This window comes from Hypanus sabinus, chromosome 18 (genome assembly GCF_030144855.1).
Source record: "Hypanus sabinus isolate sHypSab1 chromosome 18, sHypSab1.hap1, whole genome shotgun sequence".
Lineage (NCBI taxonomy): Eukaryota > Metazoa > Chordata > Chondrichthyes > Myliobatiformes > Dasyatidae > Hypanus > Hypanus sabinus.
Genome location: NC_082723.1, coordinates 39,647,466 through 39,789,128, shown reverse-complemented (window position 1 = coordinate 39,789,128; position 141,663 = coordinate 39,647,466). Strand labels below are relative to the sequence as shown.

The 141,663-nt window shown below is 46.1% G+C and overlaps 6 protein-coding genes, 1 long non-coding RNA gene and 4 other non-coding genes across 21 annotated transcripts; 4 read left to right on the top strand and 7 right to left on the bottom strand.

Moving 5' to 3' along the window:
• The first annotated feature begins 40,623 nt into the window (after positions 1-40,623).
• ppp1r26 (protein phosphatase 1, regulatory subunit 26) lies at positions 40,624-52,564 on the top strand. 5 transcript variants are annotated; one of them, XM_059994242.1, is made up of 2 exons: positions 40,624-40,718; positions 43,406-52,564. In XM_059994242.1, the coding sequence occupies exon 2, from the start codon at positions 43,454-43,456 to the stop codon at positions 47,486-47,488; it is 4,035 nt and encodes a 1,344-aa protein (XP_059850225.1). In that variant the 5' UTR covers positions 40,624-40,718; positions 43,406-43,453; the 3' UTR covers positions 47,489-52,564. The 5 variants fall into 5 exon arrangements, with proteins under 5 accessions (XP_059850225.1, XP_059850228.1, XP_059850227.1 ...); XM_059994245.1 differs by lacking the exon at positions 40,624-40,718 and adding an exon at positions 40,871-40,890; XM_059994244.1 differs by lacking the exon at positions 40,624-40,718 and adding an exon at positions 40,898-41,145.
• A 15,349-nt stretch (positions 52,565-67,913) lies between these two features.
• Positions 67,914-70,154, bottom strand: LOC132377506 (uncharacterized). The gene is made up of 3 exons (XR_009506661.1): positions 70,112-70,154; positions 69,045-69,183; positions 67,914-68,258 (listed from the first exon to the last, which is right to left on the bottom strand). It is a non-coding gene; the product is annotated as an uncharacterized LOC132377506 (long non-coding RNA).
• An 848-nt stretch (positions 70,155-71,002) lies between these two features.
• Positions 71,003-84,349, top strand: LOC132407545 (surfeit locus protein 1). The gene is made up of 9 exons (XM_059994239.1): positions 71,003-71,090; positions 74,361-74,424; positions 75,361-75,488; positions 77,684-77,766; positions 78,448-78,639; positions 79,246-79,318; positions 80,086-80,248; positions 82,512-82,593; positions 84,177-84,349. Exons 1-9 carry the CDS (start codon positions 71,049-71,051, stop codon positions 84,241-84,243), a joined length of 894 nt encoding a protein of 297 aa, XP_059850222.1. The 5' UTR covers positions 71,003-71,048; the 3' UTR covers positions 84,244-84,349.
• A 1,083-nt stretch (positions 84,350-85,432) lies between these two features.
• Positions 85,433-92,007, bottom strand: rpl7a (ribosomal protein L7a). Of its 3 annotated transcripts, none has more exons than XM_059994235.1 (8): positions 91,988-92,007; positions 90,552-90,672; positions 89,103-89,252; positions 88,603-88,743; positions 87,581-87,660; positions 86,581-86,711; positions 85,995-86,064; positions 85,433-85,591 (listed from the first exon to the last, which is right to left on the bottom strand). In XM_059994235.1, the coding sequence occupies exons 1-8, from the start codon at positions 91,988-91,990 to the stop codon at positions 85,487-85,489; spliced, it is 801 nt and encodes a 266-aa protein (XP_059850218.1). In that variant the 5' UTR covers positions 91,991-92,007; the 3' UTR covers positions 85,433-85,486. The 3 variants fall into 3 exon arrangements, with proteins under 3 accessions (XP_059850218.1, XP_059850217.1, XP_059850219.1); XM_059994234.1 differs by lacking the exon at positions 91,988-92,007 and adding an exon at positions 91,827-91,981; XM_059994236.1 differs by lacking the exon at positions 91,988-92,007 and adding an exon at positions 91,850-91,868.
• LOC132377550 (small nucleolar RNA SNORD36) lies at positions 86,143-86,215 on the bottom strand. Its single transcript, XR_009506688.1, has one exon. It is a non-coding gene; the product is annotated as a small nucleolar RNA SNORD36 (small nucleolar RNA).
• On the bottom strand, positions 87,144-87,222 carry LOC132377551 (small nucleolar RNA SNORD36). Its single transcript, XR_009506689.1, has one exon. It is a non-coding gene; the product is annotated as a small nucleolar RNA SNORD36 (small nucleolar RNA).
• On the bottom strand, positions 87,837-87,913 carry LOC132377549 (small nucleolar RNA SNORD36). The gene has a single exon (XR_009506687.1). It is a non-coding gene; the product is annotated as a small nucleolar RNA SNORD36 (small nucleolar RNA).
• On the bottom strand, positions 88,856-88,929 carry LOC132377552 (small nucleolar RNA SNORD24). Its single transcript, XR_009506690.1, has one exon. It is a non-coding gene; the product is annotated as a small nucleolar RNA SNORD24 (small nucleolar RNA).
• A 5,818-nt stretch (positions 92,008-97,825) lies between the features above and the next one.
• dnlz (DNL-type zinc finger) lies at positions 97,826-102,786 on the top strand. Its single transcript, XM_059994238.1, has 3 exons — positions 97,826-98,251; positions 99,766-99,905; positions 101,869-102,786. The coding sequence occupies exons 1-3, from the start codon at positions 98,042-98,044 to the stop codon at positions 102,032-102,034; spliced, it is 516 nt and encodes a 171-aa protein (XP_059850221.1). The 5' UTR covers positions 97,826-98,041; the 3' UTR covers positions 102,035-102,786.
• A 4,332-nt stretch (positions 102,787-107,118) lies between these two features.
• med22 (mediator complex subunit 22) lies at positions 107,119-138,553 on the top strand. 5 transcript variants are annotated; one of them, XM_059994231.1, is made up of 6 exons: positions 107,119-107,222; positions 108,446-108,515; positions 110,135-110,277; positions 118,076-118,156; positions 119,993-120,201; positions 134,059-138,553. In XM_059994231.1, exons 3-6 carry the CDS (start codon positions 110,155-110,157, stop codon positions 134,150-134,152), a joined length of 507 nt encoding a protein of 168 aa, XP_059850214.1. In that variant the 5' UTR covers positions 107,119-107,222; positions 108,446-108,515; positions 110,135-110,154; the 3' UTR covers positions 134,153-138,553. The 5 variants fall into 5 exon arrangements, with proteins under 5 accessions (XP_059850214.1, XP_059850213.1, XP_059850211.1 ...); XM_059994230.1 differs by lacking the exon at positions 134,059-138,553 and adding an exon at positions 125,380-126,470; XM_059994228.1 differs by lacking the exon at positions 134,059-138,553 and adding an exon at positions 125,374-126,469.
• Positions 128,115-139,726, bottom strand: LOC132407542 (piercer of microtubule wall 1 protein-like). Its single transcript, XM_059994233.1, has 3 exons — positions 139,539-139,726; positions 128,914-128,992; positions 128,115-128,444 (listed from the first exon to the last, which is right to left on the bottom strand). Exons 1-3 carry the CDS (start codon positions 139,691-139,693, stop codon positions 128,256-128,258), a joined length of 423 nt encoding a protein of 140 aa, XP_059850216.1. The 5' UTR covers positions 139,694-139,726; the 3' UTR covers positions 128,115-128,255.
• Between the last annotated feature and the right edge of the window lie 1,937 nt (positions 139,727-141,663).

Sequence of the window (141,663 nt, the reverse complement as noted above, 5' to 3'; positions counted from 1 at the left end):
TGAGCACCAGTCTAGATGGATTTTTCTCAACCATTCACATCTGAAAAGTGCTGGCCTCCACTTTTCAATACATAAAGATCTAACTGGCGTGCTTGGTCACCACGTGTTATGTTTACTTTCAGTTTGCCTTTGAGAGACACTTTTTCACCTGTGTACATCTTTAGCATCACTGTGATCTTTCCTAATGGTATCTTAGAAAACAGTCTGTAGCCAGCCTCTGGAAATATGGACAAAGCTGACCCTGTATCCAGCTCCATTTTCAGTTTTACACCAGACACTCCTATTGGATTCCAGATGATTTTGTGAACTGCTTCAGTTATATTATCCAGTTCTAGGCAGGACAGTTCATCTTTGTCAGACTCTATGTTGTCTGATTCTGTTTTACATTCAGCAACTTTATGCATTTTCTTAGTTTTGTGTTTGAGACTTTTCACTGGGTTGTACTTTCTGTCTGCCTTGCACACTCTCTCTGTGACCTTGTCTGTGACACTCTCTGCAGGCTTTTTTCTTTGAACCAACACTCATTTGCATCATTACATCAATAACATTTTTGGCTTTTTGCACCATTCAGGGACATCTTGTGCATCTCACATTCTAACCTGTTTTTCTCTAGTTCTGCTGTAGTCTCCTTCGTAGCAGTCTCCAATGATGTTGCAATGGTCAATGTCCATTTCAAGGTTAGGTCTCTTCCAGCCAGTAGCCTCACTTGTGTGCTTTGACTACACATGATACATATAACCCTGATCGAGAAAGTACCTCTCTCAAGTCACTGTACCGGGAAAGTTTGTACTCAGAAATGCTTTCATCTTTTGACTGGTTCCTTTAATAAAATCTAAACCTCTCAGCTATTATCAACAGTTTAGGGCTCAAGTGATTTTGTAAAGTTGCAACAATTTCATTGAGCGTCTTGCTTGTTGGTTTTGCAGGGGTTACTAAGTCACATAAGAGACTGCACGTCCTTGCACCCATTAAGCTAAGGAGTGCAGGGGTTTGGCTCATCCACATTGTTCGCGACACAATACACTTCAACCCTCTCAATGCACAACTCCCAGCCTTCATTAGTGCTATCAAATCTATCAACTTTCCCGACTGAAGCCATCACCAAGTTATTTTCACTGTAAGTTCAGCATGTCTTTCACTGTTACTCACGGGTCCTTTCTCTTGCTGTTCAACTCTCCCTGTTGTTGGTGCAGCTTGTGACATCTCCTGATATTCAGGTTCATACTTGTCGCACAACTAAATATATATTAAATAAAAGCATGGGCGTGGGAGATGGCTTTAAATGGTGTGATCACATTGCAGCAAGAGAACGAGGGAGCAATGTGCATGTGTGGACAACAGATTAATGCGTGGTGCTAAGGGTGGGGGTAAATAGATCCATTCATCATAAGCCAGTAATCTGATTACTTCACAGTGATCCTGTGATCACTGTTGGAGATATCAGTCAGTAATCTTCCCCGTGATCATTGTATGGAGACCATATGGCTAGAGGGATGATCAGCAGTAATCCAATCACTGCCCAGCGATCATGCGATTAGTGGGAGAAATCGGTCTCCTGATCACTACCCTGTGACTGTGGTTAGAAGTAGTGATCAGCCAGTGATCCTCCCCCAGTCACTGTTCACTGGGTCAGTGGTTAGTGGAGAGAGATCAGCCAATAATGTGCAAGGTGAAGTCAGAACCAGCTCCTTGCGCGATGGAATATCTTCCCTGTGAGATGCTGCTGACATCCGATGGAAAATAACGCTGATTTTACTGGGCATGAGTGGCTGAGGAATAAACCCGGACTCAATTGGTCCCTTGAAGTGGGGATGTTAAATCTCTTGATGTATGTTAGTACAGGCTTATGGAGCTGCCTGCGGGGAGAATGAATCTGAGGGTAAACCAGAGGCATTGGCAGGAGATGTAACAATTTTAAACAAGGAATTTCAGAGTCCCTGACTCAGAGGTTTACAGCATTGTAACAGATCCTTTGGCCTGTATTTGGCCTCCAAACCTCTCCCATTCATGTACTTATCTAAATTGTAATTGCACCCACCTCTGCCACCTCTTCAGGCAGCCTGTTCCACTTGCACGCCACCCACTGTGAGAAATGTGCAAGATTCAAGTACATTTGTTATCAATGAATGTATAAATTATACGATCTTGAGATTTGCTTGTTCATAGGTAGCCACAAAGCAAGAAACCCAAAAGAATCCAATTAAAGAAAAAATAAGAATAAAAATAAAAGACCAACACCCGATGTGCAAGAGAAAGAAAAAAAAACAAATTATGCAAACAATTGAAGCGAATAACACAGCATTCCGAGCCAAAATGAGTCCTCAGTTCCAAACCCCGGAGCAGCCTGGAGTAGGCCCAAAGCCTCTGTATCAGTTCATTATATTAGCAGGCACGGAGCACAGCAGCCAGGGCAGTCTTCATAGCTTCAGCACCTTGGAGAGAGGAGAAACCATCTGGAGAGCAAGCAAAATCAGCTCATGTTCCTTTTGAATCCTTCCCCTCTCACCTTAACTCTATCCTTCTTGCTTTGTCTTTGTCCTTTCCTCTACCTTGCTCTCCCACTTACTGTTCTCCTGGGTTCAAGTTTTCAGTTCATTTCAGTCTGTTTTCGCTTATTCAGTTACCACATCTCTGCCTCTCCATTTTTATCTATCTCTGTCAGACCGTCGGTCTCTTCCAGCTCTCTCTTTCCACACTCCCATCCCCCAACTCTGCTGCGAACCTCACTCTTTCCCCTCCATTGTTTAATAAAATCTTAATGAACGCATTTATTTTAAAGTACGAACTGGTTTATTCGGCTTCATAAAAAGCGTTCTGTTCTCTCCAAGTGTCACACAGAGACAAGTGAAACATCACAATGCAGAGTGTCTGCAGAATTTTAAAAAAAACTTCCAAGTTAATCCATCTCTCTGACATAAAAGAGACTAATTTGGATTTTAATTATGCAAATTAGCACAATCCTTCTTCTCCTGAGATTTTTTTAACACTGCTAACTGATTTGCATATAAAAATACCTTGTTTATTTTTAGTTGGGCCTCGATGTTCGGCAGTGAGTGTTGTAGCAGATGGCAAGGAGTTACTGCCAGGGTAGTACCTGGGGAATTGCCACTGTCTCCATCTGACTCAGGGCACAGACCACAGCTCAGAGAGTTGACACCGGCTCTGCAGATCCAGTGATACCAGCTCAGTAAGGGTTACAGCAGAGCAACGACTTGCCAGGAACAGGAACTCACAAGATGACCCCTTGACCGAATCGCTGGAGGAGCTCAGCAGGTCAGGTAGCATCTAAGGAGGGAAGTGAACAGTGGACATGTTGGGCTGAGACCCGTCCGGTTTCTCTGGGTGTGGTAATGTAGGTGCCACCCCAGCTGTGGCCAGGAGGTGGCAGCACCATTTACCTGCAGGCCTGACCGCTCACCAACAACACCCAACACTCCGCAAAGGCTGGAAACCTTGAGCAACGTTCTGGAAGGCCCCCGCCCCGAAACATCGGCAGTTTCCTTCCCTACGTAGATGCTGCCTGAACTGCTGAGTTCCTGCCGCTCCAGCAGCTCCTCTTGGTCCAGCTGTACTAGCAAGTCCACGCCAAATTAAGCCTCTCAGCACAAACTGTCCATGGCCACCAGGATGTCTGTCTGTGATTGTCACATATTACTGTAGACCGGGGGTTCCCAACCTGGGGTCCACAGACACCACCCTCTGTGTGAAAATAATTCTCCTCACCTTAAATCTATGCCTTCTAGTTTTAGACTTCGCTACCATGAGATAAAGACTGGTCTCCCGTCTTACCTGTGACACCTGTAGTTTTATGAACCTCAGCCTCACGCTCCGGGACAACTCGTCCCAACCTATCCAGAGTCACACACACAAAATGCCGAAAAGACTCAGCAGGCCAGGCGGCATCTATGGAGGGAAACAAGCAGTCAACATGTCAGGCTGAGATCCTTCATCCACAGAGTCCTGATGAAGAGTCTCGGCCTTAAACGTCAACCATTTATTCCTTTCCGCAGATGCCGGCTGACCCTGCGGGGTTCCTCCAGGATTTTGTGTGCGTTGCTTTGGATTTCCAGCACCCGCAGAATCTCTTGGGCTCCAACCCATCCAACCCCTCCTTATAACTCTAGCTCTCTAGTCCGGGTAACATCCTCGTGGATCTCTTGTGCCAACTAAATGCCATCCTTCCAAGAGTTGGGGAACCAGATCGGCACACAATTCTCCAAATATCATCTCATCAATGACTTGCACAGATGTACAATGATGTCCAACTCTTGTACACAGTGCTCTGTCCAAGTGCCTCCCTACCTGCTCAACTTTCAGAACATGATGTGCTTATACCCCGAGTCTGACCGTTCTGAAACACCTCTCAGCAACTCGTGACTGTGCTTTCCAAAACTTTCTTAATATAAATGACCTGGATGAGGAAGTAGAGGGGGGGGGGGGTTAGTAAGTTTGCTGATGACACAAAAGTTGGGGATGTTGTGGATAGTCTGGAGGGTTTGTCTGAGGTTACAATGGGACATTGATAGGATGCAGAACTGGGCTGAGAAGTGGCAGATGGAGTTCAACCCGGATAAACGTGAAGTGGTTCATTTTGGTAGGTCAAATTTGAAGGCAGAATATAGTACTAATAGTAAGACAATAATGGTAGTGTGGAGGATCAGAGAGATCTTGGGGTCCGTGTCCATAGGACACTCGAAGCTGCTGTACAGGTTGACAGTGTGGTTAAGAAGGTGTACGGGGTATTGGCCTTCATCAACCATGGGATTGAGTTCAAGAGCCATGAGGTAATGTTACAGTTATACAAGACCTCACTACAGGAAGGATGTGGATACTATAGAGAGAGTGCAGGGGAGATTTACAAGGATGTTGCCTGGATTGGAGAGCATGTCTTATGAGAATAGGTTGAGTGAACTTGGCCTTTTCTCCTTGGAGCAACAGAGGATGAGGGGTGACCTGATCGAGGTCTATCATATGTTCTCTGTTCTATGTTCTAGGTTCAAACCCAAGTGAGCCACAGAAGGCAAGGGTCTTGATGTTTTGAAACATTTACATGATATCTGAAAGGAGGGAAAAAGCCAAAGGTTTAGGATAGGAATTTTAAATCCTCAGCCAAATATAAGGCAGCCTAAAATATAGGGCTTAGATATTGGTTTAGATATAGGCTTAGATATAGGGTTTAGCCAGATTCAGGAACAGTTACTACTCTTCAAGCATCAGGCTCCTGAACCAGCGTGGATAACTTCACTCACCTCAGCTCTGAACTGATTCCACAGTCGATGGTCTCACTTTCAAGGGCTCTACCACTCACGTTATCGGAATTATTATTATTACTAATTTATTTTTTTTCTCAGCTCAAGCTGGTAAAACCAGAGGTACAGGCATAGACAAGCACACTCATTTCTCGATTGCTAAGAACTTTCAAACTAGTCTAGTGGTGTTCAGTATTGCAACATTGTGGAGATTTACACAAATAATGTTGTGTAGGTCTAATTGTATAATGCTATTGTGCAGAGACTATGGGATGATACCAGTTGTAGATATTACTATTGGAACAATGTGTATACTGTTCATGTTCCATAGTCTTTCAATTTCTTCATTTAATTCAGCATATTCCTGGTGTTTTTCACTAAGTGTTTTCTTATTTGGAACTTATTAAGTAAGTTATTAAGTAACTTATTAAGTAAGTTGTTGTTGCTTGCTTATCCTGTAATACTGAATCCGGATGGTTGTTATGGATTTTCCTGTCTGTTAAAGTGGATCGGTCATAATATAATTTGTTGAACTCTGATTCTAAAAGTGGATCAGGCTTGTATTTATAGTAAGGTATGGTGCCTTTTAAAGCAGGATGTTTGCCATTGTGTAATCTGTGTGATTGAGATAACGTGCTGTGTTCGCCCAGCCTCTCTCTCCCTCTCACTCGATGCTGCTGGAGTCTTGGTCAGCCTGGCTTGTGGAATGGGCGTTCACACGGAGAGGGTGTTTCCTGTGGTGGGAAACTCTCGGACCAGGGGACACAGCCTCAAAACAGAGGGTCGTCCTTTTGGAACGGGGACGGGGAGGAATTTCTTCGGCCAGGGAGTGGTGAACCTGTGGAGTTCTTTGCCACAGGCAGCTGTGGGGGCCAAGTCTTTATGTATATTTGAGGCAGAGGTTGACAGGTTCTGGACTGGTCAGAGCATGAAGGGATATGGGGAGAAGGCAGGAGACTGGGGCTGAGAGGAAAATTGGATCAGCCGTGATGAAATGGCGGAGCTGACTCGATGAGCCGAACGGCCTAACTCTGCTCCTCTATCTTCAGGTCTATGATTTTATGATATGCTTCTGCTTTCTGGTCACTCCTTTTCTGTGGAGAAGCCGAATCTCAGGGCTGTACACTGCACGCATGCTTTGATAATAAATGTACTTTGAATCTTTGAAGACTTTGAAGCTTTAATGTGTTGGATTGTTTCTGGTTTCTTGTGACATTTTCTGCATATATTGTCTTGAGTTTGTTGGTCTTTTATTATGTATTTTTGGCAATTTTTTTTGTGTTAACCTCCTGATCCCATATTGCTACAAGGATCCCATCTCTTTCTGGGGAGGGGTCTCCAACCCTGATCCAGGCGTTCAACACTTCCTTGGCGACATCTCGTCTGCTCAGCCTGTGGGATGTCTTCCATGGAGGGCCATGCTCTTCCATTGGTTGACTTCTTACCTTAATTTTCTCTGGGTTGTGTTTCCATTTAAGTTTAGTGGTGTGTGCTTCTTATCAGAATTGCATAAGCTCGCGTGGGGTCCTGAATCCTGTTTTCCTTGATGAAAACATTTCCTTACACGTTTTATCTGACTGTTGTGTAAATTTTTTATGTTTGTTATTCATCTTCCTCCTTCTGCCCTAGAAACGTTAATCTAAATCTGTTCAAGTGTACATCCTGCTTTCTAAAATTTGTTATTTCAGTTGTTAATTTTCTTTCTAAATTTTCCAAATCAGTTTCAGACCAGGATATTATGCCAGAAGAACACCTTAATAAGGATATAGAAGTGTTTACTGCCTTTGTTATATTTTTACTACTGAGCTCTGTTTGGCAGAGTTTCTTGAGCCTTGCAGTAAATTCTGTCAGAGGTTTTCCCTTATTTATTTATTTACTGGGACACAGTGTGGAAATGGCCTTTCCAACCCTTCGAGACATATTGCCTAGCAACCGCCCAATTTAATCCTAGCCTAATCACGGGACAATTTACAATGACCAATTAGCCTACTAACCGGTACGTCTTTGGACTGTGGGAGGAAACCGGAGAACCCGGAAGAAACCCACGCGGTCACGGAGAGAACATACAAACTCCTTACAGGCGGTGGTGGGAATTGAACCCAGGTCACCGGTACTGTAAAGGGTTATGCTTACCACTTCGGCACCGTGTCACCCTCTGTAATCTACTTATTGCACTATAATCTATTTTCGTTGCTTGTTGATATCTCAGATACTTGTATGTTTCATATTCATCCATCATTTGTATTGTTTCCTGCTGCTCCGTTTTGGAATGTATTAGCCCTATTGCAACTTCCTTTATGCTTAATGTTCAGCACTTACAGGATCTAGTCCAAAGTTCATGTTTATATCTTTAGAAAACTGTACCACTAATGAATTAATTACTTCAGCTGTACAGATGAAGGATTGTAAAATTTCAAATCGCCACTGTGCAGAAGGTGCGATGAGGCATAATTCATTTGGTTGTTATTTTCATACAATTCAGTAAATTAGAGAGCGGGTTTAAAGATGGACAAAATCATAGTCACTGATAGTCAGTATAACAACATGAAAGATTCTGCTTTTCCACAGCGATTGATTTAGAATTACCGAATCTAATATCAGTTGTTCTTTACATTCGTTCACATCTTTATGGCATCCTTTCTGCTGGTTCACAGTGAGGGTCAGTGTGTGTGCGGGATTCGTTCCCAGCAATGGTCAGTGAGTGTGGGGGGAAACTGTTCCCAGTAAAGGTCAGTGTGTCTGTGGGACTCGTTCACAGTGAGGGTCACTGGGTGTGGGGTATCTGTCCCCCAGAGAGGGTCAGTGTGTGTGTGGGGTATCTGTACCCCAGAGAGGGTCAGTGTGTGTGTGGGGGACACATTCACAGTGACGGTCAGTGCATGTGTGGGTATCGTTCACAGCGAGGGTCAGTCTGTGTGTGACAAGTCACCCTGTGAGGGTATGTATGTGTGGGAGTCGTTCACAGTGACGGTCAGTGTGTGTGGGACCCGTCCCCCAGTGAGGGTCAGTGTGTGTGGGACACGTCCCCCAGTGAGGGTCAGTGCGTGGGAACCATCCCCCAGTGAGGATCAGTGTGTGTCTGGGACCCGACCCCCCGTGAGGGTCAGTGTGTGTGGGACGCATTCCCCCAGTGAGGATCAGTGTGTGGGAACCATCCCCAGTGAGGGTCAGTGTGTGTGGGACCCGTCCCCAGTGAGGGTCAGTGTGTGTGGGACCCATCCCTCAGTGAGGGTCAGTGTGTGTGGGACCCGTCCCCCAGTGAGGGTCAGTGTGTGGGGGGACCCGTCCCCCAGTGAGGGTCAGTGTGTGTGGGACCATTCCCCAGTGAGGGTCAGTGTGTGGGGGGACCCATCCCCCAGTGAGGGTCAGTGTGTGTGTGGGACCCGTCCCCCAGCGAGGGTCAGTGTGTGTGGGACCCACCCCCAGTGAGGGTCAGTGTGTGTGGGACCCATCTCCCAGTGAGGGTCGCTGTGTGTGAGAGGGACCCGTCCCCCAGTGAGGGTCAGTGTGTGTGGGGGATTTGTTCCCAGTGAGGGTCAGTGTGTGTGGGAACCGTCCCCCAGTGAGGGTCAGTGTGTGTGGGACACGTCCCCCAGTGAGGGTCAGTGCGTGGGAACCATCCCCCAGTGAGGATCAGTGTGTGTCTGGGACCCGACCCCCCGTGAGGGTCAGTGTGTGTGGGACGCATTCCCCCAGTGAGGATCAGTGTGTGGGAACCATCCCCAGTGAGGGTCAGTGTGTGTGGGACCCGTCCCCAGTGAGGGTCAGTGTGTGTGGGACCCATCCCTCAGTGAGGGTCAGTGTGTGTGGGACCCGTCCCCCAGTGAGGGTCAGTGTGTGGGGGGACCCGTCCCCCAGTGAGGGTCAGTGTGTGTGGGACCATTCCCCAGTGAGGGTCAGTGTGTGGGGGGACCCATCCCCCAGTGAGGGTCAGTGTGTGTGTGGGACCCGTCCCCCAGCGAGGGTCAGTGTGTGTGGGACCCACCCCCAGTGAGGGTCAGTGTGTGTGGGACCCATCTCCCAGTGAGGGTCGCTGTGTGTGAGAGGGACCCGTCCCCCAGTGAGGGTCAGTGTGTGTGGGGGATTTGTTCCCAGTGAGGGTCAGTGTGTGTGGGAACCGTCCCCCAGTGAGGGTCAGTGTGTGTTTGTCAGACTCGTTTTCAGTGAGGGTCAGTGTGCGTGTGGGACCTGTCCCCCAGTGAGGGTCAGTGTGTGTGGGACCTGTCCCCCAGTGAGGGTCAGTGTGTGTGTGGGACCTGTCCCCCAGTGAGGGTCAGTGTGTGTGGGACCCATCCCCCAGTGAGGGTCAGTGTGTGTGTGGGACCTGTCCCCCAGTGAGGGTCAGTGTGTCTGGGACCTGTCCCCCAGTGAGGGCCAGAGTGTGTGTGGTACCCATCCCCCGGTTAGGGTCAGTCTGTGTGTGGGACCTGTCCCCAGTGAGGGTCAGTGTGTGTGGGACCCATCCACCAGTGAGGGTCAGTGTGTGTGGGACACGTCCCCCAGTGAGGGTCAGTGCGTGGGAACCATCCCCCAGTGAGGATCAGTGTGTGTCTGGGACCCGACCCCCCGTGAGGGTCAGTGTGTGTGGGACGCATTCCCCCAGTGAGGATCAGTGTGTGGGAACCATCCCCAGTGAGGGTCAGTGTGTGTGGGACCCGTCCCCAGTGAGGGTCAGTGTGTGTGGGACCCATCCCTCAGTGAGGGTCAGTGTGTGTGGGACCCGTCCCCCAGTGAGGGTCAGTGTGTGGGGGGACCCGTCCCCCAGTGAGGGTCAGTGTGTGTGGGACCATTCCCCAGTGAGGGTCAGTGTGTGGGGGGACCCATCCCCCAGTGAGGGTCAGTGTGTGTGTGGGACCCGTCCCCCAGCGAGGGTCAGTGTGTGTGGGACCCACCCCCAGTGAGGGTCAGTGTGTGTGGGACCCATCTCCCAGTGAGGGTCGCTGTGTGTGAGAGGGACCCGTCCCCCAGTGAGGGTCAGTGTGTGTGGGGGATTTGTTCCCAGTGAGGGTCAGTGTGTGTGGGAACCGTCCCCCAGAGAGGGTCAGTGTGTGTTTGTCAGACTCGTTTTCAGTGAGGGTCAGTGTGCGTGTGGGACCTGTCCCCCAGTGAGGGTCAGTGTGTGTGGGACCTGTCCCCCAGTGAGGGTCAGTGTGTGTGTGGGACCTGTCCCCCAGTGAGGGTCAGTGTGTGTGGGACCCATCCCCCAGTGAGGGTCAGTGTGTGTGTGGGACCTGTCCCCCAGTGAGGGTCAGTGTGTCTGGGACCTGTCCCCCAGTGAGGGCCAGAGTGTGTGTGGTACCCATCCCCCGGTTAGGGTCAGTGTGTGTGGGGGACTCGTTCACAGTGAGGGTCAGTGTGCGTGTGGGACCTGTCCCCCAGTGAGGGTCAGTGTCTGTGGGACCCGAGCCCAGTGAGGGTCAGTGTGTGTGGGGGACCCGTCCACCAGTGAGGGTCAGTCTGTGTGGGGGACTCGTTCACAGTGGGGGTCAGTGTGTGGGGGGTATCTGTCCCCATTAAGGGTCAGTGAGTGTGGGGCCCGTGTCCCAGTGAGGGTCAGTGTGTGTGGGATCTATCCCCCTGTGAGGGTCAGTGTGTCGGGGACCCATCCACCAGTGAGGGTCAGTCTGTGTGGGGGACTCGTTCACAGTGGGGGTCAGTGTGTGTGGGGTATCTGCCCCCATTAAGGGTCAGTGAGTGTGGGGCCCATGTCCCAGTGAGGGTCAGTGTCTGTGGGAGACCCATTCACAGCGAGGGTCATTGTGTGTGGGACCCGTCCCGCAGTGAGGGTCTGTGTGTGAGGGACCCGTCCCCCAGTGAGGGTCAGTGTGTATGTGGGAATGGTCCCCCAGTGAGGGTCAGTGTGTGTGTGGGACCGGTCCCCCAGTGAGGGTCTGTGTGTGAGGGACCCGTCCCCCAGTGAGGGTCAGTGTGTATGTGGGAATGGTCCCCCAGTGAGGGTCAGTGTGTATGGGGGACCCATTCACAGTGAGGGCCAGTGTGTGGGGGGGATTCGTTCCAACTGAGGGTCAGTGTGTGTGGGGAACCTGTCCCACAGTGAGGGTCAGTGTTCGTTGGACCCATCCCCCAGTGAGGGTCAGTGTGCGTGTGGGACCCATCCCCCAGTGAGGGTCAGTGTGTGTGTGGGACCCATCTCCTAGTGAGGGTCAGTGTGTGTGGGACCCATCCCACAGTGAGGGTCAGTGTGCGTGTGGGACCCATCCCCCAGTGAGGGTCAGTGTGTGTGTGGGACCCATCCCACAGTGAGGGTCAGTGTGCGTGTGGGACCCATCCCCCAGTGAGGGTCAGTGTGTGTGTGGGACCCATCTCCTAGTGAGGGTCAGTGTGTGTGTGGGACCCGTCCTCCAGTGAGGGTCAGTGTGTGTGGGGGACCCGTCCTCCAGTGAGGATCGGTGTGTGTGGGACACATCTCCCAGTGAGGGTCAGTCTGTGAGGGACCCGTCCCCCAGTGATGATCAGTGTGTGTGGGACACGTCCCCCGGTGAGGGTCAGTGTGTGTGAGACACGTCTCCCAGTGAGGATCAGTGTGTGTGTGGGACCCGTCCCCCGGTGAGGGTTAGTGTGTGTGGGACCCGTCTCCCAGTGAGGGTCAGTGTGTGTGGGAACCGTCCCCCAGTGAGGGTCAGTGTGTGTGGGACCCGTCTCCCAGTGAGGGTCAGTGTGTGAGGGACCCAACCCCAGTGAGGGTCAGTGTGTGTGTGGGACCCGTCCCCAGTGAGGGTCAGTGTGTGTGGGACCTGTCCCCCAGTGAGGGTCAGTGTGTGTGGGACACATCCCCCAGTGAGGGTCAGTGTGTGTGTGGGACCCATCCTCCAGTGAGGGTCAGTGTGTGTGTGACCCGTCCCCCAGTGAGGGTCAGTGTGTGTGTGGGACCCATCCTCCAGTGAGTGTCAGTGTGTGAGGGACCCGTCCCCCAGTGATGATCAGTGTGTGTGGGACACGTCCCCCGGTGAGGGTCAGTGTGTGTGAGACACGTCTCCCAGTGAGGGTCAGTGTGTGTGTGGGACCCGTCCCCCGGTGAGGGTTAGTGTGTGTGGGACCCGTCTCCCAGTGAGGGTCAGTGTGTGTGGGACCCATCCACCAGTGAGGGTCAGTGTGTGAGGGACCCAACCCCAGTGAGGGTCAGTGTGTGTGGGACCCATCCACCAGTGAGGGACAGTGTGTGAGGGACCCAACCCCAGTGAGGGTCAGTGTGTGTTTGGGACCCGTCCCCAGTGAGGGTCAGTGTGTGTGGGACCCATCCACCAGTGAGGGTCAGTGTGTGAGGGACCCAACCCCAGTGAGGGTCAGTGTGTGTGTGGGACCCGTCCCCAGTGAGGGTCAGTGTGTGTGGGACCCATCCCTCAGTGAGGGTCAGTGTGTGAGGGACCCAACCCCAGTGAGGGTCAGTGTGTGTGTGGGACCCATCCTCCAGTGAGGGTCAGTGTGTGTGGGACTCGTTCCCCAGTGAGGGTCAGTGTGTGTGGGACCCATCCACCATTGAGGGTCAGTGTGTGTGGGAACCGTCCCCCAGTGAGGGTCAGTGTGTGTGTGGGACTCGTACCCCAGTGAGGGTCAGTTTGTGAGGGACCCATCCCCCAGTGAGGGTCAGTGTGTGTGTGGGACCCGTTCCTCCAGTGAGAGTCAGTGTGTGTGTGGGACCCGTCCCCCAGTGAGGGTCAGTGTGTGTGGGACCCATCCACCAGTGAGGGACAGTGTGTGAGGGACCCAACCCCAGTGAGGGTCAGTGTGTGTGTGGGACCCGTCCCCAGTGAGGGTCAGTGTGTGTGGGACCCGTTCCTCCAGTGAGAGTCAGTGTCTGTGGGACCCGTCCCCCAGTGAGGGTCAGTGTGTGTGGGACTCGTTCCCCAGTGAGGGTCAGTGTGTGTGGGACCCATCCACCATTGAGGGTCAGTGTGTGTGGGAACCGTCCCCCAGTGAGGGTCAGTGTGTGTGTGGGACTCATACCCCAGTGAGGGTCAGTGTCTGTGGGACCCGAACCCAGTGAGGGTCAGTGTGTGAGGGACCCAACCCCAGTGAGGGTCAGTGTGTGTGTGGGACCCGTCCCCAGTGAGGGTCAGTGTGTGTGGGACCCATCCCTCAGTGAGGGTCAGTGTGTGAGGGACCCAACCCCAGTGAGGGTCAGTGTGTGTGTGGGACCCATCCTCCAGTGAGGGTCAGTGTGTGTGGGACTCGTTCCCCAGTGAGGGTCAGTGTGTGTGGGACCCATCCACCATTGAGGGTCAGTGTGTGTGGGAACCGTCCCCCAGTGAGGGTCAGTGTGTGTGTGGGACTCGTACCCCAGTGAGGGTCAGTGTGTGAGGGACCCATCCCCCAGTGAGGGTCAGTGTGTGTGTGGGACCCGTTCCTCCAGTGAGAGTCAGTGTGTGTGTGGGACCCGTCCCCCAGTGAGGGTCAGTGTGTGTGGGACCCATCCACCAGTGAGGGACAGTGTGTGAGGGACCCAACCCCAGTGAGGGTCAGTGTGTGTGTGGGACCCGTCCCCAGTGAGGGTCAGTGTGTGTGGGACCCGTTCCTCCAGTGAGAGTCAGTGTCTGTGGGACCCGTCCCCCAGTGAGGGTCAGTGTGTGTGGGACTGGTTCCCCAGTGAGGGTCAGTGTGTGTGGGACCCATCCACCATTGAGGGTCAGTGTGTGTGGGAACCGTCCCCCAGTGAGGGTCAGTGTGTGTGTGGGACTCGTACCCCAGTGAGGGTCAGTGTCTGTGGGACCCGAACCCAGTGAGGGTCAGTGTGTGGGGGACCCATCCCCCAGTGAGGGTCAGTGTGTGTGGGGGACTCGTTCACAGTGGGGGTCAGTGTGTGGGGGGTATCTGTCCCCATTAAGGGTCAGTGAGTGTGGGGCCCGTGTCCCAGTAAGGGTCAGTGTGTGTGGGATCTACCCCCTGTGAGGGTCAGTGTGTCGGGGACCCATCCACCAGTGAGGGTCAGTCTGTGTGGGGGACTCGTTCACAGTGGGGGCCAGTGTGTGGGGGGTATCTGCCCCCATTAAGGATCACTGAGTGTGGGGCCCGTGTCCCAGTGAGGTTCAGTGTGTGTGGGATCCATCTCCCAGTGAGGGTCAGTGTGTGAGGGACCCGTCCCCTAGTGATGATCAGTGTGTGTGGGACCCGTCCCCCAGTGAGGGTCAGTGTGTAAGGGGGACTCATTCACAGTGAGGGCCAGTGTATGGGGGGGGTTCGTTCACAGTGTGGGCCAGTGTGGGTGGGACCTGACCCCAGTGAGGGTCTGTGTGTGTGCGACCCATCCCCCAGTGAGGGTCAGTGTGTGTGGCAGACCCGTTCCGCAGTGAGGGTCAGTGTGTGTGGGACCGTCCCCCAGTGAGGGTCAGTGTGTGTGTGGGACTCATTCACAGTGAGAGTCAGTGTGTGTGGGACCCGACCCCAGTGAGGGTCAGTCTGTGTGGGGGACTCGTTCACAGTGGGGGTCAGTATGTGTGTGGGACTCGTTCACAGTGGGGGTCAGTGTGTGTGGGGTATCTGCCCCCATTAAGGGTCAGAGTGTGTGGGACCCGTCCCCCAGTGAGGGTAAGTGTGTGTGTGGGACCCGTCCTCCAGTGAGGGTCAGTGTCTGTGTGACCCGTCCCCCAGTGAGGGTCAGTGTGTGTGTGGGACCCGTCCTCCAGTGAGGGTCAGTGTGTGTGGGACCCATCTCCCAGTGAGGGTCGCTGTGTGTGTGAGGGACCCGTCCCCCAGTGAGGGTCAGTGTGTGTGGGGGATTTGTTCCCAGTGAGGGTCAGTGTGTGTGGGAACCGTCCCCCAGTGAGGGTCAGTGTGTGTGTGTCAGACTCGTTTTCAGTGAGGGTCAGTGTGCGTGTGGGACCTGTCCCCCAGTGAGGGTCAGTGTGTGTGGGACCTGTCCCCCAGTGAGGGTCAGTGTGTGTGTGGGACCTGTCCCCCAGTGAGGGTCAGTGTGTGTGGGACCCATCCCCCAGTGAGGGTCAGTGTGTGTGTGGGACCTGTCCCCCAGTGAGGGTCAGTGTGTGTGGGACCTGTCCCCCAGTGAGGGCCAGAGTGTGTGTGGTACCCATCCCCCGGTTAGGGTCGGTGTGTGTGGGGGACTCGTTCACAGTGAGGGTCAGTGTGCGTGTGGGACCTGTCCCCCAGTGAGGGTCAGTGTCTGTGGGACCCGAGCACAGTGAGGGTCAGTGTGTGTGGGGGACCCGTCCACCAGTGAGGGTCAGTCTGTGTGGGGGACTCGTTCACAGTGGGGGTCAGTGTGTGGGGGGTATCTGTCCCCATTAAGGGTCAGTGAGTGTGGGGCCCGTGTCCCAGTGAGGGTCAGTGTGTGTGGGATCTATCCCCCTGTGAGGGTCAGTGTGTCGGGGACCCATCCACCAGTGAGGGTCAGTCTGTGTGGGGGACTCGTTCACAGTGGGGGTCAGTGTGTGTGGGGTATCTGCCCCCATTAAGGGTCAGTGAGTGTGGGGACCAACACCCAGTGAGGGTCAGTGTGTGGGGGGACCCGTCCACCAGTGAGGGTCAGTCTGTGTGGGGGACTTGTTCACAGTGGGGGTCAGTGTGTGGGGGGTATCTGCCCCCATTAAGGGTCAGTGAGTGTGGGGCCCATGTCCCAGTGAGGGTCAGTGTCTGTGGGAGACCCATTCACAGCGAGGGTCATTGTGTGTGGGACCAGTCCCGCAGTAAGGGTCAGTGTGTGTGTGGGACCTGTCCCACAGTGAGGGTCAGTGTTCGTTGGACCCATCCCCCAGTGAGGGTCAGTGTGAGTGGGGGATTCGTTCACAGTGAGGGTCAGTGTGCGTGTGGGACCTGTCCCCCAGTGAGGGTCAGTGTGTGTGTGGGACCAATCTCCTAGTGAGGGTCAGTGTGTGTGTGAGGGACCCATCCCCCAGTGAGGGTCAGTGTGTGTGGGACCCATCCCACAGTGAGGGTCAGTGTGTGTGTGGGACCCATTTCCTAGTGAGGGTCAGTGTGTGTGGGACCCGTCCCCCAGTGAGGGTCAGTGTGTGTGTGGGACCTGTCTCCTAGTGAGGGTCAGTGTGTGTGGGACCCATCCCCCAGTGAGGGTCAGTGTGTGTGGGACCCGTCCTCCAGTGAGGGTCAGTGTGTGTGGGGGACCCGTCCTCCAGTGAGGATCGGTGTGTGTGGGACACATCTCACAGTGAGGGTCAGTCTGTGAGGGACCCGTCCCCCAGTGATGATCAGTGTGTGTGGGACACGTCCCCCGGTGAGGGTCAGTGTGTGTGAGACACGTCTCCCAGTGAGGGTCAGCGTGTGTGTGGGACCCGTCTCCCAGTGAGGGTCAGTGTGTGAGGGACCCAACCCCAGTGAGGGTCAGGGTGTGTGTGGGACCCGTCCCCAGTGAGGGTCAGTGTGTGTGGGACCCATCCCTCAGTGAGGGTCAGTGTGTGAGGGACCCAACCCCAGTGAGGGTCAGTGTGTGTGTGGGACCCATCCTCCAGTGAGGGTCAGTGTGTGTGGGACCTGTCCCCCAGTGAGGGTCGGTGTGTGTGGGGTATCTGTCCCCCCCATTAAGGGTCAGTGAGTGAGGGGCCCATGTCCCAATGAGGGTCAGTGTGAGGGACCCGTCTCCCAGTGAGGGTCATTGTGTGTGGGACCCGTCTCCCAGTGAGGGTCAGTGTGTGTGGGACTCGTTCCCCAGTGAGGGTCAGTATGTGTGGGACCCATCCACCATTGAGGGTCAGTGTGTGTGGGAACCGTCCCCCAGTGAGGGTCAGTGTGTGTGTGGGACTCGTACCCCAGTGAGGGTCAGTGTGTGTGGGATCTGTCCCCCAGTGAGGGTCAGTGTGTGTGGGACACATCCCCCAGTGAGGGTCAGTGTGTGTGTGGGACCCATCCTCCAGTGAGGGTCAGTGTGTGTGTGACCCGTCCCCCAGTGAGGGTCAGTGTGTGGGGGACCCGTCCTCCAGTGAGGATCGGTGTGTGTGGGACACATCTCCCAGTGAGGGTCAGTGTGTGTGGGACACGTCCCCCGGTGAGGGTCAGTGTGTGTGAGACACGTCTCCCAGTGAGGGTCAGTGTGTGTGTGGGACCCGTCCCTCAGTGAGGGTCAGTGTGTGAGGGACCCAACCCCAGTGAGGGTCAGTGTGTGTGTGGGACCCATCCTCCAGTGAGGGTCAGTGTGTGTGGGACTCGTTCCCCAGTGAGGGTCAGTGTGTGTGGGACCCATCCACCATTGAGGGTCAGTGTGTGTGGCAGACCCGTCCCGCAGTGAGGGTCAGTGTGTGTGGGACCGTCCCCCAGTGAGGGTCAGTGTGTGTGTGGGACTCATTCACAGTGAGAGTCAGTGTGTGTGGGACCCGACCCCAGTGAGGGTCAGTCTGTGTGGGGGACTCGTTCACAGTGGGGGTCAGTATGTGTGTGGAACTCGTTCACAGTGGGGGTCAGTGTGTGTGGGGTATCTGCCCCCATTAAGGGTCAGTGTGTGTGGGACCCATCCCCCAGTGAGGGTAAGTGTGTGTGTGGGACCCGTCCTCCAGTGAGGGTCAGTGTCTGTGTGACCCGTCCCCCAGTGAGGGTCAGTGTGTGTGTGGGACCCGTCCCCCAGTGAGGGTCTGTGTGTGAGGGACCCGTCCCCCAGTGAGGGTCAGTGTGTATCTGGGAATGGTCCCCCAGTGAGGGTCAGTGTGTATGGGGGACCCATTCACAGTGAGGGCCAGTGTGTGGGGGGGATTCGTTCCAACTGAGGGTCAGTGTGTGTGGGGGACTCGTTCACAGTGAGGGTCAGTGTGAGTGTGGGACCTGTCCCACAGTGAGGGTCAGTGTTCGTTTGACCCATCCCCCAGTGAGGGTCAGTGTGAGTGGGGGATTCGTTCACAGTGAGGGTCAGTGTTCGTTGGACCCATCCCCCAGTGAGGGTCAGTGTGAGTGTGGGACCTGTCCCACAGTGAGGGTCAGTGTTCATTGGACCCATCCCCCAGTGAGGGTCAGTGTGAGTGGGGGATTCGTTCACAGTGAGGGTCAGTGTGCGTGTGGGACCTGTCCCCCAGTGAGGGTCAGTGTGTGTGGGACCCATCCCACAGTGAGGGTCAGTGTGTGTGTGGGACCCATCTCCTAGTGAGGGTCAGTGTGTGTGGGACCCGTCCCCCAGTGAGGGTCAGTGTGTGTGTGACCCGTCCCCCTGTGAGGGTCAGTGTGCATGGGACCCGTCCCCCAGTGAGGGTCAGTGTGTGTGGGACCTGTCCCCCAGTGAGGGTCAGTGTGTGTGGGACCCATCCCCCAGTGAGGGTCAGTGTGTGTGTGGGACCCATCCTCCAGTGAGGGTCAGTGTGTGTGTGACCCGTCCCCCAGTGAGGGTCAGTGTGTGTGTGGGACCCGTCCTCCAGTGAGGGTCAGTGTGTGTGGGGGACCCGTCCTCCAGTGAGGATCGGTGTGTGTGGGACACATCTCCCAGTGAGGGTCAGTCTGTGAGGGACCCGTCCCCCAGTGATGATCAGTGTGTGTGGGACACGTCCCCCGGTGAGGGTCAGTGTGTGTGAGACACGTCTCCCAGTTAGGGTCAGTGTGTGTGTGGGACCCGTCCCTCGGTGAGGGTCAGTGTGTGTGGGACCCATCCACCAGTGAGGGTCAGTGTGTGAGGGACCCAACCCCAGTGAGGGTCAGTGTGTGTGTGGGACCCATCCTCCAGTGAGGGTCAGTGTGTGTGGGAACCGTCCCCCAGTGAGGGTCAGTGTGTGTGGGACCCATCCCCCAGTGAGGGTCAGTGTGTGTGGGACCCGAACCCAGTGAGGGTCAGTGTGTGTGGGACCCGTCCCCCAGTGAGGGTCAGTGTGTGTGGGAACCGTCCCCCAGTGAGGGTCAGTGTGTGTGTGGGACTCGTACCCCAGTGAGGGTCAGTGTCTGTGGGACCCGAACCCAGTGAGGGTCAGTGTGTGGGGGACCCATCCCCCAGTGAGGGTCAGTCTTTGTGGGGGACGTTCACAGTGGGGGCCAGTGTGTGGGGGGTATCTGCCCCCATTAAGGATCACTGAGTGTGGGGCCCGTGTCCCAGTGAGGGTCAGTGTCTGTGGGATCCATCCCCCTGTGAGGGTCAGTGTGTGGGGGGGACTCATTCACAGCGAGGTTCATTGTGTGCGGGACCCGTCCCCCAGTGAGGGTCAGTGTGTAAGGGGGACTCATTCACAGTGAGGGCCAGTGTATGGGGGGGGTTCGTTCACAGTGTGGGCCAGTGTGGGTGGGACCCGACCCCAGTGAGGGTCTGTGTGTGTGTGGGACTCATTCACAGTGAGAGTCAGTGTGTGTGGGACCCGACCCCAGTGAGGGTCAGTCTGTGTGGGGGACTCGTTCACAGTGGGGGTCAGTATGTGTGTGGGACTCGTTCACAGTGGGGGTCAGTGTGTGTGGGGTATCTGCCCCCATTAAGGGTCAGTGTGTGTGGGACCCGTCCCCCAGTGAGGGTAAGTGTGTGTGTGGGACCCGTCCTCCAGTGAGGGTCAGTGTCTGTGTGACCCGTCCCCCAGTGAGGATCAGTGTGTGTGTGGGACCCATCCTCCAGTGAGGGTCAGTGTGTGTGGGACCTGTCCTCCAGTGAGGGTCGGTGTGTGGGGGGTATCTGTCCCCCCCATTAAGGGTCAGTGAGTGAGGGGCCCGTGTCCCAGTGAGGGTCATTGTGTGTGGGACCCGTCTCCCAGTGATGGTCAGTGTGTGTGTGGGACCCGTCTCCCAGTGAGGGTCAGTGTGTGTGGGGGACCCGTCCTCCAGTGAGGATCAGTGTGTGTGGGACACATCTCCCAGTGAGGGTCAGTGTGTGTGGGACCCGTCCCCCAGTGAGGGTCAGTGTGTGAGGGACCCAACCCCAGTGAGGGTCAGTGTGTGTGGGACCCGTTCCTCCAGTGAGAGTCAGTGTGTGTGTGGGACCCATCCCCCAGTGAGGGTCAGTGTGTGTGGGACCTGTCTCCCAGTGAGGGTCATTGTGTGTGGGACCCGTCTCCCAGTGAGGGTCAGTGTGTGTGGGACTCGTTCCCCAGTGAGGGTCAGTGTGTGTGGGACCCGTTCCACCATTGAAGGTCAGTGTGTGTGGGAACCGTCCCCCAGTGAGGGTCAGTGTGTGTGTGGGACTCGTACCCCAGTGAGGGTCAGTGTCTGTGGGACCCGAACCCAGTGAGGGTCAGTGTGTGGGGGACCCATCCCCCAGTGAGGGTCAGTCTGTGTGGGGGACTTGTTCACAGTGGGGGCCAGTGTGTGTAGGGTATCTGCCCCCATTAAGGATCACTGAGTGTGGGGCCCGTGTCCCAGTGAGGGTCAGTGTGTGTGGGATCCATCCCCCTGTGAGGGTCAGTGTGTGGGGGGGACTCATTCACAGCGAGGTTCATTGTGTGCGGGACCCGTCCCCAGTGAGGGTCAGTGTGTAAGGGGGACTCATTCACAGTGAGGGCCAGTGTGTGGGGGGGATTCGTTCACAGTGTGGGCCAGTGTGTGTGGGACCCGACCCCAGTGAGGGTCTGTGTGTGTGCGACCCATCCCCCAGTGATGGTCAGTGTGTGTGGCAGACCCGTCCCCCAGTGAGGGTCAGTGTGTGTGGGACCGTCTCCCAGTGAGGGTCAGTGTGTGTGGCAGACCCGTCCCGCAGTGAGGGTCAGTGTGTGTGTGGGACTCATTCACAGTGAGAGTCAGTGTGTGTGGGACCCGACCCCAGTGAGGGTCAGTCTGTGTGGGGGACTCGTTCACAGTGGGGGTCAGTATGTGTGTGGGACTCGTTCACAGTGGGGGTCAGTGTGTGTGGTGTATCTGTCCCCATTAAGGGTCAGTGTGTGTGGGACCCGTCCCCCAGTGAGGGTCAGTGTGTGTGTGGGACCCGTCCTCCAGTGAGGGTCAGTGTCTGTGTGACCCGTCCCCCAGTGAGGGTCAGTGTGTGTGTGGGACCCGTCCTCCAGTGAGGGTCAGTGTGTGTGGGATCCATCCCCAGTGAGGGTCAGTGTGTGTGGGACACGTCTCCCGGTGAGGGTCAGTGTGTGTGGGACCCATCCACCAGTGAGGGTCAGTGTGTGAGGGACCCAAACCCAGTGAGGGTCAGTGTGTGTGGGACTCGTACCCCAGTGAGGGTCAGTCTGTGTGGGGGAACTCGTTCACAGTGGGGGTCAGTGTGTGTGGGGTATCTGCCCCCATTAAGGGTCAGTGAGTGTGGGGCCTGTGTCCCAGTGAGGGTCAGTGTGTGTGGGATCCATCCCCAGTGAGGGTCAGTGTGTGTGGGACCCGTCCCCCAGTGAGGGTCAGTGTGTGTGTGGAAATGGTCCCCCAGTGAGGGTCAGTGTGTGTGGGACCCGTCCCCCGGTGAGGGTCAGTGTGTGTGTGGGAATGGTCCCCCAGTGAGGTTCTGTGTGTGAGGGACCCGTCCCCCAGTGAGGGTCAGTGTGTGTGTGGGAATGGTCCCCCAGTGAGGGTCAGTGTGTATGGGGGACCCATTCACAGTGAGGGCCAGTGTGTGGGGGGGATTCGTTCCAACTAAGGGTCAGTGTGTGTGGGTTACTCGTTCACAGTGAGGGTCAGTGTGTGTGTGGGACCTGTCCCACAGTGAGGGTCAGTGTTCGTTGGAGCCATCCCCCAGTGAGGGTCATTGTGAGTGGGGGATTTGTTCACAGTGAGGGTCGGTGTGTGTGGGACCCATCCCCCAGTGAGGGTCAGTGTGTGTGTGGGACCCATCTCCTAGTGAGGGTCAGTGTGTGGGGGACCCATCCCCCGGTGAGGGTCAGTGTGTGTGGGGCCCATCCCTCAGTGAGGGTCAGTGTGTGAGGGACCCAACCCCAGTGAGGGTCAGTGTGTGTGTGGGACCCATCCTCCAGTGAGGGTCAGTGTGTGTGGGACCTGTCACCCAGTGAGCGTCGGTGTGTGGGGGTTATCTGTCCCCCCCATTAAGGGTCAGTGAGTGAGGGGCCCGTGTCCCAGTGAGGGTCATTGTGTGTGGGACCCGTCTCCCAGTGAGGGTCAGTGTGTGTGTGGGACCCGTCTCCCAGTGAGGGTCAGTGTGTGTGGGGGACCCGTCCTCCAGTGAGGATCAGTGTGTGTGGGACACATCTCCCAGTGAGGGTCAGTGTGTGTGGGACCCGTCCCCCCGTGAGGGTCAGTGTGTGAGGGACCCAACCCCAGTGAGGGTCAGTGTGTGTGGGACCCGTTCCTCCAGTGAGAGTCAGTGTGTGTGTGGGACCCATCCCCCGGTGAGGGTCAGTGTGTGTGGGACCCATCTCCCAGTGAGGGTCAGTGTGTGTGGGACCCATCCACCAGTGAGGGTCAGTGTGTGAGTGACCCAACCCCAGTGAGGGTCAGTGTGTGTGGGACCCGTTCCTCCAGTGAGAGTCAGTGTGTGTGTGGGACCCGTCCCCCGGTGAGGGTCAGTGTGTGTGGGACCCATCTCCCAGTGAGGGTCAGTGTGTGTGGGACCCGTTCCTCCAGTGAGAGTCAGTGTGTGTGTGAGACCCGTCCCCCGGTGAGGGTCAGTGTGTGTGGGGCCCATCCCTCAGTGAGGGTCAGTGTGTGAGGGACCCAACCCCAGTGAGGGTCAGTGTGTGTGTGGGACCCATCCTCCAGTGAGGGTCAGTGTGTGTGGGACCTGTCCCCCAGTGAGGGTCGGTGTGTGGGGGGTATCTATCCCCCCCATTAAGGGTCAGTGAGTGAGGGGCCCGTGTCCCAGTGAGGGTCATTGTGTGTGGGGCCCGTCCCCCAGTGAGGGTCAGTGTGTGTGGGACCCATCCCCAAGTGAGGGTCAGTGTGTGTGGCAGACCCGCCCCCCACTGAGGGTCACTGTGTGTGGGACCCGTCCCCCAGTGTGGGTCAGTGTGTGTGGGACCCATCCCCAAGTGAGGGTCAGTGTGTGTGGCAGACCCGTCCCCCACTGAGGGGCACTGTGTGTGGGAATCGTCCCCCAGTGAGGATCAGTGAGTGGTGGACCCATCCCCCAGTGAGGGTCAGTGTGTGTGGGAACCGTCCCCCAGTGAGGGTCAGTGTGTGTGGGAACCGTCCCCCAGTGAGGGTCAGTGTGTGGTGGACCCATCCCCCAGTGAGGTTCTGTGTGTGTGGGACCCATCTCCCAGTGAGGGTCAGTGTGTGTGGGAACCATCCCCCAGTGAGGGTCAGTGTATGTGGGACCCGACCACATTGAGGGTCAGTGTGTGTGGGAACCGTCCCCCAGTGCGGGTCAGTGTGTGTGTGGGACCCATCCACCAGTGAGGGTCAGTCTGTGTGGGGGACTCATTCACAGTGAGGGTCTGTTTGTGTGTGGGACTCTTTCACAGTGAGGGTCAGTGTGTGTGGGGTATCTGTCCCCCAGTAAGGGCAGTGAGTGTGGGGCCCTTGTCCCAGTGAGGGTCAGTGTGTGTGGGACCCGTTCCCAGTGAGGGTCAGTGTGTGTGGGGAACTCGTTCACAGTGAGTGTCAGTGTGTTTGGGACCTGTCTCCAGTGAGGGTCAGTGTGTGTGTGGGACTCATTCACAGTGAGAGTCAGTGTCTGTGGGACTCGTACCCCAGTGAGGGTCAGTGTCTGTGGGACCCGACCCCAGTGAGGGTCAGTCTGTATGGGGGACTCGTTCACAGTGGGGGTCAGTATGTGTGTGGGACTCTTTCACAGTGAGGGTCAGTGTGTGGGGTATCTGTCCCCATTAAGGGTCAGTGAGTGTGGGACCCATCCCCCAGTGAGGGTCAGAGTCTGTGGGACCCGACCCCAGTGAGGGTCAGTCTGTATGGGGGACTCGTTCACAGTGGGGGTCAGTATGTGTGTGGGACTCGTTCACAGTGGGGGTCAGTGTGTGTGGGGTATCTGCCCCCAGTGAGGGTCAGTGTGTGAGGGACCCGTCCCCCAGTGAGGGTCAGTGTGTATGTGGGACCGGTCCCCCAGTGAGGGTCAGTGTGTGTGTGGGACCCGTCCCCAGTGAGCCCAGTGAGGGTCAGTGTGTGTGGGACCCATCCCCCAGTGAGGGTCAGTGTGTGTGTTTGTGGGACCCATCCACCAGTGATGGTCAGTGTGTGTGGGACCCGTCCCCCAGTGAGGGTCAGTGTGTGTGGGACCCATCCACCAGTGAGGGTCAGTGTGTGTGGGACCCGTCCCCCAGTGAGGGTCAGTGTGTGTGGGACCCATCCACCAGTGAGGGTCAGTGTGTGTGGGACCCGTCCCCCAGTGAGGGTCAGTGTGTGGGGGACCCATCCACCAGTGAGGGTTAGTGTGTGTGGGGGACTCATTCACAGTGAGGGTCAGTGTGTATGGGACCCGTCCCCCACTGAGGGTCAGTGTGTGTGGGAAACATCCCCCAGTGAGGGTCAGTGTGTGTGGGACCTGTCCCCCAGTGAGGGTCAGTGTGTGTGGGAACTGTCCCCCAGTGATGGTCAGTCTGTGTGTGGGACCTGTCCCCAGTGAGGGTCAGTGTGTGTGGGACCCATCCACCAGTGAGGGTCAGTGTGTGTGGGACCCGTCCCCCAGTGAGGGTCAGTGTGTGGGGGACCCATCCACCAGTGAGGGTTAGTGTGTGTGGGGGACTCATTCACAGTGAGGGTCAGTGTGTATGGGACCCGTCCCCCACTGAGGGTCAGTGTGTGTGGGAAACATCCCCCAGTGAGGGTCAGTGTGTGTGGGACCTGTCCCCCAGTGAGGGTCTGTGTGTGTGGGAACTGTCCCCCAGTGATGGTCAGTCTGTGTGTGGGACCTGTCCCCAGTGAGGGTCAGTGTGTGTGTGGGACCCATCCCACAGGGAGGGTCAGTGTGTGTGGGACCTGTCCCCAGTGAGGGTCGGTGTGTGTGGGGCCCATCCCCCAGTGAGGGTCAGTGTGTGTGTGGGACTCGTTCACAGTGAGGATCAACATCTTCAACAACTGAGGTGAACTGTTGTACAAGGACGGATCTTTAAAGCAACTCTCCGCTGCCACCTTGTGTTTAGAAGGAAAATCTTCTCTCTGGAACTGGAAGTCTGGAAAGTTTTAATGATTTAAATTGCTTTGTTCGATTAGGTCGTTGGACAGATGTTCTGACTTTAGTAACAGTAGTTCAGAATTATAAGGAGACCCATTAAAGTACGTAACTCAGAAAGATTTTCAGCAGTTCACGCCTGGTTAATGACACTGTCCTGATCATTCCTTAATGCCCTGCCATTTCTCCCCATCTAATTGCTTCACTGATTTCCTTTGTAAAGTGACCTGTCAATCTGCTTTCTGCACTCCGTAAGGCACCATATTCCTGATCAGAATAGTACATTCGGCTCTATAACTTTACTCACAATTACCTTAAATTTGCACCTCTTGTTGAACCCCTCCAGACTTTCTCTTTAATACCGTTAACTGCCTCAGATGTGTTGGTCCTGCAACTTCCTGGAGGGAGGCACGGGAGAAGGCCATGGCCCAACACGTATGTGCTCATCCTCGACCCGAAATTCAACAATACATCTCAAACCTTAGAGGACATTGTACTCGATGGATATACCCGGAGGGAAATCTGTTCTCGCGAGCCACAGAGAACAGGTGGCAGCTGTGAAAGGAAAGACTGAACAACTAAAAGTCTCAAACACTAACCACAGCCACCTCTTACCCTTGCCCTCACTGCTCTGGGATATGGGGGTGCAGATCAGCCTCCGGAAGACCCAGCAATAGGTTAACCCTTTAGGTGTACGTCGTTACCACTACTGCCCAGAGCAACCCACCACCTCCATCAACTGGCCCTGTCAACTTCCCCCCACCACATGGTTATTTGGTCCCCTTCTGAAGAGCACAGAGGGGCCTGCCTTCACCTTTCACTCAGGATGGATGTCAGTGACGAGGAAGCTGAGTTCCTGACCTAAGAAAGCAGAGGAACAGTCAGGGGTATCACTGCTGGGACTTGACCGTTCAGATCCCAGACTGAAATCCGAGGAGTGGAGGCTTCAAATCAGCTGCTACTTGCACTGATGGAGCACAAAGGCTTTACTGTACAAAGGATACCCTCTGTGTAAAAAACTTACCCCTGATGTCTCCCCTAAACTTCCTTCCCTTAATTTTCTACATAGGCTTTCTGGTGTTGGCTATTCATGCCCTGGGAAACAGGTACTGACTATCCACCCTATCTATGCCTCTCATAATCTTGTAGACCTCTATCAAGTCCCCTCTCATCCTTCTACACTCCAAAGAGAAAAGTCCCAGCTCTGCTAACCTTGCCTCATAAGATTTGTTTTCCAATCCAGGCAACATCCTGGTAAATCTCCTCTGCACCCTCTCCATAGCTTCCACATCCTTCCTATAATGAGGTGACCAGAATTGAACACAATACTCTAAGTGAGGTCTCACCAGAGATTTGTAGAGTTGCAACATGACCTCTCTACTCTTGAACTCAATCCCCCTGTTAATGAAGCCTAGCATCCCATAGGCCTTCTTAACTATCCTATCCACCTGTGCAGCGACCTTGAGGGATGTATGGACTTGAACCCCAAGGTCCCTTTGTTCATCCACACTCTTGTAACAGACCATTAATCCTGTACTCAGTCTTCTGGTTTGTCCTTCCAAAATGCATCACCTCACACTTGTCCGGATTGAACTCCATCTGCCATTTTTCTGCCCAACTCTGCAGCCTGTCTATAATCCTCTTGTAACCTTTGACAACCTACAGCTCCATTCACAACTTCTCCAATCTTCATGTCATCCGCAAACTTACTCACCCATCCTTCTGCCTCTTCATCCAGGTCATTTATAAAAATCACAATGAGCAGGAGTCCCAGGACAGATCCCTGCTGCACTCCACTAGTCACCAACCTCCAGGCAGAATACTTTCCTTCCACTACTACCCCCTGCTTTCTTCCTGCAAGCCAATTTTTTATCCAAACAGCCAAGGTTCCACTGATCCCATGCTTCATGACTTTCTTAATGATTCTCTTGTGGGGGATCTTGTCAAATGCTTTGCTGAAATCCATGTAGACCACATCTACCACCCTACCCTCATCAATTTCTTTTGTTACCTCTTCAAAAAGCTCACTTGGGCTTGTGAGGCACGACCTTCCCTTCACAAAGCCATGCTGTCTATCCTTGAGTAGACTGTACTTCTCCAAATGATCGTAGATCCTATTCTTAAGAATCCTTTCCAAGAGTTTGCAGACCACCGACATAAGACTCACCGGTTTATAGTTCCCAGGATTCTCCCTATTACCTTTTTTAAACAAGGAAACTACATTTGCCATTCTCCAATCCTCCGGCACTTCCCCTGCAGCCAAAGGGGATTCAAAGATCATAGGTACTGCTCCAGCGATCTCTTCTCTCACTTCCCACGGCAACCTGGGGTATATCATGTCCAGCCCTGGGGACTTAATCAATCTTGATGTTTTAAGAAGATCCTTTTAAGAAGATCCAACACTTCTTCCTTAATCTCCACATTGTTCAGCACACAGGCCTGTCCTATTTCAACCTCACCCTGATCACCCTGATTCACTTGTAAATACTGAAGCAAAGTATTCACTTAGGACAGAGGTCGGCAACCTGCGGCTCCGGAGCCACATGCGGCTCTTTGATCTCTGTGATGCGGCTCCCCGTGGTTTGTTAGCTTTTGAAATGTAATTCGAAATTTGAAGATTATGGTGATCTTGTACAATCTGAAAACTTTGCGGAGACACCGTTTCCTGGCACATCCGAACCGGCTCACAATTAGCTACCGTTCCGGCTAAGGGAGATAGCCTACGGGGGTTTGTGAGTACGTGTCTTTTGGAGCATCCGCGCCCACGGGGACGGGTTGAGGGAGGCTTTAAAGCAAGGCTGTTTAGTTCGAATAAAGTTACCTTTGACTGCAGTCTTTATTTTAGCGCTGCGTGTAGCACACCGCTACAACGTGTTTTTTATCGCTATTAATATACATCACAACTGCCAATGCCTGACACCCGCCAGTGCGTGCATTCTTTTAATTCTTCGATCCAAGGTAGGCTACCTACGGAGTAACCTTCAACCCAACGTCTTTTTTTCGGAGTTCAAAATGTTTTTGTTGCATGCAGAAATGTAATTTCGTTTTCTCTGCAGGAGTTCATCAATTTCATAAATGCAACACATTATAGTTTGTTTATACATAGCATAAAGGCAAAAAAAACCCGTTGTATGCAGTGTTATTTCATTTTGTGGCTCCCAGTGTTTTCTTTTCTGTGGGAAATGGGTCCATATTGGCTCTTTCAGTGGTAAACGTTGCCGACCCCTGACTTAGGACCTTCACTAGCGTGGATAGAAAGTTGGCTGACTGGCAGGAGGCAAAGAGTGGGAATAAAAGGGGCCTGTTTTGGGGTCGACTGCTGGTGATCTGTGGTGTGCCACAGAGGGTGGTGTTGGGTCGGCTTGTTTTCACGTAATATGTCGATTATTCGGATGATGGAATAGATAGCTTTGTAGCCACGTTTGTGGACAATATGAAGACAGGTGGAGGGGCAGGTAGTGTGAGGAAGCAGGGAGCCTGCAGAAGGACTGAGACAGATTTGGAGAATGGGCAAGGAAGTGGCAGACGGAATACAGTGTAAGGAAGTGTAATACATTACGGGGACCATTTTTGAGTTATTTTCAAAACCTTAGATTTGTTGTAAAAAGTACAGATGGTGGCTAATAATATATTTTATTATATGATAAGGGTTTTTTCCCTTTTTTTCTTGCTTTTCTTAACAATTCAGACTTTGGTAGTGGCTTTAGATTTTTTTTCTGTATAACAAAATTTCAATATCTGTATAACAAATAATTCAATATTGTAGCGGTATGCTACACGCAGTGCTAAAATAATGACACGGAGTCGGTAAACTGCAGTTAAAGAAAGATTTTATTCAAACTTCACAGCCTTGCTTTAAAGACTCCGTGATCCCGCGAGCTTTTCCCTTGGTTGGTGAAGCAGACCTGGCGCCCTTTTGGACCTGGCCTTTGTGCCGGTGCACTGGCCATTTGTGAGCCGGTTCTAGTGCGCTAGGAAGCGGGTCGCCACAATATTATGATTTAATTCAGTTTTTATGATTACAGGATTTTGTGATTGTAACTGTATTTTTAATACAATCTATTTGGTAGTATTTTAATTTTTTCTTTTGACTTATAATATATATCTTCTTGCACTCTGTATTCCTTTATGCAGAAGCTAATAAAAATATTGAAAGAGGAAGTGTACGGTCAAGCACTTTGGCGGAAGGAATAAAGGCATAGACTGTTTTCTAAACAGGGAGCAAATTCAGAAATCAGAGGTGCCAGCAGTCCTTGTGTAGGACTCTCTGAAGGTTCACTTGCAGGGTGAGTCAGTAGTAAAGAAGGCAAATGCAATGTTAGCATTCATTTCAAGAAGAATGGAATAGAAGAGCAAGGATGTACGCTGAGGGTTCATAAAGGCATCGGTTAGTCCACATGGCCCCTTATCTAAGAGAGGATGTACTGACATTGGAGAGAGTCCAGAGGAGGTTCACGAGAATGATCCCCGGGAATGAAAGGGTTAATATACGAGGAGCGTTCGATGATTCTGGGGTGGACCGGCTGGAGGCTAGAAGAATAGTGAGAGTGAGGGGGGGGTGGATTCTCATTGAAACTATCAAATATTGAAAAGCCTAGGTTGAGTGTATGTGGGGTAGATACTTCCTACAGTGGGCAAGCCCGGGGCAAGAGGACACGGCCTCAGAACAGAGAAACGCCCCTTTACAACAGAGATAAGAAGTAATTTCTTCAGCCAGATGGTGGTCGATCTGTGAAATTCATTGATACAGATGACTGAGCAGACCATGTCATTGAGTATATTTAAAGCAGAAGTTGACAGGTTCTTGATAAGTCAGGATGTCAAAGGTTATGGGAAGAAGGCAGGAGATGGGGTTGAGAGGGAAAATAAATCAGCCATGATGGAATGGCGGAGCAGACTTGAAGGGCCAAATGGCCTAATTCTGCTCCTATGTCATGTGGTCTTAAGGTACTTTTACCCCTCCTCCCCTCACCCAGATACCCATTTACTCCGCCTCCCCTCCCCTCATCCAGATGCACATTTACTCTGCCTCCCCCTCCCCTCATCCAGATGCCCATGTACTCCACCTCCGCTCACCCAGATACCCATGTACTCCCCTCCCCTCACCCAGATACCCATGTACTCCCCCTCCCCCTCCCAGTGGCTCTGCTGCCCAGGCTGTGTGTCTCAGCTCTGAGATGGGATGCAAACGCATAACCTCCCAAAGCTTCTTCCACAGTCACTGGGACAGAATGACTTATGACCTCCACGTTGTAAACAACCACTCCACTCTAACGCACTTGAGCAGTCTTAAACCTCTTCAATTTCACCATGTTTATTAAACTGACTACACTGAGGATTTCTTCAAACAGCAGTGCCTCAAGCCCATCACTGAGGACCCTCACCATCCAATACACGCCCTCCTCTCATTACTACCATCAGGGAGGAGACACAGGAGCCTGAAAACACACACTCAATGTTTTAAAAACAACTCCTTCCCCTCAGCCATCAGATTTCTGAATGGTCCATGAACCCATCACAGTACCTCACTATTTTGCTCTCTGTTTACACTATTTATTTATTAATCTATTTATCAATTTATTTATATTTCTTTTTGTAACCTATAGTAGTTTTTATGTATTGCTTTGTACTGCTGCCACAAAACAACACATTTCATGAGGTATCATTGATGATAAACCTGATTCTGATTCTGTTCCAGCCACCGTGCTGAAACGGTTTTATTGGAGTCCTCGAGTACCTCCACACGGTTATGACAACAGCCTCCTGGAGACACAAGAGGCTGTCGGCGCAGGAATCTGGAGCAACAATTAAGATTCCAGGGGCCCTCGGAAGGCCAGCCAGCATCTAAGGACGGAAGTGTACAGTTGACATTGCAGTTTGAGATCTGGATGAATGCTCTTGACTTGAAACTTTGACAGATGCTCCACAGATGCTGCATGGTGCATGGGATGCTGTCCTGGAGCCATGTTTCTGTGAGAATAAGCACACCGCAGTTCCTTATCTCGTACTGGGTCAGCAGCAGACAAAGGCAAGTCAGTTTGTTTTCCAGAGATGGGAGAGCTGGTCTGCTGGGGTTAGCCTTTTAACCGAGCATGGGTTCCAGCACACTTACTCACACTGCTTCCAGCATCTCCTGCCCTGGGTGGTGTAACAGGTGAGACATATAAATGGCCTCCATCCACCTGCCCAGTTGAAACTGGAAGTGTTGGAAACCCCCAGCTTACTAGCAGCAGCAAAGGAGAGATGCAGAGGGCCATGATCTTCCAGCTGCTGATATTTGGTTTTTCAATCACCTTCGAAGGTTCCTCTTCCCACTCTCTCACAGATGCTTCTGGAATCCCTCGGATTTTCCCACTGGTCCATTCCTCTCTTGATTATACCCTGCCATTTGGTGACCACCACAAGAGACGAGAGATTCTATGGGCACCCTGTCTCAGCCAATATCTCTTTAGACTCAGCACTACCTTTGCATTGTATTACTAAACTTGCTGAGCCGAAGGGAAATTTCTTCTGAATAAATTTTGAGAAGGCAGAAGCCAATGATTTCAGGTCCTGTTCCAAACTACAGACATTAACCATCAACTCCAACCTTCGAATTGAATTGAATTGACTTTATTACTGAAATCCTTCATTTACATAAGGAGTAAAAATCTTTATGTTACTTCTCTGTCTAAATGTGCAATTTATAGTGATTTATAATAGATATAACATAGAAATACAATTGTATCAGCATGAATTAATCAGTCTGATTGCCTGGTGGAAGAAGCTGTCCTGGAGCCTGTTGGTCCTGGCTTTTATGCTCCGGTACTGTTTCCCAGAGGGTAGCAGCTGGAACAGATTGTGGTTGGGGACACTCAGGTCCCCAATGATCATTCAGGCCATTTTTACACACCTGTCTTTGTAAATGTCCTGAATAGTGGGAAGTTCACATCTACAGATGTGCTGGGCTGTCTGCACCACTCTCTGCAGAATCCTGCGATTGAGGGAAGTACAGTTCCCATACCAGGCAGTGATGCAGCCAGTCAGGATGCTCTCAATTGTGCCCCTCTAGAAAGTTCTTAGGATTTGGAGGCCCGTACCAAACTTCTTCAACTGTCTGAGGTGAAAGAGGCACTGTTGTGCCTTTTTCACCACACAGCTGGTGTGTACAGACCACGTGAGATCCTCAGTGATGTGGAAGCCAAGGAACTTGAAGCTGTTCACCCTCCCAAACCCAGATCCATTGACTGTCTCCATTCCTCCTGTAATCCACAACCAGCTCCTTTGTTTTTGTGACGTTGAGGGAGAGGTTGTTTTCTTGACACCACTGTGTCAGAGTGATGACTTTTTGTGGGCTGCCTCATTATTATTCGAGATTAGGCCAATCAATGTAGTGTTGTCAGCAGATTTAACTAGCAGATTGGAGCTGTGGGTGCCTTGACCATTGTCTGAGGCTGAGCCTATTTCCACACTCCCTGCCCTGCCATGGTTACTTACAGAGGAAACTTTCCTACACTCCCTTGTTCCCTCCACATTCAACATCTCACCACTGCTCTAGTCAGTCTGTCCCTCCACACCACAGCTCACTCAATTCCCACTGCCCATGTCCTAGCTCACGAGTCTCTCCTTTGCTCACAAACCCAAATTAGTCTCGGAATCTTAATGCTCAGCTTTAAACTGTGGGGCCCATCTGCCTCGGAACATAACAGTACAGCACAGGAAGAGCCTCTTTGGACCATGATGTCTGTGTCAACCAGGATGCCAAATTAAACTTAACCCACTTGCCTGCACACAATCCATATCCTTCCTTTCCCCTGATAGTCATACGTCTCGTAAAGGTTTTATTGAGTCTGCCTCCACCACCACCTCTGACAGGACATTCCAGGCACCTAACACCCTCCATCTAAAATTCTTGTCCCACACATCACCTTTCAATATTCCTCCTCTCATTTTAAAGTTATGCCCCTAGAATTTGACATTTCTAACTTGGGATAAAGATTCTGACTCTCTATCCTATCCTATCTATGCATCTAATAATTTTATGTATTTATCTTAAGTTCAAAGTAAATTTATTATCAGAGTTCGTATATGTTACCATATACTTCACTGAGAGTTTTTTCATGCAAGGATTTATAGGATAAAAACAACAAATTTTACAAAAAAACTGTACATAAACAAAGACTGACGAACGACCAATGTGCAAAAGAAAAGAAATTGCAAATAAAAAACAATACTGAGAACACGAGTGTTAAAGAGCCTGCGGGTCATAGAACCAGTTCAGAGCAGTGGTGATCGAAGCTGGTTCGGGAGTCTGATGGTTGAAGGGTAGTAATTGTTCCTGAACCTGGAGTTGAGGGACCTGAGGCTCCTGCCCGATGGCGTGAGTGAGAAGAGAGCGTGGTCTGGGTGGTGGGGATGTTTGATGATGGATGCTGCTTTCTTGTGGCAGCGCTCCCTGTAGACGCATTCGGTGATGGGGAGGGATTTGCCTGTGACAGACTGGGCTGTGTCCACCACTTCAGCTGCTGATGCGGCAGAGCAAACAATCCACATCTGTCCATCCTCTCCTTATAGCCAACACTCTGTAATCCAGGCAGCAACCCAGTTAGTACATTCTGCACCCTCTCCAAAACCTGCACACCCTTCCTGACCAAAACTGAACACAATACTCCAAACGCAGCCTAACCGAAGTTTTATACAACTGCAGCAAGACTTCCTGTATCATATAATGCCCTGACCAATGAAGGTCACCTTTTTTTTTACCACCCTCTTTACTTTTTACCACTTTCAGACAGCTATGGACCTGGACACCAAGATTGCTCTGTGTATCAGTTCTCCTACAGATCCTACCAGCTCCTCCCTGCATCTGGTCTGACAAAGTGTAGCACCTCATTCTTGTGTGAATTAAGTTCCAGCTGACAATCTCTGTGCCCGTATCAGCTCCCGGATTCTTTGATGGCCATTTTCTCTATCCAAAACTCCACCAATTTTTGTGGTGTCTGTAAACAGCCCATCTACATTTTTGTCCAAGTTATTCACATACATCATAAACAACAGAGGTCCCAGCACAGATCACTGCAGAACACCACTGGCCTCGGACCTCTAGTCAGAATAACACTTCCAGCCTCCTTCTTCTATGGCCAAGCCAAATTTGAATTCACTGTACCAAGTAATCATGCACCTTCTGGATCAGCCTACCCTGGGCTTCCTTGTTGAATGCCTGAATAAAAATCCATGTAGACAACATCCAGTGCCCTAACAGATAACACTAATGAAACATGTCTATACTGGATGCCATCTCCCTGGCCCTAGACTCATCTCTGGAGCATCTGGATAAATATACCTATGTCAAACTGTTGTTTATTGACCACAGTTCCATCTTCAATACTATAATTCCATGCAAACTTATCATCGAACTCCAAGACCTGGGAGTCAACTGGATCTTCAACTTCCTGTCCAACAGACAACAATCAGTAAGAATAAGAAGCTATATCTTTGCCATGGTTACTCTCAACACTGGTGCTCCACAAGATTGCATCCTCGACCTCCTGCTCTGCTCCCTGAACACTCATGAATGTGTGACTAGGATCTGTTCTAACCCGTACCCTGACTGGTTACATCGCAGCTTGGCATGGAAACACCAATGCCCATGGACAGGAAAGCCTGCACAAAGTGGCGGTACAGCCCAGTCCATCACAGGCAAAGTCCTCCCCACCACTGAGCACGTCTACAAGGAGCACTGTCACAAGAAAGTAACATCCGTCTTCAATGACCCTCACCATCCAGGACAAGCTCTCTTCTCACTGCTCCATCAGGAAGGAGGTACAGGAGCTTTAGGTCCCATGCCACCCGGTTCAGGAACAGTTATTACCCTTCAACCATCAGGCTCCTGAACCAGTGTAGATAACTCACCTCAACACTGAACTGTTCCACACTTATGGACTCTTTCAAAGACTCTACAACTCATATTTTTGATATTATTCATTTTTATTTATTATTATTATTGTTGTAATTGCACAATTTGTCTTGCTATGCACATTGATTGTGCATCTTTGTGTACAGTTTCCATTCTTTCTGTTATGTATTTTGTATCTACTGTGAATGCCTGCAAGTAAGTGAATCTCTGGGTCTTGTATAGTAACATGCATGTATTAATTTACTTTTGAACTTTTTCAACTTTTTTGAACTTCATCTACAAGTTTGCAGAATATACCATTGTAGTTGGCTTAGTAACAGGGTGTCATGAAACAACGTTCACTTCATTGTTAGCAAAAGAAAAGAGCTGATTGTTAACTTCTGGAGCTGGAATGGCCCACATGCTCATACTTTCATCAATGGTGCTGGGAATGAGAGAGTTGAGAGAAGTGAACATCACCAACAGCCTGTCTTGCTCCAAACATGTAGATGCCACAGCCACTACTTCCTCAAGAGGCTAAAGAAATTTGGCACGTTCCCATCAATCCTTAGCAATGTTTATTGATGGACCATAGAAAGAGCATCCCATCCAGTGCTCTGCCCATGATCATGATAAACTGCAGAGAGTTGTGGATCCAGCTCAGCACATCACCTAAGAAAGCCTCCCTCCCACGGACTCAGTCTGTATTTCTCGCTATCTTGGTAAAGCAGCCAGCATTATCAAAAACCCCACCCGTCCCAGACATTCTCTCTTCTCCCCACTCCCATTAGGCAAAAGATGAAAAGGGCTGAAAGCATGTTCCACCAGGCTCAAGGACAACATCTATTGAACAGTTCCCCAGTATGATAATAGACTCTTGATCTCACATTCCAACTTGTTCTGCTCTTGCACCTTATTGTCTACCTGCACTGCTCTTTCTCCATGGCTGCTGCAATTTATTCTGCATTCCATTATTGTTTCACGTTGTACTACCTGAGTGCACTGTGCAATGCCACAGTATACAAGACAAGCTCTTCACTCTACCTCGATATGTGTAAAAATAATAAACGAACTCCAGGTCAAATTCCTATCCTCATCCATCATCTTCATTTCTTCCTCAAATAACTCAATCGTGGAACATAGACTCACACAGAACCAGACTCACAATTTTGTGCCAAACTAATTAAGTTCCTAATCAATTGCCTAACTACACTAATTTCTTCTGCCTACACCATGTCCATATCACTCCATTTTGCTGCCCATTCATATGCCTAGCCCAGAGCCTCTTGAATGTTTTTGTCACATTTGCCTCCACCATCACCCCAGGTGCTCTGTGTAAAGAATTTCCCTTGCACATCTCCTTTCACTTTTATCCCCTCTCACCTTTGTGACCATATTCACTCCTGGCCAGTAGGCTTCTTGGTTTTTTTTTGCTAATCCTGCTTTCTAAACATGGCAGCTGCCACTTGTAAGATCACAAACAATTGTCAGTAAAGTTCCAACTAACAGCTGTTTGACTTCTGGTCCTAAATGGAAGTCAGTGTCTTCAGTTCTTAAAGTGTAAATGGCAAACAGTATCAGCTTGAAGTTAAAGCAAATACTGTCTACAGAACAGCTCTGCAAACATACTCCGTAGGTAATAGACTGTCTGTGAGAAGTAAGGTTTGACTCACTACACCTGGTTCATTACTGCTTGAGATGTAGTATAAAACAATGAGTTGTTTAATTTAACTTGTTTCAAACAGACAAGCTGACTCAGAGTTGCTTAGTTCAAGGAAGCTTGCAGAACTGGATGGATAATATCATTTAGTATATCAAATAAATGATGCGTTTATAGTTGAAATTTTCATGTACTCAAGGAAGTTACCTTTACAGTGTTAGTTATAAGCTATGAACATTAAGCTAAAATCAACTGTATGTTTCCAAAATGCTTTCAGACTATTTGTGCTCAAAGGATTTCTGAGGAAATATCATATAGGTGTGAAGTCTTCCAGTTTAAGTTGGTGCTGGTGAAGCCCAGCATCTACTTACTGGCGACAAACTAAACGAAGAACGCAACTCAATACTCTTTTAATAACACCTTTTCTTGTAAAATTTTTGGTAAAATGATCACCGCAAACAATGGGGAGGCAAGTTAAGGCGAGGCTGAGTCAAGGGTTGAAGTATACAGGTGTGAGGTATGTTTGAGACAACGTCGGGGTGAGGTTGAGGGATGTTCGAGGCAAAGTTGGGGCGAGGTCTAGGCATACTGGCAGCAAAGTTGGAGCAGAGGAGGGGCAGATTCGAGGCCCATCCACCGAAACCGAGAGCGAGGCTTGATCAATTGAAGCACCAGGCTGATTTGGGAAGGTCAGGTATGGGCTGAAATGTGACGGTGGGGTCTGAGGCCAGAGCATATTGATGTAACGGGGCCCAGGTCCTAGTGCAAGGAATGACCCCATGTTTTAATTACTGGGCCAGATGTATTGGCAGGGTGTCAAGACAAGAGGTGAGGGTCAGGCTGATTCTGCGATGTTTACTCGGCTCTGCGCTGAAATGAGGATGAGCCTTGTGGTCTGTTCCCGTTACTCCAGGTTTCGTGTCCATGGACTCACTTTTATTCTGAATGTTATTTGCTTACCTTTACCGTTTGTACGATTTGTTGTTTTTTTCTCTCTGCACATTAGGAATTTGACGGTCTTCTTTTGTTCTGGGTTCTTTTGGGTTTTTTTGTTTTGTAGCTGCCTGTAAGGAGATGAAACCCAAGGTTGTATAATGTATACATACCTAAATAATGAATTTACTTTGAACTTTGAAGTCACCCAAGTGGCAGAAAAACAGTATAAATGAAGAGAGCATGTTCAGACTTATTGAGAATGGTTAAATAACATCAAAAAGAAATGATAAAAGACAAGGTGACTAGAATCCATTCTTCTGGCTTCAGTTTCTGCAATGCATGAATTTTTCACCTGTATTATTATTATGTCTTTTTAGTTTATAAGAATTGCATCTGTGTTTTGAAAATCCTTTGTGTTTTAGAAATGGATGCAATTTGGAAATGTTTTATAAGCTAGAAATCCTCTGTGGGTTTTAAATGTGTTTTAAGTACATTATTTGCACTTAAACATGTATCACTGAAAATAAATGAACTGTGTTTAAACTACTTTGTTAGCTGGAACTATCTCCTCCTTGGTAAAGAGTTGGTGGGGGGGGGGGGGGGACTGCTCAAATAGTGGGTATTGGCAGCTAAAACTCACCGTGGAGAATAAACAGGGAATTAGCTAGTCTTTGAAGACTGGGTAGTTTTGAATCAAACTCTGAATCAGATTTAATATCACTGCCATGTGACTTGAAGTTTGTTGTTCTGCAGCAGCAGTACATTGCAATACATAATAGTAAAAACTGTAAATTATGGTAAGAAGAAACATATTTTTTTAAAGTTAAATATTTATAAGGTCGGGTATGGGGCAGCGGGGTCCATGTATAAATATTAAATATACTTGTGAAAAGAGAAAAAACAAGTCATGAGGTAGTATTCATGGGTTCAATGTCCATTCAGAAATCTGATGGTAGAGGGGAAGAAGTTGTTCCTGAATCATTGAGTGTGTGCCTTCAGGTTCCTGTACCTCCTCCCTGATGGTAGCAAAGAGAAGAGGGCATGCAGTGTAATGGGGGTCCTTAATGATGCATGCCACCTTTATGAGGCATCACCTCTTGAAAATGTCCAGAATGCTGGGGAGGCTGGTGCCCATGATGGAGACGACAGTGCTTACAAATTTCTGCAGCTTATTACGGTCCTTTGCAGTAGCAACCCCCAGCACCATACCAGGCAGAGATGCAGGATGCAGCCAGTTAGAATGCTCTCCACAGGACACCTATAGAAATTTGTAAGTGTCCTTGGTGACATGCCAAATGTTCTCAAACTCCTAATGAAGTATAGCTGCTGCCGTGCCTTCTTTGTAACTGCATCAATATGTTGGGCCCAGGGTCAATCCTCGGAGATGTTGACACCCCCCCCCCACCCCCAGAACTTCTGATCCCTCTAAGGGAACTGGTGTGTGTTCCCCCGTCTTACCTTTCCTGGAGTCCACAATAAATTCTTTGGTCTAACTGACATTGAGTGCAAGGTTGTTGCTGCGACACCACTCAACCAGCTGACATATCTCCCTCTTGTCACCAACTGAAATTCTGCCAATAGTTGCTTCATCAGCAGATTTATAGGTGGCATTTGAGCTGTGCCCAGCCACTTAGTCATGGGTGTAGAGAGAGTAGAGCAGTGGGCTGAGCACACATCCCCGAGGTGCGTCAGTGTTGATTATTAGCGAGGTGGAGACGTTATTTCTAATTCACGTGGACTGTGCTCTCCTGGTGGGGAAGTTGAAGATCCAGTTGCAGAGAGAGGTACAGAGGCCCAGGTTTTGGAGCTTTTGGATCAGAACTGTGGGAATGATTGTGTTAGACACTGATCTGTGATCAATAAACAGCATCCTGATACAGGTATTGGTATTGTCCAGTGATCCAAGGCCACGTGAGATCACATCGACTGTCAACCTATTGTGGCGATAGGCAGCAGGTTCAGGCCCTTGCTTAGGCTCTAGTGCACTTAATGACCGTAGATGTGAGTGCAATTGGGTGATAGCCACTGAGGCAGCTAACACTGCTCTCTTACCCCTTTTGCATTTTATCTCCTAAAGTGCAACTCTTCATAACAAAATGATGAAGGGTATAGAGAGGGGAAATGTAAGCAGGCTTTTTCCACCAAGGTTGTGTGGGACTGCAACCAGAGGTCATGGGTTAAAGGTAAAAGGTGAAAAGTTTAAGAACATGAGGGGAAACTTCTCTCAGAGGGTCATGAGAGCATGGAACAAGCTGCCAGAGCAAGTGGTGCATGCCAGCTTGATTTCAAAGTTTAAGAGAAGTTTGGATAGGTAGATGGATGGTAGTGGTATAGCGGGCTATAGTCCTGGTGCAGCTTAAATGGTTCAGCACAGACTAGATGGGCTGAAGGGCCTGTTTTTGTGCTGTACTTTTCTATGACTCTGTGACCCTTCACATCTGGCCAAATTAAACTCGCTCAATTTGTACAACACGACCTGCCCCGCTGACTATGCCAAATAAGGCCACGCTCTTCCAAATGTGAACTATCGCTTACAATAGGGCAGCGTGGTGGATAGGGTGGCACTGCTCCAGCTCAGAGCGTCCCGAAGTTTGGGGTTCGATCTCAGCACCAGCTGTCAGGGGTTTGTACTCTCACCCCAGAGGGTTTACTCTGGGTTCTCCGATATCCTCCCACAGTCCAAAGACCTACTGGTTCGTAGGTCAAGTGGGCATTGTAAATGGTCCTGAGATAGGGCTAGTGTAAAATAAACCGGTGGCTGGGCTGTAAGAATCCCTGAATAAGCAGATAGATTTGCAAACATACAAGCAGGAACCCTCTCTGTATCACCCACGCCAGACTCTCTAGCCTCCCAATCCCTTGTTTTCAAGAAGAGGGGTATTATTTTTAACTCATTTCAGACAAAAGTTGCTAACGCGGTAACCGCTACTCGTTATTCGTGTATTTTTGTTTTGCCGATTCTAGTTCACACAGATACAGCCGGGCCGCTCTCCGGACGGGCATATTTATTTATTTGCGTTTCCTCCGCCTCCTCGCTGCTCTGAACTTTGCCTGCAGCCGGTGGGAGTGCCGAGTGCGCCGAGCCGCCGCAGCGAGCGAGGGAGCCGCGTGTAGCAGGTAGCGACGGAGCGGGCGGGCGAGGGGCTCCGCTCCCGGGACCCGGGGTCTGCCGGCTGTCAATCAACCTGGGCAGCGGGGGAGGGGAGGGGAGGGGAGGGGCTGTCAATCAAACCTGGGAGCCGGAGCAGGTGCCAATAAAACGGGGAAGTGGGGGCAGCGGCTGCTCAAGGTCGGGAGGACCGTCAGTCAGGCCGTTGTCCGGCGGCGACGGGAGAACTCCCGACTCGAGGCTTCGGGCCTAGCTGTGCGCAGAGATCCGGCCGGGCTGGGGTCGCCCTTCTGCCCCGATGCTTATCCCCCGTGTCGGCGTGAAATGTGATCATTTGCCCTGACTGATGAGAGTTGCTCCCACCCTTACAACCCCCGGCCCGCTCTCCTTCCTCTCACTTGTGGGCCGGGCTCGGGCCCTGCTACGGTGCCGCAGGTCGGAGGCTGCAGCCTGGGCCTCGGGGTCGGGTTCGCCGCTAGCTGAGAGCAGGACGGTAGCGGGAGGCCTGTAGATGGCCGGGGCACTCCGGCTGTGCCGGATCGGGCGGCCAGGGTTGGGGCGGGAGTCACCGGGGGTGAGCGAGGTACTGCCCCTCGTCACAGATTCAGTGCACGGTCAGCCTGGGTCCAAAGAGCTCCGAGGCGTGACCTGGGGCATCGCTGACTGCCATCAGCATCGCCCGCACGCTCAGAACAACTGGGCACCTAAGTGGGGGGATGGCATAGCAAATACCCCTCAACGTGGGCAGACGGAATCTTCTTGTAGCTTCAAATCATAGGTAAAGGCAATTCCCTCTTATTAACCAGCCATCAAAGACCATGTATACGGAAAGGTGCTAGAAAAGAACCAATAATGTCATGGAGGATCCCACCCACCCTTCTCATGGACTGTTTGCCCCATTTCCATCGCGTACACCAGACTCAAAAACTTTCCACAGTAAGGTTGATTGACACCTCCACCCACTAACTCCACCACTACTTTATTTCCTGTCAGTCACCTTATGTACAGCCTAGTGTCTCTAAGGAAAGACAATCAATCTATGTGTATAAGCTATCTTATGTATTTATATTTATTGTGTGCACTTTATCTTTTGTGTTTTTGTTTGTACTGCATCATATCTGGAGTAACAATTAGTTTCTCCTTGTATATAGGTAATGAGATTAAACAGTCTTGAATCAACTGTCAGAGCATCCAATGCTTCACAATTAGCTGTAGAGGTTCAACCTCGTTTCCCTGCTCTGCAAACCTCTGAATGTGTGTTCCTGAATTCAGGCATTTCTGCACGGTTGGGGAATAAAGGACTAGAGGGCATGGATTAAGATTTTATAGGATTGTGAGGGACAACAAAGGGTAGTATCTGTGTGGGATGAGATGCTTGAGGAGGTGGCTGTAGCAAGTACAATAAGAACTTTTAAAACACAGTTGGACAGGTACATGGATTGGAAAGATTTAAGTTGCCTAGTTTGGATGTGACATTTTGGTCAGTAAAGGATCTGTGGGGCTGAATGGCCTGTTCATTCTGTATAACTGAGTGAACTTGGCTCTGAGCGTATTTGCAATGTATTTTAAACCGGCATCAACTTCAGAAATGGGTCAACCCATTTACAAACTGCGATCTTGGAAGAGGTAGAGAAAAATCAAGAGTTACTATTTTTAAAATAAGCTTGTATCTGTTGCTTTTCTCCCCCCTCTATATAAAATGGCATTTTTAGCAATTGGGTCAGAAGCACAATCCTGGTTAACTACACTTGAAAATGATTCTGTGAGATGAGTGATGCAAACTTAATAGTTTTCAGTACAATAGCAACTAGAGTCTACGGTCATAAGATATCCCAGCTCAGCAGTTATATGAAATAAAGAATTTAGCACTGAGCCGCAGGACTTATGGACAGATGACAAACAGGTAAGAGTTTTTAAGGAATGGTTAAAGGAGGAGGTAAAGCAGGAATTGGAGAGTGTGGGGTAGGTAGACAATGCCACGGCAACAGTAAGGTGGGGGCATTGAAGGGATTTGAATGCAAAAGTGATTAAAAGTGAAAGCAGTGTAGGTGAGCAGCCACAGCAGAGCTGGCTGAAGGGTTAGGAGAGTATTAGGTGACTGGGTTTGGACAGGTTGCAAGTGTGGAAGTTGTGAGTCAAGTGGCACTATTACTAAGTTGGTGAGTTATTTAAAGGGAATTAGTTAGTGTTACCTGCCATTGTAAATTGGTGATGTCCTTTCTACTTCTCCACGACTTACAATACGGAATTTTTTTCTAGTCTCCAGATTTCGTGAGTTAGTATAGCATGATTGAGTGTTTGTTTTTTTACAAAGCGATTGAAGGTACTGAGGGAGAAGTGTACCTTTGAAGGTGTAATACTGAAAGTCTGCCGCACTATTGAAGGGCCAAAACTGAGGGAGTGTTGCACTGTCAGAGATAATAAAACATCGGCCTAAAGTTATCTGTGGGAGATCCATAAGACTTTATCTTGAAGAAGAGCCAAAGAGTTCTCTCTGTTGTCCTGAACAACGTCTATTCCTCAAGCAACATCGATAAAATTGAACCAGGCTTTATTTGTTTGCCTAATGGCAAAAACAGATAAAAAGAAAGTTGCTCTGAATTGATTGACTTTTGTAAAGCATCAGTGTAAGTATTTGTTAAGCTGTTTATTTTGCAGCCGTTTTGATTGTTTTTGTTCTACATTGTTTTTGCAGGATGTGAGGGAAGCAACAATATGTCCAGAGTGTCATTCTCCTGCTATAATGTTCTTAATGAATTTGACACCTGCCTCTGCAATACAGACAGATTGGCAGTCCTTTGGAGCTTCCCAGAGCTACAGCCTTCCGGTGGGTTTCTCCTCCGTAAAGGAGAAGTTCTCTGCTGTTGGAAGTACTGTTAACGTAAGTGTACAAATGATTGTGGAAAACCTGCAGCCCCATAACTCATCTCATGCTATGAACAATGACCCCAGTAGTAATGCTCAAACAAACCTAGTCACAAAATGGCGGAGTGAGGGTGCGTTAGACAACAGCGCCATCAAGCTTCTAAAAGGGGCCGCTGTAGAGGATCTGAAGACCGTGTATCCAACCTGTGCACTCGGCACAGAGGAGTCGAATTTGGGCCATTGTGAACTGGATACAGACAGCGATGAGTCTGTTGACCGAGATATAGAAAAGGCTATTCAGGAATACTTGAAGAAGAAGACAGAAGAAAGTTGCTCAATGTCGAACGTCATACATGATGCTGAAGTTCCTCCTGTGATACATACACCTATCAAAGACGCTGCTCCAAATGTCAGTAATAGATTCTCACTTGAAGAAAAGGTGGTCCCCACTGAACTTGTCAATGTTGACCCTCTTCCTACCCATCCAAAGGCTGCTACCGATTCCAGATGTTCTTCACCTTCCAGCATCAGCAGCAATGACTCTTTTGAACTGAGTATACAAGCTGAGATTGAAAGGTTCTTGCAAGACAAGCGGGATAAAGAAACCAGCGATCCCAGTGACAAACTAGCATCCAAGGGAGGACCAGCACAGAAGGAAAATCTGGTGAAGGTAGGACTGAAGAGCAAGAAGAGGTACATCAAGGCCAGCGCAGGGAACCAAGCACGTGTTGTCAAACCATTGGTGACAAATCCCAATACTCAAGTTACTGGCACCAAATCCACCAAAGTAGGTGAAGTTGGCAAATCTGGGAAGACCAATGAAAGGAATCCCAAGAGCCATAAAAAGCTGGCCATTGAGAGGAAGCCATCAGCAATGCCTAGCTTTAAGGATCTCTGCAAAAATAGTAACATCCAGTTGAACGTGAAGACTGAATTCTCTGTCCCAAAGCCTAATTCCATAACCACAGGAGCAGAGCTATCTGACTCTAGTAGTGATGATGGGATTGAGGAAGCCATCCAACGTTACCAGTTAGAACAGAAGAAAATCAAGGATCTTCCCTTTGCCCTTGGATTGTTACCTCACAAGCCTCTCTGTTCCATGAACTCTGAATCCTCTTTGGATGCTCGTCATGCACCCAAGGACGAGGGGAAGGAAACAACTCAAGCAACTCTGAGCAAGAAGCGGAAGCAATGTATACCCAAGTCTGTGGAGTCAAAGGCACAGTATCCACACAGCCTTTTGCATACAGTCTCCAGTGATCAGTTGAGCAATGATTTTGTAAAGCAAAAGGAAAGGAAACACATAGTCTCTGAGTTAAATTTGAAAAGAACAGAGACCCCATCAGAATTTTTCCGAAAACAGGAAGGCCCTTTGGTGCTCAGTGTAGATGAAGATGGCATGTTGAACAGGGAAGTGCATGTGGCCTGTAGGAAGATGACCAGCAAGTATGCCACTGTTAACTCCCAGCAAATCTCATCTTCCGACAGTGAAGACAGTTCTGTGGATAGTAGTGACAGCATTGAAAAGGAAATTCAAAATTACTTGGCTCTGAAGGTGAGCCAAAGGAATGAGAAGTCAAATAAAGTGGAGGCTATGAGTGAGTCAGTCAAAGTCTTCCCCTCAGATCTGAAGGAAGAAGATAGTCTGAACTTGTTCTCTCCTCTGTCTTCATCTCAGATGCCCTTATTGCAGAAAGAAAGTCTGAAGTCTAATGACAGTGTTGGTCATAAGACTGGAAAAGAAAAGTTGAGAGAAAGCCAGCCAGTTGCCAGTGGGGCACCTGTTTCCAGGACTGACCCTGACACTGCTCCCTCCAAGATTAAACTTAAAAAAGATCTGTTGGAGCAAGATACTTTAGACATAAGCAATGTCTGGGACAGCAAGGCAATCAATAGAAATCAGGGCAAATTATCGCCAAACTGGGCTACCAGCATACAGTCCTGTCATAAGCCAGTCCATGATGCTTGGCAGACAGACGACAAAAGTAGTTCATTGGACAGTGATGAAGATCTGGATACTGCTACAATGGATCTTCTGAAGACCAGAAAAAGAGTGGGGAGAAGATCAAGGGACTCTAAGAACTGGTGCAGGAAGCGTGTACGGTTTACAGGGGCAGAGGTGCTCACCTTCTCTGAGCAAAACACTGGTATTGGGAATGAAACTCCCAAGGCCACTGGTGAAGGGCTTGCATTGAGCCATGCTCCCCTGAAGAGCTGTTTGTCAAAATCTAGTAGGACAGTCTGTAGAAGTTATTTAGACTTTAAAAGTAAAAATAACAAAAGAGCTGGGGAGACATCAGAAGGTGAAGGAAATGGCAGTATGGTTAGAATGGGAAGGCCCATATCGGTCTTGTTATCTACAACGCCATCCACCGTGGTTGAACCAGTAACTCAAAAAACCATGACCGGAGACAGCAGTTCCGGAGATAGTGACGATGGTATTGAGCAAGAAATCCTGAGATTCCTAGCAGAAAAAGCCAGAGGGAATAGTGTAGCTGAGGAAAGCTTGAAAGACCAGGGTGAAGTGCAAGATTTTATAGAGCGAGGCGAAAGAAACAGATCGTTAAAAGTGCCAGGCCATGGTGCAGAAATGTCTTCCATTTCTCAGCAGACTGAGGGATCTTGCAGCGTTGGTATGAAGGAACCGCATCATGAGGAAGAGGCGGTCACAGCTGGGTGCTCATTTGGAGGTATGGAAAGTGCTGCTGCTGAAAGCAAGGCTCGCATTCATGATCCAGGTTTGCTTCAGGACGCTTGTGTTATTCACAGCGCAGAGCACCAGACTGAACACAGACCAATTGTCAGAGAATTGTCAACTGTGTTTCAAACTAAAACTGCACTTGAGCAGGGGATTTTGCAAGTTGGTACCACAGACTGTCAAGGGAAAGAGAGCAGTATCAGCAAGTGTGATTTGCACAGTAACGTCCTGCAGGTGGATAATCCCTTAGGAAACTGCATCACCCAGAACGTACAGGACAAACAGGCAGCTGCGGGTTTCAAAGCAATTCCACCCTTGGTTCGGGAGCTAAGTGGACAATGTATTGATCTCAGAGAGCAGGGTGTGAGACAGCCTCAACCAGAAGCAGTTCAAGCAATGTCTTTAGAGGGAACTGTAAGCAAATTGAAATCATGCAATGTCGTCTTCACTGAACCTCTCTGTGACACTGTGCCGAAAGGTGGGGAGAAAGATTCTAGCAGTAGAGCTAAATATTCCATGGAAAGCCAGTCACATGTAGGGTGCAGTACAGAACAGAGCCCTCGTACTGCAGGTGAAACATATTCACACCTGGGTTGGACAGGCAGAGATATAACTAAACCTGAGGAGGGTGGATATCCAAGCAGGCCTTCAGCATCTCTGATGCCATCAGTAAGTCCTGATGTTCATTCCAGTGAGATGAGGGGTCTGCCTTGTGGTACCTGGCAGGAGCAGAGTGACCACAATTATCAGTGTGGAATGAGGCATGAGATGAGGTCAAATCAAGATGCTGGACCTGAATGTTTCAACTTTGTGAGATCACATTCATGTGAAAGTAGAGGAGCAAGCACCAGTGTACCATTTGCTGCACATTCCATACCTTCAACCCACAAGGAAACCAGCAGGATAGATCAGAGCATGCAGAGTACAGAGCCAGAGACCGCCAAAGGAATAGTGAGTGGTGAGGGAACTTCTGAAGAGAAGGCCAGCAGTCAGTGCTCAGGTAAAGAAAATGGTGGAACTGCTCAATGGCAGTCGCTGAACCTGTCTTTGTTGGAAACTAAGAATGAGGAGCAAAGCGACAGGAGACGAACAGGAGTGGGTTTTGAGGAGAAAAGTCCTCAACCCTTTTATGAGAAAGCAAATGATCAATCAGATAATGGTGATAGAATGGAGACTGGTAGTTCAGGACAGCAGGGACAGTATATTGATATGTAAGTATAATGTTGTACAATAGGTTTTCTCTTAATTATTTAAGATAACCATTAAGTTCTATTGTAGACAGTGGGATGTTGGCAAATGATTTAAGACAATTTTTGGTTGATGTGATGAAAGGCTATCCTAGATAAGCATTTGATTTAGGACAAAGAAAATACATTTTTAAAATGTCCATTCCTGTCTTTTCCAAATAAATAGGATGATTAAAAGTTGGGCTGTATAGTTTCAAAGCATTTCTTACCATGGCTGAGGCCCACTCCATGAAATGTAGTTGCCATTTGTTTCTGTGGTAGTGGAGGGCTCACCATTTCTCATCTTAAATTGATTTGTGTTTGCATTTCTCAGGGTCAGTACAGCACAGTCTTTCTTCCTGTCCGCAGATAATACCCATAGCACATCATCCCAAAATCTGGAAAAATAGCCCCAGTTCTAATTATTGTTTTCAGGGTCAAAGCTGGTGATGGTGATCACTCTTTGCACTTCTGAACGAATCAGATCCAGGCTCTGTTCCTGATAAATACATTCAGAGAACAACACGGGATTGTCTCTGATAGCTCCTAAGTTTGAATAGTACAAATTGAGTTGACGCGTAAATAACCGTCAGTTGTTTGAGCTATTCTGAAGATTGAAAGTCAATAAGAGTAAAGATTGATCTGGGATGAAGAGCCACAATAGAAATTGTTTTTGAACTGACAGAGGGAAAGTTACTCAAATAGAAAATGTGTACAGTAAGTTTAGCTTGCACACAAACCTGCAGGAGGTACCGGATCCTTTTTTTTTATTGCATTCAAATTTTATTTCTATTTCTGTTAAGAAGCAGCACAAAAACTGTTTAATTGTTAATAGTGGTAGTAGGTGACCTGGGATGCCAGGAAGTGAGGTGAAATTGCTGAGGAACAGATCTTGCCAAGGGACTATAATTTTGCATTCATTCATTGAGGTTCGGGATGCTGACACTGGAAAATCAAATTGCTATCTATTTGGGAACAGTACCACCAGACGCAGAAAAAAGATGGCTTCCTTGTCCTGGCCATAGGCCTTATCATCAGCCTTGTAACTAGAAGCTTCTAAACCCCACTGCATTAGATTATCTTAATATTCCTCGTGAAGCAAGCATCTTTTGGAGATTGTGGACCAGAACTGCCAATTCTCAACACCTACTTGATCTCTGGAGTTTAATTGGCCATCAGCAGGTTGGCTTTCACCCTCGGCCAATAGTTGAAAGTGTAGATAATAATTACTTTTTGTTATTATCCCTGCAAGTTGGAATAGGATTTGCCCAAATTATCATTGAATTGATCATAAATTGAGAGATAATTAGCAAAAGACTGACTTCAGGAACTTACTTTCCCAAACTCCTGGTCTTCATGAAGGAATTTGACTTCTAGAAATTTTCGGGCTAGTATGGCAATAGGCTAGCCTGGGGCACCTGCTATTCCCAGGCAGTTTCTCATCTAAGTATCAGTCAGGTGTGAGCATGCTTAGCTTTCAATACCAGATGAGATTAGGCACAATAGTGGTTAGCGTAATGCTAAAACAAAGTCAGTGACGTGGATTCAATTCCCACTCCTGCCTGTAAGCAGTTTGTACATTCTCCCCGTTACCAGGTGGGTTTCCTCTGGGTGCTCTGGTTTCCTCCCACATTCCAAGATGTAATTGGTCACATGGGTGTAATTTTGCCTCGCAGGCTCATTGGCTGAAAAGCCTGTTGCCATGCTGTATCTCTAAGAATATTTCTAAGAAGTCAGTTTTCTAGTATGCAGCAGGAAGAATTGTTTAAAAGAAAGCTAGTCACAGCTGATCTCAGGCAAAGAGGGGGAACTGTAGTTTGTGTCAGGGGAACAGTGTCATTGAGTATACATTTTCCCCATTATTGTCAAGCAGCACTCATCCCAGGATGATCTGAGGGTAAAAATGTGAGCTCGGTCATGAATGGGTTGAGAGGGATAACAAATCAGCCATGACTGAATGGTGGGACAGATTCGATGGGCCAAATGGCCTAATTCTGCTATGGGCAAATAGTCTGTCAACACTCATCAACTGGGATTAGATTCTGTAAGGAGAAGCTGTGGAAAAGTACCTTGGGAAAGGGCACCCTACTTAAAGGGGAGGAGAAGAGAGATATGTATGGATTTATATATAAATGCAAAGAATGTCAAATTCCAGCTCAGAACTCACATAGATAATCTTGCAAAGGAATCTATTGAAATATGACATTTGTACAGACTTTATACTCCAAGAATACAGAATGACTTATTTTAATTAGGGCCTGTTTTAAATTTCTTGGCTCTTTATTTATGTAAAGTCTAGTGTATTTAATTCAGCAAAATCCCAATGAGAAATGGGATCTATAAATGAGTTACCTGGCTCTTCTTCTGGATAACACATTGCAGCAGCTTTGTCGGGATGATTTCAGCAAAACACAATAATGGTGTTGCACTAAAAAGCACCTTATCATGTCAGAGCATTTTCTGAAGCGTCTAAACTGCTGTGGACAATGATTGTGGAACTATCTTTATAAATGCTGACCTGCTGAGTTCTTCCAGCATTTTGCTTGTGTGCTTATAAATGCTAATCCTTCTTTCCAAAATAAAATAGTACTATCATTTTCTGTTAGCATTTAACAATGAGTGCAGAATAGAAAATTACAGGAATGTAGCAAATGTAGCAGCTCCTGGGGAAACCTTCACTAATCTAAATTCATTTTGATGGCCTTTTTACTGGAATGAAGTGTTGTGGCTTACAGGACAGTTAATGGCGATGGGACCAATTTTGAAGAGATTAGGAAAAGGTTTACCAGCAACAGTCTTATGTGGAATATTCTATCCACAGATTTCATCTGAGATTAAATATCAGGTTTAATGACAAGTAATTACACGTAAGTAATGAATGTTGCTGCAAAGACCAGTGTTTATTATCTATTCCAAATTACCCTTGAGAATGTAATGATGTGATATCATCTTTAAGAATGCTTAGTGATCCATGCATGCTCTTCCGCAATCTTCATTGAATTGTGTCCCGTACTTCAACAGTAGCGAGGAAGTACTGGGTCATGATTTTGAATATAGTGAAATACAGTTCTACTATTAATTGTGTCTCAGAGCACCTCAGACATACCCAGTTTTGAAATATCAGTTTTATTTAGAATTTCTCTAACAAAATACAGTGATTGTATCCTACGACATAGCAATGTGAGGTCAAAATCATGTCAATTTTTCTTCATCTTCTGCTGAACTACTCACAGTCATGTCCTGGATTTGGCCAGCTAGGTGAAAAATGGTACACTCAAACTACTCTTGAAAGTGGAAAATAAAGACCCCTTTCCCCTCCTTTCCATCCACCCATTTGGCTGCATTTTATGCCTTATTCTTTGTAGTAATTTTTATTATGGTGGACCTCTAATTCATCAGACAAGGCAGGATAGGAGGTGATGTTCTGCATAGATTGCCTTGCCCACCATTGACAATTGAAGTATCTGAGCAACACGCTCATTTTTTTGTATTAGTCATGATGGGTATGTTGAGCCAATAAGAAAGGGATGGGTATGTCTGGGATATTAAAGGGTATGATTCTTTTGAGTGATGGTGTCAAGCTTGATAGTTCTATTGAACAGCATTCCCAATTTTGGCATGTTTTCAAAGTTCCCAGAACTGTGATGTCTTTCCCGTGCACAAATTCACCTGATCTTTCTGCTATGGATATCTGATCGCCCTGTCCCTCTGATGCCCAGCACAGAGCCACTGGACATGTTCTAAATCTATTCTTTTGAGGGTACTGGTCATGCCACATAACACAATGGAGCATGAGCTCATGTTGAAGAGACTTCATGTTAATTGAATTTAAATTCTTCGGCTGTCTCGGTGAGATTTAAGCTCTTCACTTAGAGAATCAGCAACAACTTGGAACCTGACATCTGAGTGCATAAGCATTGTAAGCATGCAGCAGCTGATACTGGATTTGGTCCTAACTTGGGTCTGAAGTGAGGTGAAGTAGATTGAACAGTTTTCCCAATGGTTCTGCAGATGAACTTCACTCTAATGGGCAGCTTGTTGGAGGCAGAGCAAAGTATTACGGCAAGAAAATGTAGAAGTGCCAAAGTGATTGTGCAACCTTGTTTGATACTGGTCTGTAGTGAGATGGGCCTCTTGTGAATGTATTAATGCATTGGTTAGGCAAACCATCATGAAGCAAATATAACTCAGAGAAATTTGTATGGGCATCCAAATGTAAGGAAGATGCTCCACAGTCCCACACAATCAATGTATTCAAAGGTTCGAATGAGGTAGAAAGCCGCATATTTTGTGGTTGGTGCTGTTCCCTTCTCTTAGACTTGAGGAGTTAGTGTGTCAGTGGAAAGAGTATCTTGGAAATCCCTAAATAGTTAGAAAATTGGATTTGTGTCCTTTCTTGTGGAACTCAGTCATTCTGAGATTCACTGACCCTTTCTTCTCTTCTTAGATGTCAGAGATAAAGTTGTAGATTTGTGGGAGAAGTTCCTCACCATTAAGTATTAGAACATCAGCGTTTATACTGTATGTTTGCAGGGCCTTTTCAACTTGTCAATCAAAGTTAGTAGCAAGGCTGCATGAGATAGTTTGCAATTTTGAATTTATCCTCTTTTGGATGGTGGTAATGCCAGGTAGCTCAATGGAAAATGTTGTTTGGATGGGTATGGAATTTCACCTGACATAACTAACTGAAGTTAGGTTCTTTAGCTGGCTTGGTGGGATTCTAGCTCATGTCACCGGATCACCCAGGAATGGCTTCTAAAATATTTGTCCAGTAATGAAACCTTTCTAAATGAAACCACATACTCTGTAGCATTATTCATTAGTGATCCAAAGAAGTAATAAAATCATTTCATTTTTGTGTTTTAATCCATTTTTTCCATTTTTGGTGTATATGTTGCCAAATATTTTTTCTGTTTTGTGAAATTTTCTTGTGATGTTGAAATTTCTCCTCCGTTTTTGCCTGAGGGGTATATTGTGCACATAGTTTTTAACAAATTATGTGAAATATTTAAATTATACATTTTCACATCTTCTTGGCAATTATCTAATAAATAGCACAGTCTGATACTTGTGATGTCGGTTATTATTCCTCAACTCTTCTACTGGGTGCACAAGGTTGGAGATAATTGGATCACTTTTGTTCTATCTCTTTCTTCTCTTCTCCACCAACAAAATCCCATAACCCCATACTTTACAATCTATTACCCCTACACTCTACTCCAATCTCTCCTGCTGTCTTCCTCATTCTTCCTCCTTTTTCTAGTCCCTTCCCCTTCTTCTGTCTGTCCCCACTCTCTAGTCTTTCTCTCTGTTGACATACATGAGAATATCTCCTGTTTGGTGTTTCAAGTGAGTTCTTCAAAAGAATCAGTGAAGAAGTGTTCATGGGTTTGTGATGCATTCAGAAATCTGATAGAAGGGAAGAAGCAGTTTCTAAAACATTGAGTGAGGGTCTTGAGGCTCCTGTACCTTCTCCCTGATGATAGTGAAAAGAAGACATGTCCCAGATGGCACACACAAAATGCTGGTGGAATGCAGCAGGACAGGCAGCATCTATAGGAAGAAGTACAGTTGATGTTTCGGGCCGAGACCTTTCGTCAGGACTAACTGAAAGAAGAGATAGTAAGAGATTTGAAAGTGGGAGGGGGCGGGGAGATCCGAAATGATAGAAGACTAGAGGGGGAGGGATGACGCTGAGAGCTGGAAAGGTGATTGGCGAAAGTGATACAGAGCTGGAGGAGGGAGAGGATCATGGGACAGGAGGCCTCGGGAGAAAGAAAGGGGGAGAGGAGCACCAGAGGGAGATGGAGAACAGGCAAGGAGTGATTGTGAGAGGGACAGAGAAAAAAGGAAAAAGAGGGGGGAAATAAATAAATAAGGGGTGGGGTAAGAAGGGGAGGGGGTCATTAACAGAAGTTAGAGAAATCAATGTTCATGCCATCAGGTTGGAGGCTACCCAATCGGTATATAAGATGTTGTCGCTCCAACCTGAGTGTGGCTTCATCTTGACAGTAGAGGAGGCCATGGACAGACATACCAGAATGAGAATGGGACATGGAATTAAAATGTGTGGCCACTGGGAGATCCTGCTTTCCCATTCCCATTCTGATATGTCTATCCATGGCCTCCTCTACTGTCAAGATGAAGCCACACTCAGGTTGGAGCGACAACATCTTATATACCGATTGGGTAGCCTCCAACCTGATGGCATGAACATTGATTTCTCTCATTTCTGTTAATGCCCCCCTCCCCTTCTTAACCTATCACTTATTTATTTATTCTCCCTTTTCCTTTTCTGTCTTTTTTCTCTCTCTGTCCCTCTCACAATCACTCCTTGCCTGCTCTCCATCTCCCTCTGGTGCTCCCCTCCCCATTTCTTTCTCCCTAGGCCTCCTGTCCCATGATCCTCTCCCTTCTCCAGCTCTGTATCCCTTTTACCAATCAACTTTCCAGCTCTCAGCGTCATCCCTCCCCCTCCTGTCTTTTCCTATCATTTCGAATCTCCCCCGCCCCCTCCCACTTTCAAATCTCTTACTATCTCTTTTTTCAGTTAGTCCTGACAAAGGGTCTTGGCCCGAAATGTCGACTGTACTTCTTCCTATAGATGCTGCCTGGCCTGCTGCGTTCCTCCAGCATTTTGTGTGTGTTGCTTGAATTTCCAGCATCTGCAGATTTCCTCATGTTTGTGCTTTTAAATGTCCCAGGTGGTGCGGGTTTTTAATGACAGATGCCATCTTCTTTAGGCACCACCTTTGGAAGATGGCTTCAATGGTGGGGAAGCTTGTGCCCATGATGGAGCTGGCTGAGTCTCCAGCCTTTTACAATCCTGTGTATTAACACCTCCATACCAAATGGTGATTCAACCAGACAGAGAGCTCTCCACAGTACATCTGAAGAAATTTGCTGGAGTCTTTGGTGAAATATAACCACTGGTTTGAATATTTTGGGTGTAGTATAGATTCTCCAAGACTGATGGCCATGAACTTGAAATTGTTCTCTCTTTCTACCGCTGACCTTTCAATGAAGATCGGTGTGATCTCTCAACTTCTCTGCCCTGAAGTCGACAATCAATTCCTTGGTCTTGCTGACATTGAGTGCAAGCTTGTTGTTGCAACACCACTCAATCAGCCAATCTATCACACTCCTGTATGCCACCTCATTGTCATCTGAAGATTCTGCCAACAACAGTAGGCGGCAAAATATTTTTTTTCCTTCTCTTTGTGTTGTTACATTGTAAGAGCCACTTAACTAGAATGGGATCATAAGCAGAGTACCAGCAATGGAAAAATGAACCAAATAATAGCCTTGTTGTTGGATTCTAACCATTAGCCATGTATATCCGGAAGTATCTATTACTTAGAACCCTGTACAGCACATTTTAATAGATACTGGATGATCTCCAGTGCCTCATTCAAATGGCTGTATGTGGCCACATGAATTCAATTGCAGGAAGGAAATTTCTCCCAATAAACCAATAATTTGGTAGAGGTAATCTGGACAACAATCGGAATCAGGAATTGTGGCCTAATATTTTTCTCTGCCCTGATGTTCAGGGTTATATAATTATGGCGTATATTGCATAGCAGTAAGAACAGTGCAGTGTTTGCTCTGAAAGAAAAGAAGCAAGTAAAAAAAACTTTAAATCTTCACAGACTTGATATTAAACAGGTCCCATCAATGCAGAGCAGTGTACCAGACAGCTGATAGATTTAGTCCCTTGTCCTAAATTACAGAATATGAAAGTCACTACTACATTCAACAGGTTCCTGCTCAGAATGGTGCATGTACTTTGGGTCAGACATCACTTTGAGTAAACTTTGGGTACCATATCCAATACACTTAATAGCAGTTGAGATGCAGGGATCCCATCTGATCAACAAGCATGGTATAAACAGTAGAAAGGATGTATCTGGACTTGGGGGCCTGAATTACCAGGTTGTGTAGTTTAGGTCTTTATTTCCTGGATTATAGATTAAGGGGGTGACCTGACAGAAGTAATGAAGGGGCATACACTAGGTAAAATTACATAATCTTTTTTCCCCCAGGGAGGGTTTGTTTAAAAACAAGAAAGCATAGATTTAAGATCAGAGACGAGGGACTTAAAAGTGATATCAGGAGCAGCTTCTTCACATAAAGGCTGATAAATATTTGGAATGAGCTTTCAGAATTAGTGGCTGAAGCAGGCATATTAGCAACATTTTACAGCAACAATGGTTAGCACAATGCTTTATAGTACCAGTTTTGTTGTTTCGTATGGCATGGCCCATTCAGGAGCCGGGGTTCAATCGATCTTCATGAGGCATCTCGTCAACATGGATGGTCCTGAGTTGGCATCACCTGATGGAGTCCTTGAAGCACACAAGCCTCCACACACGTTAGTGTGTCAATCCAGGTCATGGAGGATAGTACCAGTGACTCGGGTTCAATTCCCACTGCTGCCTGTACGTTCTCCCTGTGACTGCGGGCACTCTGGTTTCCACCCACAATCCAAAGGCGCACCTGTTGGTCTTTGTAAATTGTCCCATGATGACACTAGGATAAAACCAGGGGATGGCTGGGTGGCGTGGCTCAGAATGCCTATTCCGTGCTGTATCCCCATAAATAAATATGTGGATAGGAGAGGCTTAGAGGGCTATGGGCCAAATGTGGGAAGGTGGGATTACCTCACTGGGCTTCACGGTCAGCATGGAGGAGTAGGACTGTATGGCTCTATAAGCATTATATTTGTGTTCACAGTACAGCGGTGTTATGTCAATTCCTGTTCCTAGGCATGCTGGGGAGATTCCAATTTATCTGTCACCTACCTTGTGCATTCTAACTATCCCATCTGGCTTGGAATCCAGTAGGGAATAAATCACAAGCATAGCTGGGAAGATGTCCACTTTACTGTAATTGGAGGTGTGAATATGAGATAATTATCACACTTTAACTCATGTGAACATACAAATATAGTGCAGGAGCAGCCATGGTTCCAACAGCTGTGGTCAGTTAGTTGTAACTTGCTATTACGTACAAATTATCATGCTCATTTGAGAGCAGGATATTCATGATCTAATGTTTTACTAAATAAAGAGACCATCTGGCAAGGTACTGAGTCAGATAGACTGGGGCAATCACACGTATCCGCCACAAAAGCTGCTCACAGTTCAGATACCGGAGTTGGCTTCAGTGCCCTCCCACAGATTCAGGATGAAATCTAATTCAGCCTGACCCAGTTTAATACTTCAGTACAGATCCCATTAAATCCACCCAGTTAACAGAATTTCACTTGAGGGGCTAACCTTTCATGTTTACAACTTAGAGATTCTAACAGCAGATAAATATTGTATGCTTAAATCATCCTTTCATGCTTCATAATTTGTCAGGCAATTGAATTTGATCGTTGTTTCCTTTCATTTACAAATACCTCAGTTTAATCCTGCAATATCATTTGGATGCCTTCTATCCCACTTCAACATTGCAGATGGCCACTTCAAGCAAGGGTAATGAGGATGCATCCCAACAGGAGATCGTACAACCTGCAGTTTCTCATACGTAAAAAGATAGGGCAGCCAAATTAGAGCTGGAAATAGCAGCAGCTGATTCATGCTATTTGCTGATCTTATGTTGAGCTGCGTTGCTGGTGGTAGCCCTGATTGACAATGAAACCTATTTAAACAATGTCCTGGGGTGTCGCCTGGGGGGTGGTGATTTTTCTTCACATCATTGGAGGTAAATGCTTGTGATCTATTTGTGCTGCAATTTTCCACACATATTCTAAATCTGTACTAAAACATAATATTTGCATTGCTGTTCAGCGCCAGCCTTCTGTATGCTTCCTGCAGTTGCCCCAAAATACCAACTAATACCACATCAGCAAATGAAAAGGTCAGAAGATTAGAGTTGCAATGGAAGTTTATTACAGCACCAGATCATCCAGGTACTTTGTAAATACCCCCTTTTAATTATTTATTTATTGTGGGGATACTGGCATTCATTTCTCATCATATGCTGACTCTTGAGAAGTCCCAAGTGCAATATCTTCCTCTTAATGTTTTTGTTTGTGTGGTGAAGATACTTCTAAAGTGCATTTGTGAAGGAGATTCCGGGATTTTGAATCATTGTTGGTGAAGAGGTGGAGTATATTTCCATGTCAAGGGGATTTATATAATCCACGGGTGGCATTGACCCCATATATCATGGAAGCCAGGATGGTGCTGCTGAAGAAAACACTGCACTACATATTATAGACAGCACATTCTTCAATGTGCCTGTCTGTGGTCAATTCAGGAATAATTATTTGAAGGTCAAGTCTTCAGACTTGGCACAAAACTCATCCCTGCCCTTCTAAATATTTCTGAGACTTGGGCCACCTAGGGAAGGCATTTCAGGTACTGGAAAAAATAGCATCAGCAATTCCTTCACAAAATCCTCCAAATTTACTGCAAGGACAAGCAAATCAATATCTGTCAGCTCTCCCTGTTCAGCATCTACAAAGCGGAAGCCATAAAGTTTATATACATGATATCAGACTTCTCCTTCCAAGCTTTTTCAGTTCTGTGCTACGGAAGCACACTGTACCCTTACACAGACAACAGAAGGAGCGGATCACCTCGGAAATTACCTACTCACTCATCTCATGGGCCACCAACAGGCCCACCTGTGTAAGAATCAGTAGATCCTACAATGGGCTCACCAACTGCCTCAAAGCCAAAGTGGTAATAAGTCATCCCTGACCCGGAAGATCTACTCAAGAGGAAGGTACCCCCTGCAGCTAGTGGAGAGGTTAGCTGCCCTAGTCAACAGTCTGGGGATTAGATGTGTGATTCCCCTAGAGACCAACACTAATTTGAAACATTTTCAAAATCAAGTTTCTTTATTGACTTCCAGGATCTGCAGACAGAGTCAAGGCTGATGTACGTCCATATAACTAAGGGATTGCTGCAATATCAGAGCTGACACCTTTCAGTTGGACTGTCTGCCCTTTTCATTTGATTGGGAACTTTTTTAAAAAATCCTTTTGGCTGTACTTGTACTGGAAGAAGCAGTGCAGCAGAATTCTGTTTTCTTAACAATATGTATCCTCAGATCAACATCACTTAAGCTGATAATATGGTCGTTTAAATCAGAACTGTCTGAAGGGGTTTGCTGAGTACAAATTGCCTGTTGCCTGAACCGTGCCTCAGCATTTTCAACACTTCAAAAATACTTTATTTGCCATGACTTTTAATAAAATGAAATATGCAATAAAATACACATTTTCTTTCCTTTTGCGACGCCCGTGTGTATATAATGTCAAAATACTTGCTGATACTTGAATATCTGTTAGGCTGACACCCAATAGCCTTCAGTCCTTCAAGTGGTCTCCAAGGCCCCAGATTGTCTCCTGTCATTTGTCAGGATCTCCATTTGAATGACACAAATTACCACCAAAAGGAGAACTTCCTGGTGCCCAAACATTTTAATTCCAGTTCTCCTTCCCGTTCTAACATGTTGGTCGATGGCCTTCCCTTGTGCCAAGAAGAGGAGCAACACCTTCTATTCTGTCTGGGCAGCCTCCAGCCTAATGGCATGAACATTGATTTCTCTTTCTGGATAAAGAAAACCCTTCCCCCTCCCCTCTTCTATTCCCCCCTCTGGCCTCTTACCTACCTATCACCTCTTTTCCTTTCTCCTATGGTCCACTCTCTTTTCCTAACAGATTCCTTCCTCTCCAGCCCGTTATCTTTCCAACCCACCTGGCTTCACCTATCACCTTCTAGCTATCCTCTTTCCCCTCCCCCACCTTGTTTATTCCCTTGTCCTTTTCAGTTCTGAAGAGGGGTCTTGGCCTGAAATATCAGCTGTTTATTCATTTTGATAGATGCTGCCTGACCTGCTGAGCTCCTCCAGTATTTTGTGTGTGTTGCTTTGGATTTACGGTATAGTATCTGCAAAATTTCTTGTGTTTGTGATTTACCACCAACCCAGACTGAGAAAAATAACACAGGTCAGATTACTTTTTGCATTACGAATCAGCTGCTGAAATCTCATCATGCCTGTGTTACTTATGGACTTTACTGTTCAGTCTCCATTGTTCTACTCTCTGTAAAGTTTGGCAGAATTCCACCATCCAAGTCCTATGAAGTGCCCTGAGATATCTTGCCATGTACAATACAAATATAAGTTATTTGTAGTTTTGCTTGCATTACACTGTACTTATGAATTAATTTCTTAAATGTTCTTTATTATCAGCATTGAATTGCAGAGATTGTCAGATTGGGGGTCGACTTTGTTGTAAACTCAATGCAACAGGTTCCCCTCGGTTTTCAGTTAATTCCTAGGAGACGCCATTTCATTATCAGGTACATAGCAACAGGACTTTCAGGTCCTCTGGGCTACTATTCTGCCATTCAGAGAGATCATGATGCTTAATATATACTTTAAAATCATTTCTAGGCATTGCACAAGCACAACACTAAGTTGAGACTAAATCAGGTAGAATCTGAAATATTTGCACCAGGAGATAACACAAACAAACAGCTCTAACCCAGCTGCAGCTCAGGAACACTAAAATAGGCATTTAGTTAGCTATTTGTAGAACGTAACATTAAAGTTCTCATTAGCTAACAACTCGCTCCCTCAGATCCATTTGCATTAAAATGCTCTCCTCATTAATAACCATTCACTCTGGTGAGGTCCCCATCAGGTATCACAGATTTAAAATCGGAAGGGCAAATGAGCTCATTTCTTTCACTTAGATATTCTTCGTGATTGTAACAGTACATACGAAAGGTGGCAGACTCTGATTGCATAAATAGTTTGAAAAACAACTTGGCCAGCTGCTTGAGAGTGAGGCATCCAGAGTTTATGGACAGGAGTGCAGATGTATCAGCCAAACCTCTTTCCTTGACTTTCTGGTATATTCTCTTTAATTGTAACCAACCACTCCCACCCAGTTTTAAAATTGTACTATAAAACCTTAACTTTCTGGTCTTGTGTTAACTTACATTGAGGGCATTTCATGGAAAATGGAAAACATCCTTGACTTCTCTAAGCTGAACTAATGCATGTCCACCTCCACTGTTGAACATGTTACTTAACATAAATGAATCCTGGTTTCCTATAAGATCTCCTTTGAGCTATCTACACCTGCCACAGCATTAAAATGCCCTTAACAAATTGAGAAATTACATCCTAAGCACATTTATCTATTTCCCTTATCAATTTTCTTGACCTGCCTACAGACTTTGTCATAGCTGACCTCACCGCTTTCCTATTGCATTATCCAGCCAAGTGAGAATGTCTACAATACTGCGATGATCTAAAAAAGTTTAAGATACTTATGTATTCTCACCCAAGGCATCTATTTATAAAGCCCTAGATCACAGTTGTCTTTAACACTGCTCAACTTGTCAATAACCTGTATATTTCTTCAATTTTGTTTCAGGATGCATCTGTCTTCTTACCTTGATCCTGGTTTAAATATCGAGTCATACATTGTTCTAAGCCCGGAAAAGCTGTTCTGCAAACATTCTGCCAGATATTCACCTAAGAGAGTGAGATACAGCCAGGGTAAACATACAGTGCCACAATTACTGATCCAAGATTACATTAGACTCTCCTCATTCTTCATGAGGCTATTAATCACTGAAATAGGTATAGGCTTTGATCCATTCTTCAGTATTAAAATAGGAATGATAAAAAATGCTAGAATATGACACATGCCCAGTCTTCTCATGCTCTGTAACCCATAGCTGTTAGACAGACCTTTTCAACAGCCGTCATGCTCTTTGTGGGTGTTAATGAGGGCCTCAGCTGGGCTCTTTTCCTTAGAGTAGGGAAAGTTAAGTGAAGATTATTAACAAAATTAAGATTTAAAAGTGGGTAGATAAGGAGAAAGAATTTCCCCTGACAGAAGGTTTAATAAGTATAGATTGAGAACATGTAAAACAAGAGGATGAAGAGGAGGCATTGGATCTCCCAGTCCTGCTCCATCTTTGTGTAAAATCAAGGCTGATCTCCAACATAACTCAAGATGTATGCCGTTAATCTAAATCTCCTTTCAGGCAACCAATTAGCTTCCTAGGACATTTTGGAGGGGAATTAGGAGTCAGCCTATTACTAATGTCAGGATTATGCAGGCCAAAACAGGGAAAGGTTACAGATGCAAACACGAGGAAATCTGCAGATGCTGGAAATTCAAGCAACACACACAAAATGCTGGTGGAACGCAGCAGGCCAGGCAGCATCTATAGGAAGAAACACAGTCGACATTTCGATGAGACCCTTTGTCAGTCCTGACATTTCGACGAGACCCTTTGTCGGCCAGAAACAGCGACTGTGCTTCTTCCTAAAGGTTACAGATTCCTTTTCCAAAGGTGCATCAGCAAACCAGTTGGATTTTACAAGATTATAATAGTCTTTCCAGCCTGAGGGGGGAGGGGGCACAGAATGGGAGTTGTTAAATAATTTAACAACCCATCCTCAGAAAAGTAGGAAGCCACAACCTCCAGGGATAGAGGGAAAGGGTAAGCAAAGAAAACTAATTGAACAGTGCTTTTAATGGACCCCTTGCTTGGCACAGGTGCCTAAGACCTTTCCACAGTACAGTATTTGTCAATGTGGAGTGGAGAGCGAGTTCATAAATCTGGCAGGAGCAAAACATGTTGGGAAGCACAAGGGTGGAGTGCCATGGGAGGGTTGAGGGGTGAATGACAGAATGAGTGCCAGGGGTGTAGGGTGGTGTGGGTACAGATACACTCAGCCCTGAGACACCAGGCAAGACCATTTGATTTCAAACAATTGGTTTATTAATCATTACAGAATGTCTCTCTAGTGCTTTCAGCTCCCTCCCCTCTCCCTTCCCCGTTTCCCCAACTGTGATTCCCCTCTCCCTGCCCTCTTCCCACTCTCAGTCCATAATAGAGACCCCAATCAGAATCAGGTTTATCATCATTCACATGTCATTGAAATTTGTTTTTTTTTTGCAGTAGTACAATACATAAAATTATTATGGTACTATGCAAAAATCTTAGACACCCTAGCTCTAAGTATATATATCTCTCTAAGACTTTTGCACAGCACTGTATGATTTTACAATATTTCTATGTGATGTCAGAACAATTAGCTAATTACTAGATTATAGAAAAAAGAAAAGTGATTTTTGTCTGTAATTACACAATTTTTACACAGAATGAAAAAATAAACCTTCTATAGTTGTACTGTGGAGAGCATTCTGACAGGCTGCATCACTGTCTGGTATGGAGGGGCTACTGCACAGGACCAAAAAAAGCTGCAGAAGGTTGTAAATCTAGTCAGCTCCATCTTTGACCTAGCCTACAAAGTACACAGGACATCTTTGGGAAGCGGTGTCTCAGAAAGACAGCGTCCATTATTAAAGATCTCCAGCACCCAAGGTATGCCCTTTTCTCACTGTTACCATCAGGTAGGAGATACAGAAGCCTGAAGGCACACACTCAGCGATTCAGGAACAGCTTCTTCCCCTCTGCCATCCGATTCCTGAATGGACTTTGAAGCTTTGGACACTACCTCACTTTTTTAATATACAGTATTTCTGTTTTTACACATTTTAAATAATCTGTTCAATATATGTAATTTATTTATGCGTTTATTATTATTTTATTTATTATCATTTCTCTCTCTGCTAGATTATGTGTTGCATTGAACTGCTGCTGAAAGTTAACAAATTTCACATCATATACCAGTGATAAACCTGATTCTGATTCTGAGATAAGATCATCTTAACCATCACTCCCAACAGATATAATTGCATTGCTCTCAGGTGCTTAGTACCTACAGTGAGATTTTTTAAAAAGCTTGTTACATAATGGTGATTCACAAGCGGTTAGCATTGAGGGAAACTAGCAGAATGTGTGTTGCTTGAGGAACTGAATGCAAATACAACAAGGTTTTGCCTCAGCTAGACTATTTTTGGAGTATTAATACTCTTTAAAGAAGGAGTATAGGTCTCAATATTTAAGGAAGAAAGCAATTCAGAGATTCTCTACACCAGTACCTTGAATGAAAGCGATGAACTGAGGCTGAAGCTGTTGGCCTGTTCGATCTGCTCCAGGCTTTGTGTCCATGGACTCACTTACAATCCAAATGCTGTTGCTTACCTTTATTGTTTGCACAATTTGTTTTTTTTCCCTCTCTCGGCACTTCGGGTGTTTGTTAGCCTTTTTTTAATGGGTTCTTTCAGGTTTCTTGTTTTGAGACAAATCTCACGGTTGTATAATTTATACATACTTTGATAATAAATGTACTCTACTTTGAATGAGCAGATTGTCTTTTGACAAAAGGTTGGACCAGTTAGGCTTATATCCACTGGAGTAAGACAGGACATGATTGAAACATATTAAATCCTGAGGGGTGACTGAGAAAAGGAAATTTCCTCGTACTGGAGAATCTAGAACTAGAAATCACTGTTTAAAATAAGGGGTTGCTCAATTAAGACAAAAAAGGCATTTCTTTTTCTCTCAAAGGATAATAAAGCAAAGCCTTTGTAGACGAAGATCAATAGATGGAATAGATACTTATAAGCAAATAGGTGAAAGGTTACCCACGAAGGGGGAACGCAGAATTGAATTTAGAGCAGCAGTAAGGGGGCAAGTAAACTCCAAACCCAGGCTTGAGGGGGCAAGTAAGTGTAGGCGTAAGCATAAGTATAAGCAAGAGTAGGTGCTACACCTGTCCCTACACCTCCTCTCTTGCCACCATTCAGGGCCCCAAACAGTCCTTCTAGGTGAGGCAAAACTTCACTTGTTGGGGTAATCTATTGCATCCCGTGCTCCCGGTGCAGCCTCCTCTACATCGGCAAGACCCGACACAGATTGGAGGACTGCTTTGTCGAGCACCTCTATTCCATCCGCCACCACAGACAGGATCTCCTGGTTGCTACCTACTTCAACTCTGCTTCACATTCCCATTTGGATATGTCCATACACGGCTTCCTCTACTGCCATGATGAGGCCAAACTCCAGTTGGAGGAGCAACACCTCATCTACTGTCTGGGTAGTCTCCAGCCCCTTGGCATGAACATCGAATTCTCCAACTTCCGGTAATTCCCTCCCTCTCCCTTCCCCCATCCCACTGTCTCCTCTTCTAGCTGCCTATCACCTCTCTCATGATTCTGCCTTCTACTACTACCCATAGTGCTTTCCCCTTAGATTCCTTCTTCACCTTTCCTGCCTATCCCCTCCCTGCTTCCCCTCCCCCACCCCTTGATCTTTCCTCTGATTGGTTTTCCACCCTCCACCCACCTTCTTTATGGGGCCCCTGCCCCCTCCTTCTTGAGTCCTGATGAAGGGTCTCGGCCCAAAACGTTGACTGTTCCTTTCAACGGATGCTGCCCGACCAGCTGAGTTCCTCCAGCTTGTTTGTACGTGTTGAAGTAAACTCCCAAACTGAGGCTTGAGGGGGCAAGTAAAATCCCAAACCCAGGCTTGAGGGGGCAAGTAACCTACTCCTGTTGCTAATTCATATATTTGTACATTAATAAATGAAGAATATCAATCACTTATACCTGTTGATGTATCTGAAGATGTTTGGAGCCGACTACAATTATTTGATTAAAGCCTTAAAGTTTGGGATTTCATCCCAAAATTGTTAGAGCATGAAGGTGAAAAGTTTATTCCCTAACCTACTTAAGAACAGTGGCTTTCTATTTATTATCATCTGATAGGGCAGAAACAAGGTTTAATTTTTGTCAGCTGTAGCTCAGTAGCTGATCGTCATCTGTGAGATTGGACAGATACTGGGGACTGGAAGTCCTATAATTTTCTGCAGCAAATTGACCCATTGCTTTTTGTTATCTGATAGCTAATTGCTGATTGGAAACTTTGTGCACACAGAGCTCACTTGGGTAAATTGCAATGCACTCCACCATGTGTTTGATGGACTAACACAGAGAATGCAAGGCACGTGAAAGCCAAGACTGGCAAGATGCTGAAGTGTTTTGATATGAATATATATTTGAGACAACTCAGGATCAGCCCTATTCCTTAACGACACACACACAAAATGCTGGAAGAACTCAGCAGGCCAGGCAGCACCTATGTAAAAGAGATTTTGGGCCGAAACCCTTCATCAGGACTGGAAAGGAAGGGGAGGAAAGAGTACAAGGTGCAGGTGATAGGTGAAACTGGAAGATGGGGAGGGGTGAAGTAAAGAGCTGGGAAGTTGATTGGTGAAAGAAATAAAGGGCTGGAGGAGGGGGAAGCTGATAGGAGAGAACAGAAGATCATGGAAGAAAGGGAAGGGAGAGGAGCACCAGAGGGAGGTGAGAGAAGAAAACAGGAAAGGTGGAACGATGGGTGGGGGGGTGCAATTGCTGGAAGTTCACAAAATTGGTGTTCATGCCATCAGGTTGGAGGCTACCTCAATGGAATATAAGGAGTTGCTCCTTCAACCTGAGTGTAGCCTCATTGCGGCAGTAGAGGAGACTGACATGTCGGAATGGGAATGGGAAGTAGAATTGAAATGGGTTGCCACCAGGAGATCCCACTTTTTGTACAGACAATGAAGGCACCTTCAAGCACTTGGTGAAGCAGTCTCCCGATCTACATTGGGTCTCACCGATGTACAGGAGGCCACACTGGGAGCACTGGATACAGTTGATGACCCACAACAGACTTGCAGGTGAAGTGTTGCCTCAACTGGAAGAACTGTTTGGGGCCCTAAATGGTAGTGAGAGGAGATGTAGGGGCAGCTGAGGCACTTGGTCCGCTTGTGAAGAAAAGTACCAGGAGGGAAATCAGTGGGGAGGATCTCATGTTTGCAGCCCTATTTCTGTTTAAATTACACCATTCAGCTGTGGGGTCTGGTTAGTTTGCAAGAAGGCAATGCCATGAATCATCTCAGACCCAATACTTGGCATCTCATCTCAATGATAAATGCTTCATTCCTTACAGGGTGCACCATGATCCCTGCTCAACCTACCCACCTCATGCTACTTGATGACCCAAAGATGTGTGTCTCAATCAATCAACTCCATTACCCCATGACTTGAAGGCCAAATTAGACCCAAATTAGGATATAGGAACATTCTGATAATCCTTAGCACTTTGATTGTACTACAGCAGCAGATTTTCCAAACTATCAAATATTAGTCATAAACACGAGAAAATCTGCAGATGCTTGAAATCCAAAGCAATACACACAAAATGCTGGAGGAACTCAGCAGGGCAGGCAGCATCAACAGAAATGAATAAGGAGTTGATGTTTCACACCAAAAACTTTCTTCAGGACTGAGAAAGAAGGAGGAAGATGCCAGAATAAAAAAAAAGGTGAGGGGAGGAGAAGGAGGTTTGCTGGAAGGTGATAGGTGGAGCCAGATGGGTTGGAAAGGTCAAGGGCTGCAGAAGAAGGAACCTGATAGGAGAGGAGAGTGGACCATAGGAGAAAGAGAAGGAGTAAATGATAGGCAGGCGAGAAGGTCAGAACAGGGTACAGAAGAAAGGAGGGGAAGTTACTCATATTATTTCAACACATTTATTTCATACATAGTATAACAAGTCACACAGTAGATTTTTTTCAGTAAAATCAGTGAATTTAAGCAGAGTCAAAGCATGCATGAGCCTCAATTTTAAATCCAGCTACAGAATTACCCATGCAATGTTCACAATGCTGTTCTCAGATCCATTTATAGTGAAAGAACTGAAAGAGTGAGCCACATGCAGAACCAATTAAATTCCTGACCCAAAAGTGCCATGGAATATCCCAGTTTTACTGTATTATGGTTTGTGCTTCTCCATGGCATAACAATGGGTGCATGGTTTCAGAATCCAGAAATCATGATTCTAATGTACACTGCACATGATTGCACTCCCTTGGCATTACACGGCAGAGGAAATGCCCCCGAAAATTGTGAAATTTAACTTCCTTTGTTAATATAGGACATAGGAGCAGAATTAGGCCATCATGGCTGATCCTGGAACCCACTCAACCCCAAACCCCTTTTGCCGTATCCCTTGATGCCCTGACTGATCAGGAAACAATCAACTTCCACCTTAAGTATACCCACAGACTCGGCCTCCACCGCAGTCTGCAGCAGAGCATCCCATAGATTCACTACTACTTACCTCTGTTCTAAATGGTCTCCCCTCAAATTTGAGGCTCAGTTCTGGATACGCCCACCAGAGGAAACATCCTCTCTGCATACATCCTATCTAATCCTTTCAACATTCGGTAGGTTTCAATGAGAAGTGAATATACCAAAGAGTTTAAAGACCTGATGTTGCGTTTGAGGCTCTCACGCATCTCATGATACCCATCAGTAATATTGCACACATTTTTTTTTGTTTCCCTTGAAATCAATTAACAAAATTACAAATGGACCAAAAGAAGTCAAAAGCAGAAAATAAAACAAAGCTGAAGTGGAATGCAAGTAGATTCCGTTCCCACAGACATTTATTGTTTGACAACGGCAAGAAAGGAACAGAAATATTGTAAATGTTGTGAATCAAAACACTGTGAGCTCCCAGAGCTGTAATTCTAAAATTTTGTGGATCACAAGAGCTATAGATTCCCAACTGAAGATGCCTAAAGCCATGAACTCAATCATTCTAAATGCAGTCTCTGGGAAGATGAGATAACATTTCAACTCTTCCAGCATTCCCGCAGTCAAACAGACGGTAGGCGTTGGTGTAGAAATCTGCAGCCTCTGCAATGCGGACCGATAACTTCACCGATGATGGTTGTTGGACACTTTCTCCTTAGTCACCCTTTGATGAACAAAGGAAGAGCAGGAGCGAGTACACGTCTTGATAAAAAACATACTGAAAATGTAAAAAATGTTTTAAGAATACCGTTGAGGTTATGCTTGTTATCTCATGGTTTCATCCCAGCCATAACATAACAGAAAGCTTATTTTGCGTTATCAGGATATGAGAAGAATGGGACAGTCAAATACACATGTTGGTTGGAGTAGTTGGAAGTTATTATGAATAAGGTATATATAATGATTATCTCATGACAGGCAATGAATAGACCCTATCATTAGAAAGAAGTGTTTTTTTCCCCATTTATACGTATGTTAAGTTGACCGAGCGAAGTGGAAACAGCGTGGTGCATCTTGTGAGACGGGTGAATGGAGCAAGCAGCAGCAAATATCCTGACCAAACAGACTGAAAGAATGTGAAATGAGTTTGGATGCACGTGTAAACTGGGTTGCACGAATTCAGTATTTAACATGGAAAATTTGAACTAATGAAGAAAAGATGGAAACAGATTATCTCCTCCCAATGAACCATGAAGAGATGTGATTTTACACATTATGGTTATTTTGCGAAAGTGGCAGAGAAGTGTGTAGCCAAACTTTCCTTTGCTCTTTTTCCCTTTCCCTAGGTCCATTTTATACACATAAGTTGACAATGATTCACCTACACTATTTCATATTTTCTTCTGACTTTTCATTTCAATTTTTTGCTCATTTCACCAATCTTTGGTGAATTTAGTACATAAATACAGAAACATTTTGTCATTTTAATATATTATGCCATCATTGGGAAGAAAATGAAAAACTAACTGGGCCCAGGGTGGGTCACATTGCCCTTCATACTTACATGAAAATTTGGTTAGCTTTCAGTATTGTACATCTTCCCACAAGCCTTGTTTCCCCCGATGCGCAAAGCATTTCTCAGCAGGCTTGAACATACTTAAAAACTGAGCATCTACAGTCTTTTGTGTGCAAAATCCCAGTGACTGGCAGATAAAAACAGAATACCATGTGTGTAGTTAGGTTTAGCAACAGTTGCAAATGGATTAACCCTTGAATTAATTGTAAGTTATTATTGATAATGTAAATATAGCAAAAATCCCAACACCCTCTGTAAGGAGTTTGTACGTCCTCCCCGCAGCATGCGCGGGTTTCCTACAGGTGCCCCGATTTCCTCCCACAGTCCAAAGATGTACCAGATAGTAGGTTAATTAATTAGGTTAATCCTGTGATTAGGATAGGGTTAAATCAGAGGTTGCTGGTGGCACAGTTCAAAGGTGCAGAAGGGCCTGTTCTGCATTGTATCTCAGTAGCTACAATACAGTGCAAAGAGATGTTTCAGGTGAGTTACTTTTCACCTGCTGAAAATGATTCTCATGTTATATGTGTGGCCTGATTTGCTGAGAGTCCCCAATATTGTGTAGTTTCAATTAACCCTTCTAGCATTATATTAGTCAAAAATTTACACCTCCTGAAGTAAAGAAATATTCCCTGTTATGTGTCGTAAATGACTAATCCCCAACCTGACTCTTAGTTGAAAACTTCATTTATTTACTTAGAAATACAGCATGGCAACAGGCCAAATGAGCCTGTGTTACCCAATTACACCTGGGTGATCGATTAACCTACTAACCTATACGTCTTTGGGATGGTGTGGAAACTGGAGTACCCTGAGGAAAGCCACACAGTCATGGGAGAATGTACAAAATCCTTTCTATCCAAGAAGTTTATTGTCAAGCCATTTAACGTTTATATTTTTTAAATGATCAGGTCTCATTTAACTAGATTTCAGAAAATACTGCCCATTCCTCATCCCAAGGATCAATACAATGAATCTTCACTATAAGTCTCTAAGACATTGGATAAACGAAATCAAAACTAAAAAAGGGAAAAGACCAATTCGTCAATGATTACCTTTGACCACAAAAAATAAAGGATGTATAACCGTCCAGCAAAATTTATGAAAGCGGGAAAGAATTCTCGTATGTATTATTTCCCTCCTTGCAGTGATCTGAACTTTCAGACATCAAATGCCTCTAGAACTGCACCCAAAGTTGAGAATTTGATGTGTGGCCAATAACACTAAGCTTTTGAAGCTAAGGCCTTGCAGACATTACCGCTTCCAGCAGAGGTGACTGAACAGTGATTAGAATTTTAACTTAAGGTGAGTTACTTTTCACCTGCTGAAACTGATTCTCATGTTATAGGTGTGGCCTGATTTGCTGAGAGTCTCCAATATTGTGTAGTTTCAATTAACCCTTCTAGAATTATATTAGTCAAAAATTTACACCTCCTGAAGTAAAGAAATATTCCCTGTTATGTGTCGTAAATGATTAATCCCCAACTCTGACAACTCTGAGTCACTCTTCCTTTGTCTGCAATTGTCAAAAAGTGTCCTCTATTTATTCACCTCGGGATGTGAAAAAGCAATTGAACTTGATCATTGAACACTGGGTCGCTAGGGGAATTTAACAATGATCAATACAAAGCATTGTGTCTGATTCACTCATTCTGTCTCAGACGATCTGATCTGAAATTTGGGCGACCTCGGGTTGACGGTGGTTAGGTACCCTTTGTTAAAAAACAATGTACCCCAGGCTGCATCTCCTGCCCAGATGGCCTACTGTCAGGACTACTCCGCCTGTCATATTTACAAACTAGACAAAGCGTGGTTAACTGAGCCCTGGGATTGAGAATTAAACTGGGCAGAGGGGTAGGCGTTGTTCAGCGCTGCCCTGGATGGAGACAGACAGCCGGGCTGCTCCAGCCTCAGCCTCCCTCCCTCCCTCCCTCCCTCCCTCCCGCTGGGTGCAACCCGGAACCGTGGCTGTGTTTCCGGTTCCTCGGGAAGATGTTTCTGCTGGTCCGGAGGTCGCGGCTCTTCGGGTCGCTGGTGAGTGTGGTCCTGTGTCGGGGGTCGGGGGACCTCGGGCTGTGAGCTGCCGACTATCATCGAGGTCTTCCTCGTTGTGTACTGTGACTGTGCCGGCGCTAGATATTTCACTCACTGTCCCCAGAGGCACTCATTACCTGTTGCCCCAGTTACACCCAGTGCTCGTGATGCACTCTCAGTAACACTCTTTGGCCAGGCCCGTCTTGGCCATGGCGAGAAGTACCTCAGATGGTGGGCCATTCGACACTCTACTCATTTGAACCGAAAACTCGTATGTGCGTTCTGTATCTCTGCGGTGATAGCATGAACAAGGTAGATAGGCATGCTGTATACTCACTGAAACTTCATTCACTTACACAGTGACCACTGTATCAGGCGTCCCCGCCTACACAGAGCTGGACTGTTCACTGCCTGGTGTAAAGGAGCTTTCACAGTGAGCAGTTCACTTTATTAAATTCCCCAGGTGAAATCCATTCTTCCCAGCTTCCTCCGTTTTATTAATACTTATATGAAAATTCAGCGTAAATTTATTATCAAAGTACATATGTCACCATATACAAGCCCGAAGTTCATTTGCATGCTCAATAAATCCAATAATCATAGTAGAAGGCCACACCCAACAGGCCAGGCAACCAGTGTGCAAAATACAACAAACTGCAAACACACAAAAAAGCAATAAATATCACAAATATGAGATGAAGAGCCCTTGAAAGTGAATCCATAGGTTGTGGGAACATTTCAGTGATGGGGTGAGTGAAGTTTTCTCCATTGCTTCAGGAGCCTGACGGTTGAGAGGTAATAGCTAATAGGTAATAGGTGTGGGTCCTGTACCTTCGTCCTGATGGCAGCAGAAAGAAGAGAGCGTGACCAGGGTGGTGGGGGTTCCCGATGACGGATGCTGCTTTCCTACAACAACGTTCCACGTAGATGTATGTGCTCAATGGAGCGGAGGGCTTTACCTATGATGGCATTGGTGTTCCCATACCAGTCAATATGAGTGGTCACAGGGAGAAGTACACATCTGATTCTGTATGTCACAGGGGTACAGCTTTAATGACGCTTTCACCATGGGTGCAGTTCTGGTAGATACTTGCCTGTCACTGCATGCCACGAGACTAGACTTGGTATGGACAGATCTGTCACTGTGTACCATCAGGGCTCGGGTGTGTCATTGGGTTGTCACTTTATTGCTCCAGGTTTGGTGATGGGTTCTCATTGGGAGAATGTGATTAGCTCTCCAAGCTTCCCAGTGTGACAGTTTTGGTGCCGTAAGTAGCTATGGAGAAACAGGGTGCAGAATTAGAAACCCAGGGGCCTCAGAGTTGCACTGATCAACGACCACTCATTTATTCTCCCCACGTTCCCAACAACCCCCCCCCCCAGACTCAAACTCTCACCCGCCCACTAAGGACAGTTTAGGTCAACCAGGGACATGGGAGGAGACCTGAACAGGTGGGGGAGTGGGTCCCGTCCAATCACAGTGACAAAATGCAAACTCCCCACTGCACAGGAGGTCAGGGTTGAAACCCAGGGTGACTGGAGCTGCAACACAACAACTCTACCACTTCATGTCCCACAGGTATTTAAAGAGACAAACCATGACAATGGGCTGAATGGCCTCTTTCCAAACTTGAACACTTGGAATCAGTGTGAGAGTTAATATCACCAGGGCCAACAAATGTTGTGAAATTTGTTAACTTGTGGGAGCAGTACAATGCAATACATAATAGAGGGGGGAAAAACTGAGTTACAGTATGAATGAATGTATATTAAGTAGTGCAGAAATAACAAAAAATGCAGTGAGGTAATGTTCATGAGTTCAATGTCCATTCAGAGATTAGTTGGGCAGAGAAGTGGCAGATGGAGTTCAATCCGGACAAGTGTGAGGTGATGCATTTTGGAAGGACAAACCGGAAGACTGAGTACAGGATTAATGGTCAGTTATTGAAGAGTGTGGATGAACAGAGGGACCTTGGGGTTCAAATCCATACATCCCTCAAGGTTGCTGCACAGGTGGATAGGATAGTTAAGAAGGCCTGTGGGATACTAGGCTTCATTAACAGGGGGATTGAATTCAAGAGTAGAGAGGTCATGTTGCAACTTTACAAATCTCTGGTGAGACCACACTTAGAGTATTGTGTTCAATTCTGGTCACCTCATTATAGGAAGGATGTGGAAGCTATGGAGAGGGTGCAGAGGAGACTTACCAGGATGTTGCCTGGATTGGAAAACAAGTCTTATGAGGCAAGGTTAACAGAGCTGGGACTTTTCTCTTTGGAGCATAGAAGGATGAGAGGGGACTTGATAGAGGTCTACAAGATTATGAGAGGCATAGATGGGGTGGATAGTCAGTACCTGTTTCCCAGGGCATGAATAGCCAACACCAGAAAGCCTATGTAGAAAATTAAGGGAGGGAAGTTTAGGGGAGACATCAGAGGTAAGTTTTTTACACAGAGGGTTGTGGGTGCCTGGAATGACTTGCCAGGGATGGTGGTGGAGGCTAAAACATTAGGGGTATTTAAGAGCCTCTTGGACAGGCATGTGGATGAAAGAAAAATAGAGGGTTACAAGATAGTGTGGGTTTAGTACTTCTTTTAAGGCATATATTGGTCGGCACCACATTGAGGGCTGAAGGGCCTGTATTGTGCTGTAGTATTCTAGTGTTCTAGATGGCAAAGGGGAAGAAGCGGTTCCTGAATCATTGAGAGGGTGCCTTCAGGCTCCTGTACCTCCTTCCTGATAGTAGCAATGAGAAGAGGCATGTCCTGGGTAATGGAGGTCCTTTATGATGGATGCCGCCTTTTTGAGGCATCGCTCCTTGAAGATGTCCTGGATACTAGGGAGGCGAGTGCCCATGATGGAGCTGACTAAGGTTACAGCTCTCTGCAGCTTAATTTGCAGTAGCAACCAAACCCTGCCCAATACCAGATGGTGATGGAAGCAGTTAGAAATGTGTGAGAGTTTTAGGTGACATACCAAATCTCTTCAAACTCCTAATAAAATATAGCCGCTGTCTTAGCTTCTTTATAGTTTCATCGATATGTTGGGTTCAGGTTAGATTCTCAGAGATGTTGGCATCCAGGAACTTGAAATTGCTCACTCAGTCCACTTCTGATCCCTCTATGAGGACAGGTGTGCGTCCCCTCGTCTTACCCTTCCTGAAGTCCACAATCATTTCTTTGGTCTTACCGACTATGAGTGTGAGGATGGAGAGTTGAGCAAAGGTACTGATCTCAGGCTTTCTTCAGTTCTTTTTCTTTTATTGCACAGATACTGAATAATTGCTCATCAGAAGCCATCAGTAACGGCCGCTTAGCCAGGGAGAAGGCAAAAGGTAAGCAAGCAGCATGTATCCAAGCAAGGAGAAGCCTTGTAACGTGATGTGTCTGACATAGTGCAGGGGAGTTAGGAAAGATCACCAAATGTTAGCGCAGAGACTGTGTTTAAGAGGTATCTTAAAGTGAAGGGATTTAGAGAGGTAACTCCAGGGCTTTGAGCATAGGTAAATAACAGCAGAATGCAGTGATTAAAACTTTGCAGAATCTCCATGGGCTGTGAGGCTGGAGGTCAGAGATCGGAAGGGGGTGTGGGGGGGTGGACTGGATGAGGAGGATACATCAACAAGTAGAGGCAGGAGTCAGCTCCGTGGTATCTTGAGCCAGCTTAACCGTTCGCCAAGCTCCCCTTGTCACTGGCTTCTCCTCCACTTTCCCCCTGAGCCCAGCATTCCAGCACTTTTCCCCCTGTGTTGCAAAAGCCCACCATTGCTGCAAAGAGATTCAATGAGTTCCCGTCAGTCACCAGCCTCCCGGAGAGACGTGGCTTTGATGGGATGGCACAGTGGGTAGTGCTGCTGCCCCACTGCTCCAGGAGCCTCGCCTTTGACCCCGACCCCACGTGCGACAATATGCCTTTTCCCTGGCTGCTCTGGGTTCTCGTCTTCCAAACATGTTCATATTGGGAGGGAAAGAGGTTAGGGAGAACTCACAGCCAAAGTAAATGATAAGAGTGTTGGGGTGTTGATGGTCATGTGAGAGAAAATCTACTGCAAGGGGGAAAAAAGTGGATGAATGAGACTGGTGGGGGGCTGACATAGACTCGATAGGCCGAATGGCCTCCTGCACTGTAGTAAGTGTGCTCCAATAGATCGATCATTATCCCAAGCATATGACTCCTTTCTGTGGAGCCCTTCATCCTTGGAAGACCCGTTCGGTTGTTGAAGCTCAGATCCCAGACCCTGCTTTTACCCTCGACTGTGTTTATCCCTCAGGGACTGTTGTGAGGCATCATGTGGCACGCAGCTCCACAGGAACCATTTCCGAGGCCACCGAGGATTCCTTCCTGAAGTGGGCCCTGCTTTTGATCCCCGTTGCCACCTTTGGTCTTGGAACCTGGCAGGTATCACAGCAGCTTGGTGCATGTTCACCTACTGTGGCGAGGGATTGTGGATGGGTCTGGGCCAAGTGTACAAGGGGCGGACGGGGACGTCGGGGGGGGGGGGGGGTGGGGGTTAAGGGAAACATTTTGTGGTTTAGGCTGAGTTTCAGCAGCCATGGTGGTCAGGAATCAGGTGGAGTTTCTCAAGAGAGATTCTGCCAATGCTGGAAATCCAAAGCAGCAGACACAAGATGCTGGAGGAACTCAGCATCTGTAAAAATGAATAAACAGTCGACATATCAGGCTGAGGCCCTTCATCAGGACAGGAAAGGAAGGAAAAGATACCAGAATGAAAAGGAGGGGGGAGGGGAAGGAGGATAGCTGGAAGGTGATAAGTGAAGCCAGGTGGGTAGGAAAGGTCAAGGTCTGGAGAGGAAGGAATCTGGTAGGAGAGGAGAGTGGACCATAGGAGGGGATCCAGGGGAATGTGATAGGCAGGTGAGAAAGGATAGAAAGGCCAGAGTGGGAAATAGAAGAAGGGAGGGGTAGGGAATTTTTTTACCAAAAGAAATCGATACTCGTGCCATCAGGTTGGAGGTTACCCAGACGGAATATAAGGTTTTGCTGCCCCACCCTGAGCGTGGCCTCATCATATAATGAGAGGAGGCCGTGGACTGACACGTCGGAATGGGAATGGGACGTTCTGCTTTTGGCAGATGGAGCGGAGGTGCTTGATGAAGTGGCCCCCCGGTTTACAATGGGTCTCACCGATGGGGGGAGCCTCACTGGGAGCATGAAACGCCATAGACAACACCAACAGATTTGCAGGTGAAGCGTTGCCTCACCTGGAAGGACTGTTTGGGGCCCTGAATGGAGCTGAGGGAGATTTCTGCTGTTACTATGGGATGGTTCCAGGGGAAGTGGGTTTGGGCTGGTGGTGGTGGCAGGTCAGAAAGCATGAGAAATAGAAGCAGGAGCCGTGCTCCACTGTGTAATCAGATCATGGCTGACGAAAGTCAAACAACTGCAGATGCTGGAAATCTGAAATAACCTGGAAACTCTTCAGCAGCTCAGGCAGCCTCTGTGGAAAGAGGAAGTTAGTGTATCAGATCTTGGGCCCTTCATCAGGAGGAGCTCCTGAACGTTTCTCCCCACCAGTTAATACCCACATCGCTTCCCCTGACCCGACCCTTCTGCCCTCTGGTAACCCAGGCCCTAGAATGGCTCCCATTCTCTGCTCTGGCCCTTCACACTCATCCTGTGGAGCATAGCATTTTACCACTGCTCGGCACTCTTAATCCTTGTTTCTCTTAAAATTTAAAATTCGGTCAACCTCTACCTTGATCACTCTCAGTGAGTGCACCCCCCAGCACTCTCGCTTGGTTAGAGAACTCCACTAATTCACCATCTTCTCCCAGTTGAGAGCTTTAGGCCCAGTACTTGGGAACTTGGTACCTGGGGAGCATCCTCCCCGTCAGGCCCCACAATAATTTTGCATGCTTCAACAGCATCATCTCTCAAACTCTCCTAAACTCAAGAGAATGCAGCCCTAGACCATCTCAGGAATCAGTCTCGTGAATTTTAACTGCATTCCCTCTTTCAGGGGTTCCCAACTGTTTTTATGCCATGGGCCAATACCGTTCAGCAAGGGGTCCATAGACCCTAGGATGGGATCCCCTGCTCTATCACAAATGTACCCCTTCTGGGGGAGGGCATAAAAAAGTATACAGCCTCATCAGGAAGTATCTCTCCTCTTGCGCTCAAATCCTCTTACGAGGACACACAGGCATCAGTGAGTCCCATAATGTAAAAAAAAATTTGCCAGTGAGCTGTTACTGTGAGGTGGGGGTCAGGATTGGAGTGGGTGTTGGAAGTGATTTGCAGGAGTCGGTGCTCATTGTGGGAATCTGGGACCAAACGGGAGTAGGAAGTCATTGTGAAGTTTCTGGGATTGGGATGGGTTTTGGTGTTCTGTGGGGCCAGCTGTGATTAAGGGTGACTGTGGAGGTGGAAGAGCTGCGCCTAACAGTATGACTAATTCCTGCTGACATTCCCATGCTGGAGAAGGGCATTGAGATGTTTCATTGTCCCTGTCAGTGTCACTGCCCCACTCCACTCAGTTCCCTGTGCAGGACCAAGCTTCTGTCTTGTTGCATGGCTGAGCTTTGCCCCATTGGGCTGTATGTCCCTCTCTGACACCCTCACCCTTCCCATAGGTTCAACGTCGGAAATGGAAACTGCAGCTCATCGACGAACTGAAAGAAAGAAGCCACTTGGACCCCGTGCCTCTTCCCTTGGAGTAAGTAAAATTGACAGCATCCTCCTTCTGTGAAGTGACACGAAACTCTCCCCCGTCACCACCGTGTTCTTACCCCCGGAGTTCCACTGACCCATGCTGCCCCTTCCCTAGCATAACACTTACCCCACACTTCTCCATCCCAACGTTTCCCCGGGTGAAAGGAAAACTTTGACATTAGGAACAGGAAATGCTGGAAATACTCAGCAAGTCAGGCAGCAGCCATGGGGAGAGGAGCAGTGAAGATTTCAGGTTGATGACCTTTCATCAGAAGAAACGGGAAATGGCAACTCTGCTCTCCCCAGAAGCTGCTGGGCCCACTGACTATTTCAGGCACCGCCTCTTATTATTTCAGGTTTTCCACTTAGCTAACCTTCGACCCCAAAATATGAATGATGCTTTGCCCATTAAGTAATTCTGACATGTGACAGGGAGTAACTCAATCTCCTGCCTTTGAGTAGGGGTGAACTCTGACCCCTTGCCCTTGAAGTAACTTTGACTTTCAACAGTTCACACGTTAATTATTCTTTCAATATCTCTAAATCCAGAGGACCAAAGAGAGTGCACTGACCCATCATGCTGATGAGCAATTGTTTAGGTCCTGGGTTTAGAATTGCAGTGTATTATATTAGTGCTGTTTCCGTGGTTACAAGGGCTCTCACCGTTGTGTGTTGTGCCCCGCAGCGGACTGGAAGTGAAGAAGCTGGAGTACCGGCGGGTGCGGGTACGCGGGAGGTTTGACCACTCCACAGAGCTCTATGTCATGCCCCGGTCACTGGTGGACCCGGACAGGGAGGCACGAGAGGCAGGGCGCCTGACTTCCAGCGGAGACAGCGGCGCCAATGTGGTCACACCATTTGACTGCACGGATCTGGGGTAGGTCAGACGGACAGCTGCTCCCCGTGCTCCCGAGTCTCCGAACGGGGCAAGGAGAAGCCATTGAGCCCCTTGATTCTAATAAACTGCAGGAAGACCCTTTGTCCCTGCACCTGTTACACAGAAACACAAGAAGACCCTCACATGGAGTCCAAGAGTTCAGAAACCACAAACACCCTCCATTTTTCTCCAAGTTTCCACAACTCAAATTGAGATTATTTATATTTTATATGAAAGTTTAAGAGAAAATTGAACATCTAATATTTTAAGGGCAATTTCTACTATGGAAAAGCTGGTATCCAGTTCATGTTTGCTGAATGCCAGGGTTGTGCCCATGTACTGGGATTTTTCTTTATTTGAATTCTGCGTTTCAGTGATCACCATGTGGTATATTTAACACCCCCTCTATTGAACCCTCCAAAGAGGGTTAGTGCAGCTTGACTGGAATGCTCAGACTGTGAAGAGTACAAGTTTTCCCATCCCCCAGTTCTCCGCCCTGGGACAGCAGGAGGGGAACACTTGCCCTCAGACTGCCTGCACAGCTCACGGCCAATCGATCAGCCTGCGACCTCCAACTGAACCAGGCTTGTGTTTTTTCCCTTTCAGAGTGCGAATTCTTGTGAACAGGGGCTTTGTACCCAAGAGGAAGATCAATCCAGAAACGAGGACAAAAGGACAGGTGAGGAGCAGGTGGAGCATTAAAGGAGAATCAGGAGCTGGGTAGAAAGCTCGATGGGAGGGGCTTCAGTGGGTCGATGGACCCCACTGAGGACCTTTAACCAGTGGAGACGTAGAGGGTCCCCATTGGCTAGCAGAAAGACTTCAGATTTGGGAATTATTTCTCTATTATTATGAATAAAGCTTGATTTTGAAATAAGAAAAAAAAAATTCTCTATTTTGTTATCATATTTTTACTTCAAAATATTATAAATGTCAATACTTAAAGTGATGTTAACATTGTTTACATCGAGGTGGCGGGGTAGCATAATGCTAATTCCAGCTGCTGCCTGTAAGGAGTTTGTACGTTTTCCCCATGACTGCATGGGTTTCCTCCGGGTGCTCTGGTTTCCTCCCACAGATGGTGGGTTAATTGGTCATTGTAAATTGTCCTGAGATCAGGCTAGGGTTAAATCGGGGGAATTGCTGGGCGTTGCCAGTGCCACTCGTGAGGCCCCCTGGGGCGATACACACGATTGCCGGAGGGCTTCCCCAATAGACATAACCCTTCAAAGTCCTGTAGCAGGACTCTAGACTATTGTCCTTCCCCACAGGATTTTACATGGTTTAAGATCAAAGAAGCCAGGCCCGAATTGTAGACTGCCGGTGGACAGGGTGGATATTAATGGGACCCTCTCTACAGCGGCAGTGAGAAATCATTAGCTTGGCTCTGTAACTATGAAGAGCTGTGAAGGTGATCTTCAGGAATTCATGTGTCGACTCTGCTAGATTACAGATGAGGTGGAGCTGGTTGGGGTCATTCGACTGACTGAAACACGCAAGCCATTCACCCCTCAGAACGACGTTGAGAGGAACTGCTGGCATTACCGGGACGTAGAGGCAATGGCACAGATTGCAAACACAGAGCCCATACTCATTGATGCAGACTTTGGTAAGACATGTTGGTCATGAGCTATTACACAAATCTCTCCGTGTTGTTTGTCACCGGGGCAGAAGTGAGGGAGCTCTTCTCGACTTTCCGTTGGGGAAGGTGCATTTGGGAGTGGAGTTTTGTTGGAATGCTGCCCTGTTGGAGGCACAGTCTTAAGGGAGCACCAGATTGTCAAAGAGGTAAAAGGAGGCAGTCTTGTACTGTCAAAGAGAGGTGTACTGAGGGAGTGCTTCATCCAAAGCAGTAGTAGTAACGTTGGGTATTCACTGTTGTTACCGAACTCCACATTCAAGAGACAAATATTTCTTGGAGACCACAGCTAATATTTATCCCTACAAACTGTGGTGGATGACCTTGTCATTCTGACATTGATGTTTATCAGAGCTTGCAGTGCGTCAATTACTTTACAAAAATGACATTCCTAAGAGCTTCAGGTAGCCTTAAGTTTTGATGACACATGATTTTCTCCCTTTAATGTTTTTCCTTTGGGATGTGGCTGTCTTTGATATTGCTGAGAGCAGTACAGAACATCCCCTCCTCCGGCTGATCACACAAGTACGCTAGCTGCGAATGGCCCAGGTGAGTAAGTACCTGTCCTGGTCAGCTCCAGTTTACTTTTGCTGTTGTCTCTCGATGAGGTAGAAGCCCTGCCGCCACTCACCTCACCTATCAAAAGCCTGCCAGTCATTTCACTTGAACAGATAGAGCCACCTATTCTTCAACTGTGAGTGAGATTATGATGGGTAACAAGGTGTGAATGTGTGTCGGCTACATTCCCTTGTTTTGCTGTTAAATCTGCTGTGCGCTATGGCCCCAACATGTGCTTCATCCTGCATCTAATGGAATTGTCAAGTGGGACCATAGAATTCATAGCCATTTAGCTCAACTGGTTCTTGCCAGAGTTTCTGCTCCACATCACATCAAAAAGTCCTTTTCCTTTCCCCTTTGAGTGTTTATAAAGCACTCAAATACATCTCACCCACTCTGGGAAGTAGAGATTTGCACATTCCTTTCATTTAATGATGAAGACATGTCCTTCTGCACCATCAATGGGATTGGTGGATATTTTTGGTTCGTCAAAATCACTTAAAGACAACTTTTGCTTCCAACATCTCCAGTCAAATTACTTAATGATTTTAAGATCTCCATCATAATACTGTCAGTTGTGGAGAGTGCCCTCTTCTTTGTGGTGGCGTGCTGGGGAGGCAGCATTAAGAGGAGGGACGCCTCACGTCTTAATAAGCTGGTAAGGAAGGTGGGCTCTGTCGTGGGCACAGAACTGGAGAGTATGACATCGGTGGCAGAGCGGAGGGCGCTGAGTAGGCTATGGTCAATCATGGAAAACCCTGAACATCCTCTGCACAGCACCATCCAGAGACAGAGAAGCAGCTTCAGCGGCAGGTTGCTGTCAATGCAATGCTCCTCAGACAGGATGAAGAGATCGTTACTCCCCAGCGCCATTCGGCTCTACAATTCAACCACCGGGGCAAGACATGTTAAAGTGCCGGGGTTAGGACTGAGCTTAAGTTACCACTCAATGCACTTTAGTAAACTATTTAAGAACTTTTTAAAAGCTATGTATTAATGCTTTTTGGGAGGGTGATTTTAGATGCATATCATATTTATACTGAGTTAAATACTGTATGTAATTAGTTTTTGCTACAATAAGTGTATGGGACACTGGAAAAATGTTGAATTTCCCCTTGGGAATGAATAAAGTATCTACCTATCTAGTCTTTGAGAGAAGAGTCCAAGTCATCCCAGTGCATCCTACACACTACTCAGTCTCACAGTACTAACAAATCTTTCGCACTTTTTCCAATTTCTCGTTTTAAACTTTGTGATGGCCAGCTTTTCAAAATACTCCTGCAACCTCACCCAAGTTTCTGTAGACAGAACATAACTTTTCCCCTATCTAATTACATCTCCCTTAAAAAAGGAACCCATGCCCCTTTAAGTCTTTGCTTTGCTCATTTAATGGTTTGTCTATCTGGGACCTCTGCTTCCCATCACTATGAAAAGAAAATGGGGTCTCCTGGTTCCTCCTCACGAAATGGACCAAGGTGAACTTATCGCTGACTGGTGGGGTGGAAAACCAGCCCAGCAGGATGGTGTGGGTGACAGTAATGGTGGTAGCCCAGGGGCAGCAGGATTCTTAGTCTGAATTTAAAGCTTTGATGAAATTCAAGTCCAGATGGCTGGTGATGCACCTTAAGGTAATCTGAGCACATAATGCAGAAATTTGTATCACTGTTTCTTACAGACAGCACGGTCCCTGGAGGCCCTGTTGGCGGGCAGACCCGGGTCACCTTGAGGAATGAACACCTGCAGTACATACTAACCTGGTAAGACCACAACTGTTATCCTAGGTTAAGTTTCCGTCCAAGGCTAATCTCAATCAAAGGGGAGATATTGCAAGTGCTGATCTTTGCAGATACTGAATGGCCTATAAGTGCAGAGGTTACCAGAATAGTTACTGGGAGGTCTGACATTAGGGTATAGGATCAGGTCATGCCACCCCAAAGCCTTTCCACTACCAGCAAGGATACCCCATGATGGACAATATTGCAGGCCTTGCCAGCAAAAACCTATGTCTTCATAAATGGATAATTTAAAAAAATATTACAGCAGGAATCAATATTGGTCAAGGGGTCAGTTGGAGCTACTGGGTTGAAAGATTCCATTGGTTTTAAGAGAACTGCATGGAAAAGATTTCAGTCTTGATTGTCAGCCATGTATAACTTGCATCTCTTTTATACCCATTTCTCTTGCTTAAGATGCCAATTTTTGCTCTCAGGAAGTTCTAAATTCTTTGCTGTCCTCACTTCATAGCCCAGATCGTCTTTATAGACATCTAGTTCCCCAATGCCCTTCCATTCCACGAAGGAAGGCATTAAAGCTCTGCTTCTTTCTGGATGGTAGACCCTTACTGGTTCCCTTCCACCATCACCTCCTCTGGCTGGCAGAACTGGTTCTCACTCTGTGAACTCTCAACATTGGCAATGCTCCCCAACTTTTTCTGTGCTACATTGACTGCAGTGGCTCTGCTTCCTGCACTTTCCATAGGCATCGCTTTGTATGTGGCACCCCTTGTCCGCTTGATACTCACTCCTGGCACTTATCCCTGCAAGTGTGTGAAGTGCCAGACCTACCCCTACACCTTCAATTAAGGCCTCAAAGTCCTTACAGGTGAGGCCTGTAAGTCTGTTGGTGGCAGACATTGTATCAGATGCAGCCCCGAGAGAGACCCAACACAAGGGACAATTTTGTTTAGTATCCTCACTCTGCCACAAAAGCAGGATCTCTGTGGCTACACACTTCAACTTCCTATTCTAACATGTCTGTCCATGGCCACCTCTGCTGCCTGAGGCCAAACTCAGGTTTGGACAAGCAAACCCTTTTATCCAGCTGTGTACCCTCAAACTTGTAGGCATGAACATGGTTTTCTCCAACTTTTTATAATTGCTCCCCCTCACTTTTCCCCCATTCTGGCTACCCTCTCTGTTCCCCATCACCACCCCCTCCCTCTGGTTCACCTTTTTCCCATGCTTCCATGGTTCACTGCCCTCTCATATCAAGATTGCCTTTATCCCTTTCACCTATAACCTGCTAGGTTGCATTCCTTACCCCCCCCCCCCCCATAGTCCTGATGAAGGGTTTTGACCCTAAACATCAACTTTTCCACCAGATGCTGTCTGACTTATTTTTTTTTTGGGGGGGGGGAGGGAAGAGAGAGAGAGGGAAAGGAGAGAAAAGAATATTCCCGAAGTTCCTTTTTGGGTTCACTACTGATTTGACTTTGAAATTTCTTTATATTTGCTTTTCCCATCTCCATGTCTGTGCGATTAAACACGGTATCAGTAATCCGTCATTAGACCCTCAACCTGTTGTCTCTCATTTCTGGTACAATCTTTTCTTTATTTGAAAGGTACGGACTTTGTGGAGCTACCTCCTATATGTGGTTCCAGAAGTTTATACGGAAGATCCCTGCCTAGAGTCGTCCCTTCTGGAATTCCATTCAACTTGCCAGGTTTTTCCAATGGAAATGTTACAATCAATCACACTTAATATTCCCAATAAAATTAGTTTCTCCAACAGCAATCGCCCTCTGGCTTGTCAATAAGTTGCTTTCACTATAATTAAGATGGCTAATGAGGCAACTGTGGGAACCATGAAAAGGTGCAACATGGGGAACACATTCTCTGGGGCTCCCAGAATTGCAAATAATTCTTTAAGGAGCTAAAGATCAATTTCCAGGCAACATTGAGTCCAGTATTTTTAAAAACATCCTGGAATGTTTTTCATGTAGATATTTCTAGTAATTTTTCCATGAAAGATTTTAAGAACAATCCAACCCAATGGAACAAGGGGCATAATATGTGGCATATTTGCTAGTGAACTGAGGATTTGCATTGGCAAGAACTGGCGTTATTTTCCCAATGCCTTGGTGAAGGTAGACATCAATGCACCAGACTGTTTAGTTGAACATTATTTGGCACAGACTGCTCGATGTTTCCCAAGTTTACATCAGGGATCAAAACCCCAGGAAAATGTATCACTAGATGAAGACAAACCATTAGGTCCACTGTTCATTCCCAGCAATGTCAACATCCTTTGTTATCCCATTAACCTAGCAGCACATCTTTACTATATGGAAGGAAACCTAGTTACCAAGAATGGTGACATAACTGGCTAACTTTGGGCAGGGTAACAACAGGTGCTGCTTTACCTGCCATAATGCCAATATCCTTTACAGTAGAAAAAAATTTGATCACTGGTACTCCAAGTATGAAGTAGCTCAACTCATTAGGCCTGCAACAAAATCAATCACAGGAACCTATTAAGGTGTGGTTGATATTTAATCCAAGTCTCTAGTATTCAAATACTCTATATAAAAATGCCATGTTTCCTCAACACTTTCAAAATGTACTTAAACTTGAGTCTCCATCAAAATGTGCTTCAACTTTAGTTGAAGTAGGATCACAAACAGCAAAAACAATCTATAGAAGTAGGCTTCCTTGATGACTGACCTGATTAAGACCAAGGTGAAAGTTCCAACGGTACAATGACTAAACCACAAATCTTCATAAACATTAATCAGGTGCGAGGGAAGGTAGGCAAATTGTATAGCTAAAGTATACTCGAGAGTAAGCTCAGTTCAACCAGATAGTCTCAACTCAAAAAGAGGTTAAAATATGACTACTTTTATTTATGTACAATGGGCACAGTCGACATAATTTAGCCAAGTTTAGTTGCCAATTCCTTGGCTTTGGCCTTCTCCAGCTTCGCAATACGAGCCACAGATTTAGGTCCAAGGATCCCACCACCCCAGTGTCGACGGATCTGAAAGAGAAGGCAGAAGCCATTGTTAACAAAATGCAGACACTGTACACTGGTCCTACTAGCCTCATCACCCCAGAAAGATCCGGAGATCTATCAGGGTTCAGAGGGTCACCACCACCCCTCTTATGGGGCTACAGTTAAAAGTTTGACTTTGTCCAAAAGAAAAGACAATTCTTCATGTTCCAGTTATTCAGCTGATAGTAATTGGACCCCAATCACCCCTCTCTTCCAACCATTATATTCTAAGACTCAATGGTATCGACAACCCTTGCACATGAGACGGGTGCTCAATCCTACAGGTAGGTTAAGACTATTATTCAGTTGATATTTATCTCTTCATCTCATGTATTCTGGGAGACAACTTCCCATGGGAAAATAACCAAATGTAAAGTCAGGATCATACCTCATCATTTCGCTCATTGTAGTTTGTCCGCACAGCCTCTATCAGCTTGGCAATTGCACCCTTGTCCTCACTGGGGGTGGGGAGAGAAATAAACATCATTATTTTCTGAAACAGATGAGAGCACCAGGAAAAGCATTTAAGTGAACCAAATGCTCAGGGTTAAAAAGCTCAAAATACCACATGGTTATTCAGGTGAAGAAATTCATTGTACATCATTGCATTCTTGGTTCAGCCCAGCTACAGAGGAAGAAGCTGTACACCCAGGTTTCATGTACTATATACCAACGGAGAGCAGAATCAAACCCCAAAGAGCCAATGCCCTCAAAGACAAAAGCCTTCTGGCAATGTTTTCAATGCTCATTACGAATAGGTCAAGAACTGCAAGGAGTCTTAACCCACCACCACCAAACGCAGTAATGAGGGAAACATAGCAAGGCTGGAAGTAGTACTGGATCAACTCTTGCTGACTGATCAACATAGAGGCCCCTCAGTGTTGAGAATGACACCCCCCCCCCTTGAATGCAACACAGTAAGCAGATCAAGTGACACACCACTCCCAATCATCAGTAATAAGCAGGTTACTCACGGGTTTAACTGTGCGAAAGCAAGGCAGCTGGCAGTCTTCCTGTGCACAAGACGCCCGAGTCTGGCTTTGCCTTTGACAATGCAATAAGGAACTCCCATCTTACGGCAGAGGGCAGGCAGGAACACAACCAACTGGAGGGGGCATCAGGGAAGTGGAAAATGAAGATTATTACTGGCTTGATTATAATCAACTCTTACACAAAAGATTGTATTTCACTGAGAAAATCAGTATCAAATTGAAGTCAAACCCCTTAGCATTATTGGTTTTTTAAGCAAACTCAGCTACTAAGCTTAAGCTGCACCCAAGGCTCAGGCAGCAAAATGCCTAGCAAATAAAGGAACAAGAAATTGGGAGCAGGGAAGGCAGGAACCACATGGAATTGTAAGCATCAAATTGACGCACACACTTCTCATTTCACCCAAACCATACATTACTACGTGTTATATTTATTTCAATTAAATATTCTCTCTCATTCCAAACTACTGGATGGAACACTGAACAAATGAGCCTTAGGAAGAAAGGAAAGGTCCCTCTGAATCAGATATACAGCACAACCTTGGCTTGATGCTCAGGGTTAAAAAGCTCGTTTCTCTGATCTACACACTGAAGTTCAGGTGAAGAAATTCAAATTCATCATCACATTAGCCAGGCTGATGCACAACAGATTAATAGGGAAGCAGAGATTTTGATGACCTTCCAGCTCCCAGTATGCACAATCTATGAATTTGGCTTGGTCAAATACAAGGAACAAAACTGGGACTATCTTCATCCCAGCCTCAACAAATAAAGACGCGAAGAATAGATCATCCTTTGTGTAGGGCGGAGCAGCCATGATGATCAAAGAAAGCCCCTCCATAAATAACAAAAGATCGCCCATCTCTAAAACAGCTTTGCCATCACCTCAGATGGGAAAAGCTCCAGCAGCATTAAGTCATCAGTACAGTTATGCCTGGCGCCCAAATTGGGTCTCAATTTAGGGAGCAAGGAGTGCACAGCTTACCTCAATAGGATCAACATCATGTGCAATAACCACCAGCTGAGCTTTCTTATTCTCCACCAATGTGGTGACAGTATTCACACCTGCATAAAGACAGAATAAAGGCCTTTAAGAACAAGACAACACTTAAGAATCAGATATACAACCAAATCCTCCAATCTTTCTGCACTAATTACACATTTAACTGCTGCTTGCATCCCCCAAAGCCTTAGAAAATAAAAATCCTCAATCCACAAGCAAGACAAAAGACCCATGGCTTGTTGCTCAGTGTTAAAAAGCTCATTTGTTTGATCTACATGCTGATCTTCAGGTGAAGAAATTCAAACATCATTGCAACATTAGCCAATTTGTTATCACAAGAATGAGATTGGAGGGAAACTGCAGAACTTCAAAGCAAAGATTAAAACAGTAAACTTTCCTAGCACCAATGCAAAGCACAAGAATAAAACCCCAAGTCATCCACAGTTAATGCACTACACTTGGTGAATTTAGAGAACCAGACAAGATTTGAATGGTTTAGGACCAGAGACAGGTATTGGAAGGATTAAGAAAATCAACCAGATCAAGTCCACAAGCACAGAGGTGGTAGTTGAACACAGTAATACAGATTAGGGCACAAGAACAAATGCAATGAGAAAGCTTACTGAAGATAACCAGCTGAAGAGTGCACTAGAATTGTCAGGAAATTACAGACAAGCTCCACAAGAAGCTGAGCTTACAAAGAATTAAGTCAGGTCCATCACAAGAGGTACACAATGGCTATTAATTGTAAGCAACTCCCTGAAATCACATTACCATGCCCAATACATAATACTGTCAATAGTATCCCTCTAACTATTCTAACTGAAAGGCAAGTGAGGAAGGGTTAACAACTAGTGTCAATCCTTTCTTTCTCAACCTTAGTCAAGAATGCCATTCACTTCTACATCCAATGTCAACAAGTTAGATCACAAGATATAGGAGCCATCTGGGCCAGCAACTCTGCGTCGACAGTTCAAGTTAAGCAAGCAGTGAACCCAACTTACCTGATCTGAGAACAGCAGGTCTCTTTGTGGGAGCATCAGCCTTCCCAGCCGCCTTCTGCTCAGCCCGGGCCAGCAACCTTTGCTTCTTCTCTTGTTTAGTCTCAGGCCTGTACTTGTGTGCCAGTTTGAAGAGCTGGGTGGCTGCAAAAATGAATCGTCATTAACCAGGATATTTTGGGTGGAGTCGGGGGAATGTTGGGGCAGGAAGCAAGTGTTAGTTTCACAAGCTGCTCCTGGTAGAGGGACTCAAGAGTGCATCAGCGATCTTGGTGGATAAACGTCATCCGTTAAACTCAGATAGCAAATATTCTGTTTACATCATCTGCAAACTCCGAGATTCCCAACCTACAGACCCTTCCCCTCATGCTCTGAGGAAATAGGAAAGAGACTATTTCCTTGACCCAGAAATAATTCACACGTAGAGGCAAGGGAAGAGCAATGTGCAGCAAACAAGATTCATTTTGGCATCTTTCAAAGCCTTTTATAACACTATGACCCACCAGTCTGTCTGTCCAATGCCTGGGCAAATTGGTTGATTGCAGGAGGCACCTTCAGCCGTTTATACAGGATTGCTCGCTGTCGCTGAAGACGGACATATCGTGGCCACTTCACAAACCTCGTCAGGTCCCTCTTGGGCTGAATATCCTGACCTGCAGAAAGAATGGCCAAGTGAATCCAGGACAACATTCTAGCTGTAATTGTGTCCCACACAAACACCTCTGCTCCTCCTACACACCCCAGTCATTCTTTTCCCCCTTCCATCAGGCAAAAGATACAAAAGCCTGAACCCAGGCTCAAGACAGCTTCTGTCCTATTATCACTCTTCACCAGATGACAAGATCAACTTGACCTCAATCTACCCAATTATGATCATGCAGCTTGTTTACCTTTCTGTAGTTTTTATACTTTATTCTACATAGTTTCATCATATTGTATCTCACTGTATATGACCAGTATGGACAACCAGCCTTTCAGTGTACCTCAGTACAACAATAAATTACCAATACAAGCCTTCAAACCTTTAATGTCTTCAGTTTCAGATATCCTCACCCACCCACATCTCCAATTTACAAGAACACCTCAGATAAAAGCAACATTTTACAGACAGCAAAATACTATCAAAGCATGGAGAAATTATAACGACAAACAAGAAATCTGCAAATGCTAGAAATTCAAGCAACACACACAAAATCCTGGAGGAACTCAGCAGGCCAAGCAGTATCTAGGAAAAGATTAGTCAATGTTTCATACCAAAACCTTTCGGCAGGACGCAATGAGCTTTCAATTACTGCAGCAAACATAACTTTTGAAATTTCAATTTAAACTGAATTATGCCCTAAGCTCCAACTACAACTTAACCCCTGCCAATAACTAGGTGCGTTCCGATACTGGAAATGTGACCAAAAAGCCAGCAACTTTACTAGCAGAACGTTTATCCTAACATTCAGTAAGGACTTGATCACTCTCCTCCCCACCAGATTTTTTCCTCTCTAGCCATTTGTTTTCCTACCCACATGGCTTCACCCATCACCTTCTAGTTATCCTCCCCCAGCCTTTTAAACTGGCACCTCCCAAAGTTCTTGGCCCAAAACACTGTTTATTGATCTCCAAAGGTTATGCCTAACCTGCTGAGTTCCTCCAGCATTTTATGTTACTTAACCCCATTTACCTGCTCATTCCTGTAATTACCAAAGTAACCAAAATCAGCCCAAAACATAATCTAATTTTTATTCACAGAATGAGTTGCAAACTTTTCCCACCTTCTGTAGAAAGAAGCATCCCATTCGGGTAACCCAATTAAACAGTGGTGATTTCAGAAAAGACAGGCCTAAATGGGTTAAAAAGCAATAATCTTGGTTGGCTCAACACTGTCAATGCTCTTAAGTTTCCCACTCACACCCGAATCTTAACCGGTACTTAAGATTTTTTTGACTGAATGCAGAACTCACCAATCCCAAAGTTCTTGGGTCTCTTTTCAAAAAGAGGGTTCACGACTTTCTTCACCTCATGCTTCTTGACAACTGAAGGGGCTGGGGCCACCTTCTTGCCCTTGGCTTTCTTCCCTTTCGGCTGAAAAAGGCAGACATCACAGATGATGATACAGCATAGCTTACCAACACCTAAAGCCATCCAATCAGCTCATTGGCTTTGACTTCTAGAAGCATTAGGAGCAATTACCACACAGGAGTCAACCACAATACATCCACCCCAGCTCTAGAGCACCGTTGATCACAATTCCCCCTCAAAGACAACAATGGAAGCTGCTGCATTTCAAATTCAACCCAATTCTGCACCCCCACTTATTCTCTTCACTCTTTCTGAGACTTATCACTAGTTCTATACCAGCCCAAAGTCAGTAACACTCAGATAATGTACATCTTGTCTGTTCTGAAGAATAAGTACCAGCCCCTCCAATTTAAACATTGGAGGAATAATACTCAAATCCTTTTCTGCATTACCTTTAAAGCTTCACATCCTTCCTCCTAGCAACTAGAATTAAAATACTATTCCAGAAACCAAACCAATATTTTAAAACCTTTACAAGATTTTATAAATGTGCCCTTCCTAACAAAGCCCGAAACTGAACATCTTATCAATTGCTTTCTCAACCTGCACTCCTGACTTTTACCATCGTGTGAGACCTTCAGTTTATTCTGTTCCTGCACCTTCTACAACAGCAGTCTCCATGTTGCATTAGCTCACTGGTACAAAATGCATTAAATCTCATCCAAGGTTTCTGTCCACTCCACTGGGTTGCTATTTAACTTCCTTCCTACCCACCACATTGTTCACAATGCCATTTTTGACTACCATCAAGTCTAGAAAAGTGGCGTGCACCCAATGTTGTATAATTGCTAAATTAATCAAGAATACCGATAGTCTCAATTCCAATCACTGGACGCCATCTATTAACATTTACTCAGTCAAAATCAAACCACGGTAGCTGATAACTTACCAAAAACAATACCCGTGTTTACGCCAACTCCACCCGTCATGCGGCATCTTACCAGAGAAGCACCCGCCTATGGCAACACCACATTCCCACCTCACCGTGAACCCGAGTGAATTGCTATCACCTCAACGTCGGCCCCTATCGCCAGGCGCTCCGGGAACTCCAGCCGGGGCAGGGATTAGCCACCCTTTCCCAGGCTCCGGGCAGAGGCCGGCCACCCGCACTGTAAAATGGCGGTCCCCTCCCTCACCCGCTCTGAACATAAACCTGCCCCAAGCTTCATCTTCACCACACCATCGCGTCCTAATTCGGGTCCGCGGGTGGAGCGGGAAGCCGGTCGATGGACGCCGGAGCACCGGAGAGGGCGACGCGCCCCAGGAGGCGCCGATGGCGGCGGATTCCGAACGGTACAAGGAGAGACGGCCGACTCACCATGGCGGGGGGAAGAGAAAGAGAGAGGGCGAGAGCGCAGAATGCCGGGTAATACCCGAGCCTGCTCTCGCGTTACTTAATGTCGCAGCGAGAGTTCGGTTTAAAGGGGCAGGCGTAAGGCGGAAGTGCTGATGAAGATGCTGGAGGGGCCGTCGATGTTGGAAATCTGGAATAAAACACAAAACTCTGGGGGAACGCAGCAGGTCAGGCAGTGTGCCCTCTATAGATGCTGGCTGACCTGCTGTGTTCCTCCATCGCCCAGGAGTCAATTGCTGACCTCCTACACACAGAACTTACAGCATCCCAGTCAGGGGTCGTCAAAAACATTGAAAAGGCCGGAATTGTGGCGGTCTGACTAACTTACCGCGATCTCGCATGGGCTTCGTCCACCTGCCACGTCCTCGAACTCTATCTCTTTCGGCAATTCGGTTATTGTCACATTATCATTTCTTACTGCACCGCTATCTTTGCACCATTCTGTTGTTCTGCTCTGGATTGTTGTACAGTATTTATTATTAACACGTACACCGCCAGCTTCAAACGAGCAAGGAATTTCATTACACCCTGGTGTGTATGACATTAAACCAGTTTGATTCTGAATCTGACCCCGCCACGGAAAATTAAGTCACTGTCTCCCAGCAGTAAAATTTACTATTTCCTCTATCTTACCCCTTCGGGTTTATACTGTCAGTTTCCACCCTGCCCACACCTTTACATGGTCCATTTGTGATTCTCTCCTCTTCCTCCATCTCCTTCTCAGAGGATAAGTAAGCAATGAAACACCCATTGCAAGTCACAGACTCCCAGATCACTCTCAGCTATACCCCTGGCCAGTGCTACAGGTTAACATTCCATTCTCCCAGTTCACCACTCCCACCCCCATTATATCTGCTGTATTTGCAAGTTCTTTTCACACCGGTACATCTGTCTTCATTGCTTTACTTAATTCCAGCTTCTATCTACACCATAGTGGCTGTGTACAAGAAGGCCAGAATCACCTCTACCTCCTGAGCAGACCAAGGTCCTCTGGTGTATGCAGGCCTCTCCCTCACATGTTCTACCGGTCTATTGTCCCTAGTACAATCTACTATGCTGGGGCAATGGCATCAACACAGGTGATGTCAACAGGCTCAATAAACTGATTAGAAAGGCTGGCTCTGTTATATGAGTCAAACTCGACACACAGGAGGCTGAGACTGAGCAAAGGACTCTTTGGAAAATCCTGGCAATTCTGGACAATGTTTCTCACCCTCTACGAGCCACCTTGGCTGAACAAAGGAGCAATTTTAGTAATAGACTAAGACAACTGTGCTGATCCAAAGAGTGCTATATGAGGTCATTCTTACCCTCAGCCATTAGGCTCTATAATGAGTCAACCTCTGGCCAGGGAAGTGATGACCCCCTCCTGTTAAGACCGTTTGAGGCAATTTTTTTTTATTCTTTCATACTTCTCTTCTGATATTTGTATATCTGTGCACTTGTAATGCTACTGTGACACTGTAATTTTCTTTGTCAATTAAGTATCTATCTATAGTTGAAAGAGACGTTGACTGTCTCATTTCTTTCCCCTATGTCTGCTCTAACCCTCTCTCCTCCCACAGATAGTTCCCAAGATCCTGCAAACACGAGGAAATCTGCAGATGCTGGAAATTCAAGCAACACACACAAAATGCTGGTGGAATGCGGCAGGCCAGGCAGCAGCTATAGGGAGAAGCACTATCGACGTTTCAGGCCGAGACCCTTCGTCAGGACTAACTGAAAGGAAAGATAGTAAGAGATTTGAAAGTAGTGGGGGAGGGGGAAATGCGAAATGATAGGAGAAGACCGGAGGGGGAGGGGTGAAGCTAAGAGCTGGAAAGGTGATTGGCAAAAGGGATAGAGAGCTGGAGAAGGGAAAGGATCATGGGATGGGAGGCCGATGGAGAAAGAAAAGGGGAGGGGAGCACCAGAAGGAGATGGAGAACGGGCAAAGAGTGATGGGCAGAGAGAGAAAAAAAAGAGGGGGGGGGAAATAAAGATCCTGTCCATACACTCCACCTGCCTCCATGTTCAACAAATCAGCCTTCTTAATTTCCACCATTTTCTGCCACATACACATCTCCCCTTTCTCCATCTTCCACAATCAGAATCGGGTTTATTATCAGCCACTTATTTATCATCAAATGTGTTGCTTCGTGGCAGAAGATTAGTGCAAATAATTTAAAATACTATGAATTACAGTCTTGTGAAAAAGTCTTCAGCACATGTACTGTAAAAAAAACTGTAAAGATGCTTTCAAAATAATGAAATCAAATGTTTCAAAATATCAAAAATACAATAAATAACAGTTTATAAACAGTTTTAAAATAACTAAATCAAATCAAAAGTGTGACCACCTTTTGCCCTTAAAACTGCATCAATTCTCTTAGGTACACTGTTAAGCAGTTTGATAAGAAAATCAGCTGGTAGGTTGTTCCAAGCATCTTGGAGAAATTGCCACAGTTGCTCTGCAGACTCTGGCTGCCTCGCTTGCTTCTGTCTCTCCAGGTGATCCCAAACAGCCTCAACGAGGTTGAGATCAGGACCCTGCGGAGGCCACACCATCTGAAACCAGATAAAAATCTCGGCTGTCTAAAGCTGTTACACAGTACTGTAAAGTGTGCAAAATCAAAGGAATAATGAAATACTGTCAACAACACACACAAAATGCTGGTAGAACACTGCAGGCCAGGCAGCATCGATAAGGAGAAGTGCTGTCGACATTTCGGGCCGAGACCCTTCGTCAGGACTAACTGAAAGGATAGATAGTAAGAGATTTGAAAGTAGTGGGGGGAGAGGGAAATGCGAAATGATAGAAGACTGGAGGGGGTGGGATGAAGCTAAGAGCTAAGAAAGTGATACAGGGCTGGAGAAGGGAAAGGATCATGGGACGGGAGGCCTCAGGAGAAAGAAAGAAGGGGGGGGGGGGAGCACCAGAGGAAGATGGAGAACAGGCAAACAACTAAATATGTCAGGGATGGGGTAAGAAGGGGAGGAGGGGCATTAACAGAAGTTAGAGAAGTCAATATTCATGCCATCAGGTTGGAGGCTACCCAGCCGGTGTATAAGGTGTTGTTCCTCCAACCTGAGTTTAGATTCATTTTGACAATAGAGGAGGCCATGGATAGACATGTCAGAATGGGAATGGGACGTGGAATTAAAATGTGAAATACTGCTTATGATTTAATGCAATGTTCAGAAATCTGATGGCAGAAGGAAAGAATCAGCATTTTCAAGAGATCAACCATCTCTATCAACCACTCCCCTCATTTGAATTTTCTCATGAAATGAAACACCTGCTTTTTTTTTAACCTAAACTTCCCAACATCCAGGAATCGAAACGGTATTGCAATACTGTACTTCTGCCACAAAAAAAACATGACATATGAGAGTGGTGATAAACCTAATTCTGATATGGGTCTCCATTGTGGACTGAGAGTGGGAAGGGGATAGGGAGAGGGGAATCATGGTTGGAACAAGGGGAAGGGAGATCTGGCGATGGTTTTGTTGAATACAGAAGCATGTACAAAGGGCCAAATAGCCTCAGTTTGCTTCTGTTTCTTATAATTGTACTCATAATCCAACAACACAGTATGTGTAAAGTCAAGCTATCCTTCTGAAAGTGCAGTACCCCATATTGAAATCAATCCTCCAAATGAGGCCCTAAATATATATGCCCAAGACTTTTGCACAGTACTACATATCCAACTCTGACATAGGCATAAGGATTAAGAAAAAAAAGGAGGGCAATGTGGGAGGGAAGAGTTAGATTGATCTCGAAGTAAGTTAAAAGGCTGGAACAACGTCATTGGCCAAAGGGTGGTAATGTTCTACTAGGTGTCAGTGTAGTTTGTAAGAGGATACAAAGAGGCTTCAAGGGATAGAAACAGACTAAATAAAATGGCAATGAGATTGCACATGGAATATAATGTAAAAATAACATCCTGCTGTGAAAATGGGGGACACCTCCCTCTCCCTTGCCAGGGGAGAGAGAACCTGTGGTTTGTCGAATATCGGATGAAATGTGAAGCCACTGGGGTAATTTTGGTCTGTGTCTTTGCTATTGCTTAGCACACGCTTGGGCTCGGTGACAGTACCAATGCGTGTTTATTTCTGCTGGTGAGGGGGGGGAATTGTTGCTTGCTGCCGTTTACACGCGGGAGGGGGGAGCTGGGGGGGACTTTCGGGTTCTCACTTTTAACTGTTGTTCATTCTTTGGATTTCTCTGACATTACATTTGACCTTCGAAGCTTTGTGGTCACCCATTTCAATATAAAGAAACAAAGGTAAAACATTTTCTTTAATGGTGAGGGATTGAAGGGTGTTGGTGTTTAGAGGAACCTCTAAACGTTTCTTGTACAATTGACACTGAGAGTTGACATCCAGGTAAAGCAAACAATTATAAAGGTATGTGGTATTGTGCCTAATTTCAAGAGGGTTAGAAATCTTACCCCAAGTTTATAGTGCATTCCTGCAAGATAGGTCTCTCTATCTAAGGGAGGATAATGGGGAAAACAGCAATGGTTTACTAAATTCATTCCTGGGTGGCAGATTTGCTGTTTGAGGCAAGATTAGGCAGTCTCATTGAAACATGCAAAATTCTTCGTAGGTTTGACTGGGTAGATGCAGAAGATATTTCCTCTAGTTGATGTGTCTAGAACCATGGGTCACAGTCTCCATAGGGGTTAAAGAGATGAAAAGAAATGTCTTCGCCCAATGGGAAGTAGATATATCCAACAAGATTGTGGAGGTTCAATCACAAAGATTCTTCAGAGTTCAATTGATTTTTGGTTATGAGGGATTTGAAATACTGCAGGGAAGTTGTACAGTGGCGTAGTGGTTAGCACAACGGTTTACAGTCCCAGCGACAATTCCCACTGCTGCCTGTATATTCTCCCTGTGGGTTTGCTTCAGTTTCATCCCCCAATCCAAGGACATAAACCAATCGATAGGTTAATTAGTCGTTGTAAATTGCACCACAATCAGGCCAGGATTAAATGGGGGGATTGCTGGGTGGCGTGGCTGGAAGGGCCTATGTATCTCAGTAAATAAATAAGTAAAAAGAAGTGAAAGACTTGGTGATGGCTTTGTTGAATACAGAAGCATGTATAAAGGGCCAAATAGCCTGTTTGTTTCTGCTTCTTATAACCGTACTCATAATCCAACAACGTGTGAAGTCAAGCTATCCTTCTGTAAGTCCAGTACCCAATATTAAAATCAATCCTCTAACAGAGGCACTAAATATTACTTATTTGTAATCATTCAATTGCATTTCAACTTGTCACATTTGAAGTATTGTATATATAAATTCCATCTATTATCTTCCTTCCCAAAATGTTCCCTCTACCTATCTTTAACCTTCTGTTTCTTTACACTTGTCTGCATTAAATTGCATATGTTAGTGTCTGCCTATTACAGGCAATGTATAGATCCTCACTATTTTATTTTGCAAACAGTCTAATGGTTTTTGGGCCCCCATAATACCTCTGTGTGCAAATGGGTATTGCAGAGACGGCAGTACAGAAAACTGTAAATATTAATTCTATAACTAGAACGTCCTGGAAGCACACAGCAGCTCAGTCACCATCTGTGGAAAAAGAGTTCCAGATAGGACAAAGTCGTGTTGATCTCTTATTCTGAGCTTAGCAACTGGTTTATGATAAAACCAATGGCCAGCCACACAATAGTTCCGATTTAATGCAGACAACTGTAAAGAAATGAACAGTCCTGGTACGTCCTCGATGTTAAAAATGCCGGCTGACCGACTGCGTTCCGCCAGTAGTGTTGTATATTGTGCTCGGGATTTCCAGGGTCTGCAGTATCTCTTGTGTTTAAAATGTAAATACTTTCAATAATGTTAAACCTGTGCCAGTCATCTTATGAAATATTCGTTTAACTTTTAACGGAGGGAGACTTTCCTACTTTTCTCAGCTTCTGGTGCCACGTGACAGGACAAGTGTCCCGGAGGAAGCGGAAGTGACGCGTGCCCGCTCGGGACACGTGTGCTGGAGTTTCCATAGTAACTGTGCGGGAGCGATGAGTCTGGGTCTCGCTTTTACCCGTTTAGGGGGAGCGGTGGCCTCCCGGCTGATCGCTGCGTCCTCCGGGTGTCCGCTCCGGCTATTCCTTGCCGGCGGCCGGCCTCTACCCCACGGCAGAAGCCTCTGGATCGGCCGGAGCAGGCGGGCCGCCGTCGGTGCGAGCCAGGCCGCCGCCACCCACTATCAGCTGGTCTACACCTGCAAGGTGAGCCGCTGAGCAGAGGGGAGCGGGAGGGCGGCGTTTACCCCTCCGCACTCGGGGACACTTGCAACGACTATTCAGAGTATTGTGGGGGGGCCAGCAGGGAGGGTCCGATCTTAACCCAGGGTCTTGCCGTGTGGAGTTTGCACCTTCTCCCTATAGCCTAGGGAGACTGATGGGCCAAAGGGCCTGATTTCATGCTGTATCATATGACTTCGTGGGTTTTCCACATACCAAAGACTTGCAAGTGGGTCAGGTCAGGTCAAATAGAGATTATTGTCATGTACAGAAATGTGTGAGATACAGGTACAACAGAAAAAACTTACTTGCAGCAGCATCAAGTTTAGACAACACACAAAATTTAAATTGGACATCAATGGAGAGTAAAGTAAAAGGCGAGAGAGAGAGAGAGAATGGATGTGACACAGGTAAATACAGCACAGACATGGGACTATTCAACCCATTGAGTCTCTGTCACCAAGCACCCATGTTATGCTATTCATAACCCCAGAATCACTGACATGTTGTCAAATTTGTCATTTTATGCCATCAGTGCAATACATAACAAATTACTACAAATTACAATAAAAACAAATAATTAGTGTTCCTATCAACACCACCGCCTTAACCCCCCCCCCCCCATCCCAGATTCTACTTCTCAGCTACATGAGGAGCAACTTGTGGTAAATTATCTGACAACCTGTATATGATGAATAAACCTCTCAGGCTTCTAGCTGGGTACGGGTGTCAATTATAACCAACGTTTCCATGAAAAACTTTGCCATCTTCATTGAAGATGATACCTGGGCATATCCAGTCCGGTGGTATTGATACCCCCATTGTCCATCCATCCTGATTGGTTAGTTCTCACCCAATCAGGTTTCCACTCTCCCACCTTGTTTACAAGTGAATTCCAATTCTTACTTGGAGTGAGACCTTAGCATTTGTTAAAATTCTTTTCCTCCATTTCAACAAGGATAAGGGGGGTATCAATACCTCTGGACTAGACATACCTGGGCATCATCCCCGATGAAGATGACAGAGGTTGTCATTGAAACGATGGTTATAATTGATTCCTGTACCGGGCTGGGAGCCCAAGAAGAGTTTATTTGTCATATACGCCAGGAAAGGACTAGTTTTTTAAATCTGTATATTTCTATAGGGTGTGGGAGGAGCTCCACAGTCACAAAGCAAACACACAAACCCAAACAAACAACACCATAGTAACTCTGAGGGAGGAGCTCACCTGTCTATATCCCTGCACTACCCTCAAAGACTATATGTTGTGAGCTATATCAGCATATTGCATTACTTATGCCGGGAACAAAGATACAAGGAAGTTCCACTTTAACCTCTGGTATTCGAAGACCAGAGTTGATCAGATTTATTCATTATCCAGTGCTGGTTCAGAAACAAATTTAGGGGTTTGAGGTGAGGAAGCAGGTTAAGCGGTCAAGTAGAAAAAGGATCTGAACCTTTCCTAATACAATGCTGATGAGTATTTTATATTCTTTCAGGTGTGTAATGAAAGATCTGCCAAGAGGATTTCCAAACTTGCTTATCACAATGGAGTGGTTATTGTAAAGTGCCCTGGGTGCAGCAATCATCATATCATAGCTGACAATTTGGGATGGTTTTCAGACCTAGAAGGAAAAAAGTAAGTCCTGATTAGTTTTAATTAACTAGTGGAATTCTACTTAAAACTTCAGCAATGTAGTGATTGTTGGTTTTGTCGGATGAAAGGAAACCTTGCGCGAGAGTTTTAAAGTGGAAAAGTTGTTGCACTAGGGCACTTCCACTTTCAGTCTCAGAAATCCAGGTCCAGTGATACAAACAAGCACCTTCCTTGGTTGTAGTGGGTGACCACAATGGCGTCTTCTGTTCCTCGTCATGCCACTCGCTGTCCACAGGGTGTTGCTGTTGGATCTCACTGTAGATCTCATCCACCCAATCTGCCAGAGTTGACCTTGCACGCTAGGGCAAGCATTTCCCTTTCTCCCTGGGGTATGAGGCCACTGTCACACGCAACAGCTTCTAGCTACTTGGAGTCACAGCTGAGGGCTGAGTGTCTGGTGGGGACCAAAGATGAGCAAGCTGTCCCACACACACCAACCTTCACAGGGGGACGATACCAAACACTGAACCTCACAAGGGGACGAGTCCCGCACACACTGACCCTCACAGGGGGACGAGTCGCGCACACACCAACCCTCGCAGGGGGACGATACCAAACACTGACCCTCACAGGGGGACGAGTCCTGCACACACCAACCCTCACAGGGGAACGATACCAAACACCGACCCTCACGGGGATGAGTCCCGCCCACACCAACCCTCACAGAGGAACGATACCACACACACCGACCCTCACAGGGGGAATGGGTCCCACACGCACACTGACCTTCACCGGAGTCGGGTCCCACACACACACTGACCCTCACTGGGAGACGGGTCCCACACACACTGACCCTCACTGGGGGATGGGTCCCACACACACTGACCCTCACTGGGGGACGGGTCCCACACAATGACCCTCACTGGGAGAAGGGTCCCACACACACTGACCCTAACCGGGGGACGGGTCCCACACACACTAACCCTCACTGGGTGATGGGTCCCACACACAATTGACCCTTACTGGGAGACGGGTCCCACACACACTGATTCACAATGGGGGATGGGTCTCACACACATACAACTTCATTACACTATTTACAGTTTCAAATTAAAATACAGTTATCACTATCTACAAACAGCCCCTAAGAAGCCCACCATTACTGGAGGCAGAAATTTACTCCTGGACTGCTTCAAGTTGTAGCTTATTGTCATCTGACTGTACATATTCTGTATACAACCAAACGAAACAAAGTTCGCCAGACCACAGTGCACACACAAAATATATATTACATACGGTACTTGCCAAACAAAATATTACCACAAATAGATTAATAAAATATAATTCAAAATACATGTGAAGTGCACCACACAGGTAACAGTAAACAGTGATGAGACCTCGTCGGTGACAGGGTATTCCTTCATCTCACAGCCTGGGGAAAGAAGCTGCTATCCAGTCTGGCAGCCCTAGTTCTGCTGCTTCTATACCTCCTCCTAACAGTAGCAGGTCAGAGAGATTGTGGGTTGGGTAGTAGAGATCCTCAACAATGTTTTGGACTCTTCGTCTGCAATGCTCCTGGTAAATGTCACAAATGGTGGGTGGGGGGGGGGGGGGAAGGCTCCATGATCCTCTCGGCAGTTTTTACTATCCTCTGAAGGGTCTTGTTGTCCAATGCAAGGCAGCTATCAATGATTTACCATTAGTTTCTCCCAAGTCCTTGCTTACAAGTACTGGAAACAAATCACCAATTAGTTACACCCTGGAGGCAGTGGTAGTTTTGTAGAACCCAGTTCCTTAGTCTGAAATGCAAAATAAAATCTTGCTCTGATTCAGTGTACTATTCAATTGATAAATATAAAATTAAACTTTAAAGCAATCAAAACTCAATGTGCCCCAATTATCTTTCATCTTCTAACCCCACTCAAGTCTATCTTGGCACATATTATTATGAAATGTATTAATAGGCACCATTTTAAACAAACTTCACTCTGATTGATGCCATCAGGAATATTGAAGAAATACTGGCTGCGAAAGGAGAAAAAGTTCAGCGTGTGGTTGGTGATGGCTCCCTGGAGATCATGACAGAAGTAGTGAATGACAAACTTGGAGATCCAGCTGAAGGAGATGTTTCTCAGGACGCCCTGAGCTCTGGAGAGCAACTGAAATCCTGATACTGTTGCCAGTGTGCAAAGTTTTGGTGAAGGAGAATAGCACTTGTGACCTTGGAATTGCCATTTTATTAGAGTTTGGCTGAACTTGACAGGAAATTTCACAAATTAGACAGTAACAAGCTTAAGAAATTGCAGATGGCACAGTAAGGCTGCAGGTTGTCTGATCTACAGAATACAGTGAAGAAATTGGCAAATGATTCAACACCTTCTCTAATCCAAAAAAGGACATGGGCACCAGATCCATGAAAATATCAGTTGAAAGTTCACCTCCACACAGCATCCTAATTGAAAATATTCTGTTTTTATGTCATCATCTTGGAGTCAAAACAGTGACATTACACAGGCATACCAGCTTGAGGCAGCCTAACAGCTTCCTTGGGTCAATTAGGGATGGACCCTGCCAAATGCATTCACATCTACAAATTGATTGATAAAAGCTAGTAGCCAATAGACTTCAGAGGTGCCTCAGAAGAATTATGAAAATATATTTTTATAATTATGTAGAATTGTTTCTTCAGAGGAAAAGAACCTCATTCAGAGAAAGATAATGGATAGCAGGTTAGCTCAGTGAGTAATCTTCTGAAATCATTCTACAGAAGGCCATTCAAAGAGAAAAAAGTTGGACAAATTGAGGATAGAATGGTGCAACTCTTTCCAAGTTTCTTTAAAATGAAAATAAAAGATTGACAGGTTGTAGCATGGACAAAGTAATCCTTCTAGCTAAGTGAAAGTTAATTTTCAGGCTGATTGTAAATCTTTGTTCCTGGTGGATTTTGTCATTTTAGTCAGTTTTAGGTAAAAAGATAGACTTTGTTACTACGGAACCTGTATTACTTTGTAGAGTTAAAATAAAACAACATAAAATACAACTTAATTTTGTCATTCATTTATTCCTCTGGTAAGTTCTGAGCTAGATAAGTAGTTTCCAACCAGTATTAAGCTGTGGGATAAATATTTTCTTTAAGATCCATTGTCAAGGATTGTACCTACCCATAGTTCCATTTTGATACATACTTGGATTTCAATATTGGAATTTTAGCCCATATGAGGAAAACCTCAAGAAGGCAGCATCCATCATTAAGGACTGCCATCACCCAGGACATGCCCTCTTCTCATTGTTGCCGTTAGAGGGGAGAACACACACGCCTGAAGAGACATCCTGAATGTTTCAGGAATAGTTTCTTCCCATTTGCCATCAGATGGACAATGAACACCACTCACTATTTTTCATTTGCTCTCTTTTGCACTACTTACTTACTTTAAATTTTAGTATATTTTTTTTGTAATTTATGGCTTTTTAAAATTATTATGTACTGCAATTTAATGGTGCTGCAAAACAACAGATTTCACGACATAAGCCAGTGATATTAAACCTTATTCTGAGCATTTAGTTCTGGTACTCTAATACTTCATTTGCACTTTCACCATTGCAGCCATACGAATTTGAGACCATTATGGTTTATGATGGCCAAGTGTTGTTAGTTTTTAGTTGTTAGTGTTGCCAAATTTCCGTTCCCCACTAACACTGGAAACTGGATGTAACCCGTGACACCATTTATTTTCTTTAGCATTCTCCACAGCACTGTCAGATCAGTTTCCCTCCCAATTTTTGTGCCGCCCTCTTAGCATTCCTAATAATTCTCCTTGCCATTGCTGTTTTCTTCTGAAGGTTCCTGAAGGCTTCTCGCGTTAATCTACATTTCAAAATGCACAAAGCCCACCTCTGGTCTCCGATAGACTTGGTACATTCTTGTGTCTGCCAAGGAACAGATTTCTTACCAGCTCTCCAAGGCACCAAAGGACTGCCCCAAACGAACTAGAAATTATACTCTGATAGTCTTCCTCTATGGTATCTCCTGGAGATAACTGATCAATTGGTTTCTCCACTCAATAGAAAATTTTCCCAGTTTGCACTCTTATAAAACCATTTAGTAACAGAATCCAAATTCTGACAGTGAACCTTGATCCCCACAGTACACAGGACTGGGAAATGATCACTCCCCATACAATCAATCATTACATCACAACTACAAGTGGAGCAGAGATAAGAGTCAAGTCCAGACAAGAGACCCCACCTTTAGCAATATCCATCTTTCCTCCATCATTTAAACAAATTAAATCATATTTTTCCAAGAACTCCTGTACTACTGCTCCACTGGCACTGTAGTCTTACGACCTTGTGTTGGCACGTGGCCAAGTCGTTAAGGTGTTCGTCTAGTTATCTGAAGGACGCAAGCTTGAGCCGTGGCTGAGGCTGCGTGTGTGTCCTTGAACAAGGCACTTAACCACACATTGCTCTGCGACGACACCGGTGCCAAGCTATATGGGTCCTAATACCCTCCCCTTGGATAACATTGGTGGTGTGGAGAGGGGAGACTTGCAGCTTGGGCAACTGCCGGTCTTCCATTAAAAAAAAACTTAAGCCCTGGAGATTTTCCAAGGTGCAAATCCATGGTCTATCAAGACTAACGGAGGCCTACAATCTTATTGCCCTGCTAATCACTCTGTGCATTAAAGTCACCACAAAAAATAATTTTACCAGAATATTTTCCTACCATTTTTCCCAACCCTTCCACAGACAGTTCCTGACCTGGATTATAGATGTTCACAATTTCCACCCTGTAAATAGAACAATAATTACACATTCAGTATTCTCTGGAGAAGGCAAAATTCTGTACAATAAATAGTCCTGCACAAAGGTGGCACAGCCTCCTCCTTCAGTTCATAACCCAGAATCTTAAATGATAATTGTGATTGATTCTTGTACACAAGCACCACTCAAGGGAATACCAAAACCTAAAATATATCCTTTAAGTCCCTGTCCATTGGCGAACAGACTTCTTGCATTCCAATGAAGAACTGTAAGTTTATCGGAGAAGATCACCGTGTAGCACCTTGTGCACAATCATTCTCCACCATCAGCCCCTTCACTTTACTGTCATTCCCCAAACTTTCCTTCCTAAGTAATTCATGTACCTGTTCAAGAGTAATTCCCACTAAACCCAAATACTTCGACGCTGTACCCACCACTATCCTGAGTCTATCAGATTTCTTTCCTACCCATAGTGTTCCATTAACCACAGCACATAAAAATGCAAGAAAATCTGTTTTTTAATCAATACTTCACTAGATGCTTCACCTCCCCCACTCCCCGCCTGTAGAACCTCACTTCGTGATCTTCCCCCCTCGGAATCCCTGCAAGAGTCTGCTTTAACTCAACACCCTACAGACGTACAAGAATCAAATCTCACAGCTTCAGCGTAAGAAATGTTAGCGATAACCTCGCTTTGTGAATTTCCAGACCCTTTTGTAAAACAGGGCATCCTAAATAAGCAGCACTGTGAGCACCACATCTTGCCCCAACGCCAACTTCACAATTCCCATATTCACGTTCACCTCCACATTTGCCCCTGCAAGAAGCAGCAACGTGTCCCACTTAAAACACCGCCAAGGAGGAGGGTCACGCCTAACTGAATAACTGATACAGCCTAAACAGAATTTTTCACAGCAGAACTTCACCCGAAAAACTCAACAGAACAGACCAACTATCACGTTTTCCCTTCTCTCCACGTCTGTAATCTCTTTGCTAATACAACTTTGCCCCCCCCCGATTGTCCCTGATATTCTCCATAGATACACACAGAGAGGCTCACCTGAACTAACACCCCAAACCTTCATTTTACCCCCCACTAACAATTTTACTCCAGTTTACCCCCTACTAACAATTTTACTCCGGTCCAGAGTCTTCACTTTCAGTATTTTCTCCTGTTCTTTTAAATCAGCACATGTAATCAACACTCTAAGACATATTGCTAATTTTACTTTTCCCCCAAATTCTTCAGCATAGCCTTTGTCAATCTAACAGGTAAAGATTTTTGTCACAATTAAATATGAAAGTAATCACTATCTTGAAATCGACAGCATCTTCTATCCCAGTCCAAATGCCTTTCAGCCAGCGACCCTCCTCATCCACAACCCTCCCCCGACTTATTTTCCTTTTATATCATGCCAAAATCCATTCCAGACTATCACTCGACTCCCCATCTGAATTTCCCTTCAATCACATTACAGGTGAAGCAAACCGCTAGGCCCCCATAACTCTTGCCAACAGTGACTACGATGTCCAGAATACATTGCACCCGTTGAGAGCCATCAATAATGAGACAGCCTACAGGGAAGAAGTCATCGCCCTGACGCAGTGGTGTCAAGAAATCAACCTCTCCCTCAATGTTGCAAAAACAAAGGAGCTGGTTGTGGACAACAGGAGGAATGGAGACAGGCTCGCCCCTATTGACATCAATGGATCTGGGGTTGGGAGGGTGAACAGTTTTAAGTTGCTTGGCATAAACATCATCGAGGATCTCACGTGGTCTGTACATACTGATGTGTGGTGAAAAATGCACAATCTCAGACAGCTGAAGAAGTTTGGCTTTGATTTCCCCAAATCCTAAGAACTTTCTACAGGGACACAATTGAGAGCATCCTGACTGGCTGCATCACTGCCTGGTATGGGAACTGTACTTCCCTCAATCGTAAGACTTTGCAGAGAGTGGTGCGGACAGCCCAGCACGTCTGTGGTTGTGAATTTCCCACTGCTCAAGACATTTACAAAGACAGGTGTGTAAAAAAGGCCCGAAGGATCATTGGGGACCCGAGTCACCTCAACCACAATCTGTTCCAGCTGCTACCATCTGGGAAACGGTACCGGAGCATAAAACCAGGACCAACAGGCTCCAGGACAGCTTCTTCCACCAGGCCATCAGACTGATTAATTCATGCTGATACAATTGTATTTCTATGCTCTATTGACTGTCCTATTGTACATACTATTTATTACAAATTACTATAATTTGCACATTCAGAGGGAGACGTAATGTAAAGATTATTACTCTTCATGTGAAGGATGTAAGAAATAAAGTCAATTCAATTCATCTGTAGTTTTCGTTCCCCCACCATCTCCTTCATAAAGACCTTACCAACATGGCGTGACCTTCACAAAATGAAGTTCGTCACGCAGGACGCAACCGCACTTGCTACCCGTGCTACTTTTAACGGGCAGCTCGGCTAGCTATAAAGGTCGCGAAGTTTGCTGTTCACGTGCCCCCCCAAGGCCAATCAGCTACGTCGGGAGGCGGGACGTAGGGCAGCAAGGTTTGGTGGCGGTCGCGGTGTGCTGTCGAGGGCCGAGGTGAGTTGTTCTGTGGTGGTGGGGTCGTGTTGAGTTTCTCATCGATGGGAGCGGGCCTACTAGCGGAGAATGAACACCGGGAAAGGCGGGCGGTGTTGGAATCAGAGATCTGCTACTGAAGCTAGAGAAAAAAGGGGGTGATAGATATGGGTGCCCCTCTTCTCATTACTGCTATCAGACGCTTCTTCCCCTCTGTCATATTTCTGAACGCTCCATGAAATCATGAACACAATGTCATTATTTACTGTATTTATTTATTACTGTAATTTACAGTGATTTTCTTATGTGTTGCGCTGTAGTGTTGCGCTGTAGTGCTGCCGCAAAACAACATATTTCACGATTGTGTGAATGAAAGTGATTGTGATTCCCTGGACACTTGGGCAGCAAGTTCAGAAACTGAACTGAAGATGGCACGAGGGGTTCTGCAGTTGCTGGGAATTTTGAACAACGCTCAGCAAGCCGGGCAGCATCCTTTGAAGGAAATAAACAGTTGATAGTTCGGGCTGAGACCCTTCATCAGGACTAGAAATGGAGGAGACAGAGGCCAGAATAAGGAGGGAGGGAAGGCAGAGGAGTACAAGCTGGCAGGTGATAGGGGAGACCAGGTGAGGGAGACTTCCCAGGCCAAATATGAAGTGTTTCTCCTCCAGCCCGAGTTTGGTTTCAGTTTGTCAGTAGAGGAGGCCATGGAAGGAAATGTTAGTGTGGGAAATAGGTGGCCACAGGAAGTTTCTAACTGAAGAATGCACACAGAGCTGCAATGCTTAACCTTTATATAATGGTCAACTGTGCTCCTCCTTCAGCCTGTTAGCTCTTGTGTCTATAACTTCTCTGCTTCTCACATCATCCAACCCCACCCTGTCTCACCCATCACCTGCCATCTTGTACTCCTTTCCTTCCACCCACCATCGCATTCTGTCACTTTTCAGTCTTGATGAAGAGGTCCAGCTGGAAATATCAGCTGTTTATTTCCGATGCATCCTGACTTGTATAGTTCCTCCAGCCTGAATGTATTCTGCAGCCTTTGACTGAGTTCAGTCATGGCTCAGCTACTGACTATGCTTAGTTCTTCATAGAACAGTAAAGACCCGTCTGCAGAGGCATGGGCATATTCTCAGGCAACATTCCATTATGACTGGTCTTGAATCAGAAATGTGAAGCTTGTTTGCCTTTCCACACACGCAGCCTGATCTGCTAACTGCAGTAATCTGTTTATTTTTCAGATTCTATGGCACTATTTTGCAGAACAGGGGTATCGTCCTGGCTCCCTTGAACCTTGAAGCACCTCAAAAGGTATTTTGCTGGATTTAAAGCACTTTGGGACGTTCTGAGAATTTTCAGGGCACTATAGTGAATAACACAACCCTGATTTAGCACCATTCCCTCATTTTCAGAGTATTGCTTGGCTTCCTATTTTTTCCTCTCTACAGAAAAAAAGCATTTGCAAGGCATCTATCAGGATTATAGCTTACTCCAATGTAGTTTACAACCCGTGAAGTACTTTTGAAACATGGCCAGTTTTGTGATGTGGGAAACAATGGCAGCCATTTGATAAAGGATCTCGTGCTCTCCCGCCATATATGCTGAATAAACTCTTCTCGGGCTTCCATCCGGGTACAGGTTTCGATGATAAACTCTGCCATCTTCTTCAGGGATGATATCTGGGCATGTCCAGTCCGATGGTATTTATGCCCCTGTCGTCTGTCCCTCCTGATTGATTAGTCCTCATCCAATCAGGTTTCTACTCTCCCACCCAGTTTACAATTGAATTCCAGTTCTTTCTTAGAGTGAGACCTTCGTCTTTGTTGAAAAAATTTTTATTTTTAGAGGAAGAGGTTTTTAACAAAGACGAAGTTCTTGCTCTAAGAACTGGGATTCAATTGTAAACAAGATGGGAGAGCAGAAACCTGATTGGTCAGCCTTCATTCAGTCAGGAGGGATGGATGACAGGGGTATAAATACCACCAGAATAGAAATGGCCAGGCATCAACCCTGATGAAGATGGCAGAGTTTGTTATAGAAACATTAGTTATAGTTGATACCTGGACCCGCTGGAAGCCCAAGAAGAACTTATTCATGACAGCCATTTACGTTTAGTAAGTTCCTACAAACACTGCGGTAATATAACCAGATCATGTTTTTAAGTGAAGCTGTGTGAGAGATGGATACTGGTGTCAGACTCTAGAAGTAACTTCCTTATTTTCAAACAATGCTGTTAGATTGTTTACATCCACCTGAGAGGGAAAAAGACACCCCAGTTTAATACATAGGGAGTCACGGCAGTCTCTGAATACTTTTCTCAAACCTCTTGACTAGAACTCAACCTACAGTCTTTGAAATTAGACTCATCAAATCCAGCAATTAGGTTATTACATTGATTACCGTCCCTAGAGTTTTACTGTGACCAATTGTCAGCAGCTCTAGACCATGACTGTGATCACTTATCTTGCATCTGTGAAAGGCACTCCTGTTTCAAAGGTTTATTTATTATCAAAGAATGCAAGTCTGAAATTTTCCTCCTCCAGATAGCCATGAAACCAAGTAAGAAAAGGACGGCAGCATGATAATCGACCCCCAAATCCCTCCTCCCAGCACAAAAAAAATTAACAAAAACGGAATAGGCACAATGAGCCCCAAGTTCCCCTGACCCACACACAAAAAAACGAGAAAGATCGGACGAAAACACAGAATATAAAAAAGGCCATAAGACTGAAAATAAAAGTCCACATCCAAAATGCAGAAAACATGGACAACATTCTCCCCTCTGTAGCAGAGCAATCTCGCCAGCGATGAAAAAGGCAGTGTCCTCACTCCGTAGAAGAGTGTTTGACCTAACAAAAGTACAAGATAGCAGAGAAGGTGTTGAAAATGCTCTAATCACGTGCTTCCTTGTTCATTGTGACTTCTCTCAGTGTAGGGCAACAAGAGCAGCATGTCCCAGCAACGGACTCTGCCTCAAAGCAAAGAGATCTTACTGCAGTCCTACAACAAGAGACTGAAAGATGACATCAAATCTATTCTGGACAACTTCACGGAAATCATTAAAAGTGCTCGGGTATGTGATAACCAATCTGAAGCAAATTGCAGTAATGCTGGGTCTCCGAGAAAGCTTTCATTTTCTTAACATTAATCATTTAAGAAGATTATTTTTTCAATTATACATCTGGGTCCTGAAATTTACCGCAGCAGGATTTCCGGGGATGTACATGCATGGACTCTGGGTTTGATTGGACAGGTTTGGTCCATGTTGTGTGGGAGTAGGTCAAGAGTGATTACACCCCAGAAGTTAGGTTTCCACCTGCACGGTGAAGAGATTGTAGAAAGATAGGGTTTTGTAAGTTTACAGTGATGTGAAGGTCAGTGGTTCTGCTGTAAGAAACAGAAGCAAATGGGTTAGTTTTGGGTAGGAAGAAAAAATATTATGGCTCCTTCTTACTCAGTCTGGAAAAGCACAATTTTTCTACGTTCTGATTCCAGTCTTTACTCAGCTATTGAGTTTTCATTTGCTTCTTTAAGAGCGTGCCTGCAGTTTCCACCTCACCAATCATTTACCCTAATCTGCATTTTGCCTGACTGCTCCAGCAGCTTTCAATGTCTTGTAGACTAACCCCATCAACTTTTCCAGAAACTTTTTAAACTTCTCATTCTTTTCTGATTTATTTTAAATTTATTCCTCTCTTTCTTGCCTTAGGGATTCAGAATGTCTTAAGTTCAATGCCATGTGGTCAGGTCAATATCGTTCATTGGCAACACCTAATTTCTCAAGTTTTCTGTGAAAACCATGCCTGTACCCGGTGCCGGGGTTGAGCTTTCTACCCATTTTGTGTTATAAACCTTATGAACTACTGCAACAGAATGGCACAATGATATGGTCATTAAAACTCTGCCTCACTATTCAAGTGACCTGGGTTAACACAGAAAACCTACAGCACAATACAGGCCCTTCGGCCCACAAAGCTGTGCCGAACATGTCTTTACCTTAGAGATTACCTAGGGTTACCCATAGACCTCTGTTTCTCTAAGCTCCATGTACCTATCCAGGATTCTCTTAAAAGACCCTATTGTTTCTGCCTACACCACTGTCACTAGCAGCCCATTCCGCACAGTTCTGGATCCACAAAGCAATGTCCCCTTGGATCCCATGCCTCCTTACTTTCTCAATAAGCCTCTTGGGATCTTTTCCATTAATTTAGCAACCAATGAAGTAAGACTTACTGGTCTATAATTTCCTGGGATACCTTTACCCCCTTTCTTGAATAAGAGAACAACATCCGCAATCCTCCAGAACCTCTCCTGTTCCCATTGATAATGCAAAGATCATCGCCAGATGCTCAGCAATCTCCTCCCTCATTTCCCACTGTAGTCTTGGATACATCTCATCCGGTCCTGGTGACTTATCCAACTTGATGCTTTCCAAAATCTTCAGCACTTAATATCAGCACGCTCAAGCTTTTCTGTCCACTGTAAGTCATCCTTACAATCGCCAATGTCCTTTCCCATAATGAATACTGAAACAAAGTGTTTACTAAGTACCTCTGCTATCTCCCCCAGTTCCATACACACTTTTCCACTGTCACACTTGTCCTATTCTCTCATGTCTTATCCTCTTGCTGTTCACATACTTGAGAATACCTTGGGGTTTTCCTTAATCCTATTCACTAAGGCCTTCTCACGGCCCCTTCTGGCTCTCCTAATTCCATTGTTAAGCTCCTTCCTGCTAGCCTTATAATCTTATAGATCTCTAATGTGTTACGAACCCCGTAACTGGGTCACTTACCATCAAAGATAGAGAGGCCCGTTGAAGTCTGATGGTACTATTTTTAAAAGTCTATTTATAAAGGGGCACAAAAATAAGATTATTACAGACATTCAGATAAAATACGTCATCAATACTCAATCGAAAAAACGCGGGTATAATAATAATCATCAATTAAGCAATAGCTCTATCGTTTGTCTAGGGGATATTGTATTGTCCAATGGAAAGATAAAAGTCACTGTCCTTTCAAGCTGCAGCTTTTGGGTTTAAGAGAGACGGTTTTAAACTTGCCCAGGACTTTTATGAGGCCAATCCGTTGAGTCGGGGGAGTTGGTTCCCCGTTGTTAGTCCCAAGTCGTTTTCCGTGGTACCAGCCACCAGCCCCCAGGCAAGGGAACTGAACGCACGTGGCTTCCTTCAAATGGCTTCCCGCTATTGCGGGATCGCTAGCGTTTCTTCTGGTGCGTCTGAGGGGCTGTCCCTACAGCCCCCCCCCCTTTTATCTTAACTCGCCGGGTAGTAGATGTCAGTCAGGTTGGGGTGATGCAATCTCTCTCTCAACCAGCCCACTTTGCCCGAGGGCTTGCACGTAGCATAGTCCCCAATCCGCAAACGTGGTCTCCAGGAGACAATGGCCATGTCTCTCTCATTTCCTGGGTCCTCTGACCCAACCCAGTAATGCTGTTGCGATTCTCACAAAGGAGGGGGCTCCCCCGCCCCTTCGGCCCCTCAGAGCTGTGGTGCATTCATAACAAACGTTACCTAGTTTTTTGAACCTTTTGTAAGCTCTTCTTCATGACTAGATTTACAACAGCCTTTGTATACAATGGTTCCTGTACCCTACCATGCTTTCCCTGTTTTTTTGGAACGTACCTATACTGAATTCCATGCAAATATCTCCTGAACATTTGCCACATTTTGGCCATACATTTCCCTGAGAACATCTGTTCCCAATTTATGCTTCCAAGTTCCTGTCTGATAGCTTAATATTACCCCTTACTCCAACTAAACACTTCCCTAACTTGTCTGTTCCTATCCCTCTCCAATGCTATGGTAAAGGAGATAGAATTGTGATCACTGTCTCCAAAATGCTCTCCCACTGAGAGACCTGACACCTGCCCAGGTTCATTTCCCATTACCAGATCAAGTACAGCCTCTCCTCTTGTAGGCTTATCTACATATTGTATCAAGAAACCTTTCTGAACACACCTAACAAACTCCACCCCATCTAAACCTCTTGCTCTAGGGAGATGCCAATCGATATTTGGGAAATTAATATCTCCCACCATGACAACCCTGTTATTACACCTTTCCAGAATCTGTCTCCCTATCCGCTGCTCAATGTCCCTGTTACTATTGAGTGGTCTATAAAAAAACACACAGTAAATTTATTGACCCCTTTCTGTTCCTAACTTCCACTCACAGAGACTCCATAAACAATTCCTCCATGATTTCCCCCTTTACTGCAGCCGGTACACTATCTCTGATCAACAATACCATATCTCACCTCTTTTGCCTCCCTCCCTGTTCCTTCTGAAACATCTAAAGCCTGGCACTCGAAGTAACCATTCCTGCTCCTGAGCCATCCCAAGTCTCTGTAATGGCCACAACATCATAGCTCTAAGTATTGATCCACACTAAGCTCATCTGCTTTGTTCACAACACTCCTTGCTTTAAATTAGACACATCTCAAACCATCGATCTGAGCGCATCCCTTCTCCTTCACCTGCCCATTCTCCCTTGGCACTATCTCCAAGTTTTCTCTATTTGATATCGTGGATGCGATCAGAATCACCCTGGACCCTGGCACCTGGGAGGCAAACTACCATCCGTGCTTCTTTCCTGCATCCACAGAACCGCCTGTCTGACCTCCTAACTATAGAGTCCCCTATCACTGCTATCATCCTCTTCCTTTCCCTACCCTTCTGAGCCATAGGGTCAGACTCTGTGCCAGAAGCACGACCACAGTTGCTTTTCCCCCCGCCGGCCCCCCCCCCCCACGAAGTACTCAGAAGAGGAGTACATACTTATTTTTAAGGGGTACAGCCACAGGGGTACTCTGTAATATCTGCCTCTTGCCTTTCCCTCACCTGACTGTTACCCACTTATCCATCTCCCGAGGCCCCAGTGTGATTACCTGCCTATAGCTCCTCTCTATCACCTCCTCACTCTCCCTGACCAGACAAAGGTTATCGAGCTGCATCTCCAGTTCCCTAATATGGTCACTAAGGAGCTGCAGCTTGACGCACCTGGCACAGATGTGGCTGTCCAGGAGGCTGGGAGGCTCCCCAACGTCCCACATCTGACACCGTGCACAGAACACTGGCCTCACAGAAATATCAGAGCAAAATTGAAAAGGGTGATGAATGCCCACAGTATACAGAATAAGGTAGATGATCTTGTAGTGCAGTTACAGATTGGCAGGTATGATGTTGTGGGCATCGCTGAGCTGTGCCTGAAAGAAAATCATAGTTGGGAGCTCAACATTGTACAATGTGATACCACATTGTATCGAAAGGACAGGCAGGTAGGCAGAGGGGGTAGAGTGGCTATGTTGGTAAAAAATAAAATCAAATTCTTAGAAAGAATCCTGATGAGGGGTCTTGGCCCAAAACGTCAGCTCTTTATTCATTTCCACAGATGCTGCCTGACCTGCTGAGTTTCTCCAGCATTTTGTGTGTGTTGGTTAGAAAGAGGTGACATAGGATTGGAATATGTAGAATCCTTGTGGGTAGAGTTAAGAAACTACAAGGGTAAAAAAAACAATGACAGGAGTTATATGGAAGCCCCCAAAGTCGCCAGGAGGTGGGGTACAAATTATAATGAGAGGCAGGTCAAAGGGGCATTGTTTCGATAATTATGGGAGATTTCAATATGTGGGTAGATTAGGAAAATCAGGTTGGTCCTGGATCCTAAGAGAGGGTATCTGTAGAATGCCTATTCGATGGCTCTTTGGAGCAACTTGTGATTGAGCCCACTAAGGGAAGGGCAATTCTGATTGGATGCTGGTTAATGAACTAGGTTTGATTAGGGAGCTTAAGGTAAAAGAAACATTAGGAACCAGTGATCATAATATGATAGATGACATCTACCCCTGGCCAAAGGCTGCGGTTACCTCATCAGGTAACCAGAGAGTGTTTCCCGAAGTATGACGCAAGCAAACCCTGTGGTTTGTGAGGGAGAAGCTAAATCAGATGTATCAGTATTACATTGGAGGAAGGGGAATTACAGAGACATGAGAGGACCTGGGCAAAGATGATAGAAAAGGGTCACTACCAGGGATGACAGCAGAGCAGCAATGGCTGGAGTTTCTGGGAACAATTCAGAAGGTGCAGGATAGATGCCTCACAAAGATGAAGAAGTATTTTAAGGGGGGAATGACAAGGGAAGTCAAAGACAAAAGACATATAGCAAAAATTAGTGGGCATTTAGAGGATTGGGAAGCTTTTAAAAACCACAACTCAAAAAGCTGTAAGGAGAGAAAAGATGAAATATGAAGGTAAGCTAACTAGTAATATAAAAGAGGATACCAAAAGTTTTTTCAGATGCATAAAAACTAAAAGAGAGGCAAGATTGGATATCAGATCACTGGCAAGTTAGTAATGAGGGACAAAAAAATGGTGGACAAACTTAAGTACTTTGCATCAGTCTTCACTGTGGAAGACACTAGCAGTATGCTGGAAATTCAGGAGTTTTGGGACAGAAGTGCATGTAGTTGCAAGGTGTTTAGGAAGCGGAAAGGTCTAAAAGTAGATATGACTACACCACGAGGTTCTGAAAGAGGTAGCTGAAGAGATTGTGGAGGCATTAGGAATGATCTTTCAAGAATCACTAGATTTCTGGAGGACTGGAAAATTGCAACTATCAATCCACTCTTCAAGAAAAGAGAGAGGCGGAAGAAAGGAAATTATGGGCCAGTTAGCCTGACCTCAGTGGTTGGGCAAATGGAGTCGATCGTTTGCGGTTTTGGGGTACTTGGAGGCACATGATAAAATATGCCAAAATCAGCATGGTTTTGTAAGGGGAAATCTTATCTGTCAAATCTGTTGATGTTCTTTAAGGAAATAACAGGATAGACAAAGGAGAGTCAGTGGATCTTATGTAAGTGGATTTTCAGAAGGCCTATAATAAGATGCTGCACGTGAGGTTGCTTAACAATTTAAGAGCCCACGGTATTTCAGGAGAGATACTAGCATGGATAGAAGATTGGTTGATTGGCAGGAGGCAAAGAGTGGAAATATATGTTAATGCCTTTTGGCCAAATTTGTAGACAATACGAAGATAGGTGTAGGGGCAGGTAGTGTCGAGGGAGCAGGGAGTCTGCAAAAGGACTTAGACGGATTGGGAGAATGGGCAAAAAAGGGCAGATAGAATATTGGCATTCATTTTGAGAAGGCAAGAATGTAATAGTAAGGTTTTATAAGGCATAAATCGGACTGCAGAGGGGTATTGTGTACAATTTTTGTGCCCCTTATCTAAAAAAAGATGTTCATGCGATTGATTCCAGGAATAAAAGGGTTAATGCATTAGAAGCGTTTGATGGCTCTGGGTCTGATGCACCATCAATAACTCTCGGAGATGGGAGGCAAACGATAGGCTTTTATTAGCAGCAAAATAGGCACAGCATCTCGGAGACTGAGGGGGGAGCAGTGCCTCCAATCCCCTTTATACAGGGGTCTGTGAGAGGAGCCACAGGAGCAGTCAGCAGAGGGGCATGTCCAGACAGGTATACATAGTTTACCACAGGGTCTTTATTCGCTAGAGTTTAGAAGAATGAGGACTTCCGGTATGGTGCAGATTCAGCCAGCAGCATAAACAGTAAGGGCTCCCAGATGGTCTTACTTCCCCCTAAATAAGAAACGGTTATTTCAATAGAGGTTAGAAGATTGAGTGGGGATCTGATTGAAATCTCTCAAATATTGAAAGGCCAAAGGTGATGTGGAAAGGATATTTCCTGTAGTCTAGGACCAGAGGGTGCAGCCTCAGAATAAAGAGAAGTCCATTTAGAACAGAGATGAGGAGGAAATTCTTTAGCTAGTGTTATGAATGTACCACAGCTCTGAGGGGCCAAAGGGTGCGGGGTAGCCCCCTCCTTTGTGAGAATCGCAAGATCACTATTGAGTCCGTTCAGGAGACCCAGGAAAGGGGAGAGAGAGACATGCCGAATACCTCGTTCCACCACGATGCAAAATAATGTGACATTGACCATTGACCCCCTTCAGACGCACCAGAAGAAACGCTAACGATCCCGTAGTAGCGGGAAGCCATTTGAAGGAAGTCACATGCGTTCGATTCCGCGGCTGGAATCGGTGACTGGAACCACGGATACCAGCTTTTAGCTAACAACAGGGAAGCCCGCTCCACTGATTCAACGGATTTGCTTCATTAAAGACCCGGGCAAGTTTCTTTTCTCACCAATCTCTCTCTCTCTCTCTCTCTCTCTCTCTCTCTCTCTCTCTCTCTCTCTCCCTCTCTCCAACAAGTGAAAACCCAGTGGTCCCCCAAAAGGCTGAAGCCTGCAGGAACTGAATGGCTTTTATATTTCCATCGGACATTATCCCCTAGACAAACGATCGAGCTGTTTCTTATTGATGGTTATTATTAGATCCGCGCTTTTTAGATTGAGTCATGACGATGTATATTATCTGAATGTTTGTATTAATGTTTGTGCCCCTTCATAAATAAAGACTTTTAAAAATAGTACCATCAGACTTCGACGGACCTCTCTATCTTTGCTGGTAAGTGATCCAGTTACGGGATTTTGTAACACTAGAGAATGGTGAGTCTGTGGAATTCATTGCCACAGATGGCTGTGGTGGCCAAGTCATTGGATTATTTGAAGCAGAAATGGTAGGTTCTTGATTAGTCAGGACATCAAAGGTTACAGGGAAAAGGCAGCACAAGTGGGTTTAATAAATGAGCTGTGATGGAATGGTGGAGCAGACTCAATGGGCTGAATGGCCTATTTATGCTCCTATGCCTTATGGTCTAAAAAAGGCAGCAACTATGGAGGGGAATAAACAACTAGTTTGAGACTTAATGTAAAGTCCCTTCCGCACTGAGCTATATTAATCTGAAGCTCAATTTTGTCTTGCAGGTTGAAGACGAGACGCAGGTTTCCCGCGCGACTCAGTGTGAACAAGATCACTATGAGATGCATGTGAGAGCAGCAAATATTGTACGTACAATATTTGTCAAATCCACAATTTTGTCTTAGTAGTTTATTTTCTGTCTCTCTACTTAGTCCCACACACACAGCCTTGCTAGGGATGGGTCCCACATACGCTGACCCTGGCCTTTTCCCAACCATGATTCCCCTCTCCCTGCCCCCTTCCCGCTCTCAGGTCATGATAGAGACCCATATCGGAATTAGGTTTATCATCACTCACGTATGTAATGAAATGTGGGTTTGTTTTGCAGCAGCAGTAAAGTGCAATACATCAAATGACTATAGTAGTGTGCAAACAGCTGAGGCAGCGGAACTATATGCATGTGCCCAAGACTTCTGCACAGTACTGTATATGTAGGAGAACACCCCAAATGGGAGGATCACAGGCAGCACAGTTGAAAGATCATTGGTGTGAATTATTAACTTTATTCCTCTTAACACAGGCGGTGTCTGACCTGCATGTTCTGTTTTTATTACAGCTGAACATAAAGTTGCTTTTCATCTTTGGAACTATAGGAAGCTAGAATTAGAACTTCATCTAAAGTTTGATAAATTCTTATGTAAACATTCTGTATAATAGTGAAAAGCAATTTGGCAAGAAATGTTAACATGAACCAGTATCCATACCGTGTTTAGAATAGGAGTCAGATTTTATCTCACAGACTTAGCTGATGTGAAATTTGTTGCTTTTTGGCAGCAGTTCAGGCAAAGACATAAAAATGATTATAAATTACACAAAAAAGAAAGGAATAATGAGATAGTATCCATAGACTTTTTGAGAATCTGATGGTGGAGGAGAAGAAGCTGTTGCTAAATTGTTGGGTGTGAGTCTTTAAGCTCCTGCATCACCTCACTGATGGTAGAAATAAGTAGAAGGCGTGTCCCAAACGGTGCGGTTCCTTAATGATGGATGCCACCTTCTTAAAGCACTGTTTCTTGATGATGGTCAGGAAGCTAGTGCCCAGGATGGAGCTGTCTGGTCTACAGTCCTTGGCAGCCTCTTGCAATCTAGTATATTGGACCCTCCATACCAGGCCATGATGCAACCAGTCCTAACACTCTTCACCGATCAGTGGAAATTTGCAATGGTCTTTGGTGACATACCAAATCTTCTCAAACTCCTAATAAGTAAGAGATGCTAGCATGTTTTCTTCCTGTTTGCAACAATGTATTAGGCCCGGGACATGTCCTCCAAGATGGTGACATCCAGAAACATCAGGATGTTGAGACACCAGTCAACTAGCCGATCCTTCTTACTCCTGGGTGTCCCCATCTTAGATTTCAACAACAACAGTGGTGTCATCTGCAGATTTAGAGATGGTGATTGAGCAGTGCTTGACCACGCAGTCCTGAGAGTGCAGAGAGTAGAGCAGTGAGTTAAGTATTCATCCTTGAGGCATACCTGTGCTGATAGGAGGTATAACAGCTGTATTCAAGGTATTGCAGTTCATGGTGATCTAATCTGTTATAATGTCTTAAATCAATATTTTGCAGTGGAAGCTTTCAATGTAAATTATCGCCTTGAAATTTCATTTTTTGATATGGTTTCATATCTTACAGGGGAAGATGTCATTTATAAATATGGACAAATTGTAATAAAAATGTGTGAGTAAGGGGTACATAGAAGAAAAAATAACAACTATCAAGAGAAGCATTCTGTCCCACAAGTATAGTGGAGTTCTGGAATCCTGTAACCTGAGAAGTTGAAGGTGGAAGACAGTTAACAGTTTTGAAGCTGAGATTGGTTCATTTTTGTTAGACAAAAGACTTTCATGGTTGCAGAAATATCTTTAGTATATATAGATGGATAGATATGTGTTTTCATTCTGTGCTGTGTTGATTTAGGTGCGTGCTGGGGAGTCTCTCATGAAGCTGGTGTCAGACCTTAAACAGTTCCTGATTCTGAATGACTTTCCCTCCGTGAATGAAGCCATAAACCAGCGAAAGCAGCAACTTCGGAGTCTACAGGAAGAATGTGACAAGAAGCTGATCACCCTAAGAGATGAGATTGCGGTTGATCTATATGAGCTGGAAGAAGAATATTACTCCTCCAGGTACAAATAGCACGGGAATGCCCTTCCTCAGCCTCAAACATGTCCGAACAGCCACAACGGGCTCTGACATACTCCACAGGGTAACCAGTTTCACCTTCTCAAAAATGTTATACTTTTTTAATCCCAGAACATAATATTCTTCTATTGCCATGTTTAACAAACTGAGGTTCTTTTGGTGTAAGGTTCTTGTACTGATGCCATTGCACCAGGGTATTTCATTGAAATGAGAAGGGGCTTCTGCTTAAACTGTTTTCATAATGCTGCTTATTATAGATATCCTTATGTAATGCACTAGAAATGGAAATCTTTCTTTTAGGATAGTTTGTATTCTGGTTGGAAGCACCTTTGCAGTATATGATCACCTACTGACCACAGTCTTGGTCTAACACAATAGCTGCTTTTACAACCCAACCAGTCAGTGCTTAGCCTTTCAAAGAGTCTTGCATGCAGGGATAGGGAAAACAGTTGTGTTTTTTTAAAGTTTCTCTTCGTCCCCTAAGTTGTACAAGGCCTTGGTGAGACCGCACCTAGAATATTGTGTGCAGTTTTGGTCCCCTAATCTGAGGAAAGACATTCTTGCCATAAAGGGAGTACAGAGAAGGTTCACCAGATTGATTCCTGGGATGGCAGGACTTTCATATGAAGAAAGACTGGATCGACTAGGCTTATACTCACTGGAATTTAGAAGATTGAGGGGGGATCTTATTGAAACATATAAAATTCTAAAGGGATTGGACAGGCTAAATGCAGGAAGATTGTTTCCGATGTTGGGGAAGTCCAGAACGAGGGGTCACATTTTAAGGATAAAGGGGAAGCCTTTTAGGACCGAGATGAGGAAAAACTTCTTCACACAGAGAGTGGTGAATCGGTGAAATCCTCTGCCACAGGAAACAGTTGAGGCCGGTTCATTGGCTATACTTAAAAGGAAGTTAGATATGGCCCTTGTGGCTAAAGGGATCAGGGGGTATGGAGAGAAAGCAGGTACAGGGTTCTGAGTTGGATGATCAGCCATGATCATACTGAATGGCGGTGCAGGCTTGAAGGGCCGAATGGCCTACTCCTGCACCTATTTTCTATGTTTCTATGTCCCAATTCTGAAGTTAAACAAATTCCTGACATTTCACTGAAACACATGGTAAGTAAATGTGAAGTTTATTCTGCATCCTAGCTCCCTTCCACAATGCCTTTCGAAACAAGGCATACTAATCCTTCGTGGTGGAACTGTGGGTTGCAAATGGCCTCCTTAAAGGTGTTTGCCAATCTGTCATCAAATATTCAAGGAGGGTCTTTAAAACATTCCCTCATGCAGTTTTGAAGAAGCTCCCTCTGCTTCAGCACCTGTTAGAGGAGTTTGCTTTTCCGTATGCAGAAGGCATTGAAAGTTATAAAATACCTTTTATTTAAGGCAGAAAGAATTCTTCTTTTATGTTCGACAATCATTTTAAAATGATGGATATTGGTGTCCTGTTCTATGCAATGAAAATATGAGCAATTTTATAATTTTTTAAAAACATAAACTGGAATTTTATATATTTCCTCAAAAATATAATCTTATACATTTTATGTATGCACTACCCTTTGTTTGTCACAATGAAGACATCACTGTGTATGACACAAATTTCATGTTTTTAGGGGAGAGATGTAATCCTATATTTGTTTGCCGTAGAATGATTTATTGATCATAAAAAATAGGATAGTTACATCCTTTTTTCCCCACAAGTAGTATGTTAAAGGGCATTTGATTTAACCTCACAAAATAATTTGTATATAAAGATCGCTGCAGCAATATTTTATATATAAATTTATATTTTGATATTCTTTGTAAGCTATAAGTTGCAACTGTTAAATTGAAGCATTGAGTAATTCAGAACCTCTCATTTCCATACTGAATTGATACTAACACCAGCATTGCTGTTACAGTGAACCCACTTTATGTTCCATAGCATTTCCTTATATATCTCACATCAGCGCTGCCAATTGCCTACTTTACTGTTGTAAATTGCTAGTTCATGTTGTGGTTCACATATTAAAGTGACTTCTTAATAGTAAACCCCATAATATTTGGTCTTCATCCAGCTGTAGAGACTCAAATGTTCAATGACCACCCAGGTGTAATGTTGTTTGTACATCTTGTGTGAATCCCATGATGTCATGTTATTGTGACTGAATTGTACATCTCACAATATTCCAGGCATGAGCCACCTACTTTTCCCATTATCCAATTGCAGCCCCTGTACTCAGTAAGTAATTCTGTTGCATAGTAAGTAAGGATTTGGTCAAGGCATGCTCCAGCGAGATCCAGAGACTGGCCGCCACAGCCCAAGATCTCTTCTGCACGGTAAATACTATTGGGTTTAGAATATTTTCTTAGCTTCCATGGTGTGTTTGTAGAATACCAGTCTCGGTCAGAGCTGGGAATGGGGTCTGCCACATTTGCTCCTTGTCTGGAGAGGGGGGGGAGGGTGGCAATCAAACACAGTTTCTTCTGATGACTGCTAGCATGATCGATTCTTCCTGGAAAGTGTGCATTTTCTTGCATACAGTTAGCTGAATTGCAGTGTTACCCGCAGTCAAATAGATGGTCAGTGTGGAAGTTGAGGGCCAGAGAACCTGGTTCTGTGCCTGTATGACCCTGGGACTTCATCAAACCCAAGGAGGGGCTGTTTGGAGTTGGTGTGGGACAGTGAGATATCAGAGAATGGTCAGCCCTCATCCACAGCACAAAGAAAGCTTACACCCTTGGGGAAGGAGAAGGAGAAATAACCAGAGTCTGGAAACTGCATGCGGGAGAAAGAGCACACAAAAACTTCCCAAATATCTCTGCATACTCTTTAGAATTAATGTGACCACCTCTTGCACACATTGCTGATTCTTTTTCAGTGACACATCTTCCTTAGGTTTTAAAGCTATTTGTCACTTGGGTCTGTAATGGTTTTAACTAACTGCTCCTTCCAGTAATGAGTGATGTCCAAATGAATGTTACATTTAACAATTGTCATTTAAACTTTGTGCCTTATTCACTGTTCCCAATATTTTAAAGAAAGCTGTTTTTATTTCTGTACGTGCTTATTTTAAGATTTATATATAATTTAGGCTGGGTGCTAATTTTATTCTAGCATCCCATTTTAAAGATTCATCTTCTTCCACCGAACTTAAATAAAGTTAAAACATACAGATCATTGATTTTCAATTTCTGTGTTGTCCATTTAATGTCACACCTTATCTAATTTAAGTTCCACCAAGTTTCCATCTGTTAGTTACTTTCTCTTAATTTCTTCAGAAATTTAACTTTTATTCATAATAAAAGTTATTCTGCAGAAGCAGAGGTGGTTAAAAAGACAAACGAACCCACAGAGATTGATGAACAGTCAATGTTTCTCCCATAACTTTACTGTGTTAACTGATCACTTGTCAGAATAGGGATTGGGTTGCTGCTTCCCTTTGTGTTGTAGAGCAGGGGTTCCCAACCTTTTTTATGCCATGGACCAATACCATTAAGCAAGGAGTCCATGGAACCCAGGTTGGGAACCCCTGGTGTACAGGGAGCTTTACCATTCTATTTAACCTGTGCTAATATGACTGGGGTGCTTGATGGGACCTCTGAAGATTGCTGTCTTGAAGCTTACTTTCTAACAGAACCTTATTCAACAAGAACTTGCATTAATTTAGTGCCTTTAATGTAACCAAACGTGCCCAAGCAGACAAGGAAATGGTTTTCCAAATGATGCACAGTACCACAGGGGATTTTAGGTTTGACCATAGAAGATTTAAGGGGTGTCTTAGACAGGGAGAGTGGTTTATAGTTGAACACTTAAGATCAGGATTGAACTGACAGCCAGAATTGGAGTGACACAGAGAGGAATGTAGAGTTACAGAGATAGAGGTTAAAAACACAGGATCTACACTGGAGGATTAAAAAATTCCAGGTAAAGTCAGTGAGCATTAGGAAAAGGATGACTTAGGATATGGATAACAGCTCTTGATAGGTGGCATAGAGAACTTTGGAACAAAGTGGATAGTCCACGGCCAGGGGACACAGGGAGAGAGCAGAACGGGGGAAGTATTTGAATTTTGTATTTAATTGGTGAAGAGAATGTTTGTATACCTGGTCCTGCACAAAGACCGCTAGTTTATTCTCCCAAGCTGAGATGTTGAGCAAAACAAAGTCCATGCATACTGAAGGAGTTTTGCATTGTCAGGAATGCTTTTCTTTGGCTGTGTTGTTTAACTGAGTCCTTGAAAGCCTCGTGGGAAAAGGTCCCATGGTACTGTTTAAGGAACAGTGGGGAAACCTTGGTGCCTAGCCAATACAAATTCAAAACATAGAGTAGCTGATTGGCCATGGGCCTAAATTGGCTGTCTCCTAAGTATTTATTACTAAACTTGTGGGTATTGGTAGTGGTGTGTGCGCTAGTTGATGAAAGTAAGGATATAAATAGCAGCAGGTGGTTAAGAAGACAAACTGTTCTGTAGGACCTTAGTGAGACTACACCTTGACTACCAAGTACAGTTGTCTCCTTGTCTGAGGAAGGACATTCTCACTGTGCAGGGACTGCAGCAAAAGTTCACTAGACTGATCCCCGGGACTGGCTGCTGCTCAAGGATATCCTGGGGTGACAGGATTGACACACACAGATTGGAGAAATTGACTTGTATTTGCTAGAGATTAGGAAAGTAAGAAGGGTTCCACTGAACACTAAGCACATAGATGCTGAAAGATGTTCCCAACGGCAGGGTGTCTGGAAGCAGGAATCATCACCTAAGGTGGTCATGTAGGATTGCGATGCGAACTATTCTGTGGGGAAACCTGAATACTCAGTTGATACCATATTATTAAATATATTCAGTAAGGAGTTGGATATAGTTCTCATGGCTAAATGAAGGGGTTAAGGGAGAAAGCAGGAACAGAATACTGAATTTGTGTGATCAGCTATGACTATATTGACTGGTGGAATGGGCAAAGGGCCTTCTGTAGCTGCTTGTTTTGGTAGAAGTGTTTTGTTGGTGGTTCAGTAATTTGGGAGTTCCGGAGCTGTTGAAAGGCATTACAGAAATGCAAGTTCTTCCATTTCTTTGTCACTAACTCCCTTTTATATATTTTTTGGTCATAACTCTTGATTCATTCTTATATCCGTTGCTCTTCTTTCTTACACCATCTTTGTTCCTGGAAAGCTACAGCCTGTGGGATGGTGCTGACCTCCCACTCTGTGAAGCGTACCGGAGACGGGAGGAGGAGGGGGCGGTCACGCCTGAAGAGGAGATGGCGATGGAAATTGTGTCCTCTGCCTCGGTGGTGGCCCCTGGAGAAGCTAACGCTGGAGCAACGCTGAGCACCACAGCCTTGCAGCCACAGATGAACGGCCACAGAGCAGGCACCCCAGATCCTGTCTGACGGGCAGCAGAGATCTTGGGCTGAGCTGCCACGTCTGCAATGAACAAAGCTGTTGGAATAGAGCAGTAACATAGACGAGAAAAGTTTCACAACATGCATTTAAAAGAGCCATGCCTCCTCTAACACTGTTTACAAGATGCTGTTGACCAGTCAAATAACTCAATGGACAAAGGACTCCTGGGAAATTGAGGTTGCAGCAGTGGAATTAGAAAGAGAAAGATGGATTTGTGGATGGGGTGAAGCTGGTCTTATGGCACTGGCGCAAGGTTGCTCGCGGTGGTTTACCTGTCTTTTTTTTTGATCCAGGTCTCTCTCAGTTAAATCGAACAAAACAAGGGCAGGAAAGGTGGTAAAGCTGGCGAGCCATTGATCGAAGGCCAGCTTCTCTCTTCACTGCCCCAAGCCCATCCTAAATCTTTTTTCTTTCTGACGCTGATAAACTTGCTGTTCACTTTCACCTCTTTTTAAAAGGGAGGTGTTCTTCTGCCTGCTGTTTGATTAAGTGGCTTATTTTCTCCATTATTGGGTCAGTAACTTGGAACTCACAGCATTGTCTGACATGTGGTTTGTAAATGTAATGGCAACATTTTCATTTAGTTGCTTGTTAATCCAAGTCAAACAGGGAAATTTTAAGGTAGGAAACTTCATATATTTTTAATTTCTAACTGTTTGACCTCAAGAGAACAAGTAGTTAAAGTGTTAGCAAAATCTTGATGTGAAAGTGACTTTGTGCAACACTGCCTGAAACTGAAACCTCACTGTAATCCTCAACAGTATTACTTGGTGCAGTCATAGTGTTTAAGCAATAAAAGTATTACCATTCCTGAAGAACTTGCAGCAAAATGACACTGTGTAATTTTTGAATTTGTTAGTAAATTTCAACTGGGGGCATTTGTTCTGTGATTTTTTTTGTCCCATAGATTCTCACTCAAGGTGTGAAAAGTTATTGTGAAGTCTATGCCTTATAAGATTAAAAAGTGGTGGTGTGTATTAGCCTATCCTTAGCAGTGATGGATCTCGGCCAAGGTTTCACCAGACTTGGGGAGGGGGAGGGAAACAACTGGCGATTTTACTCCTGTCCCCTGATATCCTGCGTACAAAATGATGGTTTGATGATTGCCTCATACACTGAAAGATATTGAAAACTTTTCATTTTGTGAAGGTCATCTGATTTCAGATATGGGATGAAGAACATAAAGGGCATTTCATGACCTTTCTACCATTAGAAAAGGAAAGAAACATTTATTGTAGTTCCATTCTGATTGGAGACAAGTTAAACTTCAGTTGCACAACGAGGCTACATTAAACCCATTGGCTGATGGTTAGCTGCTTGATGTTAGCACTAACAGAGACATGGGGAAGTAATGTTCCCTTGCTGGGTTGTGCCTGTAATCACTTGTGTAAGTATCCAGCCTTAATTGATAATCTTGATTTTGACATTAAATCTCAGAACAATAATTGGAGGATAAAAAGCTGTTACCATAAAAGTGACCATAACAGTAGCATGGATGCAAATTCCAACTGGTTCAGTTGTCCTTTTAGGGTGGAAACCTGAAATGTTGCTCTTTTATTTCTGGTTTTATTTTTCTGCTCTGAACTCAGTCAGAAAGCTGCTGGCAGGTTATAAAGAACTCAGACCACCAACTTTGAGCATTCAGTGGGTGGGTAATAAATGTCAGACTCTCCAATGCCCCTGTACATCAGATCATCTGTTTTTAAGTTTAGTTTGGGGATGGATGGTCTAGAGCAGGGGTTCCCAACTTGGGGTCCACAGACCCTTTGCTTAATGATACTGGTCCTTGGCATAAAAAGGGTTGGGGACCTCTGATCTAGAGACTTGACTTCTCAGCCCATTTTAGTTGATGTCACTCACCCTGGCCCCTCTCCTCACCCACCTGCTGCTTAAACTGGGAATTCCAATAGCCAACGAGCTGAATAGACAGTCTGAGATGACAACAAAAAGTTAAGGGCAGAAATTACTAATTAGTATAGAAAAGGGAAAATTTTAATGAAGAAAGTTTGCAAATTAGTTTTATCGGAGGGGGGGGGGGAAAGACACATTAAACTGAAGTACTCCCTCGGTCCTGTCTTTCTAACTAAGAAGCACTTCCTCTGCAGTGCCCCTTCAGTAGTACAACAGCTGTTTTTGTTGAGTGTCATTGACTCATGGTGATCCTATGGATAGTGTAGTTGTCCATGGGGTTTTATGGCAAGATATAGAAGTAGATTGCCAAGCCTTTCTTGCCTGCCCAGTTGAGACCCAGCCGGATATATCCGCCTCGAAGTCCAGTGCTGATGCCACTACACCACCAGCTGGCCCAGTACGACACCTACCCTGCAATGTTGTGCAGCCCCTCGTAAAGCAGGTCTCCTCTATGATCCTGTACAAGTGTTGAAGTCCCTGGACCAGATCTTGAAATCACAAGCTGGGGTATGGGTGTGTGTTGTTCACTAAGTACGGGTTACACACTTGAGCGAATTATAATGGTTTAACAATTATAAAGGACCATTTTATACTTAATTTGTACAAATCCTTTTTAATAGAACAGACAAATTATTACACAGTTGTGCAAGGGACATACAAAGAAAGTGCAGCTGACTGCTGTAAGGAGTGGATTAGGTATCTGACTGAGCACAAGGAAGCACCAGGAAATCATGTCCACTATTGCGTGTCGGATGGGCCGGCATGAAAGTAGGAGCGGTGGAAGTTCAGACGGTCCTGGAACCTAATGAGGTTGTCTGGCCCAGTGACCAGGGACTTCTCCAGGCCTACATTGAATCCATTGTCTCTGTACATTCCACATTTGCTTAAGTGATTAGAAAGCTTACGAGATATTGAAAAGTAGCTGGTCTGGAATAAAAAGAGACGAGAAGGGATGAGTCTAAGGGGAAGAAACAGAACCCACCACCACTCTCAATTCCATCAGCAGACACTAACATCACAATTAGATCGTCAGGATAGGACTGATTTTTGCCTCTTTTGGAAACTTAACTGAGGAAAAATAGTAACTGGGTGTTATGCACACTGACCCTTATCTGGGTACAGGTTCTTCTGCCGGCAAGTCTCAGTGAGAAACGTGTTTCTAACTGTGTCTAATTGTCACTGAACTTGGGTTCCGTAGATAAATATTCGATCGGGAGAGGGGTCCACACACTGTGACCCTTACTGGGGGATGGGTCCCACATGCACTGGCCCTCACTGCGGGACGTTCTATAAATTATGAAATAATGAACCAGAATTTGGACAGTAGATTGCAGCAAGTTATTAAAAGATTGGCAGATATCACAGTAAACCAGCCGATTTCAGAAATCACTCTTACCGGCATTTCATGGACAGTTGGCTGTTGACTCCCATAAACCTGGTTGGTTGTTCGATATATTGGATTAATTGGTTGGGATCTATATATTGTCAGTCAACAAAGAAATACATTTCGTGTGATTATCACTTATAAAAACATTAATATCCATTTGTCATGACAATCCTGCAGCCCATGCTCTCTGCCTACCTCCTCTCAGGCTGCATGTTGTCCTTGGGCTTCTGCCCTTGTGCAGCCTGTGGTTGGAGTTGAGCAGTGTGAGGTGAACACTGGAGAGGAGGCTATTCACCCCTCAACTGTCAACCCTTGCTTTAGAATCTGAATCCGTACTCCACCCCGCCGGCATTTGTTTCCTACACTCTGCCATACTGACCAGCACTCTTTCAGCCTTGACCCATGGCTGCAACGGACTCTGGTGGAGGGAATTTCGGATCTCCAGGACACTGGATGGAGAACTGTTTGTCGTCACCTCCAAGTGGCTGATTACTTTATTCTGGATTCTGCTGAAGGTAAACATCTGCCCTTCTGCCACCACAAAGCCCATCTGCGTGTGTGTGAGAGCGAGTATGTGCATATATTGTATGTGAGTGCGTGTTTGTAGATGTGCTCATGTGTGACAGTATGTGTTTGAATTTATGTATGTTTTGTGGGTGTATCTGTGAGCGTATATGTGTGAAAGTGTATATTTTAGGGTTTAGGGTGTTATGTTGGTATGTATTGTATGCTGTCTGGCTGTGTATGTAAGTGCATGCATCTTTGCAGATATGTGTGAGACTATGCATCTGTGTGCATACAAGCGTGTGTGTGAGTGCTTGTGTTTGTGTATCTGTGTAAATGTGGTTGTGGGAGTGTGTTGGTGCAAAGTTATGAGTTTGGGTGCATAAAAGGGAAGGGAGAGCAGGTGAGACCATGAACCTACAGCAAGAGGCCATACCCACCACCACCCGTCAATATTCTAGAGCCATGAGAGGAGTGACATGGACACATGCTGTATTTCTGCTGGTGACGAGTCGAGGAAGCTGCAGCAGGAATCTGTGGGCCCCGTAGGAAGGGTAATTGACCAGAGAGGTCGCAGGGAGGACAGGAACTGGAACTGCTTCAGATGCCGCAGGTAATGATTTCAGGAACAGTAACAACATAAAAGGGGAGGATTTGGGGTGTAACCATTAACTGAAATCTGCAATTCAGGTGTGCAACCTGATGAAAATATGGGATGAAACATAACCACAACACATGCAGCAAGGAGCCCAGCTTACTTCAAAGCGTGGGTTCATATTGTAAAATTAGGGGGAATCAGTTACACAGTGCCTATAAAAAGTACTCACAGCAACCCCGCCCCCAGAGGTTTTCTTATTTTATTGTCTTACAACATTGAATCACAGTGGATTTAATTTGCCTTTTTTGACACTGATCAACAGAAAAAGACTCATATCAAAGTGAAAACATCTCTTTAAAGTGATGTAAATTAATTACAAATATAGAACACAAAATAATTGATAATATGACACACCAAATCATCACAGGTGGAGCCAATTGGTTTTAGAAGCACATCATGAGTTAAATGGAAATCACTGTGTGTAGTCAAGGTGTTTCGATTGTGGTAAAAATACACCTGTATCTGGAATGTCCAACTGCTGGTGAGTCAGTATCCTGGCAAGAACTACACCACAAAGACAAAAGAACACTCCAAGCAACTCCACAAAAAGGTTATTGAAAAGCACAAGTCAGGAGATAGATACAAGAAAATTTCCAAGTCAATGACTATCCCTTGGAATACAGTTAAATCAATAATCAAGAAATGGAAAGAACATGGCTCAGCTGTAAACCTGCCTAGAGCAGGCAGTCCTCAAAAACTGAGTGACCGTGCAAGAAGGGGACTAGTGAGAGAGGCCACCAAGAGACCTATGATAACTCTGGAGGAGTTACAAGCTTCAGTGGCTAAGATGGGAGAGACTGCGCATACAACTGTTGCCCGGGTGCTTCACCATAGAAACATAGAAAACTGACAGCACAATACTGGCCCTTCAGTCCACAAAGTTGTGCCGAATATGACCCTACCTTAGAAATTACTAGGCTTACCTATTGCCCTCTATTTTACAAAGCTCCATGTACCTATCCAAAAGCCTCTTAAAAGACCCTATCGTATCTGCCTCTACCATCGTTGTCGGCAGCCCATTCCATGCACTCACCACTCTGCGTAAAAAAAACTTACTTTGACATCTCCTCTGTACCTACTTCCAAGCACCTTAAAACTGTGCCCTCTCATGTTAGCCATTTCAGTCCTGGGAAAAAGCCTCTGACTATCCACACAATCAATGCTTCTCATCATCTTATATACCTCTATCAGGTCACCTCTCATCCTCCATCACTCCAAGGAGAAAAGGCTGAGTTCACTCAACCTATTCTCATAAGGCATGCTCCCCAATCCAGGCAACATCCTTGTAAATCTCCTCTGCACCCTTTCTATGGCTTCCACATCCTTCCTGTAGTGAGGCGACCAGAACTGACACAGTACTCCAAGTGAGGTCTGACCAGGGCCCTATATAGCTGCAACGTTACCTCTCGGTTCCTAAATTAAATTCCACTGTTGATGAAGGCCAATACACCATACGTCTTCTTAACCAGTCATAGCTTTATGGGAGAGTGGCGAAGGGAAAGCCACTGTTGAAAAAAAACTAACATGAAATCTTGGCTAGAGCTTGCCAGGCAGCACGTGGAGGATTCTGAGGTCATCTGGAAGAATGGTCTGATTAAAACAAAATTGAAGTTTTTGGCTAGCAGACTAAACACTATGTTTGGTCAAAGCCAAACACCACACAACATCAAAAACAAACCATCCCTATTATGAAACGTGGTGGTGGCTGCATCGTGCTGTGGGGATGCTCCATTGCAGCAGGCTCTGGAGGGCTTGTGAAGGTAGAGGGTAAAATGAATGCAGCAAAACACAGGGAAATCCTGGAGGGAAACCTGATGCGGTCTGCAAGAGAACTGCGACGGGAGAAGGTTTGTTTTCCAGCAAGACAATGACCCCAAGCATAAAGCCAAAGCTACACTGGAATGGCTTAAAAACAACAAACTTAATGTCCTGGAGTGGCCAAGTCAAGAGTCCAGGCCTCAATCCAATTGAGAATTTGTGGCTGGACTTGAAAAGGGCTGTTCACTCACTATTCCCATGCAATCTGACAGAGCCTGAGCAGTTTTGTAAAGAAGAAAGGGGAAAAATTGCAGGAGTCCAGATGTACAAAGCTGTTAGAGACCTATCCACACAGACTATAACTGCTGCCAAAGGTGCATCTACTAAATACTGACTTGTAGGGGTGAATACTTACGCAATTATTTTGTGTTTTGTAATTGTACTTTTGATCTGCTTTCAGTTTGACACAAGAGTGCTATTGATCAATGTCAAAAAAGCCAAATTAAATCCACTGTGATTCAATGTAAAACAATAAAACATGAAAACTTTCAAGGGTGGTGAATACTTTTTATAGGCATTGTATATGAGAGCATACTAACATATTGCACCATGGTATGGAAACTGCACCGTGCTGGACAGGCAGACTCTACAACGGGTACTTAAAACTGCCCAACACATCACCGGCACCAGCCTACCTGCCATTACAGACAGATACACAGAAAGGCCAGCAATATCTTGAAGGTCCCCACACACCCAGCTCGTGGACTGTTTCTCCCACTCCCGTGAGGGAGGAGGCAATGTAACGTCCATGTCAGGACCACCAGACTCAAAAGTAGTTGCTTCCTCTGATCAACACCCCCACTCATTAACCCACCCACCACCAGTACTAGTTTACCATTTCCTGTCAGAGTCTCTTCGTGCACAGGTACTTCTGTATCCAGTGTCACTTTATGTACATACAATTAGACTATGTAGATAATCTAATCTTATGTATTTATTGTGTTTTATTATTGTGTACTTTATGCTTACTGTGATTTTTAATGTTGCGTCAGATCTTGAGAAATAATAACTGCTCTCCTTTATACTTGTGCACTGAAGAATGACAATAAATAATCTCGAATAAGGGTGTGAGACACAAATTCGTGACCCTGACATTCACCATGTGGTGCTGTGAACAGGTGCTCACTGGCAGACTCTCTCCTCTAGGGGGCGGTAGATACAACGGGAGTGATAGCTCTCCAAGAGATCCAGATCAACTTAATCCTCTAGAAAGAAGTCAAGATAATTATTGATAAAGGTTCTTCCCTAACCCAGGAAAGACTAGCACCTGGGGAGAATCGGATTAGACCTGGTTCGGGTCACTGGAAGCTGGATGATTGGCCAAATGAGAATATGACTTCAGCCAGAAATGAGGTGAAGCAAAGTGTGTGTCAATGGCTGAAGAGTATAACCCAGGTTCATCTATCACCGTGACGTGCAATACATAGAACTACACACAAACAAAAGTGTTGGAGGAACTCGGCAGGACAGGCAGCATCGATGGAAGGAAATAAACAATTTTGGGCTGAGACCGTCAATCAGGGTTGAATGTATCTGCAAGGGGCAGAAGCCAGAATAAGAAGCTGGGGGAGGGGAAGGGGTACAAGATGGCAGGAGATAGGAACTGAGTTCCTCCAGCATTTTGTGTTTGTGCAATCTATAAAAGTCATTTTGTTAATCCCACCAATAAATAAGGATAGTTCCGCCCCGTTGCCACAATACAAAACATTCAGAGGTCAGATTTGTGATCCAGTGATATGTGTGTTTTTTGGTTAACTGGCCAGTGAAAGTGGCCCACAGTGAGTAGGTTTGAGTTGGAAGTGAGAGGGGTGAGGTTGATTGGGAATGCAGGGAGAGTGAAATGGACTAATGTAGGATGAGTGCGGGTGGACGGCTGTATGCAGGAAGATCAGTGCAGACCGAGTGGAGCAAAGGGAAAGTTTTTCCTGTGGCTCTGACATTACGCAATTCTGGACTCCAAAAGATATCAGTAAAGACACTGTGGTAATCTGTCTGCCTGCGGTGGGAAATTAGACACTGCCTTAGATGGCCTGAATGTGGTAATCTGAGTAGGAGCCAGTCAGTGCAGCTGCAGGCAAATGAAAGGGTACATCAGCTCCATTAGATTAACTTCTCTAGGGGAGGTGTCGATGGTTCATTTTATCTATTTATTTATTTATTTGTCATTTATTTAGAGATACAGCGCTTCTAGCCACACCGCCCCAACAACCCCCGACAAACCCAACTGACCCTAATCTAGTCACAGGACAACTTACTATGACCAATTAACCTAGCCGGTACGCCTTTGGATGGTGGGAGGAAAGCAGAGGGCCCGGAGAAAACCCACACATTCCACAAGGAGGATGCACAGAGACTCCTTACAACTCCGAACTCTGGAACACCCGAGCTTTAACAGCATCGCGCTAACCGCTAAGCGACCATGGCGCCCTATCCAGACTGGAACGCAAGGACACTCGATGGAAAAATGCAACAGACCCTGAATGGGCCAGACACTGCTGTAAACACTCAGTGAGGTCTCATCTGTGAAAGAGAAACAGTCAACGTTTGAAGTCATTGACCTGAAATGTCAGCCGAGTTTCTCTTTCCCCCGGTCACTGACGATGCTGGACGTTCATCTCCACCATTGGGATGAGCAGGCCATGTGTAATGTATCCAAGTTTGTTGATGGTACAAAGTGGATGGCAACATGAATGGTATATGGACAGGCTAAGAGGAAGGGCATAAGCCAGACAGATGGAAAATAATGTAAAAAATTATGGACATACATATCAATTTTAAAAAGAATTGGAGTAAGTTTTTAAATGGTGAGGGGTTGAAAAGTATTGAATGATCAAGGGGATGGAGGTATCCTCATACATGGGACACAAAACATATGATTATAGCCAGCAATAAAGAAGGCACAGTATGTGGACAAAAAAATAGGGAACTTCTCTCGGGAATTCCCTGCCAAATATTGTCTTATACAGGGAAGTGCATCAAGATAGGAACATATCAGCAGAAGATCCTACAAATATTCATAACCCCTGCCCTCCCACAAACCCATGTGAATATTGCACACTCTCAGCAGACTCTTTAAATGTTGACACATCGGGAAAGTCCTTGCAGAGATACTGTCATGCTCCTGGGGAACCCCAAGCAATGACTTTCACAGTTCTAGAGATATGTAATAAATATTGACAGCCTTGGTGAATCTGCAGTGTAGCACAACAAGGAGATGGGAACTCCTTCATACCAAAGCTTCAGTTGGTGCATAAGACACCAGGACAGTAAATACAGTATTTTTTTTGTAATGTCCAGTTGGAAACATGATAATGAAAACAGGAGATTAAGACATCCAGTGATTGAACACCACTTGAAGCTTTGGGATCTGTGAAAATAACAGCCCCTGTCTGCAACCCTGCATCTGACTCAGAATCTGCTCTACATGTCAATCATTGTGTTATAAGCAACTTATTCTCAACAAAACATAAAAATCACGGCACTGCAGATGCTAGAAATCTGCAATAAAATAGAATGAGCTCTGCCACATGAAAGCAGGATCTATTATCAAAGACCCTCACCATCCAGGCCATACGCTCTTCTTGCTACAAGGTATAGGAGCTTTGTGTCCCACACCAACAGGTTAAGAACATAAGAAATAGGAGCAGGAGTAGGCCATCCGGCCCATCAAGTCTGCCCCACCATTCTATAAGATCACGGCTGATCTGTCCATAAACTCAGCTCCATCTACCTGTCTTTTCCCCAAAACCCTTAATTCCCTTACTATGTAAAAATCTATCCAACTGTATCTTAAATATATTTAGTGAAGAAGCCTCAACTACTTCCCTGGGCAGAGAATTCCACAGATTCACCACTCCCTGGGGAAAATAGTTTCTCCTCATCTCCATCCTAAATCTTCTTCCCTGAATCTTGAGGCAATGTCCCCTGGTTCTAGTCTTACCTACCAATGAAAACAACTTTCCTACTTCTATCTTATCTATCCCTTTCAAAATTTTGTATGTTTCTATAAGATCCCCTCTCATTCTTCTGAACTCCAGAGAGTATAGTCCCAGGCGACTCAATCGCTCCTCATAGGTTAACCCCTTCATCTCTGGAATCAACCTGGTGAACCTCCTCTGTACTGCCTGCAAAGCCAGTATATCCTCCTCAAGTACGGAGACCAGAACTGCACACAGTACGCCAGGTGCAGCCTCACCAGTACCCTGTATAGTTGCAACATGACCTCCCTGCTCTTAAATTCAATCCCTCTAGCAATGAAGGCCAACATTCCGCTTGTCTTCTTAATAACCTGTTGTACCTGCAAGCCAACTTTTTGCGATTCATGAACAAGCACTCTCAAGTCCCTTTGCACAACAGAATGCTGAAATCTTTCACCATTTAATAATAATAATAATAATCTGCTCTTCTATTATTCCTTCCAATGTGGATGATCTCGCATTCACTAACGTTGTATTCCATCTGCCAGACCTTGGCCCACTCACTTAACCTATCTATATCCCTCTGCAGACTCTCCACATCCTCTACAATTTGCTTTTCCACTCAGTTTAGTGTCATCAGCAAATTTTACTACACTACATTCAGTCCCCTCTTCCAAATCATCAACGTAAATGATAAATAGCTGCGGGCTCAGCTCCAACTTCTGCGGCACCCCACTCACCACCAACTACCAACTGGAGAAATACCCATTTATACCAACTCTCTGCCTTAACCAAACTACTATCCATGCCAATACACTTCCTGACTCCATGCATCTGTATCTTATTTATAAGTCTCTTGTGCGGCACCTTATCAAACGCCTTCTGGAAATCCAAGTATATGACATCCACCTGTTCCTTTCTATCCATTGCACTCATTATGTCCTCGAAGAACTTCAGTAAGTTTGTCAAACAGGACCTGCCCTTTCTGAGTCCATACTGTGTCTGTCTAATGGAACCACTTTCTAACAATTACCCTGCAACCATCAAGTTCCTTTTCATTCACCACTACACTGATCTGATTCTACGACCCACAAACTCATTTTCAATACTGTATAATCAGCATGGATAACTTCACTCACTGCAATTCTACCACCTACAGACTCACTTTCAAAGACTCTTTACAACTCATGTCCTCAGGATTATTTTTTCTTTTCACAGCCTGTCTTCTTTTTCACATTGGTTGCTTGTCAGTCTTTGCCATTTATATATAGCCTTTTGTAAAATTCCATGGTATTTTTCCTGTAAATGCCTGCAAGAAAATGCATTTCAAAGTAGTATATAGCAACATATAAACATTTTAATAATAAATTTACTTTGAACTGTGATCTGGATACACTGCAACTTTCTAGACATGGTATTAAAAGTCTCCAACTTTAGGCAGCTCTCACTGTCTGCTGTAACGGAACTGGCCACTTCTGCTTGTTGTCAATCTGTGATAGTTTCACTCTCTCTCTCTAATAGCGTAGCCTGGTCTGGTGGGCACATTCTTCAGCCTTGCTATTAGTAGCACGTTACACTAACAAAGAAAGATCACTTTGCCGACTGCCACGAGCTTAGGCTGTACTGGTTGACAACACACTTCACTGTATGTTTTTGACGTACATGTGATAAATAAATCACAGAACTGTAGAACCACAGAAGGGAACAATGCAGAAATGGACCCCCTCAGCCCACATCATCCATGCCAAACACGAGGAAGGATATCTTGACCAATCACATTTGCTCACATTATCCCTCCACAATCACATTTGCTCACATTATCCCTCCACACCAAATACATTTGCTCACATTATCCCTCCACACCAAATACATTTGCTCACATTATCCCTCCACACCAATCACATTTGCTCACCTTTCCTAACTGTCATATTTGCATTCATCCTATCATGGATATTTTAACCACCCCTTCCTCTTCCACCTTCTCTGCTCATTTATTTCTCTCCCCAAGCTCCAAGACCTCATGTTTCACAATTACCCTCTCTCCACAGATTCTGCTTGGCATGACCATTCTCCCATTCCCTATTGTTGCTAACAGGTTCCCTAGATTCCATTTTCTGAAACAAATACCATGGATCCCTTCACGATGAAGATAAAATCAGCAGATTTTGGAAATTCAAGCAACACACACAAAATGCTGGGGGAACTCAGCGGAACAGGCAGCATCTACAGAAAAGAGTAAACAGTTGACATTTCAGGTCGATTCCCTTCATCAGCCCTTTTATTCTCCAGCCCTGCTGAAGGGTCTTGGCCTGAAAAGTTGACTGTGCCACAGGGCTTGGTATTGGGACCACAGCTGTTTACGATTTACGTCAACAATTTAGATGAAGGCATTGAGAATAAAATCAGCAAATTTGCTGATGATACTAAGCTGGGTGGCAGTGTGACATGTGATGAAGATTTTAGGAGAATTCAGGGTGACTTGGATAGGCTGGGTGAGTGGGCAGATGACGTTTAATGTGAATAAGTGTGAGGTTATCCACTTTGGGAGTAAGAACAGGAAGGCAGATTATTATCTGAACGGTGTAGACTTAGGTAAGGGAGAAATACAAAGAAATCTAGGAGTCCTTGTTCATCAATCACTGAAGGTGAATGAGCAAGTGCAGCAGGCAGTGAAGAAGGCTAATGGGATGTTGGCCTTTATTACAAAGGGAATTGAGTACAAGAGCAAGGAAATCCTCTTGCATTTGTACAGAGCCCTGGTGAGACCACAATACCTGGAGTATTGTGTACAGTTTTGGTCTCCAGGGTTAAGGAAGGACATCCTGGCTGTAGAGGAAGTGCAGCGTAGATTCATGAGGTTAATTCCTGGGATGTCTGGACTGCCTTACGCAGAGAGGTTAGAGAGACTGGGCTTGTACATGCTGGAATTAAGGAGATTGAGAGGGGATCTGATTGAAACATATAAGATTATTAAGGGATTGGACAAGATAGAGGCAGGAAATATGTTCCAGATGCTGGGAGAGTCCAGTACCAGAGGGCATGGTTTGAGAATAAGGGGTAGGTTATTTAGGACAGAGTTAAAGAAAAACTTCTTCTCCCAGAGAGTTGTGGGGGTCTGGAATGCACTGCCTCTGAAGGTAGTGGAGGCCAATTCTCTGGATGCTTTCAAGAAGGAGCTAGATAGGTATCTTATGGATAGGGGAATCGAGGGATATGGGGTCAAGGCAGGAACCGGGTATTGATAGTAGTTGATCAGCCATGATCTGAAAATGGCGGTGCAGGCTCGAATGGTCTACTTCTGCACCTATTGTCTATTGTGTTGTCTTGGATCTCTTCACCAAATTATCACTTTTCTGATCTTGGAGCATGCTCTCCTGGGTTCTTATCCTGAGATTAGACCCTTGTTGCCTCTATATCCTGTTCACCCGAATTCCATTTGATATACCCGTTCTCCCGGGAACCCATTCCTCCTCTCCCTTGATTTCCCTTCTATGCATTAAGTCCCTCCTTTGTATACGATGGATCCCGCAAATTCAATCCCATTGCAACCCCAGCTCGGGATCTGACTGCAGATCACGCTCCCAGATTCCATTGGTGGGCCTCTTGCACATCGTTCCGAAGAGCACTCTCCATTAGGCGGATCCAATTCCAAACCCCTTCCATGGGGATCCCATTTCCGCTCCCTTCCACCGGAATTCCAATCCCGGGATTTCCTGGAATGAAATGCCTCCCAGTACCTGTAACCCTGGAAACAGTCCGGATGCTCGAATCTGTCGGGGACGCCCGGGTGCACTCGGTAATACTGGCTGGTCCGTGGCGGGACAGGAGGCTCAGGTTCTGGCACCGGCTCCAAATATTTCACCGTGGGATCCTTCACTCCACACTGCTCCATGGCGCTAGGAACCACAACAAGCGCCCGTTACCGGGCAACCCTCACACGTCATTAGGCCGGAAGTGGCTCAACATCCAATGGGAGAGCGTCATGTGGAGGTATTGACCCTCACTGGGAACGGGTCCCACACACACTGACCCTCACTGGGGGACGGGTCCCACACACACACTGTCCCTCACTGGGGGACGGGTCCCACACACACTGTCCCTCACTGGGAACGGGTCCCACACACACTGACCCTCACTGGGGGACGGGTCCCACAGACACTGACCCTCACTGGGAACGGGTCCCACACACACTGACCCTCACTGGGGGACGGGTCCCACAGACACTGACCCTCACTGGGAACGGGTCCCACACACACTGACCCTCACTGGGAGACGGGTCCCACACACACTGTCCCTCACTGGGAGACAGGTCCCACACACACTGACCCTCACTGAGAGACGGGTCCCACACACATTGACCCTCACTGGGAGACAGGTCCCACACACACTGACCCTCACTGGGGGACGGGTCCACCACACACACTGACCCTCACTGGGGGATGGGTCCCACACACACTGACCCTCACTGTGAACGAGCCCCGACACATACTGACCCTCACTGGGAACGGGTCCCACACACACTGACCCTCACTGGGAACGGGTCCCACACACACTGACCCTCACTGGAGGACGGGTCCCACACACACTGACTCTCACTGGGAACGGGTCCCACACACACTGACCCTCACTGGGAGACGGGTCCCACACACACTGACCCTCACTGGGAACGGGTCCCACACACACTGACCCTCACTGGGAGACGGGTCCCACACACACTGTCCCTCACTGGGAGACGGGTCCCACACACACTGACCCTCACTGAGAGACGGGTCCCACACACACTGACCCTCACTGTGAACGAGCCCCGACACATACTGACCCTCACTGGGAACGGGTCCCACACACACTGACCCTCACTGGGAACGGGTCCCACACACACTGACCCTCACTGGGGGACGGGTCCCACACACACTGACCCTCACTGGGAACGGGTCCCACACACACTGACCCTCACTGGGAGACGGGTCCCACACACACTGACCCTCACTGGGAGACAGGTCCCACACACACTGACCCTCACTGGGAACGGGTCCCACACACACTGACCCTCACTGGGGAACGGGTCCCACACACACTCACCCTCACTGGGAGATGGGTCCCACACACACTGACCCTCACTGGGAACGGGTCCCACACACACTGACCCTCACTGGGAGACGGGTCCCACACACACTGACCCTCACTGGGAACGGGTCCCACACACACTGACCCTCACAGGGAGACAGGTCCCACACACACTGACCCTCACTGGGAACGGGTCCCACACACACTGACCCTCACTGGGAGACGGGTCCCACACACACTGACCCTCACTGGGAACGGGTCCCACACACACTGACCCTCACTGGGAGACGGGTCCCACACACACTGACCCTCACTGGGAGACGGGTCCCACACATACTGACCCTCACTGGGGAACGGGTCCCACACACACTGACCCTCACTGGGAACGGGTCCCACACACACTGACCCTCACAGGGAGACAGGTCCCACACACACTGACCCTCACTGGGAACGGGTCCCACACACACTGACCCTCACTGGGAGACAGGTCCCACACACACTGACCCTCACTGGGAACGGGTCCCACACACACTGACCCTCACTGGGAGTCAGGTCCCACAACACTGACCCTCACTGGGGAACGGGTCCCACACACACTGTCCCTCACTGGGGGATGGGTCCCACACACACTGATCCTCACTGTGAACGAGCCCCCACACACTCTGACCCTCACTGGGGGACGGGTCCCACACACACACTGACCCTCACTGGGGGACGGGTCCCACACACACTGTCCCTCACTGAGAGACGGGTCCCACACACATTGACCCTCACTGGGAGACAGGTCCCACACACACA

Coding starts and splice junctions, on each gene's coding strand:
- med22 (XM_059994229.1), top strand. CDS start 110,155: ATGTCCCAGCAACGGACTCTGCCTCAAAGCAAAGAGATCTTACTGCAG. Junction 110,278..118,075: donor AAATCATTAAAAGTGCTCGG/GTATGTGATAAC, acceptor TTTGTCTTGCAG/GTTGAAGACGAGACGCAGGT. Junction 120,202..125,373: donor GAAGAATATTACTCCTCCAG/GTACAAATAGCA, acceptor GTTCCTGGAAAG/CTACAGCCTGTGGGATGGTG.
- rpl7a (XM_059994234.1), bottom strand. Junction 86,065..86,580: donor GCTTTCGCACAGTTAAACCC/GTGAGTAACCTG, acceptor CCCCACCCCCAG/TGAGGACAAGGGTGCAATTG. Junction 85,592..85,994: donor ACAATGAGCGAAATGATGAG/GTATGATCCTGA, acceptor CTTCTCTTTCAG/ATCCGTCGACACTGGGGTGG.
- dnlz (XM_059994238.1), top strand. CDS start 98,042: ATGAGTCTGGGTCTCGCTTTTACCCGTTTAGGGGGAGCGGTGGCCTCC. Junction 98,252..99,765: donor AGCTGGTCTACACCTGCAAG/GTGAGCCGCTGA, acceptor ATATTCTTTCAG/GTGTGTAATGAAAGATCTGC. Junction 99,906..101,868: donor TCAGACCTAGAAGGAAAAAA/GTAAGTCCTGAT, acceptor TGATGCCATCAG/GAATATTGAAGAAATACTGG.
- LOC132407542 (XM_059994233.1), bottom strand. CDS start 139,693: ATGGAGCAGTGTGGAGTGAAGGATCCCACGGTGAAATATTTGGAGCCG. Junction 128,993..139,538: donor GACTGTTTCCAGGGTTACAG/GTACTGGGAGGC, acceptor GACAATATATAG/ATCCCAACCAATTAATCCAA. Junction 128,445..128,913: donor CAACTGTCCATGAAATGCCG/GTAAGAGTGATT, acceptor TTTTTATTCCAG/ACCAGCTACTTTTCAATATC.
- LOC132407545 (XM_059994239.1), top strand. CDS start 71,049: ATGTTTCTGCTGGTCCGGAGGTCGCGGCTCTTCGGGTCGCTG. Junction 79,319..80,085: donor AAACGAGGACAAAAGGACAG/GTGAGGAGCAGG, acceptor CGACTCTGCTAG/ATTACAGATGAGGTGGAGCT. Junction 80,249..82,511: donor ACTCATTGATGCAGACTTTG/GTAAGACATGTT, acceptor TGTTTCTTACAG/ACAGCACGGTCCCTGGAGGC.
- ppp1r26 (XM_059994240.1), top strand. CDS start 41,563: ATGTCATGGAGGATCCCACCCACCCTTCTCATGGACTGTTTGCCCCAT. Junction 41,647..43,405: donor AGACTCAAAAACTTTCCACA/GTAAGGTTGATT, acceptor TTGTTTTTGCAG/GATGTGAGGGAAGCAACAAT.